Genomic DNA, 144,179 nt, shown 5'->3' with positions numbered 1-144,179 from the left:
TTATTTTTCATTTAATTTTTCAATTTTATTATTTTTATTTGCATAATTTTATTTAATGATTTTATTAATTTATGAGACATTCTTTCCTTGCTCCAATATATCGAATAAACTTTCTTATTTTCAAATAAGAAAACTATAATGGTTCTATAATAAATTTTAATAATATACCTGAATAAATTGTAAAATCTTGCATAAGTAAATATATTCATAAATTTTGGTTTTTAATTCTGATATTTGGAAATTTCAAATGCGGCACGTTGTCGGAAATGAAGGAAAATCTGAATTTTTTTATTCCGTTTAAAATATGGGGGGAAAACATTTAAAACTTTCAATGTTAAAGTTTTCAATTGCTGTATACTCAGAATTATAAATTGCTTATTCGCAGGAATAATTTTACCTTTTCAACAGCATTTTGGCGTTAACGAAAGATAATTCGTGCTGTCTTATTCATCTGTACATCTTGTCGGTTCTGAGATGCATTCACTGAACGATTCGCCGACTGTGCTTACCGACTCGTTCGTTGGGACTGAACTAACCGCCCACTCACTGATCCAAATAAGAGAAATATCTCCTGCAGCTCAGATTCGCTGGGTGAACACGAAGAGGGGGTGGGAAAAAAATTATGGGTCATCGTCATACTAGAATAATAAAGTTAGGACTATTCACTTTACCATCGTATCTTCGATAAATTAAACTTAACAAATTTAAACATATATTGTGGTGTTTTATCTGCGAGTAGTATTATCGATTATTAAATTCTAAAAGAAAACAATTATAAAAGTCTTTCATTATAATGAGGAAATTAATCACCTAACCTGAATTTCTTTTTATAAAAGGAAGGAAAATTATAGGAAATAAAATAGGGAAAGGATAATTATAGGGAAATAAAATATGACCATCGCCTCACTGTTTGTTCTTCTCTCTTTGAACCCAAACGTCTTTTCGTTGGTGTGGTGCGGAAGTTTGGAGAGCGGGTGTCAGCTCAGGTGTTGTCCTCGTCATCTGAGCGTGTTCACAATTACGCGATCTGTCCTAAAATAGCCCTATTGTTTCTTTAAAACGGGACGGTAGTGTAACTGAGCTCTCTTTGAGCAGGATGGCTAATTCATTGACAATTTCACCCCTCCCTCAAAACTTAATTTTTTATTTGCCCACACCGATATTCACAGCGTATAAAGCCCTGACTAGCGTATAAAGTTAGTTTGCATCAAAGAATAAATGGTCAATTCTTACTACATTTATCCAATTAAAATGTTTATATGTCAAAAATCAATTAAAAATAAAATATATTACAGCATGGATGATTGTTATATATATATATATATATATATATATATAATATATATAATATAATTTTTTTATCAAGAATTCTTCATTTAAGAAGCTCTTTGCAGATGCAACTGGAAATCTTAAAAAAAATTTTCTTCCTGTTTCATTTCCTGTTTTGTTCACATCTGTAGATCTGCTCGGATGATATTCTGTGGATTAAATGTTATTAAAAAGTGTTTAAAGTAGTGTTTTAAATCACCTTCTGAACAGCAATACTATAGTGACTAAATTTGAAACAACGTAAGTACGAAATAAATGGCAGAATATAATATATCATTCAATAATTATTAAGTTATTAACAGTAACAATGATATCGTAAACTAGAGTTAATCTATAATCTATATTTATCCATCTAATAATATGTTTAAGCTGCTTAAGCTTAATTCTTTAGTTTTATGTTTTAAGAAAGTATAAGATGCAAAAACATTAATTTTATTCCCAAAAAGTCTAGCAATTTTTTTTTTACAAAGTGGATGGCAAACTCATTGCAAGGAACGCAGGCAAGGGATAGACCCAAGAAAAACAGACTATCATCTCTCTAGCATTAGTAAAGCCCTTTTTAAAATTTAACTCAAAATCACATCTATTTTTAAAGCTTCTCAGTGACTGGAATGATGACAGATTATAGAGGTAGATTTTGTTTTTATTTTGACTCCGTCCTCCAAAATACAACTCATGACAATGTTGATCATCGTAAACACTTCTTGAGAAACCAAGTTAAATGAATTCTAATGATAACAATATGTTTTAAAAAGCTCTTGATTTCTGAAGATCCAATGTTATCTTCCGATGCTACCGTTAACCCTTGAACTATCCGCTTATATATTATTAAGTAAATGATCAAAATCATTTGATAAAATTGACATTCTGATGACGAAACGTTTTTAAATTTCTTATATTTTTATGGACAAGCTTCAATTATCTCTGAACATTATCGAATTGATTTGGATTTTATCATTTATCTTAAAATAGAAATCTTCGGTAGCAACACAGAGTCCGAAATCTATTATACTCGAAATAATATTCTTTTATTGAGAAATTACTATTGAGTAAGAAAAAAATGCATCAGTTTAAGTGCAAAATTTCTTAAATTCATTTGATTGTGCATAATAAAAATCCACGAATGAATTTAGACCTTTTTATTAATATTGAAATGTGGCAAATTGTGTCTGTAAAACGAAACTTTTTTCTCTAAAAATTAATATATGGTATTTAAAAAAATATTTCATTTTTTTCTTAGTATTTATTTATAATTTAATACAGCTAACTAAAAATCTAACACCGTCAATTCAAAAATTACCCACATCTGCTTTAAAAAGTCTCATACTAGTGGTAGTTGAATAAATAATCTAATGACGTCATCTGGAACTGATTACCTCAAACAGCTATTACAGCGCCCTCTGGAGCTAAATGCTACAATAGCGATCAAAGGATTAATAAATACACTGATACTGAGCATTATTCCTATATGTTTTATGCAGTGTTTTGAATTTAATAGTTTAACTTTGTCATGTGCAACGTAACTCTAAAGTAATTGTTAAAATAATTATTCAATTACTGTTAATGAACCCAAAACGATCTCCATCTCGGAAGTGCTTTATTATTATTGTTGTTGATGAGTAAGGGTTTTACTTCGTCATGAATATTTATTTTCCGTTCCAATCAAAATATAGTAGAAAGAATGTTTCATATATCAAAAATAACTTGATTATTAGCAAGGACTGACATTTACCAATATTCATTTCGGAATTGTGTCTAAAACAAATTATGCAAACCTTATTTTCTTATAAATAAAAATAATTCTAGATAACAGAGGCGACTGTCACAGAAAGCAAAATAAATTTTAATTAACCGGTGGAACTTGTATGGCATTTCAGAAAAGAATATTATCGGTGAAAAACATAAATAAAATTAAGCTGATGTCATGGAAAACGAAAACATCGTTCTGAATATATTTCTTTCGCTAACATTATTTTCTTTTCCTCTGTTACTGGAGCGACAATTATTTCAGTTTGAAATTATTTCATGTAGTTCAATATAATGTGTCATTTGTCCATAGTTTTGTATAAAAAAAAATAAATAAATGCAGATATTCGCAAAAAGATATTCAAACTTATATATTTTAGACAGAAGAATTTATATTTTATAAATTAAGATATAATTAATAAGTTAAGCAAAATAGGTGATAAAGTTCAATATCAAGATTGTTATTGTAGAACAATACTGTAGTTCTCCTGAACAAACCATTCGAACAACGAATTTTAAAATGTCGCATGCAATAATTGCAAAAAGAACATTAAAAATTTCCTTTTATAATACATTTTTTATTTGTACATTTTTAAAAGAACCTTATTATGCAGACTAAACATTTAAATACTTCGTGTATAGGCTTTTCGAAATTACAGTTTCCCCAACATTTTTTTTATGTTTAAATATAATCATCAATTGTGTAATTTTTCACGTTAAATTTTTAAATTCATAAAAAAAATCTAACACAATTTTCTTATCAGAGATTTCAGTTTCAGGAGAAAAAGATAAGCCTTTCTACTGCGATATGCAGTAAAAAATAGCATTAATTTCTATTATAAAGCTCGTAACTGGGAAAAAGTAACATGTAAAATAATGAAGTTAGCGGTTCCAAAGTGAAATTAAAATTTGAAAATAAATTTTAAAACGAAAGATAAATAATAATAAATAAGAATTAATTAAAATTTCTGATACTACGAAATTTCTCTCATAAAAAAACGCAAAAATGATATATCTGCAAGAGCATTTATCTTATTTTTACACCTACTCAACTGTCGTAATTAGGTAATTTTTTAAAAACGAAAGTAAGAACTTTAAGAAACCTAATTAAGAAAATTTGTTTATTTAAAGCTACTTAATTACAACTTTTTTTATCAAATTTATCGATATCAATCAAAAAAGACTAATAGCTATTTTTTTACTCAATCAATTTTTCAAAATCAATTTTTAAAAAGACGACATTTAAGTGGCAGCAATTTCCATCAATTTCGAAACATAAATTCTTATTGTGTCCCCGAATCGTATTAGTAATATAAAATAAAATATTCATAATATACGAATAAAAAATTTTATATATATCTAACTTCTGTGACCGAAACTAACGAAATTATGAAGCTTTAAATGTCTTTATATAAGGCAATTAAAAACTCATCTCAAGAAAACACCATGCTTGGGTTAGTGGGTCCTTTTTGTTTGTTCAAAATCTTATTGCGTCAAAAATATTTTTCTAAATATGACAAATAAGATTGGAGGAATGTATACAAACTTCCACTTCTTTATTTTTTCAGCCGTACATTAATTAATTTAAATAATATGAAATATAATTTTTCATATCGTTAAAGGTATCCGAACACGTTGCAAAAGTCGGTTTTCGCCAAAAAAAAGCATTCTTTAAAAAAAAACAGGTTTACTTTATCTCTACGTTAATTAGAAGTCAAGATATTAATATTTTCGTAATGATCGGTAAACCGGAAGTGGACATTTAAATAACCGGAAGTACCGATTTAAAGGGCCAAAAACATGTTAAAAATTTGTATAAACACAAAATTAATTTTAAATACGGAACATTTTTTGCACTGCAAAATGAAAAATGCCAATGAGAGTTTTGACAGTGTTTTGTGGAAATTTGTACTTAAAGATGTCTATCTTGAGCTTTGGACTTTGTCTTTGGTTTACTTTGAATTTATACTATTTTCTAGGGAATGAAATAAAAGAATTTAGATTGAGAGAATATTTCTTTTTTAATTTGCAGCATATTGTTTGAACAATAACGTTATAAATTTACTAAAAATTTCATGATAAATTCTTCGACTGATTGTAAAATTTTTATTTATTGTTATAATCATACGATTGTAGTTCATTCCCTATAGAAGACTACGTAGTTTATTTTAGTATAAGTTTAGCTCGGGTGAGAGCAATAGTTTTTGATATAGCCAATTTGAAGTTTTAAAAGAATTTGCTTAAATTTATACTATTAAATTTTAATGTTTGCTATTACTCAAAAAGTTTTAATTTTTATTTCAAATATTGACATCCTATTACTAATTTTGAATAGTCTTAAACCCAGAAATATGGTTAAAGCATGTCTGCACCATGTTTTTCTAAAAAAGTACTCCGAACGTGTGCGGATACCTTAAGACATTTTTTTTAAATCAGAAACACATGTCTACCAGTGTATTACAAAATAGCAAAACTGACTTATTAAAGACAGAATAACAAATTAGATTCAAAGCAGATTGAAATAACAATTGAATTTGCTTCGTTAAGTTTTAAAAAAAAATCCAACATATTTCTAAAAATAAAATCTACTCGCATCAAGAAAATCTTTCTCTGAAGTAATCTAGTAATTGATATTTCAAACATAAAGCAATAAAAAAATAAGATACAAATGAAAAAAAAGGAAACGGTTAAATCCCCGGTTTAAATCAACAACAATAAAAAAAGAAACTTCTGTTATCACAATCGTTGTGATTCTTCTGTCCTTCAGTTCAGTTTCACTTTCACGTTTGCATACAAGGCCACACCTTTCAAAAGGAAACACGTTAATACTCGATTCATTTATCGTGATTTTAAAGTTTCTTCAGTCTCATAGATGGTTTAATAATTCTTCCAAGATGACAGAAAATCGCCGTTTAAATGTTGTAGTACTTGGGGAAATGGGTAAGTAATGTTTTCGTAATATTTTCATTTTTTATAAATGTACTTTCCAATAGCTGAATTACCATTTAAAATTACTTCCTATAGACTTTGTTTAATTTCATGCATTATATTATATGAGATCTATTGATCTGAAATATGCAAAATTAAAATAATTTAATAATTAAAATTATTAAATGTTAGCAAATTTATTTATTAAAAGTTAGCAAAAGTCTTCACGTTTGATAGTTAATGAAATAGGAACTAAGCATATTTATTTAAATATTATTTTTAGAGAAAAATAATCGTGCAGATTATAAGACTAAATCTTTCCTTATCTATTTTAAAATAGAAATAAGTTCTCTAAAATAACGAAAATTATGCACCTTGAATAATTCTGAACATTTGTTAATTTCCAACGGCCGAAGAAAATAATATTGTTATTATACATCTTCATCAAATTAGTCTTTTGAACTTGAATGTACATGCATATGTTTGAGATTTATGGCAACAAAGGCTAATACTATCAGTCAATGCTCCTTTAATATACGATGCATATTTATGAATAGCTATTATGTATTAAATAGTACGCTAACGTAAACAGAGTTTGAGGAGGGACGACGCATGCGCATTGGTGTTTATGAATAGCCAATAGTATTCTTTAGAAGTTGACTCATTTATCTCATAACGAATTGCATGAAGGACTCATCTTGAGTAACTTGCCTTTAAATAAAAACTGAGAATTGTTTTGGATTAAAAGATTTCTTGATTTCTTTTGAATTTATAAAATAATTATCATTCTTCTACTGATCAAGGTACAATTTGATTTCCTCTGCGACCGCGATAAACCGCCAAGTGATATAAAAAAGCCAAAAGTAGCATAACTAGTAGCAATAATATACGCATTTTGACTTAGGCTTTGCAACTTAGCGCTATTCTGGCGTCGTTTTAATAGTGGTCACCGTTTAAATCAAAATGTACTCTTATCATTAGCTTATACATTGGATCATTTCTATTTCAAACGAATTAAATCGAATTCATTGGCTACTCGAATATTTTCTCCTGGATCTTAGAATTTCTAACTGACGAAAAACATCTGATATTCGTAATTCTGTGGGTTAACACATAGACAAAAATTGCATAGACTTTAAAAAACAGTGTATATCCTTTCTTTCTTTAACTGTTTTCATTAGTTAAATATAGAGTTTATTTCATAAATCAGCAAGCACTTTTTGGATAATTTTGCATTACTGTGGAATGATACGAAAACTGTAAGATAAGCACATTTCCGAAACTTTTTCTTAATTCCAGATCTTTGTTCCCTTAAATGCGTTTTTTTTAGTTCGTTTCTCCGCTTGTCATTTTCAACAGCGTCTTATTTCCTTTGGGGACCATCTAGTATGTGAGGAATATTGGTTATATTTTATTTCACTTAAATCTATTTCATGCCCATGATTATCTCAAATTGTCAGACATTAGAACAGTATCATTTTAATTTCTTTCATATGGTCTATTAATTCTGTTCAGGGACCTTTCTAATGGAAACCAGCCCCATTGCACGATAGCTTTACATATTTTTTCCTGTGAACAACACAAATATTAAACAGAATCCTTTTTCTTTAACTTTCAACAAAGGAAAAAAGTCAAGCGATTAATTATTTTATGAAACAACGAAAACGATTTAAATTCTTAGGCAACAATTTAACCGTTTGATTATTTTTTAATTATCAAACCGCAGAAAAAAATTTGCTCACCATTAAATTAATATTGAGTAATATATTTAAGTAATCGAGTAAATATATTAGTAATTATATTTAAGAAAATATTTTCTTAAATTTTGCAACAGCATAAAATTTATTTTTGGGCTATATTATTTTCGAATGTAATCGCGGAAAACACTAAAAATACGCTTAATTTTAAATAATTAAAATTTCAAAAAAATCATTCCAAGTTGCGCATACGCACAATGCGAAATTTCGTAGGTGTTGGTCGAACCATCTAGCTATAAAGTGCCATCACATAACAACAGACAGACACACATTATCTTTATAAGTAGTAGAGATAGTGATTTGGATATTTCAATTTCGTGCATCAATTGCTGTTACAATACCATCTTATTCTGCAGATAATCATTTACAGAATGGATAGATAAAAAGCAAACACTCCATCTTTCATTTTATTTGTTTTGGTGTACATGCGCAAAGGGGTAAAGGGTTTTCCTATTTGAAAATACAAAATAAAGAAGTATAGATTAGTGTTATGTAATGGCAAATAATTTATATTTTAGTCATGCTTCTTCTACATTGTTGCTTCTGTATATATATTGCCATTAAATAACATTAATCTATACTTCTTTCTATCACATTTAAAAAATGCTATTTAAAATTAAAGAAAAATTGTACGGAATAAAATTTATATTATTTTAAAAAAATTGATTTTTTTAGGGTAATAAAAAAATCAATTTTGTAAGATAATTGTTTTGGAAGATATAAACAACTATTTCCTAGGCGATTATCTATCTGGCGACGGTTAAGCCTACTTTTGTAATCGATTAAGTTTTAAGTTTAGTTTGAAACATATTTCTTGATTTCTATTATATCTTTTTTTTCCTCTGAATGAATGAACTTTTTATTACATGGCGAATACTCTCCAGAACATTTCTAGTAATATTTTCACCTCCACTAATTACCTAAACGAAGTGTTTAATTCAATGTTGCTGTAGAAACGCTCATTGAAGTAGTTTGAAATTCGTACTATGGTTTGTACGACTGATGCCATTCGACAATAAGTAATAACAGCAATTTCTGTGCTACGTAAAATTATCGTAAATTAAATTATATATATATATATATATATACAGAGAGAGCGAGAGAAATCAGCAGTGTAATTTAAAATAAATCCATCAATAAATTGGCTTTCCACGGATTTCTTTATACCTATATTAATATTACAATTTAAGTGTATGAATTATGTACATTCCCCTTCGTCAAAATTGTATATCTGTATTTAAACACAGACTTTATAAATGAGTCGACTGTCCATTTATTTATTTGTGTGCATGTGAACACTATAATTAAAAAAACATGGGGTATGATAAATGAAATTTGGTACGTTGTATAGACTCCAAAATTGTAAATCTACATCAAATTTCGGATTCAATCTGTCTAAAATAGAGGCTGGTATTGCATGCTGATTTTTCTTCACTGAAGTTATGATTAACACCAAACGTATCCTTTTATTTGACTAAGCAAGAAAGAAGAGGATATACTAATGGTTGGAACTGTATGCAAAATTCCGAAAAAAATTGCATGTAATACTTTGGAATACTTATGGTATATTTCTTGTTTGTATTTATCAGAATTTGTATTCTATATTCTTTTAAAATTAACTCTAAATTATTTCTTGTCAATTCCTGTCTTTTTTAATTAATTGTCTGTGGTCCATGTTCCAATACAGTTTAAGAACTCTCATTAAAATATTTTGCTAACAAGTAATATTCAGAAAAATTCTTTATGGTTCCCAAATTTTTAAATTTTACTAAGAAAAGAATTTTTAAATGAAGTATCCCCGTAATAATAATTGATTGAAGCAAAAGTATACTGTTAGTCACTAGTGATGACGCAGCCTGAACGAAAAGTATACTGTCAATCACCAATAACTGACTAGATCGAAATTAAAATAGTCAGTTGCCAGCGACTGATGTGGCTGAATGGAAAGTACACTGTGAGACACTGGTGATTAACGCGACTTGGAAGAAAAGTATGTTTCAATCACTGATGAACTGACAAAGTACGAAAGAAAAATAGTCAGTTGGCTTTGACAGAAGTGGCCCGAACGAAACGTATACTCTTTTTCATCTACAATGGACGCTGTCTGAACAGAAAGCATAGTGGCAGTCATCGATGGCATAGTGTTTAACATATTAAATTTCCGAATGAAATCAATTCAGGACCAGATGCCACAAATCAATTTGTGCACAAAAATTTATTTTAGAATCTATATCACAATTTTTGCAGAACAACCTTAAAGAAAATGCAAGATATTCAGATATTAATTGAATTCGCAGTTCCGTTTGTTATGACTGTGACACATCTTGAAATGGTTCTGATATTTCTTAGGAGTCTTACAAATTTATTTATTTATTTTTATCTAACTATGTCTAAAAAAAATAACATTTAAAATTTTTTAAATTTTAAATGTTGTTTGTATTTTTAATCTAAAAAAAATGTTTTTGGAAGAGCTCGATAGTTATTTTTAATTGCATAGTTTAGTCCTATAAGGCCGGATTTTCTCAAAATTGTCCTATTTTATAAAAACCCTCACCGTTAATAGGATATATAGTTGAAATTTAGAGCTGAAGAATAATTCGTGAAAAAGAGTATAACAACGATTTCATTCTGCTTTCGCGCACGAAGAATTACCTAGGACTTTCAAATACCGGAATTCACCGACTAAGCGGATTTATGAAGTTTAGATGCATTTTTTCCTAGGTAATTCATAAATAATTATTGAATATACTTAATAATATTTAATATTCAGTGTAATTCTCAATGTGTAGTTTTAATTCATTTTTTTTTTCTATATTTCTGTTTTCCAGGTGTAGGAAAATCATCTTTGCTGGTACGCTTCGCAAAAAGGATATACAATCGTAAGGAAAAGTCATTATATATTTTTTAATTGTGAAAATATACGTAAATACTTTTGTTATCTAAATAGACACATGAATTTTGAATGAACTTGCTTTGCAACCTCGTACTATTAGCCTTTTTAAAAAATATTTTGCTTGTGAAATACGTAATTCGTGTCTTTTTTTTTTTTTTTTTTTTTTTTTTTCATTATCAATTTCAAAAACATTTTAAATTAAAAAATGCATTCATCATATCAATAACTATTCTGAAAGTTCAGTTTCTTTTTTAAAACTTATGTAACCATGACATCACAGTTAATGACTTCACACAAATTGCGCCATGTTGACATATTTACCATTCCATTATATAACAAATTATGTTCGTTACGTGCGTAAACGAAATATTGTAATAATGCAGCATCATTTTAATTTGTTCAAACTTGAGTCCTAAAATGCGTAAAAGATATCTGTCCAATGAATCTCCTTCCCACTAGAAACTGGCAATATAAACTAAAATAGCTTCTTATATTAAACATTAAAAAATATTGCTTTCGACCGACAGACGCGTTTATATTGCCGACAGACGCGTTTTTCACGCTTCGTTTTAGCAGAGATACTATTCTTTTAAGCTTCCAAAACTGTATTTTACTGCTGTGATAATACGATACTATATGATATACAACTATGGAAATTAAAGACATTTCAGTAAAATTTAATAACTGAAAGTGGAATGATAAATTAGAAAGGATTTAAATTGCTTTAATTTAATTAATGTTTACTATTCAATTTATTTAGCATTTTTGCCATATAAATGAAACCATTTTAGAATACTTTTAGTGTGAATTCTCTACCCGCATAAAAATATTTAAAAAAATTTATGTTTATTAATATGTTACATATTCTTTTTAAAAATTGTTGGATATTTAAAGGGAACCTTCAAAATCATTTTTGAATTGAAAAATTATCATTTTCTGTTTCGATAATTTTGAAACACAGTTTTTATTAATTTGAATTTTTATTAAAGTGCTACCATTATTACACCAAATAAGCCATGGAAAGTTTCATTGTATAAATTCTAATTCCATGATGTTTCCAACATGTAAATCAAATGTTAAATCACTTAGCATATTGACGTGCCATTAAAATATCTTTCTATTTATCTTAGCACATACCCCCACAACTGTCGTTGCGGACGTTCTTCAAGCCAAAATAAATATCGATAAAAGACTTGTGGACCTCATTCTCTGGGATACAGCTGGTCAGGAGCAGTTCAGAGCCATTGTCAGAAAGTAGGTGAAGACTTTCATAAACATATTAGTAAAATTTGGTTCCTGATTCGTAATTTATCTTTTTATCTGTAATTTAATTCAATTATTTCTATTCGTTCTTCTTTTAGTAAAAGAAAATGAATTTTAAAGAACAAACTCGCCAACCATGCGAACCGATAGCCAAAAACTATTTGTAAAATTATTTAAGAATAATTGGTGGCAATCTAGACAGCCATATCAGAGGCACAATAGATACCGTCTTTGAAAATTACAATATTTGATTCTTGTATTCCCTTACAAAACATTATTAATGATTAGTTTCTAAATTGATTTACTGTTTATTAAATATCAATAGCAGCAGAGTCAAATGACGTCATAGAGACATATTAAATGTGAATGTGCATGAAATTGCATCTTCCAAAATCGAATAAATTTTCAAAACAGATTGTGTATCCAATTGAATTTTGAAAAATATTATTAAAGTAAAAATTATATGAAAGTGATATCGATACCATTATAAAGATACTTTTTTTAAGTCTTAAGCGTAATTCTTTTAATACATAATTCTTTTAGTAACATAATTCTTTTGAAAAATATGAATATCAATTTTCATAAGCAAGTCGTAGCGATTACCATCTGACGAATGTTAAGCCTACTTTTGCGCTCGATTAAACCTTCTGTTTGAAAACTGTTTCTTAATTTCTTTCCTATTCTGAATTGAACTTTTGAGGACGTAGCAAACCCTTTCCGAAACATTTCTAATAATATTTTGCAGCTTTGTTAATTAATTTCGCCAAGCTTGGATTTAATGCACCTGTAAAAATATTCACATTTATTTGCGTTTGATTGTTACCATTTAATAATCTATACTAATAATAATGCTGTATGTGTTGGAGTTTTACTGTCTATATCATTTGATCTAAAGCTACCAAACCTGGCACATGTATACCTTGGAGGTAAGAAATATGCATCTCGGAGTAATTTTTTTTTTAAATTTTAATTAATTAAAAATTAAGGGAAATTTTGGAACCTTTTTCGCGATAACTTCCAAAAACATTAGTGTACAAAAATAAATTTTACACGGTTTAAAAATTTAAAAAATTACCTTTTTAATAATACCAGTTTAATAGTTAAGCGATTGTAATTTTTTTAAAAACATTTTTTGTTCGCTTTCCATCAACATGGTTATATTATTGCACTAAAGTTCAAACCGTTTCCATTGTTTCCTCAACTATCTGATCGCGTAAATTTCTACCATTGTTTAAAGTTAAGAATGAAAGAATCTGTTTAATATATGTGTAGTTTACGAGACATATAAAAATTTAATATAATTTATTATTATTTATTAAGATTTCATTCAGTACAATTTTTCAGTTCAGTAATGATTTCTGAGTTTACACGTATTTGGATAATATAAAATTATTTATATTATATTATTATATATATTATATTATTATATATATTAAATACAATATAAGTAATAAAACAGTGATATGAATTTAAATATAACCTATATTAATTGCTTATAGTTACTTCCGAAAAGCCGATGGTGTGCTGCTAGTGTATGATGTAACCAGGCTCGCCTCCTTTACTGAACTTCCTAAATGGTTATCTGATTTAAGAAATGAAAATGATACGGCTCCTGTTATAATTGGTAAGTAGCAATTTTATACAATTTAAAACAATTTCATCGAAAATAGCATTATAAAATGAAAATCCTAAAATCTTTTTTATCTTTTAGTAAATAATTACTTCTTTGTTAATTTACACAGATAGGATTCATTGTTGCCAACATAAACGTATAAAAATGAGACTGAAAAAGTTAGCTTTCTCAAATATTTTACAAATATCCATGTGTGTTACAAAGTTTACTTTCCAATTAAATTGAATATAAAACTTTGATTAATAAGAATTTTTTGGAGTAACATTTTAATGATCTTAAAAGAAACATCAGTTCATCGTTTCGAATTCGAATTCCAGGTAGGAAAACAAAAGGAAAACGTTTGCGATTTGCATATAATTCGCAATGCTATGAAATTTTTATCTGGATCAATAACAAAACCCACTTTATCACGAAATAAAAACTTTTAATTTTACATCTAAAGGCCATACATATACGCGAATTCTAAAAAAAACAACGACAACTAAAATGAAAATTAAAAACTGTTTCCAGAACTTCTTATTAGAATTCTGCAAGAATACAAAAAGAAAAGTTTAAGCGAACAAACACCTCAACATGCAGGCATTAAAAAGAAACTAGTGAAAACTCACTTAATGAGTGCCTCTTATGTTGAGTGATCGACATTGCTAGCAAAGCAAAATGTAAAAAAGTAATTCATTTAAGGAACTATGATTCGCAAAACAAATGACATGGAAATATCGTGAAGTCACGTCCTGGATTAGCCTGTATAGTCTGTGTTGAGAAGCTATTTCGAGAGATCATTTAAATATATCCTCATGGAAGAAGTTTCGGCCGCATAGCATTGCCGAATGCGACTTCGACTGTTTTCAGCAAATACCTAGAATCAAAGATATTTTGTCTCGGATCAAAATTATAGAGCTAGAGGTAGATAGCAACGATATAGATGAGCTAATGGAAGAATGTAGACATACACTACTGGTCAAAAGTATTGCAAGTTTGAGAAATTTCACGTTTTTTCAAAAATAAGCCCCCAAAAAGCAATATTTTTTCATTTAAAATTATTTTTTTATGTCGATATGTTAAATTAGTCTAATGGCAAAGTAAAATAAAGTTATTGAACAAATATATATATATATATATATATATATATATATATATATATATATATATATATATATTTGATTTCAAAAAGAATAAAATACAAACAAAATGTACTGGTTATCAGTATCGGAATCCATTTTGGTTCCCCGAAATAAAATGAAGAAAAAATTTAAAGTTCTTTTGATAAGGAAAGATAATAAAAGAGTCAAGTTAACTGAAAAGCATTCAATACTTGGTTGAGTCGCCTCTGGCTTCGGTCACAGCAACCACTCTGTTTGGTATGGAATCCGTAGGGTTTTGTAACACTTCCTTCGGTATTTCATGGTGCCAAACTTTAATTATTGTTTCCTGAAGTTATCGTTTTGTTCGGGATGATTCTCAGTTATTTTCTTTCCCATTATAATCCATAAATTCTCAATAGAGTTTTAATCTGGCAAGTTTCCTGGCCACGCGAGAACATTAACACCATGTTTTGGAAATGCAGCCTTAATCTAAAACAAGTAATATATATTAAACAAATTGCAAATCAATTCCTACTCAGGTCAACAACAAAAAAATTTTATTTAAATTACTTTTTATTAAATAATTACAATTAATATAAATATGTGTATACATATGACAGAATTACAATATTAAGTAGCAAAATAGAGCTTGACAAAAAAAACTTGGTAACCATTTGGCGACATGGCGACGAATTTGGATTTGGCAACCAAATAGAAATTACTGGACGAATTTAATTAATTAATTAACATTTGAAAAAACTATATTAACATCAAGTGTCATCCACTACAAGTTTTAAAAAATGTATTTGAACGCGAGTGAATAAATAAAAAGTATTTTATTAACGATTGAAAATTTGAACAGGTTCTATATAGAGAGAGTAGGAATAGTAGTAACAAAATAGTAGGAATTGAAATAATGAAAGTTTCGATATAGAGGTCAGAACTGAGCTGAACTGAAATTTAAAATTAATTGTAAAATTTCTCTGACCTTTTTCGATGTATGGCAGGGTACTTGATCTTGCTGAAATATCTATTTCTACCTTAGGAGCATGTCACAAGCATTACGAAGCAATTGATCCTACAGCAAACCAACATACTTGTCATCATTCAGAGTTCCCTGTACTAAATGACGTCATCTAGTTGACTGATATGACATGCATCCCCACACCATTACGCTTCCTGTGTGTTTTGATGTATGAACCAGGCATTATGGCCACATGCTCTCCTTAGCTTTACTTCAAAAGTGATCAGGCTTGTCAGATATTAAAGAAAAGCGACTTTCGTCGCTGAATATAACTTGTCCCCATTTCGAAATACTGCAATTTTTGTGCACTATGGCCCACTCCAATCGTTTTCAGCATTGCTTTCGTCAGTACTGGTTTTTTTCTAGGTACTTGTACTTTGTAACCAACTTCACAGAGCCTCCTGCGAACTGTTCTGGGACTGGCAATGACAGACATGGACTCAATACATTCTCTTGCAAGTGTAGCAGAACTTGCAAATCTATTTTTACGGCATAATAGTGTCAATGTAACATCAACATGTTAGACGGTAACCTCGGAAGACCACTTCTAGGCTTTTTATCTACGGTTTCTTCGGTTTTGAATCTCTTTATGAGGCGTGAAACAGTCGACTCATTGTAGTCTCACCAATGAGCAATCCTAACATTTGAGATGTTTCCTTGATGGATTAAAATAATAGCCTGGCGCTTCTCATGAGGTAATTCACACATTTTTAAAAGGAATGAACAGTTTAAGTTGAAAATCGATGCACAGTGAACGCACTTCGACAGCGCAACAAACGAAATGAAATCCTTTGCAGTTGGAGCGGTTTCATAATAAACTACCGAGATAGCGCAATCGTTACAGACTATTACTTCATAATGGATGACACAATAGCTTGAAACTTCTCCGCCACATTTATACTAGAAAATATCACTTTAAGTGAAAAAAAATATTACTTTTGGAGGGCTTATTCTTGAAAAAACCTGAAATTTCTCAAACTTGCATTACTTTTGACCAGTAGTGTAACTGCTGAAGACTTTATGGATTGCATTCAGTTTCACAGCAAACAAAATGCGGAAGAGTTGTGGTCTGTTGAGAAGTAAATAATAGACTAAACAAAGCAACAATCTTCCAATGATATAAAGAAGATGAAAAAGATAAAAGAAAGAATATTAATTTTAAAAAATTGTAATGAAATTTTTATTATTCTTTGGCATCGAACGAATTTTACTCCTGTAGCATAAGTAGTAATATCCATGCATATATTCATTGCAGTTGGTACCAAGATTGATAAAGCAGACAGTAAAGAAAAAGTTTCAGTAGAAAGAGTAAAGGAATTCGCAAATAGGCATAAACTGGATTTCATGGAAGCAAGTTCTAAATCCGGTGAGAACGTTGACAAGGTAAATTTTTGTTTTATTTTATTTTTATTTTTGAAAAATTTAGTTTAGAAATAATATGTATTCTGTATTATAAAAATCTATATTTAAAAGCTAATTTTACTTAGAGGTTTTCTGTTCTTTTTTTTTTTTTTTTTTCTTCTTCTTTTTCTGTAACAGAAATTAAATTGGGGAATATATTGTTCAATTCTTTTTGTATTTTATATTTTGTTCGTCTCTCTCCTTTGTGTCTTTTTGTTCTGTTTTGTTTATTTTTGAACAACACTATTGATTAATTACTTATCTATACTATACGCTTTTAACAGGTATGATTTGTTTCTTATTTGCAGTTTTGTGAAGAATTATTTTTATTCATTCTTCTATGTTCTTGAAATATTGTAAAGTAATTTGTACTTAATGACAATTCATTATTTTGATAATTCCAGAATGTAATTTTGAATTAATCGAAAAACTTTGTTAAATTTGCATCTCATCCAAGAGTAGGAAATGAATTAAAAAAAATTGATTAAGAATTTTTTAATATCTATAATGATGAATAATGATATATATTAAAGAACAAAAGAATAAATAAATAAAAAGCTTCTGAAACTACAATCTTACCTAATATTTTTACGAAAAATCTTAACAAATGTTCAAATAATTTCTTATGAAATTCATGGCGGGTTAATTTCTTTACTGCGTAGTTTTCAGCATCTCAGGATTTTACTTTATACTTTAGATATTAAAAAAAGTACTTTCTACTTTTAAGCACAGCAAGATAAAACATGTTTTAAAATCTTTTTTTGTCTCTTATTTTAGCATTCAAAATATACTAAGCATTTTTGTGATGTTTTTATTGTTTAAAAGCTTTAATGAAGCCAAAGTTATTGCCTAAACATATTAATGTTTTAATAAAAGATAAAATCATATAATATGTATTTTAGATATTTGAAAAATTAACTCGAAAGATGCTGAAGTCGATTGCCTCTGCCAAGTCTGAAACTGCAAGTTCAGAAGTTGATACGTTTGTGAATGGAACAGTACATTCGTCAAGAAGTGTCCATGAAGATGACGCAAGAATTACGTTACACGAAACAAAACCATTGGAAAAACCCAAGAAAAGACGCTGCTAATGAATAATGTCTCTGGTCAAATCAAAAATATTATTATTACTAATACTTCATGATGTTTTTGCACTTATTAATGAAACATTTGCATTTGCACTGGAGCTTCAAAGCCGAATTATTCTAGGTAGCTCTTTTCAAGAATTTATTTTAAGCCTAAATTATTTTTTAAATTCTGAGAATACAAACATGAATCATATGATTTTCTCTCTGTCAAATAGGTGCCTTTTTTCATTCACCCTCTTCAGTTAAATTGTTTCCTAACTTTTTTTTTGTTGTTATTTATATATTTATCATTGTGCATTTTTTGTTGTTATTTCACTAAGAGAAATATCTATCAAAGGCCGTCTTTGTTAGTGTGCATAGATTTTTCTTAATCATTACTGTTCATGCAGAAACCTTCCGCGACTTTTCGCATGCGATAGGAGGTGTTTATTTCGTCAAAATAGATAAGAGGAAATATGAAAAGAAGAGACGTTTACATTTAGCAATAAGACGAACTCTGATTATTTGCAGAATTAGGAGGAGTAATAACCGCTCATCTTTCAGCGCACCACCCCTTAGTGAAGTCGAAATCATCGGAAAGTGCTACTCTTTTGATCCTAAAACGAACAGTATGAGTCATTATTTTATTTTGAACTGTGCTTAAATAACCTTCATAAGAATGTGCCATTAGCTAATAAATGGAAAACCTTGGAACTAGTGATGTGCCAGCGTGACTATCAAACTAGAATTTATTGGAATCATTTTTTATATTTTTGATTAACATTTTATGAACAGCATTTTAAAATTATAAATGGTTAAACCAATATCTGCTGTCATCGTTTTTGTATCACTTAAGTATCACTTTTAGTATTATGTTAAAACGAAAGTTTTTATTTTTAGTAATTTTTTTAAAATAAATGCTGTCGATTGCAGTAAGATATATTTATTAAACATAAAATACAAAATTTAGAAAAATTATTATCTTTTAATAATTTAATACTCGATTGGAGAAGATAATTTGTAAAGACAAATTAAAATACAGTGATAGCCCCAAATTCTTTGATTATGCTTTAGTGCTTTGGTTCTTGATCTTCAAACATGAATATATTTTTTAAGTTTCAAAGAAGAAAAAAAATTGCAAAAATATTTATGATGGAACAGTGTTGGATTATACAAGTACTTTGAATATATAAATGACATGAAATTATAAAATTGCAAAGAATGAGATAGATAATGTGATATGTCTTCCTTTTTGAAATTATAACATTGTTTTTAGAAGTGTGTGTGTGTGTGTGTGTGTGTGTGTGTGTGTGTGTGTGTGTGTGTGTGTGTGTGTGTGTGTGTGTGTGTGCGTGTGTGTGTGTGTGTGTGTGTGTGTGTGTGTGTGTGTGTGTGTGTGTGTGTTTTGCAACTTTTTAAAAATAACAAACAAAGAAAATAAACCATACGAATCTCTCCTTTGAAGGCTGACACTTTGAAGGTCAAGACTCTATTGAAGGCCATTCTTTTCTCCCCTCTGAAGGCTGACACTCATTCTCCCCCTTGTTTATATGATGCCATTTTTCTTGGCTGAAAGATTACTCCAAGCGATCTCTCAGTCAACCATCACTGGCAGATTACAATATTTACAAACCAGATGAACTTATTCCTTCAAAAATATTTCTTATAAAGCAAGTGAGGAAAACCAAAAATATTTAAAATTGGATAGATTGGGTTTGTCATTGGTATTGTGCATTTTCTTTCACTTCATCAAATGTTTGTTGAAACTAGGAGTTTTATCTTCTACAATTAGTTATAAAAAATTATTATACAGTTATTTATTCATGTCTTAAAAAAATGCAATGAATTACATTTTAAAAATGTATAAAAATGAATTTAAAAGCATCATTATTTTTCATATTGCAGTTGTATATTCATATAGTTGTTGTATAGTTGTATATTGCAATGAATATTTATAAATATTCATTGTATAAATAGGAATTTATTAAAATTTAATTACAATTAAAAAAAGAATTGAAACTGGTGTCTTTTTTGCTTGTATTACATATTATATCACGTACAAGTATAGTTCATTTGTTTGTTTTGCAGATTTAACAGAAAAGTCTTTTATTTTATTCTTTGCACTTATTTATTCTTAAGACAATAAAATAAAAAAATGATATAATTATTTTCCAAGGAATGTCACTATCATTTACGAAGTATTAATATTCTTCATTCTTTGAATGAAGAAGTATTTCAGGAAAAGTTTATTAGCTATTGTTTTTAAATTAGATTAATCAATATGATATCCCTTTACACCGATAACGTTAATGCCATCATATATTTGTAACAATCATCATAAGGTTGCAATCATTAACATTTATCATTTCAGTGTGGTCTGTCTTCGGAATACACTATTTTAATGCAAAAAGATAGTGTTTTATATTAGTCAATATGTCATTCGAATATTTAATTATTTCTGGCTATTTAGAAAAGTTGTATCTGATGTTTTTTTAAGACACACACATATAAAAAAATGTTTTTTGTGTGCTTTTATTTCACTTTCTCATCTCAAATAAGGTTTTAAGAAATAATTCTTTACATAACTATATATTAGGCAATTCCATTTCATTATGAACAGTTGAAAATAATCATTGGGAAATTCTGGTTTAACAAAAACGAAAGAATAATATGTCATTGCTATCCTAATTATCAATTTGTAGCTTTATCTTCTTATTTAGTAATGTTTATATATTTGATATTAAGACAGTGGCTTTAAAAATCTTTTTCGAAAGCAGATGAGATGAAGAAATCAAAAGAAAAAAACATGTATTTTATCTTCTGAGAAAGAATTTTAAAAATGCATTTCCCAATTCCTGCTTACAATATGGTTCTTTATCTTTTTTAAATAAGATTAAAAAATAATGATAAATCCAAGAAAGAAAGATTCTAAATTGTTATTTATTACCTAACAGAGAAGAACGACATAAATAGAAAAGAAATATTTACTTGTAATGCCAATAATATCATTATAATTTATTCTTCTAGAACTTTAATGAAGATTCATATTCGATTTTGCTCAAAAAAAAGAAAAAGAAAAAAACTCAAGCATTATTTCCAACAATCTAATCCAATTGAATTTATCCCTACCAATATCACTTGATACAGTTGAAATTTAGTTGTAGAAGTTTACAATAATGGTTAAGAGGAATAAGAATTCACAAAGTCATTTATCAAAAATTTTCAAATGTAAAAGTTATTTTATCTGTAAGCTTGAAATTTATTATTTATCTTTAATATAATTTTTTAACCTCGAGATATGATTATTAATAAAGCAGCAAATCGTGTGTTTCGAGAGGGGATAATCATAATCTGATGATCCATCCCATTAAAGGTCTAATAAGCATGATCTGATAAAATCCCATTCCCTAGACGAACTGCATTTTTTTTAAAAAATTAACGTGTTACTGGATCAAATGTATAGCGGGATTCCTTTCCTTTCTTTTCTTTTTCTTTTCTTTTCTTTTTTTTTTTCCCCATTTTTCTTCTTTAAACACTTGCGTTAGTTATTTACACCTTCGATTGTGAATTTGGTCATAAAAATTAATCCATTTATTTTCCATTAATCATTTATTCCTCGGTTTAATTTTATTCTGATGCATATTAAATCAGTGGGGCGTTTAGTGGTATGAATGTTTGAAGAGAGGATGCCAACTCAGATATTGTTCTCATCATCTGGCCGCAGCTCAAAATTACGTCTCAAAATAACCCTACTATTGCTTCAGAGCGGGATTTTAGCATAATTAAACTAAGTATAAGTAAGAGCCATTTTTCTCTTGGGGCCGAATCAGGTTCTTCCTCTTCAATCAACTATTTTTTATCATTATGAGATCCATAATAAGCGTAGATTTACAATTGGAAATTTAAACTGATTCTCACTTAAACTATTTTGTCAGCTAAAAGGGGTACTTAACACAACAAAATAATGATAAAAGAATTATGTATACGGATCTAATTATCCGTTCTAATATTACAGAATAAGAAAATAATGGTCTATGTTTATAATTGTTTCTCTGTCTATTTTTATATGTTTTATTTATATAATAACCGTTTTTATTTTAAAATATCAATTCAAAAATTGTTTTTTGTTGTGAGAACCAAAATTTTAATTATATTTTTAATAATGAAGATAAAGTAAAAACAAAGCACACAAAATTTAAACGATAATCAATAAAAAGTAATTTCTTTTTATATAGTATTTTTATAATATTATTTTTAGTAGTACTTTTTTTATAGAATTATTTTTTTTTTAATTTTATAATTTTTAGAGAGGAACATACTTCATAATAACTGAAATAAAAATTAACTAAAATAAGCATTTTAATAAAATTCTTTAGCAAAAACGTATACAACCCTACAAAACAAATATTTCAAAGGATTAAGTAGAACTAATAATGCCGTTTCAATTTACCGTATGATTTTAAAAAAATGGAATTTATAAATACGTTTTCGCAATTTCGAAAGAATTCATTGGGGAATTATTTAATCTTAAGTAGATTAATAATCTCCTTTCACTTTCACATAAGATAAAATAAAATATCAATTTATAAACATGCTCTCTCAACCTCACTATATTTTAGATTTTATTACATCATTCATTGAATCATTATCTAATATTAAGTTGGGAAATAAACTTCTTTCACTTTCTTGTAAGATAAAATAAAATTTTAATTTATGAACATATTCTCAGAACTTCCTGAGTCACCTAGAAAGTAATATTCTATAATTAAAAAATAATACTTTTATATGAGTTATCTAATTATCGATTATCTTTTAAATATTAACTAATAATTTAAATATTCATTTCACTTAAGCTGCACAAAAAGAGATATTTTTATGAATTTGATGCATTGCTTCCCTATGCAGTGAGTCTGCTGATAGGGAGAAATAGTAAAAGCTGTTGAAAGACGATGAGTCAGTGACTCCTGCACTTTGCTACAAACTTGGAAACCATTTAGTAACCTGGCTACAAAAATGAAAGATCCAAAGTAACCAAGAATCTTGGGGATAACTTCATTAGAACTCGATTTCCAGCGTTTGTTCGATATCGTTCCACGAAAGCTATAAAAGCAGAACTGCGCAGACCAGAGAGTCAGCCATTAGTAATCGAGTTGATCTCAACCATAACACAGCAAATTCTCCAGCGATATTTTTTGGGGAGAGGGGGGTGAAGGTTTGAGAGTTTTGTGCTATTTGCATTGCTATTTTATGCTTGTATATGCAGTTTACTGTAAGTGCCTTCGACACGGCTTTGCTACTGTGTAGAATCTCCATGTAGAATAAAGCGTGGTTTGTTATTAGGCTTGTTGGTCTTTCCACCGTACAACAGAAGATTAGATTTTAGATATTTTCAATAATAATATAATCCTGCACACCAGCGTTTTTAGACAACTTGTATGTATTTGTGGGATAACATAAATTCATCTATATTATTAAAGTTAATTGTTTTCTTACCATTTAAATTCAAACATGAAAAAATACTTTAACTTCTGAATTGGACGAGCATCTGGTTTCTGAGAGTTTCAGTTTTCGGACTGTACAAAGTGAAGTTGAAAATTGTGGAATCACCTAAAGCACTTAAAAAGTGACTGACGCTTGCTTGGCTAAATGTCAGGTCCCCTCTCCTTGAAATTATATAAATTTTAAATTCTTTTCTACGGTCTTTTCTTTCTTTGCTTTTTGATTTGATGTCTTCCCATCTGAAGCTGGTTATTGATTCAACAAATAATATTGGAAAGTATCTAAAAATTAAACCTATTGCTGATCAGCACGAATAAATAAAAAGATGCTATTAAGATCGAATTCTTTGCCTCTTCATCTGCCAGATGACATACCATATGTGTACCAAAAGTATTCTTTAAAAGGGAATAATATTTACTGACTGAATACTATATTTTCCCTAACAAGTCAAATTTTAAGCGAAATTGGATGCATATTGGCCAGAATGAATTATTGGGAAAATATTTGAAAAGTTTATCTTCAAAACACAAAATAAAATGCACAGTCCGTTACACCTATTTACAAATCATACAAATTTGATATCAAAAATTATTTATCAAAACATCGTAAGAAGCATCAGCGCTACGTTTTCACCTACTTTTTCTCTTATTATAAGCTCGAGCTCCATTCTCTCGCATACTCTGCTATCGAATTAAAAATTAAAAAGCTGTATGCGACAAACTGCATATTGCTCCACACGCCATAGAAGATGCAAAAATTATTTAAAAGATTCTATAAAATAGATCGTTAGACTGAGAAATACTAAATTTGATAAGTAGTTACTTTTTGAGTAATAGACGCTTGCTAAGAATTTTTTTTTTTTCTTTTTCAAAATTGTAATTAGGTTTTCAAAAATTAATCCAATGATATCGCCTTTTTTTCAATATTAGAACTCAAAAACTGTTTTAATGCTGCTTAGTTCAATCAAATTATCATGAAAAGTGTCAAAATATATATAAAAAAATATTTGACAACAATTTGATTTAAGTTATTGACATGGCTATCCAAAACAGGACTTTAACTTTTGTCCAGGATATGTTGTTGAAGGAGTTGAGATTTGAAACACTAATTTCCTCCGTTTTAATGTAAAACTATTAATCTGAAAAAAAGTTTCAAAGGCGGCATTAACAGGAGGACAATTGCCTCCTGTTGGCAGAAAATTGAGAGTTTCTTCGGCAAAAATCTTCATCACTTCAGTACAGTTGTAAAGAGCAGCACATTTTCGAATATAATAATTTAAAAACTACCTTAAAGTTAATATGTTGTAAGCAGTCGAAATATCCAAGTAACGGTTGAAGCAGTTTGACTATGTTTGGCAAAATAATCGATAGGGTGGCAGGTCAATAAAATGCCACATTTTGTGGACAATTTTTGATCGGCCGATTATAAACGCAATGCGATGGATTTCGAAGAAGTTAAATCCGCAGATTTTTTAGGCTTTTGATTGAAAGAAAATTTGAAGCGTATAATGTGTGTTACATTTGGCAGTATATCTGACAAGGTGAGTAAGATATCGAATTCTACCGACAGTTTCTGGACAGCTTATTATGAACTAAATGCGATGGAAGTCCACAGATTTTTTGACATCTGATTCAAAAATCGTTTATATTATGTTTGCAATATAACCGATAAGGTGACAGGTGAATGAGATATCGCATTTTGCCAAAAAATTTTGATCGGTCGACTAAGAACCCAATGCTGACTGTATTAAGTCTGCAGGTTTTTAGACATCTGATTTAAATGCCGTTCATTCAGCTTATAATTTGCGCTATATTTAGCAGAATGATCAATAATATGACAAGTGAACAGGACGTAGCATTTTTGCCGTCTAATCTTTGTCTTTCGGCTAAGAAGTTATCATAGGTTAGGAGAGAAAAATTGTTTTAATCGAGTATTTCGATTACCTACAGGTGGAGTTATTAGAGAAATATACTTTTGTGTTATACATGAATAAGGCCATAGAGTTGTTTTCTCTAATTCAGAATTCAATGAATATTATCTCTAAAATTAATCATAATTTTTTTCAACTAATTGTTACTTTCTGGGTAATATTTCATGGTAAATTTATTTTATTATGAGAATTTTCTGACTAATATCTATTTAATGATTAAATTAAATTTAATAAAATATTCTTTTTTCTGGACACTCTTGTACAACATGCATGCTAAGAAGAGTTATTTTGCTGTACCCAAATTATGTCAATTCATTATAAATCACTGGAATAAGTTAATTCTATAACTATGAATTAAGTTTATTTAGCATTAAAATATCTGTCTTTTGCAATCTAATTTACAGGCTGCAATTATTACACTAAAGAAATATTACCGACTTCAATTGACGGCAAAAAATAAATATATGTGGTATGATAGCTTTTCAACTATATTAAAAAAGCTTATCCATGTGAATTTATTAACTAAATTACTACCAAAATTCTTCAGATTCTACATTCAGTATTGCAACTGTGTTATCGGGAAACACATTTAAATTTTTTTTTTTTTCCAATTATTCTTTGCGTCAAAATCTATACAATTTCAGGAGTTTCTAAAATTTTAATAGAAAAAGACGTGATAAAACGATGATTAAAATAGTTATTCATAGAATATTCATATTCATTCATCCATTAACTCCTTCACATTCGAATTTACTTGATTACCCAATTAGATGGCACATCTTATTTGGGACAATTATTATTGTTTTAATCCCCAGAATAATTTAAAGGCATTTGAGGTGATACGTTTTCAAGTGATTTTTTTATTTTTAAATTATTTAATATTTTCACTTAATTGCAGATAAAAAATAAAAACTTTAGTAATTCGATGCGCGATTCAGACTTATCATTGCATACGAAGGGGTTAAGAAAAACGAATGCATGCAACTGAGAGGATAAAATTCATTTTTTGGGAAGAATAGTAGCTTGCAATAGCTTCGAATAAAAAAAGTATTGAGCCATAAGACCACGTGCCTAAAAATGCAGATAGAAGAGTTCATATTCAAGATCTAACTGTTTTTTAATAAAATTCATTTGTTTTACTTTCTCGTATACGAAGTATAGAGAAAGTATAGCAATAGTAAAAAAATTTGAACTCGAGATTTTAATGCATCTCTACGTTTTAAACCTATTGGAATTCGAAAAACACATTTTTATAAATTTTCAGTCTTTCTGTGGCAAAGATAACTGAAAAAACTTTGAGCTAGACGGTTGAAATTTGTTACACCGTCTTGAGACCAAATTTGCAGATTTCTATCAAATTTTGAATAAACTCTGCTGAGAGGTCCGTCTATCCGGCTGTTCGAATGTAGTTAAGACGATAATTACAAAATGAAGAAAGCTAGATCAGTTACATTCCGTACTCAAACTCAACATCTATAGAATAAATTCCTGTCAAATTTTGGGCCAAATATAACCTCGGATTGATTGTCTGTTGATCTGTACTTTCAAAAACATGCAAACTCAATAATTCAAAAACACAAAAATATTTTAATAAATTAATATATTAAATTTGCTATGTGACTTTGTGTCTATAAGTGCAGTTATATTTCAACCGGTTGAGAAAACGAGTCTAAAACACAAATTCGACTTTTGGATATTATTAATGCATGCCAGGGATTAATCGCCAAATAACTCGCCAAGAATGCCAGCATAGATTCATTAAAAATGCTAAATTCACACCAAAGATTAATATTTCGTAACTATTGTACGCGAAGGCCATATAAGACGTTTTCAGCCAAGACAAGTTTATTAGAGAGAGTGCGAGAAAGTTTTGGGGAAACCACTCCCACCGGGTTTAATCCTAAATATACATTGAAAAATAAATACATGGGAAACCTAATATTTAAGTAGTTAATTTTTCACAAGTACATTTTTCATATCTTACATAAATAGTTAGTTTGTACATATAATTGCAAAATATTTTCTACAACCTTCTTAAGAAACACCTTTGTATCTTTTCAGCATTCTATATTGTTCGTGTCCGAACTATAGTAAATTTTTGCTATGCACGCACGCTTATTCACCTCAGATTCGAAATACATCCGAATTCCTGCAACTAAAATATTGACAATCTTTTGATGGTCAGTAAAAGAAACTGAGAACAATTTTTTACAAATAACTTTGTAAAGGAGTGGTTAGTATTTGAATTTTTTTTTTTTAAAAAAAAGCTAAATGCTACTTAATTTCCTTTAATTAAATGTAAGAAATAGTTATTATGAGTTATTTTGAAACCAAATAGATAGATCCCCCCTGTCGGATTTATCTTTTCCCCCGTCGGCAAACCTCTGTCGCTACCCCTGAAAAGTTTTATTTTAAAAGTCAACGCTAGGATAGTTTTAATAGGCCAGGATTAAATTTTAAAAGAGCATAAATTTGAAAAAAATGTTTTAAACTATGTTTAACATGTCAATGGTAATATTTGTTTAAAAAAATTAGATCTATATCTGCATTATTTTTTAACTCAGATATTATTTTTTAATTCGATTAAAAAAAAGTTGTCTAAAATGTGTGTAATTACTTTTCTCGGTCCAACTCGAAAAAAGAATCTTATTCTGGAACTGTTATTGTTCGATTTCAGAAAATATTATAAAAAACGTTTTTCAGGGAAAAAGTGATGAAAATATATCTGAAAAAAAAAAAAAATCTTGTTTATGAGCTGTTGGAAATGGAAAGAAAAATGTCAATTTCAAATCCAATTCTCACTACTTTTCTTTTTGAAAATTGACCATTATAATATCAACTGAAATCGAGCCGCAGCATTTTTAGTATAGGATTGTTTTCCGATCTTCAAATTCTTATTGATAAAAAAAATCTTGAAAATATTTTTGAAAACTTTTCTTCTTTTCAACAATGCCAAATTAAAAAAAAAAAATTCAGATATCTATCTGAAATTTTTACCTATTATTCCATTCTCCGCAGCACAGCACATATGAAAAAAACAGATCGTGAGAATTCTGTAGTAGCCAATTTTTCAAGTAAAATAATTGTGCTAGGAGCTGAAATCTTAAATACGATTATGGGAGATACCATTATGGGTGACCCCATCATCTGCCGAAGTAAGTTTCCCGCTAAGTTTTATTTTCGTTTTCCGGCAAATCTCCAGAAATTCGTAACCGTAACTAGTATTTAAACAGCTGTCTTTAAGCAAGCATGGTTGGCGCTGGCAACCGATCAGCGTTTATCTAAAGATCGTACGATATTTCAAAAGTTTTATTGAGTAATTGCACTGTAATCACAATTCCGGATTTATTTTACTATACAAAATATCGGTAATGTTAGTTACTCTTCGCATTTTTAACAAAGTATTACACAGACGAATTTTTCTCTTGAGAACCATGAGTAAAGCGTCTGTTAGCAGCTATTTAATTGAAGAGCCCAAGTACTCCTTTTTGAAAGAATTGGGATTGGAGAAGAATAACAAAGGGGTTTATCATGGCATTTGGACTGGAAATGGAGAAGTTAGTGTATTTCTTTGATAACAAAACGAATCATATTATGTGCTAAAATAGATAGAAGCTAAAGCCTAATTTTTGCGATTGATTGATTATATGAGTATCTAACTAATAATAATTAAATATTGTTTATAACAGAATAATGTGATTAAAATTCTGCATATCAATTTAATTAAGGGTATATAGAAAGTTTCTGAATTTTATATGATTAAGGCTACTTGTGATTTTAAAACTTGAAATAAATAATACAATTTAGACAAAGTATTTTTTGCATACAACTATTTTAAATGACTAATTGTGCAAAATTTAATTCTTGTAGTATGAACTTTTTTTGAAATATAAGCATTATCGTGAATAATGAGTTCTATTTTAAAATATATTTACTCTACTAAAAAAATGCATTTTCTTGGAATATGTAGTATCCTGTAACAATAACCTTTTACAATATATACTTGTATCAAAAAGTATAGATAAAATCTGTTCCATGCAATAAAATTTGTTACTCTTTGAGTATATTGCTATATGAATAATGAACAAAATATCAAACAACAACAGTTGAGTAAGTCTCTTCATAGAAAATGTAAAATATTGCATTTCTCCTTTGGACATTAATGTGTTAAGCACCAACATTTCATTCACTAGGTTATGATAAATGTATTTGCAAAATCTAAAATTCGTTTCGAACTTTGTTTGAACTGCCCAATTAGAGGGAAGTAAAATAATCTGTAAACATCTACATCTTTTATTTAATTATATTTTATTACATAATATAAAAATAATAAAGGTTTAAAATAATATTAGGTTATATTTATCAGTATAAATTAGTAATTCTTTTATTAAAATAATGAATTATTTAATACAAGAATTAAAATATATCAATTATACATAATAATGAGGTTTTTATGATCAGCTATTTATAAATTTGAGTCACTGAATTTAAATTTGCTAATTTTTATTTCTTTATTTTAGACTGTAACGTCTATTTGTCCTAGTAATAACAGACCTATTGCTGATGTCATCCAAGGGAACTTAAGTGACTTTGAAAATGCCATAAAGGAGTTGCAAAAGGCTTGGAATGTTTGGGCTGATATTCCTGCTCCACAACGAGGAGAAATTGTGCGTCAGATTGGCGATGCTTTAAGAGAGAAAAAGTCTGCTCTTGGGAAACTTGTATCCCTGGAAATGGGTAAAATTTTGCCTGAAGGGGAAGGAGAAGTAAGAATATTTAATAGTGAATTTCTTTTTAATCTTGAAGGATTTTTATATTTATTTAATAATGCTGCTGGTACATATGTTCAATTAGGAAAATAATTAATACTATGTAATATTCTTATTGAAATATCTCATTTGAGTGGGGAGATATTTTGCTATAATTTTCAGCTCATTTATGATTTTTTTTTTTTTTGTTAACTCAGTATAAGTTATCTGATATAAATGATGAATGCCCAGCTTGTATGAGTGAAGATATAGAATAATGAAAACAATCAAAAAAATTTATAAATTTTTTTCTGTTTTATGTCTTAATGTCCTTAATCATGTACTACATTCTTATATGTAAAGATAAAATAAATAAAAAGCAAATATTTTCTATAATATTATTAATAGTGCATGGAGATAAAATTCATATTTCTTAATAAAAATATGTATATTATCAAATATAAAGACATTTATTTTGCAACTAGTTGAATCTAGTTTCAGTTTTCTGCTTTGTTTTATTAGAATATCTTATTTATGAATTTGCAAAATCATGGATAATTTGAAATATATATTCTCAGATAGTGGAAAATATTTTTCTAGATAAATATGAATCCTATTTTGCTAATACTATATATGAAAGCACGAACATAGTGTTTTGTTCTCATTTCATTATGTTAAAATGGACCTTTTTTTCTATAAAAGTGGACTATACCTGCTGTTAACTTATTTTAATATTAAATTATGTAATATTATTTTAAAAATTTAAAATAAGTTGCAAATGCAAATTTTTTTTATATATACTTAATTTTAGTAATGCATTCCTTTAGAAACAATATATAGAGAAGAAAAATATATTAGAAAGATTCTATGTATTGAAAAAAAATCATTTATTGAAAGATATTTCTACTAAAAAATACCAGCCATTAAAACTCAATGGATTTATTATAGATGACATACTGAAAAAAAAAAATCATTTATGCATATTTCAACTTAATACGTTTTATATTATTAAATAAACAAATTAATTTTTTATTATATACAGTATATTTTATGTATAAGATATATATATTATATACATATTTATATATTTTATATGCATATATATATTAAATATAATATAAAACATCTGTATTTTACATACCTTTTCATCCCATTTAAACCCTGTCTCCTGCTTATAGTATAATTATGTTTCATTTCCATGATTAAACCCAATCATTCTGTTGTTTCTTTCTTTCTCTCTCTCTCTGTTTGCTTTGTTCATGAAGTAGATGTTTTTCCGAATTCCGTAACAATTCTCAAGCAAAATGTATCACATATTATCTGGATTCTGAAATCAAAGGTTTGTCATTTTGAAAAATTTTGTATTGATTTATTTTTAAGGAATAGAAGGAATTCAAAAGAAATCTTTATATTTTGAGAACTGTATTAATACTTATTAACTAAAAGTGTTTTAGACGATTTTTTATCAATTTCTTGACAATTTTCCTGAAAAATTAAAATGAAAGAACAATTTTTTCCCCGCAGAATTTAATTGCAGTTCACAATCACCAAAATTCTGTGTCTTTTACATAATTTATAGAAATTCACTGAAATCTATGCTTTAAGTTAAGTATTAACACTATATTATTATTTATAAAATCTTTTTTTTAAAGCAAATAATTCATTGCAGTTTTAAGATTCATTAGCACTCCTGATTATTCAAAATGGTCTTAGGTAAATGAATCAATTTTTGACCTATTATACTTATGTTTAATAAATGTAATGATGTAACCATATGAATGTCAATGTAACTGAGTTAACTTATTTCAGCAGCTACTAAAATTAATTCTATTTTACTTTTTATTTGAATATCAATATTTATTAATGAAAAAGGACTATTATTTGTATGATGTAATTTCTTCGATTCTTATTTCAAATTTTAAAATTTTTCAACATTTTAAACAGTATTTCTTTAATTAATTTATAGGTACAAGAATATGTTGATATATGTGATTATGCAGTTGGCTTATCAAGAATGATAGAGGGAAAAGTTCTTCCTTCTGAAAGACCAGGTCATGCATTGTTAGAGATGTGGAATCCTCTAGGAGCTATTGGAATTATATCAGCTTTCAATTTCCCAGTAGCTGTTTATGGCTGGAATAATGCTATTGCATTAGTATGCGGTGATGTGATGTTGTGGAAAGGTGCTCCATCTACTAATCTTTGCAGCATTGCAGTCATTAAAATAATTCAGTCAGTTTTAGAGGTAACTTAAATTTTAATGTAGTTAATTTATTTATGTTTTAAAATATATTTTTTCTTACCATTTTAGTGACAGTCCCTCCATGAGCATTTCATATAATAAGGATGAGAAGCTTCCAGCTAAGGTGGTTAGTTCCTTGCCACCTAGTTGGGTGCATTAATAGTGTGTGGTTGTTACCTCCTGTTGATAGCTGGATCTACAGGAGTTTGGCCATAGTATAAAGTTTATACTATGGCCATTAGAATTCATAGTTGCTTATCATCTGTCTGGTCATTCAGTTTAAACTGTATGAACTTTAAGTGTATTAGGAAGACTCAAGTATATTTACCATTTGATTGTAATACTATCTATCGTAGCATATTATACAGATTATTGGCTAATAAAGCATGTTATTTCCCACCCCTTCCCCTTTATTATAAATAAAATGTGTGTGGCAGCAGCTTTAAACTATGGAAATTAGAATTTACTTACAAACTCTAATTAAAATAAAATGATTTAATGTGTTAAATTTTTTAAAAAAATACATGTACTCCTTTCATACATTTTAAATGGTAAAAAAAGAAATTTTGTATTAATTATTTTTAGGGGAGGGGGGGGGGGTTGAAGCATTTTATTAAATCAGCTTAATAGCTCTAATAATAAAAGAAAAATGTTTTTTGTTAAATCTGCAATTCAAATTCACAATATTTATATCTTAAGTATACAGTTAAAACTTAAATGTCTTCATGACTGCAGTTGTTATGCCACAGATTGATTATATTAATAATACTTTAAACTATAGTAATTTAATGTCATTAATTAATAATACTCATTTATTTTAATTCAAAATTCATTTTTAAACAAATAATTTTAAATTGTGCTACACTATTATTTCAAGAGTGTTTGAAATAATCTTTCTGCATGTGCTTATTGTTATTATTTTAACTTTTTTTTTCTGCATTCTGAACAGCTTAAAATATTTTCAGTTTTTAAATGCTTGCTTCTTTGTTTAATTAAAGCTGTTTTAAGTATGTTTTTTGTACATTTTTACAATTTCTCATGACTAAACATATATTCTTCAGGAGAAAAGAGGGAAATGGTAAAAAATTGAATCTAAATTTTAAAATGTAAAACATTTTATTTTCTCTTTGAGAATTGAATTCATAAATGCATCAGTTTGGCTTCTGTTGTAGTAGATTTATTAAATTATAGCTTCTATCTAATAATGTAATATTTTTGAATTAGTAATAATCTAACTTCTAACCTTATGAACTTCTTTTTAACTTTTAATGAAGCATGCAAAATTAAAATAATTTTCTTTTTTCCTTCATTTGTTATATTGAATAATCTAATCCTGATATTTGTCATCAATATCTTTATCCTTCCATTTGGAGGTAGAATTTAGTTTATAATGCCCTGATAAAGGTCTAAACATGCATTTATCAACTGAGCTACTGTGTTAGGTCATTTTTCTACACAATGGTTATGTGCTTTCTTCTGTTGTATTGTTATTTTATTATTTGATTTATTGTATTGAGGGTATTTTTTTTTTAAATTTGAGAAATTAAATTGCATTTTTTTTTTTTTCAGAAAAACAAATTGCCTGGTGCTATTTGTTCTTTGGTTTGTGGAGGAGCAGACATTGGATCAGCCATGGCAAAAGATACACGATTACCTTTAGTGTCATTCACTGGAAGTAGTAGAGCTGGTTTGCAAGTCGCTATGGAAGTTCAAAAAAGATTTGGAAAGTCACTTCTAGAATTGGGTGGAAATAATGCTATCATTGTTGCTGATGATGCTGATTTAGACATGGTAATTCAGTCAGCTGTTTTTGCATGTGTTGGAACTGCAGGACAGAGGTGTACAACAACTAGAAGATTAATAGTACATGAAAAGGTAGTGTTTTCCTTTTTTGCAAAATAAATTATTTGATTTTATTTGTACTGATCTCATAAAATAATGAATGTATTTACACATCTATTTTTATGTGAATATGATGCTTTTGCATTTGCAATTCTTCAGCAATTTAATTATCTAATTTAATTTCCATTTCATTTTATCTAATTTGTTTTGTCTGTTTGAACGTTGAAATAAATCATTGAAAATTTAATTTTTGACTGTGTTTATTCAGCAAATATAATGTAACTACATTCCATCTAGATTTGCTGAATTTCTGTGCATTCTGTTTCTTATCTTTGCTTTAAATCTTGTGAAGATCATTTATCTAACATAATTGGATCTTAGGTGTATTTTTTAATAAAATATGAAGGTATTCATAATGCAGAAATGGAAATATAGCATATATAATTTGAAATTCTCATTCATCTTATTCATTCAATTTTAATAATTAGCAATTAATTTTAGTCATAATTATATTAATTGTATGTTCATTTACTCTATATTTATTTTCACCCTTATCATCATACTAATGTTTTGTAAAATAAGTTGCAGTATTCTCACCCTTCCCTCTCTGAAAACAATTGGGATTGCTCATGCTCATGATTATTTAAAGATTATATATAAATAGAATGCATTGTGTTTGGTGATTTGAACTTAAATTTCTTTAAAAATGGCAGTTTCATTTTTTATTTATTTTCAATATTTTGATTGTTTTCCATTTTAATAATATTCTTTCTTCCATATGATGTTTAAATTAAAAGCATCCATCCCATTCATGTAATAATTATTATCATGCAGTTTTTGGAAGAAGATGAAAGTTTTAATACTTACGGTTAAAACTTCACTGACAGAAATCAATTTTTTTTCATTCTTTATTGTAATTTAAACTTTTATAGAATGTGAATGGTATAGTGTTTATAATACTGGATAATATCAACATTTTATTTTTGAAGGCCTTCATCATTGCTTCTGAATTTCAATATATAATGTGAGAAATATAGCCAGGTTATCTGAATAATATCTTATATTTGTAATTTTGTGTGTAATTGAATGATTTTTAAAATCAAATATGGATAAATCATTTATGCTTCAATTTTTAATAGGTATACAATGAAGTTGTTGAGAGATTGAAAAAGGCATATACAAAGGTTAGAATTGGTGATCCTATTGAACCAGGCACTCTGTATGGACCAATGCACAACAAGCAAGGAATTGAATTATATTTGAAAACTATTGAGGAAGCTAAGAAAGCTGGAGGGAAAGTGGAGTACGGTGGAAAGGTATTAAAATGTATTTCTCTATTACTCTATAATATATAAAATTGAAAATTTGTTTATTTGATTGAACTATATTTAATTCCATAACACTTGACTGGTTTGATCAAAATTTTGTACTCTTCCTTAGCATTTCTAAGAATTTACTACATTATTAAAAAACATCAAATCTTTAAATTCTCCATTTCACACCCTTTTTAAAGGGACAAATGTAGGTTGAAGTTTTTGTTTTTCTTCTTAACTTTTGAACAAATAATTACTCAAAATTATTTTTATATCTTAAAATTTAAATGATTATTTTTTATTGACAAATTTCATTTCTAAAGTTGTTATTTTTACTTTAGCTTATGTCAAGCAGCTATTTTAATTGAGTTTGAGTTGAATTTGTTATGTAGTTTGCTTTTGATATGTTTTAAAAAGCTGTCCTTTAAAATTGCATCACTTTTTTTTAAACTGTGTAATCTAATTTTGTGTCATAATTTAATGATTTAAAAATTTTATTGCACTATTTAGCATACATTGTCTTCTTTTTACTGGTTTTTATCTTGAGTTTATTGAATAGAATTCTTTTTAAAAATGAATAAACAAAGGTAAAATATTTCCAAAATATATATTTATTTATAGACATATAGACATTCCCAATACTCACTTTGTATTTTACTCCATAAAAATTATTTACTTACAGATTATCTAAATTTTATAATTGCTGGAATTTTGTATTAATAGCAATTAATATTACAATACCTAATTAAAAAAACATTTTATTGCAATACATCTGTTATTGAATTTATCCAATCAATTCCATCTTTGTGGACAAATTTTTAGTGATGCATCAAACCACTAATAACTTCCCAGTTTAGGTGTGAAGGTACTATTTTTAGTGGGTAGTTCCTCTGTCCTTCAAACCTTGAAAAGTTTTATCTTTCAAATTGCTGAGAATAATTAAAATAAAATAGCTTAAGGGGGGGGGACATCATATTAGTTTGGAGTCTAGGATATTCAATATTTCTTGGAATGAGAAGATATATTCTCTAATAAAAATAATCACAATGTTGAACTCTTACTTTGAAAGGATTGTAAGTGATGATATTATCAGAAAATCTTACTTCAAATGTATAAAATTCATTAAATAGCGAGCATTAAGAAACTCCAGAGGATATTTCTTCCATTGTATCCCTTACTCTACAGCATAAAAGAGAGGATGTAATAGTAACAAATTTAATTATGAATGGTTATTACTCCGGTCCTACTAAATAAATGTAGACAAGATGACAAGCCTTATTCACACTTTTGCAACCATGAAAAGAACATTGATTGTATTCTCTTTGAACCATTTGAAATATTCAGCTCATAGAACAAACCTGTTGTACAAGCATAATCTTAATCACAAACTAATATTGTCTGTCAAAATCTTTCACCAGAAAACAATTTTTAATAAATACTATTAGTAAATTCTTTATCAATCATTAAAAAAAGTTTTGATATACTATATTACTTTTTATTTCTTTGCATTGGAGGATAGCCATTTTTGCTAAAAAAAACCCAATTAATATACATTTAAAAAAAAAAGGAACTATTAAGTATCTTAAATTGCTTTTATCAAATAGTGTTAATATTTGAAGTTAAAATTTAATTATTTAAAACAATGAACCAAGAAACTTCATGCTTCTGCCTTGGCCAAATGTATGCTGATAAATTCTAATGAGGAGATACTCAAAGAATTTTTTATATGTACATGTCAAATACTCACTGAAATTGTTTTTAATCTTGGATTTATTAGTATAGTAATTTATAAATAGAAAACCTCTTATGGGTTTCATATAAAAACCCTACAACTTGAAAGTATTTGTTTCACTTTTTATTTCATACATACAAAACAATTAAATGCAAGCAAACTTACAGGCACACCAGCATTTATTGTTTTCAAGTCTATAATTATTGAAAAATGAAATGAAAACTTTTTTTGTGATTCTTAAAAAATGTTTTCTTCAGTTAATAAATTTTTATGGTATCTTCTTATCTATTTGTCCTATTTTAGTTATAATGTTTTATATTTAGATTACTATAAAAAGTGCAATGAAGAAATATGCATTTATTAAGAGTACTTAATCATTATCAATAAAATATATCTTTGGAAAAATTTAATATCTGAAAAAATCACTCGTATTAAATTTTGTTATAATAATTTTAAATTTATGTTGCTTGTTTTGTTTTAAAGGGATAATATATTTCCTTTCTGGCACTGAAGAAAAGCTATTTGAAATAAATTAATTTACTTTATTAAAATTAATCTGTCAAAAATTGTTCTTTCAGGTTTTGGAACAACCAGGAAATTTTGTTGAGCCCACAATAATTACTGGTCTTGCTCACGATGCAGAAGTTGTTCATCGAGAAACCTTTGCTCCAATTGTATATATATTGAAAACTTCAAGTGTTGATGAGGCTATTAAATGGAACAATGAAGTAAAAGAAGGATTATCTAGCAGCATCTTTACTCAGAATCTTGGAAATGTTTTTAAGGTATAGTTAGTATTTATTTTTTTCCCCAATTTGTTAATAGTTATAATTTATATCTAAGAATGACTTTAATTGGAATTTGTAAAAAAAAAAAAAAAAACTTTTTTTTTTCCCTTTTTTTTTTTTTTCTTTTTTCTTTCCTATTCTCAGAATTTTCTGTGTATATGCCCCCCCCCATTTTGATGTATTTTCTGCATACTATTCTGGCAAAATTACTTTCTATTCAAACTATTATGTTAAATTTTAGTGGCTTGGTCCAAAAGGATCTGATTGTGGCATTGTGAATGTTAACATTCCAACTAGTGGAGCTGAAATTGGAGGTGCCTTTGGTGGTGAAAAGGTGAGATTTTAATTTGTGATTTTCACTTTATTTACAATATTATAAATTATTAATTTTGGTGTAAAAGATTAAATGTTCATAGAAAAAAAAATACTTTTACTTTGTCCAACTCATTATTTTGAACTTCTCTATCTGAATTTAAATTTTTGTTATTATGCTTGTTAAGAATAACGTTTCAAATTATTTGACACCTTTTTGTTGTTTTTTTCATGAAGTCATAAATAATGCAATATTTAGACCATGCATGTGCTTAAATTATATTAATTACAATGGCAAATATATTTCTTAAAATATATATTTAATTCATTGCAACAAAAGTTTATTCTGTAATTATATATTTTAAAATTTGTAAGGAATATACATTTTATAAAACATTTCCTGTCCTGATTCATTAGTCTACTACTTATGTGATAGATTGGAAACAGGAATATATATTCCAAGAAGTATTCAAATATGCGTCTTAAATAAGATGTAAACAATACTTGGAACTCTTCTGTGTTCTTTATGCTTTAGTCATTTACTGTTCAGTGAAAAGAAAGCTTATTTCTTTTTCTATTCTTGCAATATTCTCAAAGAAATGATTAAATAATATCTTTTGCATGTTCCTATCTTTTTGTTGATAACAACAATTTTTATTTCTTGTAAACGTATAAACATCTAGATGAAAAGTTTTATAATGTTCTAGATGATGTAAAGGTTCTACAATATAGTTCTGTAAAAATTTTCATTGCCATGTTACAGAAAATGGTTTTTTAGAAAGATTCTGGGGGAAAAAATATATGTCCAAAGTGCAGAGGAACTATTTTAATCATCAAAAAAAATTTTGAACTTGAGATTTTGATAAATCTCTACATTTTAGACCACCCTGAATATGAAAAACTTGCCACATTTTTGCCATTAAGTCTGTCTGTGAACACATACAACTCAAAAAGGCTTTAAACTAGATGGCTGAAATCGGGTATAAAATTATGACCAAATTTGTAGATTTATATCGAATTTTGAACAAAATGTATTGGCAAATCTGTTTGACTGATTTTTTAAGTGTAATTGAATTCCATAATTTCAAAATGCAAAGCATTTTGTAAATAAAAATTGATACGCAGGTTTAGCATCTGAAATATAGATTTTAAATTTTGAACCAAATTCGTGAAACAGTAGACTATCTATTGCTCTGTAATTTTTGTTTGCATTAAATGCAGTTACTTAAATCAATGAAATTCAATCTGTTATCCTGTGACTACATCTATAGTTTTATGTCAAATTTTGGTGTCAGTCAGGCATCCAAAAGACATTATAAATAAATAATAGATTCAGTAAAAAAAAAAAAAAATGCAAGATTCAACCTAAGATCTATAGTTTAAAATTAGCATTCAAGAAATTCACAACCTTACCCATTGTTTACAATTTTATTTGGAGATAAGGGGGGGGGGGTAAGACGTTTATTGGACAGTAAGCAAAAAAGTTTTAGGGAGGCCACTAACACAGATTTTAAATACAAAATGTATAAATTTGGTTTAAGGCAGTTCTTCCATTATAATCTTAGTTGTTGGAAGGAACATTTTATCCCCATAAAAAAAAACTTCCATATTTTTTTTAACTGAAAATAATTTAACATATACATTACAAAATATAATTTATATTGATAGTTTACTAAATTTCTTTTATTCTGTGAAATTGATTTGTTTTTTCTCCAAATTAACTTATTATTATTATATTTGTTTTTTATTTACAGCATACTGGTGGAGGTAGAGAATCTGGTAGCGATTCGTGGAAGCAGTACATGAGGAGATCAACATGTACGATTAATTACACAAAGGAACTGCCTTTGGCTCAAGGCATTAAATTTGAATAAATGAAATGTTTATGAGCTTTTTAAAAATATACATAAATTTTGAGGGTATTTTCACTCGTACAAAGTTTGCAGAATCTTTTCTATGTATGAATTCCATATCTATATATTACTGTTAATCTCTAACTATTTTTATTATTTGGCCAGCATTTACAGAGTATTTTTCTATCACATTGTTATACTGTTTAAAAATTAAATAGTTATATATACAGCCATTTTGTATGCCATATATTTTTGTACACGTTTTAACTAATAAAACTTGTTGCATTTTAATTTTCTTGTTTTATTCAGAGCAGTTGATTGCTTGCAAATTCGTGGACACCATACTATATAGTTTTTGTATAAAAAATTTTAGCTTTCAACTGTGATATTATTTTGTATTAGATATTTTAACATTTAATGAATTATTTTAACTTCCCAAATGTATTTTTTTGTTGCATTGATGGCTATATAATCAATCATGTTTCCAATGGTTTCATTATTAAGCAATGGTTTATCAACTGTGAATTTCTACATAAAATAAGTTCATATAAATAAATTTAAGAACAACTAAATTAGTTTCTGAGACTATGCCAATTTTTTGCATCAAATTGGAAATGATTTTCATTTCTGTGTTGCTATAATGAATATCATAGAGAGTCATGGAAAAGTTTCTAATTATTTAATAAAATGCTTAGAAGTTTAAGGAGAAATGTTTTGATAATAAATGGAGCATAAAAGAATTTCTGAAACTAAAATAGTTTTCACACACACACACAAAAAAATGATGCTTATAACATAGTTATGCTAATTTCGGTTTTCTTTCTTTACATAAAACTTTAAAAAAATTTCATCATAATGAATTTTTGTGTTAAATTCCAGCAATAATTTTATGGTTTGATTAAAAGAATTGTTCTCTATTTTATTCTCTCCATAACAGTTGTTCTCATATGTCATAAATATTAAGATAAAATAACATCACAATTTTAATTTATCATAAAATTGTCTTACTATTAAATGAAAAAGATATTTTAGCATAATGCATGAATACGTTTGTGAACATACAGTAAATAAAAAAACAAACGAATAAATGTTAATATATATTGAACTATATTTGTTATAATAGGTTTTTTTATACTAAATTTATACTAGTGTCCAAAATTAATATACATTTTTTCCCCCTTTTTAGCATATTTGAAGTTTTGACTGTATTATTATCTGATCTGACAAAAAAAAATTTGATTATCATTATTTTATAACAATGAATTTTTGATGTTGTAATGCATATTTATCCTTATTTTCCCTTATAGACAATTAATTTGTCTAGCATATGAATAGGAAGAAAGTATTAAGATCTGTAATGGAATTCAACATTCCTTTTGTTCTTTGCTATGAATTTCAAGATGTTGATCACCAAGACTATCTCAGTGAGAATAGGTAGGATCATCTATGGAGACGAAATCTGTGGTATCAGTATACATTGATATCATTATAGCTTCATAGAAAAATTCCCATTCTAACTTTTGTTACGGCTTTTCAAACTGCTTTTCAACTCTACAGAATTGGTAATATCACAATATTGTTTGATCAGAATTGTGCCTTTTTTTTTTTTTTTTCCCCTTTCTTTTTTTTAAATTAAACATGGCCATTTGTACTGAGTATTGATCTTTAGACATGCTCTAATGTCCAATATCATTAGATAACTTCTTTACATCTTATAGAGATGTTAGTTATGAAGATGTTTAAAATTAACTCTAGAGACTTTGATTATGAAAACGTTTGCAGTTATAAAGTATCCTCATGCCTGTTGTAAATGTATAATGGTGTACAAAGTACTTCAATGTAGAATTAATACTTTTATTTTCAAATCTAAATAGTCAGAAACAAATCGTAAAGAGGTAGGTTTTGAAACTTTTTCTTTTACTTAGGATTAATTTTAAAATCTTCGGGAGATATAGTAAACTATTTAGAAATATTAGTTTATGATTGCTGATTTCTATTCTGATTGTCTCATCTTGATAAATCGGTTATGCAGTTTCTTTTTGATATGGTTAATATTTTAAGATAGAAAAGCTTCTGAATACATATCTGTTTTCAATTATTATATTAATGCTCAGATTTTTAATAAAATTTTACATATTATAATTCATTCACAAGCTTTTTGTGAAACTTATTCATGGTCCTTCATATAAAATATTTTTTCTGCCTTTAGTTACATTCTTTTAATGAAGAAATGATCAACCTAAAAAAAAATTTCTATTGCTTTGCGATAATGTTTATTTAAAAGGAAGGGGGAATGAATATGGCTTATTGCTATAGTTTGAATTAGAATTTTATAAATTATGATAATCTATCTTACAATATTGCTTTGATGCATAGTTTTATTTTAGTTTCAAAAATGTAGAGATAATGTTGCTAGTTAATGAAACTTTATTTTATACATTACTAATTAATTTGTAACATGGAGCAATTCATTTTCGTATTTACCTGATGGGTGAAATGACAATGAATAAATTTCAAGTAATCAGACAAACATTTAAATTTTCAATACAGTATTTATTGTGATAAAAGTCAGAGTTTATATAAATAAAAATATTTTGTTTAAATACAAGAAGAAAATATTCAATCAAATTTATAGATAATAATTTATCATTTTAATTTGTTATAAAAATGACTAGAATTCTTTTTAATACAAATGGAAACTGTACAAAAATTTTAATTTAACACTCATTTATCTAAAGAAATCAAAGCATCAAATTAATAATAAAAACTAAAATTATAAGAGTTAATTGTGTAGAGATGTTTTCATAGATAGAATTTTAAGACAATAATAATTATTATTCCCTTTATAAAAAACTATATTTCAAAAATGGATTAATAAAAAAATTGTTACATTTAGATACCATTTAGATATAGACCATTTAAACTTTTATTCTTAAAATATTTAGAAATAAAATTCTTTAAAACTAAATTTACTAATATCTGAAATATTGGTATTTTTAAAGTTCTGTTTTAATGTTTTGTATAGACATATTTACAGTTGCTCAATATTTCAACAATGCATCAATGTTGCATACTTTGATTTTGTTTTTTTCAATGGTGATAAATTATGTTAATAAAATTCATCTCTTCTTTAAACCATCTGTGTTTCCACATATATTTTTTCTGTACAACATTATGTACAATTTTTCCGTTAGTAAGTATTAAATATATAATTATGTATGGTTGTGTGGTCAATATTTACAGTATCCACTACCTGGTCGGTCGCATGCTTGCTCTTGATTCACCTCTGATTGCCTTTTGCACTTGTTCTAGATCTCTAGCCAATGTAGAAGTTTCACCATCAATTGGATCTAAAAATGGTACAATCATATCATTATAATTAATATGCAAGTTAAGAGTTCATTTTAAATTTGATCATTAGTAGATAAATCACGTGGATTCTTTTAAATAGTTCATCCATGATAATGAAATTAGCAAGAGATTAAACTGATGATATGTAAGAATATTTTCATTTCTTTTTCCCCTTCAATAGACATTGTTACATGTCTCTCAATACTAGTTAATCTTGGTATTAAAGTTTTTGTTCTATTCATATCAAGTTTGTATTTTGTTTTTGCACAGAATTTAGAATTAGGATCCAATTTAGAACTGGGACTTTTCTTTTCTTTTTTATTTTTTGCATATACAGTATCAACAAAACCAAGAATTATCAAAATTATTGCTTTTTTTTTTTTTTTTTTTTTTTTTTTTAAATTTCTGTCATTAATTTATTGTTATATATTTCTTGTTTCATTTCATGTTACACTTTTTTTTTATGAACTTTTTGTTATATTTTTACTTTTTTAACCAGTTAATTGTTGTTGATGAGTATCCTTGTCATCGAAAAAGTACAACATTTTGTGTTATGACAAGTTTATTTAATGACAATTATTATATTTATATAATATATGTTTATGACTATTTAGATAACCATTTTCCAAAGAGGTCAAAATGGTTAACTCGTTAAGAAAGGAAATAAAAAATGAGATAACCCTGATCTATTTCTACTCATAAAAGTCTAAATTTGGTCTTACTGAATCCGAAACTGAAATTCTGGATTTTAGTTTTGTGCAAGTATTTTATAGAAAGTGGGGGTGAGTATTCTTTAAATTTAATAATCATATGGAATCATAGACACCATAATATTGATTATAGGAGAAAAAAAAATGATGCTAATATTGCATAGTGTCCAAAGTTTACTGTTGTATTAGGTATGCTGCTTTGCCCTCTTTGAATTAACTGCATGTGTAGTTTTCAAGAAATAGTACAAACTACATTTGCTTTTGTTTGGCAAAATTATATTAGTTATCTAAGATAGTCAAATATGTTGCAACAGTATTTCAAAATTTTAAATATTCGAACTTTTTCTTGCATTTAATAATGTCCAAACATGTTTTCTCCTTTCAGCCCTTATTGCCTACAGTTATTTATAATAAATATGCTATGTAAGATTCAGGGCGAAGGTTTCAGGTTTTTTTAAAAAATCATTTTGTATCATCTGCACGAAATAGTTATTTATTCAACAACTCACCTTTTAATTTGGATTTATTTCCTGATTTTTTCCTGTCTCTGCTTTTAGGCATGAGCATAGAAAGAAGCGGTGGTAACTTTGAGCCTGGTGTAGTTGGGTTTGATTCTGGTGTAATTCTGTCTTCAAACATCTCTTCTGCGTCAGCGTCAGTAGGTGTATGCTGTGGGGGAGACTTAGAAGATCTGCTGTTATCCACAGGTCTCGGGATTCCACTGCCCCAAGAATTTCTTCTTTGTCTTCTTAAGCCTACTGGCTGTTTTTCTTCGTTTTCGTCCTGATTTTCTGTTATATCTCCCAAACTGAGAGTAGAAGGAAAACAAAAAATTGTGAATATATTTTATTTCTGGTTAATTTTCAAATGCAATTTTATATGTATATAATTGCATTTTTATTCACAAACTCTTTGGATCAAAAATAATGCATGTTTAGTAATGAACATGCTCGCTGTAAACAATGGCATAGCAAAGGTAAATGGCATCTTTCTATTAACTCAAAATTGATATTATTACGAAATTTACGTTCGGCATTTAGAATATAACATAATGAAGATATCATGCAATATCTTTATGTAACAATTGTTTTTCGCTCTCCCTGACATATCTGAATACTAAGAATCCCCCTCCCTTCCTCTCCTTGGCGCTCTCGAAAACGATGTGTGGAAAACTATATTCCCTCCCTTTTTCCCATTTCTACTGTGCCATTGATTGTGTGAAATCTTACTTTAATCACTCAGAAGCATTTTAAGTTATGCATAAAATGTTTTATAATTGAGTTTTTTTAAATTAGGCAGATGCCTAGCCAGTGTGAAGCAGTGTTGAATATTTCTAGAAAGAGAGGGGGGGGATCATTTTTTAAAAAAGTTTTCCACACCCGCCACTCATTTATTATTATTTTTTAATTTAATTTATTTATTTATTCATTCATTCAAATAGGGGCCGCGGTGGTCTGGTGGAAAAGTCGACTTTGGAACCGGAGGGTTACAGGTTCAAGACCTGTTTCCACCGAAGGACCGTCGTGCTAGCGGGTCTGGGGCACATTAAATCCGTCGAGGTCAGACATCATTCCGCTTGTGTAGTGTGGAAGTTAGGGGTGCCAACTCAGATATCGTTTTCGTCATCTTACAGTGGTTCAAAATTACGAGATCGGTCTCGCCGTCCAAAAATAGCACAGTGTTGCTTTAAAAGATGGGACATTAATATACATGAACTGAATTATTCATATACGGTAAGCTGAATTAAAGTTTCTTTTACATTCAGACTATAGAGGGTTGTAATTATTTTTGTGAGTGAGTGTAGTAATTTTCACAATGATCATACTGATCCCGGATTTTATTTTATGAAAATTGCCATGATCTGTAGATGCATTATCAATGGTTTTTTGCATCTCACCATCTTTCATTTTCGGAAGATATCTAAAAAAAACTGTGTCATTATGCATTTTTTCTATGGAAGAAAATGTTTTTGACAGAATCTCATAGTCGCTACATATATACTGATTTCTCCAATTTTTATTTCATTTTAAAGTTTATGATGTATATATATGGCATCAATGTTCCGCTGACCTTTATTTTTCGAGTGATATCGCAAAATAAAATCTTTATACATTCCTAACCTTAACAATTGGATTGATTTTTCTAATTTTAATCTTCGGTTTCTTTCGCCATTTTACGAGCACAGCCAACCTATTAAAAATACTGAATGCTTATTATAGAAGCATAATTTAAAATAGTTTCATTTATTGGGATAGTATGTTCAAATCTGATGGACATGACTAAATTATTGTTATTATGATCAGCTGTTCGACTAATGAACTTTTAAATTGATTAGCAATAAGTTTTAAAAATATAATTATCATTACCTTTTCCCTACTTTTCTCTTGGCTGGTGTAAGTTGTTGCTGTTGTCTGTTGAGTAGGTTTCGTCCATTGTTTGTCAAATTATTGTTCAGATTATTCATATATTCAATCTGTAAAATAAAAATAGTAGAGTGTTACATAAAAATGTAAACAGTTTCAATGCTTCATTTTAATATTAGACATTGTAGATAATGTTAAATGATATATGCTTCTATTATTCATATCATTACATATGTACAGTTTGGTTTTCAGTGTGTTTCAATCTTAATGCAAAATTATTATTATTTTTTTTTCATAATTGTTTTTATTTTTATCTTTTTTTGTCTTTAAATTATTAACAAAAATCCGTTAAAAAATCGACAATATATATTGAGAGATATATTGAAAATATTTAACTATTTTTTGAGCCGAGATATTTTTCTATTCTTTCTAAATGAATGATAATAGATATGCTTTAAGAACTCAATGTTTGAACAACAAAAATTAATTCCAAAAAAGTGTATCTTTAAATTTTTATTCAGGTGAAGAACTAAAAACTAGTATTTGAAAGCCCCATCATCCACTCATAACAATGTATAGTTTATGGATAACAAATATAAGCAGTAAACTCAAATAACATATGCTTAGTACAATGTTACAATATTAACTGTCCTTCTTTACGGTAGTGAATCTTGAGAATTTACTAAATCAAAAGAACAGAAATTAAGTACCATCCAAACTACTTTCTCCGGAAAATTTAATAAAATATATTGACCAAATAAAATTTCAAACAAACTGTGTAATGAACACTTCTACCAAATCTATGTTGTGGCAAAATTTAAAAAAAGGGGCGTTGGATATGAACCGGACATATACTAATAATGCTGTCAAATGATAATACAAAAACTGAAGTAACATAAGCATCAGATGGAAATAGATAAAGGGTCCTGTAGCATCGCTTGGCTTTAGAGGAAAGAAATTCTGGATATGCTCAGGATGCAGCGTTCACACGAGGCCAACTATTACGCGCAGAAGGTCACGCCTACCTCAGGAACATCACGTGATCCAAATGGGACAATGGCAAATGATTGTCTCATCGGGTCAACTATTTGCCAATGTCTCATTACGGTCACGTGATCTTCATGAAGTAGGCGTGACTTTCTATTACGCCCAATAGCTGGCCTTGTTTGAATGCTACTTTAGACAAGATTAAATGACATATAACTATGGTGGCTTCATATACCAATTTATAGTAAAAAAAATTGACAATGATGAATTTTTTTATTGATAAGCTTTAATTTCAGCAGAAATTTTAACAGATAAAAAATTTTCTTTTTACATCTTTTCTCTTTGTAAAATATGTGTGATGTTATTATTCTGACTTAGAATGGATTTTTTAAAATTAATTTTAGTCATGTAGAAGTAGAATTTGTCAAATTATTGTTCACGTGTTTTATTATCTGAACCATAATTTTTCAATGTGTTTTTATTATATGTTTTTTATGAAGTCTGCACTTTATTAATGGAACTCACTTCGCCATCAGCATCTATAATCGATCTCCAAGCACCGTTGTTCCAAGTATTTGAATCAATCAAAGAATCGGAAGATCCCAGCACTGCTCTTGACGCAGTTATGCTATCTGGTCTCCTCGTTTGTTTAGCTGACCTAGTTCTGAAAGATAAAACCATAAACGATATGTTTCGTTCTTGAATTATATATGTTATAAATTTTTTAAAAAGTAATAAATGTGATTATGAGTGATTTTCTTGAAAAAAAATTTAAGCAGCTGTTTAAATACATTGTGTAATGAAAGAGAATAGAGTATGTTTCTTTCTGTTGATCGATTATGAATAAGATTCGATATTAAACTCCTATTTTCGTGTAAAGATCACAAACAATTTTATTCGTCTATCGCTTTCGATATTTTCATGTACTATCACGTTCTCATATATACGGATTGACAGTTAGACGTCTTTAGTTGATTTTATCCAAAAAAATTTATAGATCATCAATTTTTATATAAAGATATTATCACAAATTTGATCGTGTAGCTTATTTCCTTCTTGATTCATAGGTTGTTACGCATCGAGACCTAATTCTAAAAGTGTGTTTCATTTTATTAAGAAAATTGTTGTACACTTATTGAACCGGTTTCCTCACGAATTATTTTTGACATTTTACTTGCCATTTGTATTCATTTTTCCTATAGTTCTTCCCTGAACTCGTGAAATTAATATTTTATATCGACAAGACATTGCATTTTTGTTCCTAATGAAATCCTCGTGTGCGTCTATTTTTGTTTTTATATTTTAAACATATTTATTGTTAACATGAATCCTCTAACACAAATTTTAAAATTTTATGTACAGTATATTTAGTATAGCATGATTTGTTGCCCCATTAAACTTCATGAAAAAGAATATAGTGACTGGAAAATCCATCCGCTGAGTGTGGCGGTGAAAAGTCTAAATTCGATGCATTATTCTATAAAGAAGTTTGAAATTCCGGAGCAAAACACAATCGACGCATAAACAAAAGACAGCATAGTCACTTTTAACATATTTTAGCTACCGTTAATTCTGAAGCAGAATTTACGCTTTCACTTTTATTAATAGATATTGTTTTTAGGCTAGTGTTCTTCATAAATTGTGCGAGATGAAAATCGCTACGTACTGAGTGTAATAGCTGATGAAAACAAAACAAACTAATTCATCCGAAAAAAATTATCGTATTATGATATTTCGGACAAGAGGTTTCAAATTTCTAGAGAGTTTTAATATTGGATTGAAACTAAAAGTTTACCAAATTCTAGAAGAATTTTGAATGAAAACTTCATGATTTACCTTTCTTTCTGGAGCCGTTCATTTTCTTTATTCACTCGTTCAAGTTCTCTAGTGAGTAAGTCGTTGGTAAATCTCAATTCAGCATTTTCTTCCCTAAATAAATAAATAATATATATATATAAATAATATTAATTATACGTCTGAAATTATTTTCTCAGTTCACAATAAGTGCTAAGCCGCGTTGGAATTACTCTTACTCTGCCAAAGCATCCGGGGTAATTGAATGACAGTAATTGTGGCACCATAGAAGTATAAGTAGAAAGAGAATCCTAAGAGGCATTACCGGCCATAGAACAATGTTTCCTTTAAGAAGTATGTCTCGTTATTTGAGTGAAGATAACATGATCCCTCAACATTAGTTAATTCATGTAAGAATCGACATTCTGTTCATTTATCTGGAAATCTTTCCTTCATGGACTCATTCTGTCACCCAGTGAACTTACAAGTGATGAAATTTAAATAAAAAAAAACATTTTTAAAAAATTAAGGAATGCCATAATCAACTTATTTATTTTCTTTTTTGTTACTAAAAAATATGCGCATATTGTTAATTTAAGAATTGAGTACATTGTATTTTTTTATTTAAAAAAATAATAAATTTAGTAAATTAATTATAAAGAAAACTTGTGAAGCCTTTATTTTGACCTTTGCTATCATTTTATGAAAGAAATTTCATGTCTTACAAGTATTCGCTTTAATCAGATCAAGAAATAGTTAAATTAGCAAGAAAACATTACATAATTGGACATAATTCAAGATCATAATAATGTTAATTCTGTTCTCATTTGACAATGCGGCAACTACCAGAATTGAAGAGTGCCGGATTTTCGATCTTTGTATATATATATAATGGAACTGCATTTTGAACGGAAAATAATTACCTATATAGTCTTTTACAGAAAGGAAGTTAACAAAATAAAAATAACTAGGTAAATTTATTTTAAAGAATTTTAATTCAACTGGATAAAATAATTTTATAGAACTTTATTTTTATGAAATTATAATTTTAATCTAACTTTAGAATAAACTAATTAAATAGACTCTACAGTGGCAACTTAATACAACAATTTCGGAATATAGATTCGCGGCAACACGTTAAATTTGTTAACATACTTCGAAATCGTTCCACAGAATTTTTTTTAAATGAAACAAAATAATTCTATAAAATTTAATTTAAAAACTAATAAAATCATTCATACAGTGCCATCTAAAAAAAGAAATCTCTAGAATACAGAAATGCACTAATACGATGAATTTGAAAATATTTTTAGAAATCGTTCCACTATCACTAAAGAGGTAATATCTAATTGCACGATTATCTTATTTTAAGATGTGCAAAACGTAAAATAAGTAAGGAAGAAATGTGCTCTTTGCCTTCTGTAAAATACATAATATTTTCAAAAATTAAAGTAGCGCAGAAAGTTTTATGTGCATAACACGAACTGACTCCATTATATTTTAGAAAATGTGCAAATATAATTTTCAGAAAAAGAATTTTACCTTAGAGATTCGTTGTCATTCATGTATTGTTGAAGCATAGTCTTCAATTCATCTGGTTTCATATCTGATAAAGAGAAAATAAATTTTAAAAACTATATTTATTAAAAACATGCTAATATATTCTCATTTATAATATTTATATTCTTTTATTTTTCCACATATTTCTATTAAACAGTTTCTTCATCTTATTATTTAGGAATTATTTAATAAAACAGAAAAAATTTACATCATCATTTTTATAATAAATTCATTTATCAATCTGTGTCGGTTGACATTATTATTTCTCTTCGCTTCACTTCTTTTCATAATAAATTAATTCTTAACAATGAAATTGATATAATCTCGAATTCAGTGCACTTGAACTAAAATAGCACATATTTTCATTTGTTATTAATTTTTGTTATAATAATATTTGTTCTGAACTTCATATTAAATTTACAATTCATCTTAAATATGACATTAATAAATTATGGCATTGCTACTCATTCTTTTAGTTAAGTGCAGAGTAAGTTTTACTGCTGAAAAATTGTTAGAAATGCATTTTCATCAATTTAGAGTTATAATAAATGTAGAATATTTAAAAGAATTTAAAAATTAAGAGTCTGATTTATTGTTTCTAAAAATAATCAAATTCCAACTAATAATCGCACAGCATTTAAAATGGTCTCAATAAAAGTGCAATGTTTTATGTTTTAAAATGGTGTAAAATAAATTAAGGGCAACATTTTTAGAATTATCATGGGTAAACGTCTACATTTCTTTTACATCTAATTAATTAAAATTTTATTTATAATTTCAATCTATTAAAATCAGTTCCGAACAACAGTTTCAGAATTATCGCGGAAAAATGACTAAATTTCTTAATTTTAAATTAATTAAAATCAAATTTAAAATTTCAAAAGAAACTCTGCCGGATGCAAATTTCCATCCTCCAAAGAATATCCATGCCAAATATACAGTACACTCCCGATTATCCGCGGAATTGCGTGGCGCGGCCGCCGCGGATAACAAAAACCGCGGATAATCCGAAAAAAGCTAAAAACGGATATAGCAAAAGAGAAAACAGTCATTCCAATTTTGAAAAATCGTTTTATGTACAATAAAACGTAAAATAAACAGCAGGAAATGTTTAACTAACGCTTAATATTTTAGTATATCACTCAAAACTAAACTAAAATGCATTTTGTTAATGAAAACAGAAAAGTGCTTTGTACTTACGAGAGGCGTCAAGGATACACAGAAAAATTAATACATATGTACTGATTTAATACTGTAATGTATTATGTAATTACAAAAGCATAACTGTAAAACTGCAAATTTTTGAAAAAATCTGTCAAAAAAAAAAAAAAAAAACTTTGTGCGGCAGGCGCGGATAATCCGCACCGCGGATATTCGGGAGTCTACTGTAGTAGCTTTATTTCAAGCGATCTGTTCTATAGATCGCCAAGACGCATCTTCTGTGTTATTATTCGTAGAGATCATTCATTTGTTTCATTATATATTTTTATTATTATATTTATTTATTTATTGTTTATGTTCTGATGTATCAGATGCCATAGGATAGCAATGGATGCTATCCTATGACAGTATAAAATATTTTCGTATTTTAACAAATGCGCACTTAAAAAAAATAGGTATTCAATTTTTAATAAAGTAAAAAAAAATTACCATCTACGAGCACGTTTCCTCGAACAGCGGCAGCACCTTTGTTGTTCGTTAGCAGTCCATTATCTAAGTGCAACTGAAATAAAAGCAACCACCATATTTAGTAGCTGAAGAACTTTTAGTGTTGGGTTTTAACATTGCCAAAAAATCTAACTGCATAATAATAATATTTATTTAAAAATTTTATATACAAATATTTTTATCGAAAAAATTGGGCCATTTATCACAGCTGCAACAAAACAAAAAACGTAGCAATTTGCATTACTCTTATCTTTTTATTTTTTCCATAATAGATGCCGATGTCTGATTAGGTTCGCATCCCACAGTGCATTGCGATTGTTATGATAATGAGACGAGATGTTCTGTTCGTGTGAAATGTGATCATTAAAGAAATGCCCCCGAAAATATATGTCCTCTTGCTTCGACTGCACGGATCATAATGATCTTCATTCCACCACAAAATTAGAATACAGATACATTCCTGAAGCGAATATCATAAAGATGATGTAATAAATAAATTTAAAATGTAATCAAAACATTTTTAGAAAATGCTGTGTATTATATTGCATTGAATAGCTTAGAACCAATGTTTTTCGACTCTAAAGTCCCCAGATTCATTAACAGATTCGTGTTCGAAGTGGAGTCAAAAAGTTTTGAGAGAGTTTTGTAACTCTGCAACAGATAGCAGAGCAAACCTACGCATGTAATATCAAAGAATAATGATGTTCATAAGATATTGTGATAAGGCATCGTACTGTGTGCTTCGGTAGCTATTCAATTCGCGCTTTTGAGACCCCGCGCGTACCGCTGAACAAAGAGAGGATGTGAAATTTTATGTTAAATCTACGAGAACTCAGAACTATGTAATATGGTACAAGGAGACTTCTTCGAATATGATTGCGCCAATTAGAATGCGTGGTGAGTGATTATATTGAAAAGCCAATTTTTTGCGAAAATATTAATTTTTTTTTTTAATTTAATATTTTTAGTCTTTGAACAAGTTTCTTCAGAAAAACCCTGAAGTTTTTCTTCTAAATTTATTTTTCTGATTTTTTTTTTAATGTTTGAACATATTTTTATATTTGCATTATACGTTTTAATGCTATTTTACATCTTTAAGTGCTATTTTCTCACATTCTAATCTCGGGTAGAATTTTCTTACGAAAAACCTCATGAATTAAAATCTAATCCATATTTTTTGTTCAAACTGGGTATAATAATTTCTCAATATGTTCTTCGGTTCCTGAACTGGAGAATAAGTCATATATTTATTTAGAAATGGTTTATAGTTATTTTAGTACTACACAATGCAAAAAAAAAAAAAAAAAAAAAAAAAAAAAAAAAAAACGAAAATTTCATGTTATTTATCAAACGAACCGAAATATTTAAAGAATGGATAAAAATTAAGATTATTTTTTAGGTCACGTACTAGGTAATATATTTCTTAAGCTGTCTGCAGAATTGTAAGTAAATCATTTAATAAATCTCTAAACTAGAAGAATTTTGCTTTATACCTCTTTTTAGCATTTCTTTCTATTCTTAAAAACATTTTGTCCCTTAATTGGTATATTTTTAGTTTAATAGACGTTTTTTTTTTCATGATGTTTATGAAACAAATTAAAAATATAACTATTTTAGAGCGTTTTTCAAAAAAAATTCATCCCGAACATACTTTAGCAGTACAACTACTCTCAAATACATAATAACAATATCTTGAAGCCGCGGTTGTTATGAATTAAGATTTCGGTTCCGGAATTGAAGGATAGTAATTTTGAGATATTATTATAGAAAAACATATATCTCAAATATCCTGAAGCATACTAAATCTGTCACCGAATATTAAACATAGTTTAATTCTGAGTAAACGTTCCGGGGGGGGGGGGTATTTATAGTCGTCTTCAACATAAGAACTGGGGTTGTGAAACATTTCGAATTCCCTACCGAAATAATCCTAGTGATGTTTCAAAACAGTATGTAAATATATTTAAGCCAAGACATAGATATATTTACGTCTTGCTTATAACGTATTTTTATTAAACTAAAATCCTTCTGCTTGTGTTATTTTTATTAAACGGAGATCTTTCAAAGTCTTAGATAATATTATAGTATGTAGAATAAACTACCAAAGAAGTGAATGGATACTTTCAAATCATTAAATTGATTTTAGTCTGGCAAAGAAAATAAACAACATCTAAAATTATTATCTATAAAATTATCTTGTAAACGAAAGGCATTGCAAATATAATTTTAAAAAATCTATTGAACTGAGCTGAACAGCTGAGCTGTTAAAACAAAATAAATTCTAGTAATACGATTAATCATTCTGACAATTTTTTTAATATTATTTTCAAAGAAAAATTCGTAGTTATTTTTTTTAAATAACCAAAATATCAATGATGTTTTTTTTTTAAATTCTGTGTTTTAATTATATCTATTATTCTTCACGTATAGTAATCAAAGACCAAAATTATTGTGGGGGAAAAAAAGTGCTAGATGAGCCCTTATAAAATTTTGAATCGCTTTTTATTCCGTAAAAAGGAATGAAACTTAATATTACCTCTACAGAATATTCGGATTATTTTATAATTCGTACGATGATAAATAGGAGGTTTTTAAAATTAAAATTTATGTATTTTGTTTACAGCCAAATGGTGGTATGTTAATCGACAAAACCTTTTCAACCTTTTTGTCTTTTTAATTGGGCTTTTTTGCTTGAGAGGTGTCTTAATATAAATAAATACAATATAAACATATTAAAATTGTATATAATCGGTAAATAATAATATATAAATTTTCTATTAATATTGAATAAGAATTTGCTTTAAATTTTACCTGTTGCCTTAAAAAGCTGTTTTCCATGCGAAGAACACGAACTTCTCTTTTCAAACTAATTATTAATTGTTCCCTTGGATCCTAAAATAAAAAAAAGAAAGAAGTATAAATGAAATTATTGACAACAGAGTAATGAAAAAATTATTCATTTTTCTAGAAATGCAGATTATAAGAACTACAATGGTGTATGATTATTTCTTATTGTGTTTTTCATTTTATATAAAAATAAACCAATTTTTACAAAAACATACTTTTATTTTAAAATCCATCGCTATGTAAATCAAGATTTAATTATTAATAAATAACAGTGGTTGTGATTTAGAAATAATGCAGTAAATTTTAAGTGGCAATTTTGAGTCCAGATAATTTTTGTTGAAAACGTTAAAAAATTTAAAAAACGATATCTCTGTAAATGCTTCTACCCATTTTTTATTATTTTGACTCATGGTTATAAATGAACTATAGGAATTACAACGCTTTAAAACCGCCACAGTACAAAAGTAATCCTGTTTTTAAAAAAGATCTACTTCCAAGCTGATTATGTTGATTGTATAAAATTTAAATCTCACCATTCGAACCATTGGCTTGGTTTTGATTCTCTTTGCTCTAGATGCATATCGGAGGGTGTTGAGTGTTTCGGCAATGTTGACTCGGCTTGGTGAGACGCAGGCAATCTGAAAAAAATTAATCATACAAGGATTAGTTAAGCATACAGGGATTAATTACAGTATAATTCTACAGATAATTTAATCTTACATTAAATTTTTTAACAACACACCATTAAAGCCAGACCACTGCCTCCTAAACTGTCAGCCAGTAGCTTTGTAAGCGTACTGTCTCTATACGGAATATGACTACTTCGCTTTCTGGGATCAGCGAGAGCAGATATGCAGTTTCCTATATCAAATAGAATACAGAACCGTTATGTTAATAACTTTAAAGTGATATGCAGGATTAATTTGTTTATAACTTTACTATAACTAAATTTATCAAGAGTATCATATGCATTGAAAAAGAATCTTCGTGCTTCTTATAATTAAGGAAACTGTCTTAAAAAAAATTAATAATGGAGGTGATTTTTAGTGTCACAAAATAAGAATTCTTTATGCAATCTGAATTTTTTTTCCCCTGTAATGCTGCCTAAAGTAAGATAAGATTTTTTTCCACGACTACGAGAATATCTGAAATCTGTTTATCACAGATTAACTAACGAAAGATGAAATAGAAAATCTCATACACATTGTCAGAGTGCTTAAGAAAATTTATATAATATTCTGGATGTAAATATATATTATCATTAAAAGCTTTGTTTCCTTACAGTAGGATCTTGCTCTGTCAATAACATTCAGGAGCACTCAAATCAAAATTAATCAGTAAAATCGATTTCAAATAAATAATTGTTAGTGTTGTTGTTTCTTATGGCACTTGCCATGGACAAGCCCACTGTTCGAAGGCAGCCGAATTAAGCCTGAGGGGGAGCGCCTCTTTTTTCTAAAGTAGCGCCATCTAGGGCCAAGAGAACGACTTTTAGCTACACACACGTCAAAACCCTTTTTACGGGCGGACTTCATTCACTCATCCACATATCGTAATTTAGACCTGAATCAGAGAACGATCATCCCTGATCTAGTACCCCCAGTGGTATTACTCTCGACATGGAGGATTTTGCGACCACAACAGATTTTACGCGCGTCAGCCACCAAGCACGCGGGGAATCTTCGGCCGGCGGGGTTTGAACTCGCAACCCAAAAGACGCGAATCCAACGGTCTACCAACCAGACTATCCCGGCCTGGTAATAAATAGTAATCCGGTAAAAGGAGAAAAAAAAATGCAATGTCAAATACAAAGTTTTTTTTTTTTTTTTTTTTTTTTTTTTTAATATCGAAGGAAAATACTAGCAATTAATTTCAAGTTCGTCCGTGTAGGAAGAATATAATGAATCAACGTAATAAAACGACATAAAATAATAAAAGTTGCTGACTTCAGCTCATTGACATTCTCTGAAATTCAGCAAAGAAAATGTAAGTAAAATGCGAACTTTACGATCCCATAACAAATTTTTCTTTATGATTAAGTTTATCCGTACACTCATAAATGAAAAAATTAAATATAAAATCAATTTAAATATAAAAAAAACTGTCTGAATTGCTTGACATCAAAACAGAAATTGGAATTTACACATTTGATTAAAATGTAGATACAAAAGATGAGAATATTTGTGAACTGCGGCAATCACGGACGGCAATGGACAAATATATTCCATTATTGAATCAAATTTTTCATGTGAAGCTTTTACTATCTTCCCAAAAATGATTGCTATTTTTCTAATACCTGTCTTAAATGTTTGATTATAATTTAAGAAACTCTTATAACATAAAAGGGATGAATTCAGGATAAATATCTCAAAAAGGATTATTAGATATTTTTTAAATATTGATTCCTCAAAAATCTTTGCTACTTTTCTAATATATGTCTTTGATGTACGGTTTTATTTTCAGGAATTCTCATTTCGTAAAATGGTATTAATTCAAGGTGGTGTTTAGGATTTTCTATTTATTAAACTGTTTTTACTGTTAGATACTGTTTCTTCATTTCATATCTAACCATTTTTTTTATAAATAACCTTTGTATGTAAGAATATAATGCTCTTTTATTTTATCAGTAAAAGGACATTATATTCTTAGGATATAAAGATATATATACTGTATAAAGATTTTTTTTCATTTCTATCATGTACAGAGAGATTAGCGAAACAAAATTTTCAAAAACACAAATTAAATTTCATAATTCAACAGCTGTATATTTTCTTGATTAATTTAATTGCTTATTAATTATATATGTAAGAACTAATTCAACTGACTCTATATTCGGATAAAAAATATGGGGTGCTCCTAGTGATTAACATCAATGATCTAGTATAATATTGCAAACGCCCAATACAGTCTTCGCAACAAATCTCAAAGTAAAATTAGCGTGTTCCCTTGAGGTGTTTTGTTGGCTAAGAAACAATCCTATTATACATCCGATTTCTTTTGATGATACGTTTCATAATACTTTATAAATAAGTAGAAACATTTTTATGATTAGTAACTTAGCACCAATTGATTCATAACTAAAAAAATAATCTTTCTGAAATTTTGGTCATTTCTTTAAAAACAAGTAATATGTATAAAAAAGTTTATAGTCAATTCCTACTTTCGCAAGAATTAACTCGCATTCTTCACCTCCACGTAAAAAATACTGAAATCCTTGCATTTTATCGATTAAGCTACTGCCTGTTGATTTCAATTTTCATTACAAGCTGCTGAAACTCTATTTAAAGTATTAAAAATTAATTAAATTTAATAATTAATAAATTAATATTTGAAAAAACTGTATTAACATCAAGTGTCATCCACTACAAATTTAAAACAATGTATTTGAATTTGAGTGGATGAATAAAAAGTATTTTATTAAGATTGAAAATTTGCACAAGGAATATAAATATATATAGGGAGAATATGAACTAATAGGAAAAGAAAGGAAGAGTAAAGAAAAAGAAAGGAAGAAAGTTGGAAAAGAAAAAATAAAGAAAGGAAAAGAAAAACGTGTGATAAAACACTATTAGCCTTATAGAACAAACTGTAACTTTTCAGTATTGTTTTAACCGCCATCATCTTGATTTGATATCAGTTTTCCTATGATGAAATTTTTGCAATGGAAACTTGTAGTAACGAGAAACAAACGATTTCTTTTCGTCTCCATTTTCTTTCTATTAGTTTATTGATATTTTAGTTAGTAAAGTAGTTGTCGTCTCTATAGCAACATGAATTGTAGATTTTTAGCCCACGTGCATTCAAAGATACAAAGCAGAAATAGAAGAGAAATGTTCTATTTCATATACAAGCTGCTAAAAAAATGATGTTATATTTGGCGGCATTTTAAAAAATTTAATGCACGCAAACTTATTAAAATGTTCTCATAGTAAAGTAAATATAGAAAAGATTAACATTTAATTAAATAAAGTAAATATAGAAAGATTAACATACGATTCTTTGCAATTATGCAGAAATGGATAAACAGATATATAGATCTTGATATATTTAAGGTCATTTTTTTAATTTATTTTACTCAGTTTATTCTGAAGACTTCTTATTATCTCTAAAACCGACTAAAGCTTGGATTATAATAAAATAATGAAACCAGTAGAAGTGATTTGCTGAAACTGAATCTCATACGCCTTAATAAGCATCTCTCGTCATCCCATTCTTTTGTGGCTCTTGTGCCACAAAATCAGAAATAACTATAACTAATTCTTCATCTTATATAGAATTTTGGGCACTAGGCCAAGATCTTGAAAATCCATAGTGCTCAGATTTTTATTTTCACAGTCCTGCAATTAAGTGTTCTGTGCTTCTTAGTATAATGAAGATAGTTTTCAGTATCTTCTTTGCGAATGAATGGTAACAAAATTCGATACACCATTAACATTTAAAAAAATACCAAATTTCAAATTTAATTGACTTTGATTTATCACATTTTCCTACATGTGGATGTACAGACAGGTAGATAGTCAATCCCTTAACAGATATCGTTCAAAATTTAATACACTTAAGATTTTAAAACGGTGTTTTATATATTATTTCACTAAATCATTATTTTTTTAATTATCTCGCTTATCGACAGCATAGATCGACAGACATATAGCATAGATCTATATGTCTGTCAGAAAGGAAGAAAGTTGGAAAAGAAAAAATAAAGAAAGGAAAAGAAAAACGTGTGATAAAACACTATTAGCCTTATAGAACAAACTGTAACTTTTCAGTATTGTTTTAACCGCCATCATCTTGATTTGATATCAGTTTTCCTATGATGAAATTTTTGCAATGGAAACTTGTAGTAACGAGAAACAAACGATTTCTTTTCGTCTCCATTTTCTTTCTATTAGTTTATTGATATTTTAGTTAGTAAAGTAGTTGTCGTCTCTATAGCAACATGAATTGTAGATTTTTAGCCCACGTGCATTCAAAGATACAAAGCAGAAATAGAAGAGAAATGTTCTATTTCATATACAAGCTGCTAAAAAAATGATGTTATATTTGGCGGCATTTTAAAAAATTTAATGCACGCAAACTTATTAAAATGTTCTCATAGTAAAGTAAATATAGAAAAGATTAACATTTAATTAAATAAAGTAAATATAGAAAGATTAACATACGATTCTTTGCAATTATGCAGAAATGGATAAACAGATATATAGATCTTGATATATTTAAGGTCATTTTTTTAATTTATTTTACTCAGTTTATTCTGAAGACTTCTTATTATCTCTAAAACCGACTAAAGCTTGGATTATAATAAAATAATGAAACCAGTAGAAGTGATTTGCTGAAACTGAATCTCATACGCCTTAATAAGCATCTCTCGTCATCCCATTCTTTTGTGGCTCTTGTGCCACAAAATCAGAAATAACTATAACTAATTCTTCATCTTATATAGAATTTTGGGCACTAGGCCAAGATCTTGAAAATCCATAGTGCTCAGATTTTTATTTTCACAGTCCTGCAATTAAGTGTTCTGTGCTTCTTAGTATAATGAAGATAGTTTTCAGTATCTTCTTTGCGAATGAATGGTAACAAAATTCGATACACCATTAACATTTAAAAAAATACCAAATTTCAAATTTAATTGACTTTGATTTATCACATTTTCCTACATGTGGATGTACAGACAGGTAGATAGTCAATCCCTTAACAGATATCGTTCAAAATTTAATACACTTAAGATTTTAAAACGGTGTTTTATATATTATTTCACTAAATCATTATTTTTTTAATTATCTCGCTTATCGACAGCATAGATCGACAGACATATAGCATAGATCGACAGACGTTTAACAACTTGTCGAATTCGGTTCAAAATTTGAAATAAATTTTCATTTTGTATGCTGATTCCGTGTACAAGATTCATTAATCATTTTCTTTAAATTCCACGGTTATCATCTTTACCCGTTCTAGGAGAGACATGTTTCCTGTGGAAATCGAATTCAAAATTTGGCAGAAATCTATAAATTTTGTATTAAAGCTACATACTAGATTTCATCCATCTAGTTCAAAGCATTTTTGAGTTATCGAATCCATAGATAGATGCAACAGACAGAGGCATATAATTCCAAAAATATGTTTTACGGAATCTGGGAGTTTTAAATTAGGGAGATTCGTTAAAATGTGGAATTCGATTTATTTATTTTGACAATTGCAATACTTTTTTTTTGTACACAAAAAAGTTGTAATTTAGGACATTTATTTTCCCTGCCAGATTTATCCGACCTTGTTTTCTAGAATACGGATAATTCAAATAAAAAATTATAAATTAATTCGAATATTCTAGAATTCTAATTAAAAAATCATGTGTTAATCGAATAATTCGAATTAGAGATTCTGATAAGCTATCACGTTTTAATTCTGCTTGAACTGGTACGAACTATTTCGAAATCTGTGTCTATTAATCTGTTAATACGATAAATCAAAAACAAATCCAGTGAAATTAGTGAAATTAGATTTTTGTTATTTCCATCTTAAACAATAGATATACTCACAATTCTATACCAATTTGTTGGTGGAAAATCTGCTTTTTCATCTGCTGTGTTTTATTTGAACACAAAGAACTAAATGTGTAAATTTTGATCTATAATTTTATCTCTAGAACTGTAGATCTGATTTGAATTTTGGATTAAATCAGTGAAGATATTCAATGATTGTTAATTTGTTTACTGGTGTGATTTTTAAAAATATTTTACTAGTAACATAAACAAAATTTGGCATATTTTATTAGCACCAAAATAGTAATATTTATATACAATTCAATTTTCTTCACAATATTTCGAAATTAAACATAAAAATCATCGTATTTAGCAAGTGTAAGAACAAAAGGGTTTCTTATTTTTCAAATTAGAGACGATTAGCTCAGTCAGGATAACAAAAACATGTCTCCATTTAGTCGGTCTGCTTCTCCGTTAACAATATCTCAGATATGATTGTCTCTGATTAATTTACGGAATTTGTAATAGAAAATCTTACACACGTTGGTAGAGTGCTTAAGAAATAAAAAAAAAAAATTATTATTTGTAGAACTTTTTAGATGCAAATATGCAATACCATTAAAAGTTGTGTTCCGTTGCAATGTTATCATCTCTATCCATAATGTTCATGAAAAATATTTACTGAAATCGGTTTGAACTCTAACAGAAGGAATGTAATACTAAATACAAAATATAAATAATGCTGAAAAATAATAATAATAGTAACCTAAAACTGAAGGGAAAATAATATGAGTTAGCATAAATATTAAAAACTGAACACCTCAGCTCAATAACCTTTACTACAACCTAGCATAAAAATGATATAAATGAAAGGTGAAGTCTAAGATCCCATAGGTAATTTTTGTTCAAGCTTATGAATGATAAATGTTAATTTATCATTCACAAAATGATGAGTTAACATTTAAAAAATCTGTTCTGAAATTGTTGACAAAACAGAAATAGGGAGTGTGCATTCGATAACCAAGTAAAGATATTTTAAACTCAACTCAGCGTTATAGATTTCGCTAGACAATTATATTATAGTTCTTACTATACATTACCTAACACTAAGAGTGATTTGTTTATGTTGTTGGCTTCTTTGAGGGTTTCTCCACGGCTATTCGTTTTCTTCGTCTTCTCTGATCCAGCCAAATCCACCAAAAACAGTTTACCGTACCGCCTTATGTAATGAGTGGGATCTTCTGAATCTCGAACTTCAGATGTCAAGGTTAGGATGAGAATTGTGTGACTACGCGATGAATGCTCGTTCATGTTGTGGGCTCGCACTTGGCGATTCTTGCGACCTGAAAATAACATTTCAAAGTTGAGTACAAATGGACAAACCTGAGTTGGTGTAGTTAATGCACAAAATAAAAAAGCATTATACTGTGAGAACATCTACTTGTGACCGATGTTTTATTTTGCATATAAATCTTCTTTAAAAGTAACTTTTCTTATATTTCTGAGAATACGATGTTCATTAATATTTAAAATTTCAATGTTCTATATGCCGTTAATGGAAATTTGAATCAATTTTAAATGCGTTTTAGGATCATGAAATAAGGATCCTAAAACAAATACAATGAAAATAGATAGATGACTCAAAAATTTATTATACTAAAATATAATTTATAGTGGTACTCAGATAACTTGAAAATAATAAAAATCCTAAATATTATTTTACTTTTGATTATAACACAAATACAAAGAAAAAGTGATATTTGATTTTAATGAGCAAACTTACTAGAACTCGCAGTAAAGAAAGAAATTGATGGCAATTCTAGTAGAAAAATTCTAATACAAGAAAAATACAAAAAATTGTTCAAATCCTATGTCCCGTTCTTAGCTCTTTGATTATACGCAGATATAGTAATTTGGGCGCATATTCAATATAAGTTAATAAGTGAGTAATAATATATTAAGTATAAGTAAGTATTCAATATATTAAGTAAGTATTCAATATATTCAGTATAATTAAGTGCACTGTGTGTAATTGATATGAATCGTTCTCATATTTATATTAGGAGCCTTGATGATCTGGAGGTAAGGTCTCGGCTTCGGAATTAGAGGGCTCCAGACACAATTCCACCGAAGAAAAGTCGTGTAAGCACGTTAAATCAGCCAGAGTCAAACGTCCTCCACTGTTGTGGTGTGGAAGTTTGGAGGTGCAACTCAGGTATCGTCCTCATCATCTGATTACGGTTTAAAATTACGAAGTCCATTCCAAAATAGCCCTAGAGTTCCTTTAAAGCGGGACGTTAATATAACTGAACGGATCATATTATTTTATCATATTTATTTTTATGGAATAATGCTTTTGGCACTGTCCTCTATCTCATCCATATTTTAATTATTTGATGCACTAAATATTATACCTATAAATGTAAATATTCGGAATAATAAAATTGTTCGTTTCCTCAGAGTGATCGAATGAATAGTTTTTTTTCAATTAAAAAAAATTCTGCTTTATAAATTCGATTTTAAATACCTGTTATTGACTTTAAGTAAGGCTAAAATACAGATTTGTAGATTACCAATATCCTAGTTTTTAAATATCAGAAGCTTTAGAAATATTGATTATAAATAAAAGAATTTAGAAAATTAGAAATTCTAATTTTTAAAAATATTTGTGTAATATATTTATTTTATTATTTGAATTTCATTTGCCATATATTGAATTTTGTTATATATGTACCATTAATTTTTCTTACTTCATGTGAAATCAGTTGTTTTTAATAATTCGATTCGATATTACAACTGTTGTTTAGACATGAAATTGATTTTCAGCAATTAGCACTTAAATTTTCACGATCAAAATTAATTGCATTCATTTTACACATCCGCAACCTTTTGATACATATAAATAGCTAATAATATAAATTCATGCCATTAAAGTTCATCACTAAAAAAATATTAAGCTGAGAAAACTGTCTTCGAATTTCTAAATCTGCGTTTAAGTTATTCAAAATATAGGTGAATTTAAGCAAATTTTTGGGTTAAAAATAAATGAATCAACTTTTTTCTCAAATCAGCTCACTATCCTTTGATTAAGCTGTGTCGACATGGGAAAGAAAAAAAAAAGAAATTTTCGAAAAAGTAGTTGCAAGATCAAGGAATGGTCAAAATATTTGAGACCTTCGTCCAAGACTCCTTCTAAGTCTCCAGCGTCTTCACATTCAACACTAAATAGATTTTCTGCATAGAATCCTTTTTCTTTGGACCACCGGACAGCTAGAGGTTTTGTGGACGGATTTAGTAAGTCTAATACCTGAAATAAAAGTAAAATAAATTTTACTTCGTACAATACAAATCAATGAAAAAATGTATAAAAACATTAAAGATCGAACTTATTAAAAAATAATAATGTCTATAAGTTACAAATTATCTACTAATTGCGCAATATGACTTTTGAAATGATCTATAAGATCAATAATTACTTTATGAGGCGTAGACACTCACTAAGAAAAAGTTTTGAATTTTTAGTTAAAACGTTAGACTAAAAATGAAGCACAATTTTAACATTTTACCACAATACTTACAAGTATAGTCTTACATAATCATTTTTATAAGCCTTAGAATTCGAAAATTTACCCTTGCAGTTGTATTAAATTTGTTTCAATGCATTTCTTGCCCTATTTTAATAGCACTTAAATACGAAATCAAAGTGGAGTGTCTCATGGTTATTAATGGTTATTCCCGAATTAATTCCTTGAAGAAAATACTCTAGCAGATAGTTTCTCTCACCAAACAAATTGTCCCTCATGTTCTTATATTTAAACATAAATTAAACACACACTTGAAATGATAGTATAATGAATTTTCATTTTGAAGGTTAAATTTTATTTTAGAAATCCATATTCATGGATATGAATTAATTCAAATGAATGTCTTGGAGGAAATCCTCTAGTAGCTACACTGCACACAATGCGTTGCTAAACAACACAGTATTAAATAATCTTGGTTAAGAGCCCAGTCAGAGGATAAAAATAATTTGGATCTTGCTTCTCTAATGTAATTAAATACCCACATTTCTTTAGTATGAAAATTAAGGTTAAATACTATTTCAGAAAAAAAAATATCTATTAAAAATAATAAATATTTTTATGCAAAATAAATAATAACAAATTGTATTTATTTCATATGGGAAATACTTTTATTTTAATCTACTTATGTACTTTTAAAAGTAGATATGTTTCAATGACGAATTTAACAATCTACAAAAGGTTATTCCTGCATTACCTGTTCTTTGTAAATTTCCATGTAGGAAGCTTGTACTATGTATTCAATGTCTTTTCTTTGCTTTATTTGGTTAAAAAGATAAGCAAAAGCCATGTGGACGACACCAGGGGACGGTCTTACGCCTGGGCGGAGTAAATCATCACTCTAAAAGACAAAATCTAAATTAAAACCCTCATAAAAAAACATCATTCACTTTTGAGAAGGGGACAACAAAATCTTAATAGTGTTCTTTAAATGTTATTGACAAAAAATACTGTTTGTGGACTATTTGTAGCTAAACAGACACTTTTTTAAGTCGTTTGGTATAATCATGTAGTGTCAAATAAAAAAATATTTTAACTTATACTATAAATAATTATATTTTGTTTTGTCTCACTTCGATAAATATACCAATGAGACCATTTACTGTTTTCGGTTATGGTAGTCATACTTAGAAAAATATTTTTCCTATGAAAACATTTTAAAGAAAAGAACCTCTAGTTTTCTGCGATCAAACGTAACCAAGTCATGAAATTTCGAATGTCATTATTTTTGACATCAAGAAAGCAGAATCTGTTGATTTGCTTTTCTATATTAAGGCAGGTGTTGAAATGTTCTAAAATGATCAAAAATAATGATGTTCATATCTTCATAATAATATCTGGTTAGGTAACAGAAAAGTTGAATTTTATTTGATCAAAATGGCAATAAAAATATTTTATTAAATATGACTAATAAGAACGGAGAGCTTGGGTAAGAAATTAGATTTCGTAATTTTTCTGTTGGTATATTTATAAACTCAAACAGCATACAATATATTTTGTTTATTTAAAGCATTTTTTCAGTTGAAAGTAAATATTGGTACAAAATTGTAATATTGCTTCCCTGTGGAATTAGTTTTACAATAAGCAAGAAAGTTTTATAGATAGATATACGGATCCTGAATAGGTCAGTGACTCCCAAGCCTTGGCCATCAATTGACTAAAAAAATGAAGAACTCAGATTATTCGATAATCATGGCGATAGCTCCATTAGGATTTGGTTACGATATTTGTTCTGGGACATTTGATGCCTTATCATGGGGATGATAAAGGCACAACTGAGGGTTGTCGAATCAGTTGAGTTAACTCAAAAGTAATTGAATGAGTTCTCTATGAGCACTTTTTGTTAATATGGTTGTTTATCACCATTTTGCTGTTTGAGTGCTGCTGTTTATTGTAAATGTGTTGTGTACGTTTTGTCTGTGTTTTTCTATTGTGAATTCATGTCTGCGTTTAGAATAAAACGTCTTTATCCAATATTGTAGCAACTGGAATCTTTTCACCGTACACCTACCTACCAGTTGGCGGATTTTTCGTAACAATATCTTTCTACGGCAATTTATAATGCAAATATTGAGCCACAATTAAAGCGGAATTCTGTATTACCATTTTATGATAAAGCAGCTGTTAAATAATATTTAAATGCATTAGTAAATTTTTCAATATATTCGAAAGTAATTCTTATTTATTACAGTCAAGCAGCAATTTTGGATCTCTCATTGCAAAAGATCTGAGTTCCTATACTATCGGCTTCAACAATAAATTCTATTTCTGATAATATCATGAAGTATCAGTATCTGATGCTCCAGAAGTTAATGCTTCCTATATCAATTCACTATGAAAATATCAATTAAATAAAAGCAAACATTTCATAATATTTTGGTTCGATATTCACAACATTGTTTAAAAAAATGGGGGTTTTTTCAAGCTACAGCGCAGAATAAATTGCTGCGATAAAGTGACAAAAACTAAACTATACAATCTTAAATGAGGCCGCTTTTAAAGTATTTCTTACACGAATTCATTTGACTGGAATTTGCTTCATGTACGGAACGGTGGAATTTATAATCTGTTTTGCATCCACTTCCTGATATATTAGAAGGCTGATGGTTTGCATACTTCTGTGCGCTCAATCACAATTCAGTATTTTTAGAAACTGCCTGACTGATTAAGTGATTGATTTCGACAAAAATTTCGATCTTAGGAGAATAACACCATTAGAAGGGATCAAAGGGGGAAAAGTTATGAACTGTGTTGAAATTACAAAGTATATAAAAGATTAAAAAGTATAAAATATGAGAACTTAAATGCTTTTTTTAAAAATTTAATGTCATTAATATATTAAAATGTAACCATTTTTAAAACTAAGCATTAAAATAAAATCGTAAATGCACGATTACAATAAAGAAATTAGGCCTCAATTGACATCATAAGAAAGAAAACTACTGAATACTCATTACGAATCAAATTTATTTTAAAATATAATATATTATTAATGATATTATAAATTAAATGAATTAAAATATATCTTCTGATACTCACGATTCTGTGATATTTTTAATGAAAAAAATTTTTTTTAATACACTAATAAAAATTTATTTCTGAAATTTATTTTAATTATTTTCCACCTTTTAAGCTCAAACTTACCTGTGGACCAGTTAGTGTGTAAGTTTTACCAGCTCCAGTTTGACCATAGGCCAAAACAGTGCATGCAAACCTGCAAATAAGAAGAAGTTTAACACTAAACTTATTTAGACGAGTTTTTTAAAAGAATAAACTCACTAAATGGTAGAAATTTAATAAAAGATTAGACATTGAAAAGCAAATAAAAGCGAAATATGTATAAATACCACTTTAATTAAAAGTAGTGTATGTTAAGCATCGCTCTTATTTTTTTAAAAATCATTTTAAAATATTGCTTGAAACATTTCAAATAAATACAAAATGTATGTATTGATTAGCGATTAGAAGATAATGACATTTTGACATCTCTTACAGTGTAATCACTAAATCCTCTATTCAAAAATTATGATTTTTTAATTCAAGTACTATTTTCTGTTTTTTGACCCCGATTTGAAAAAGTAAAAATTCCTTAACTTATTTTCGAATTACTTTTTAACTAATTACGAAGCACGCATGTAAGTTACATAAAGCAAAAATTATTACCCATCTAAAGCCATATCTATGAGTCTTTTTATTCCACAATGGTCAAATACTTCTTCTTGTGTAGCTTCTGGTTCGAAAACCACGTGAAAAGTAAATACACGTGGCTGCCCCACTGAATGGTCATCCAACTATAACGAAGGAAAATCAAAATTGGAAATTATTAAATTTATAAACATTTTCTGAATTTGTGACAGTTAAAAAAGTAATTAATTGTTCAGTATGCAGGATGTGTATAAAATAAAATTTGAAAAAATTCGATTGTAAGAAATCTCTTAAGCAAATGCAATCGTTTGATTTATGTATTATTTCAATTATAAAATTTCGATTTATACAAAAAAAAAGTGCAATAAGCCCCAGCTTTTTATCAAGTAAATGTGTCAAACAATTCATAAAAATATCAGTTTATTAAACAAGTTTTATTTTGGTATCATTTTTACAAGTATTTCATGAATTGAATTCACAAATGCGAAAGGAAAAAATGCAATGGAAATCATGTTTTACCATAGAATACAGCAATTCAACACTGATTTTTCAGACTTGCAGTGCTGTGCGATTCTTTAAAGTAGATAGATTATCAACGCTTTATTACTAATCTTAATTTTTAGATGATCTTACTGCAGAAAAGTGTGATTTGCAAAGGGTGAGATTTGAGAGTAAAAATGCCGTTACAAAGAAATGCTCATCTCATTTCAGATCTGCAAAATGGCACCTTACTCCGTACTTAACGCATGACCGATGTAAGGAGTCACTTTACTAATAAAAGTGCTAGCTTTTGACTTTTTTGAATAAAAACAGCATAAATTCATTGAAACACTTGTATCCATGTAGTCAAAATAAAATTGGAAATAAAGAAAAGTGCTACTTTTGCAATCCTTCCATGTATTTGAATTGGTCAACTGCATCCAAAGCTCTATCACAGTTAGAAACGAATATATATATATATATATATATATATATATATATATATATATATATATATATATATATATATATATATATATATATATATATATATATATATATATATATATATAAGCATTATTTTATGTGAAACCGAATGCAGTTTGAAGACAGTGAAATACTTTTGATTTCATGATGTCGTTTTATTTCATTTTGAACAAGCAGGCATATGTACAAACGATGAGCGACGAGCGACGAGCAACGAGCAACACACACACAACACAAAAAGGAAAATGAGGAAAAAGCTCTTGGACATTTTATCCCTGGTCTTATATAACCCAAGAAATTGATGGGGAAAATATTTCTTCATAGTGCTAATATATAATGAGATTTCGATAGGGATTTCCGCTACACGCACGGACAAGGTAGGGAAAACACAGGGAGATTTTAAAAAAGAATTTGCCTCATCAGCGGTATTTTGTCTCTTCACGCGGAGTGTGGGAAAGTTAAGCTTCTAGCCGATTCAGCAATTTTACATAGCTTCTCTTGAATTAATTAAGTAGAGAAAGTGGAATTGGATCAAGAAATAAGAGATTGAACTTACTACGGGCTAAATTAAGATAAAATCTTGGAAATTAATTAAACTGAAATCTGAGTTTAAAATATCATTACATATTATCTATATATATTCTGCTTTAACATAGGCAAAATCCCCTTGTTTAGAAATTCTACGTATACAAAATTTGACATGATTTGACTCTGCAGATTCTTTACAATCGAGCTCAAACACATCACGTTATTCTAAGACAATACTTATTAAATATATCACAACTATAATTTTGTCCTTAAAAAAACGCTACCATCAAATATATTTATGCAAGCTAAAATAGCATTTCACATAATTTTTTAAGATATTACAATCTGAATTTTTTTTTCTGCTTAATAGGACAAATATTGAAATTTAATTTCATAATCCTAACAGTATCTGCCTTTTAAGAATAATATTTTCATGTCGTCATCAATGGAATTATATGATTATTTATTACAATCAAAACATTTTTAAATTAAATTTAAAGACATTTTATGATGTAAATAAGTTTGCAAAATTTCTTACCGCAATCTGCCCTTCTGCCGGAAACCTTACTGCTTGTATATCTTTTCTTCCTTCTTCTTGGCGCGTAAGAGGCCGAACTCTAAATAGAGAAAGATTTCAGTATATATATATATATAACAGATACTGCATTGACCAACAAAAACTTGTCAATTGTTAAAATGGAACTGAATGGTGAAACTATTATAGAGATCATAAACATCAAAATCACGTCCGGGTCACCACTTTATGATCTCAATATTAAATGTAGATATTAGCTTCTAAAAACCTAGTTCGTAATGAGGAATAAATTTGCTTAAGAAAATAGCGTTCTCATCGTTTTTACTGAAAAAAAAAATATTTATTTTAATCTATTCCGAAAAACATTGAGCAAATGAAAACACCACAAAGATTAAGAATAAATAAAAGCGAAGCGGGTGAAAAAGTTCTGTGTCACAATCACAGTTAATCTAATGCTTAAGAAGAAATAATAATAATACAGTTAACAATGATACATTTGTAAAATAGAAATTATACAGTCTAACAAACAGTTAAAGAATTAAAAAGAGTTTTTCAATTTTGTTGTTGCCAATCCACCACATTATGATATCTTGTACTAATTTTAAGTCTGGTAGAAAGATCTTAACTCAATGATCTTGGCTAATGTGAGAATATCTTTAATTTAGACAAAGACTTGGTACAATTTTATTAAAAATTCGTGATGAAATTAGACATGCGAAAGCTAAAATTTTCTCCAAACAAAAAAAAAAAAATTTTTTTCATTCTTAAACCTAATATTCTTTTTTCTGTATAATTCTTAGATATTAATTGTATATCAAAATAAATTTTTCAAAATCATTTTGAGAGCACGTTTAAAACGATTTAAAGAAAATCCTCACCTGACCACGACGTGTATGTTGTCGAAATTTCCATCGTCCGAACCCAACGACATGACTGAGTCCTCGGATGCGGCCGAACTGGGCCTGAAATATAAAATTATATGCAAGTTATAATATTGTCTAAACAGACATGAAATTATATCAATCATTACATGTGGTCACAACTGTAAAAAATGCTAGGTATTGATTTATATTGTCAAATAACATCTTTGAATTGAAATAAAGCATTTTAATATTTATCGCATTATATCTATTTTGAAGTCAAAATATGCTTTTCATAGAAAAATCCTCATACTTTGAATAGTAATACCATATGGTTTCTACTTTCCTCTCGATAATACCATAAATCGGTATAGTAAATTACATTACATAGAATTGTTTTTGACAAATACATTCCATTCGTAAATCAATACTTATTTAGATATGCGAAAAAAAAAATATTCAATAGTAAAATAGTAATACTTCCCCATAGTAGAATTTCTTCAAGTACATAATATCAAGGGGAAGAAATAAGAGAATTCACTTGTTTTTAACGTAGTTCATTGGATATTTTTTTAGATTAATGAAATACTAAAATATTAATTGAAATATTTTTAAATCATATTTTTGGCAATTATGTTTCTGCCTGATTTAATGGTACACTTTAAAATAGTATTAATATTTTTTAAAAAGTTAACATGGCAGCTTTTGTTTTTAGGAACCTGTTTTAAACAAGTACATTCTTTTATGCATAAATTTACCTTTAATCCGAAAACATATTAATATTGTGCGAAAAAGATTTCTTAAATTTCCTTTTATATAAATTTTAAAAAAGATTAATTGGACCAGCATTTTTTTTTTTGAAAGAAGGAAAATAAGCGGTCTCTCCTCCCTCCTCCAGCAAACCGAAAAATTGAAATTTGTTTTTTATCTCCCAAGTGTGTTTTAATTCGTTGACGCTCTTGGTTAGTTGCAATAAAGATATAAAAACACACAAAAAAGTAAAGACTAATATTAATAAAATTTGGTTAAGGAAATAAAATCGGAAATTTTATTTAGGAAGTGATTTTTGGATTCATTCTTTTCATTGTTATGTTGATTAAATTTCAGTTTCAACAATTTGAATGATTTCCTTTTTGATCTGTGACATTACATTATAATGAATATTAATAATTTCAAAATCTTCACAATTTGACAAATATAGTAAGTAATTTCATAATTGTCTTAAGTACACACCAAAATTCATATTGGCATATAACAATCTAAAACAATCTCAGTTAATTTCACTTTCATCAAATTAAATCACCATTTATTTTACTTGTAAGAAATATAATATATCTTAGAGATCTTGCAAAAGATAATTTGATTTAGAAACATAATGTAAAGAGAAGTTTGATGAGGTAAAGGGATTGATGGAAGACCATTTTTTCTCTCCATTTATCGAGGGCTCAGAATTACGAGATTTATACCCAAGTATAGACATTTAGGCTTAAAACGAGATTCTTCCCTAAATAGATTCCATGTAACTTCTAAATGAGAATGTTCATACTATTGTTGTTGTTGTTTCTTATGGCACTTGCCTTGAACAAGGCCGCTGTTACGAAGACAGCGATTTTAAGCCGGTGGGGGAGCGTCTTTTGTTTTTATAGTAGCGCCAACTAGGGCCAAGAGTACGACTTTGCTACTCACGCATCAGTCATCCTCTTGCACAACCCCGTTTTACAGGAGGGCACATTCACACATCTCACAGATAGAACAACGGAAGAATAACCATGCCCAAACCGGAACTCGAACCCAGGAAGCCCAGATCACGGAGAAAACGCGCTACCCCTATGCCAGGACGCCGGCATTCATACTACTAATATACTAAACGGGTTCCGTTTATTAGCGGCAACATTTAGAATTGCAAAGGAACAAGCATAACACTATGTTGCGCCACAAAGTATATCTTCATTGTATCCTAATATATGACGGAGCCAGAGAAAAATTTGAAGCTAATATGGTTTTTAAAATATTGCCATACTTTCACAATATCATTAGATTCATGTTCTTTCCTGGCAGCTATTAAAGAACTCTCCACCCCCAAAACAATTCAAATGTTCTTGTTCTTTTCGCTAAAATACTCATCCGCTAAATCCAACTGAGCAGGAGATCATCTATTCTAAATCGATCTATTCTATTTCTATCACAGCTTTAGTGTTTTTTGTGAAGCAAGAAAACTTTATTGGGCAAACATATTAATGCATTATTTTTAATCAAGAATCGTTTAAATGAAGCATATTATCCAAATATTGGACAATTATATTTGTAGATACTTTTAACACTTTACCGACCGGTAGCGGTTCGAACATACTATGCCATTTCACCGCGCTGGGGAGCAAACGTCGATTAATCGACGGCCGGTTGGTAAGCGCTGAGAACAAAACGTCGATTAATCGACGGCCGGTTGGTAAGCGCTGAGAACAAAACGTCGATTAATCGACGGCCGGTTGGTAAGCGCTGAGAACAAAACGTCGATTAATCGACGGCCGGTTGGTAAAGTGTTAATATATTTTACATGTTAGTCGATATAAGTGATCATATTATTTAACAATATAATTATTAAATATCACATATAATATGTAAAACTGCTTTTAAGATCTTTTTAATATACTTAATATTTTAGTTGTTAATTTATGTAGGAATTCGGGACAAATTGTGTAATGTTTCTCAATGAAAAAAGACGAAAAAGACTTTTCATATCTACCCAATGCTTTAAAGAATCCATGATTCTAAGCGCCAAGGATATGGGGTAGAATTCTATTCAATATTTTGATCATTTGGATACTGTTAGTTGCACTAGTATATCTTCACAAGGTAGCAAACAAAGAGTTAAATTAGAGAGAGAGATATTGGCTATCATAAAATGAGGACGGATGTTTTCAATAAATATCTTAATACACATCCTGGCGTAAATACATATTTTCATTTTGTTTTGAGTGGTTGGTGTGCTGAAGAGCTTATAAGCCAGTTAACAGCTACAAAACACGGGCAATTGTTTTTGTATTGTGGTCTTGTTACACGGCTACGAACCACAAGGTCCCAGGTTCCATCCTCGTTCATACCAATTCGCCAAATCGGCTACAAAAATTTTAAATATTATGAGAAAATCGCATATATAATTAGAAATACATAAGTGATGGTAAACTTAATTTTCCAGTTATAATTACTACCAAATTTGATCACCTGCGCTTATATAATATATTAATAATGTAGAAAAAAGCATAGTTAAATACATTAACAATTATTATTATTTCTAATCAACCTAATTTAATACTTGTTTATATTATAGAATCTATCCTTCTTTCAATTTTAATTCAAGCAATATATTTATACATGAAACATTTTTTATTAAGAATGTGAGAAACAATGTCCTCTAGAGAGAGCTCACAGTTTACTTTTCAGGTATACCGATGCAGCAACAGAGACAATACCGACATGTAACTTATCAAATGCATATAAGATTAATTATATATACATATATATTTTTAGAATATATTATATCAACACTTCTATCATTCTCAGTTTCTTTTTTTCCAACGGTCAATTACTTTTATTTGGTTATTTATATAAACGTTTTCCCAAAATATGATGAATTTTGAGACATAAATTACATCATGGATTCTATAGCTAAAACTTCTCAATTTGCTGTCGCTTGGAAATAATTCGCTTGAAAATGTTTCAGACATCCTCATTCATAATTCCACTATAGTCTGTGGCAGCTGAACTTGACAGAACTTGAATACATAATTACTCTTCGTTAATTAGTCCTAATTATAACTCTAATGCATTTGAAAGTAATTGATGTATTGGAAATGTATTATGAATGAATATGTATAATGAAATTTTAAATATAAAATTATTGTTTAATTTCATAAAACTATTTTTTTATCTTAAGATAATTAAAATTATTAAACGGCATTCACTTTTCATTTCGCAATTTTTTATTTCTAGAATTTTTAATGAATAGAAAGTGTTTTAAAAAGCATGTGAAGAGAGACAATCCGATTAAAAATGATAAATAATGGATAGGTTTTGTACACATTTTTGAATATTTTTAATGAAACATGTAAGTAATCGTTTGGTTGTTAACAGTTTTATTTTTTCACAACTTATTTATTTCGACTTTAATTGTAACCAGATAAAAGTAATTTTTTATATACAAAATATCATTTGTAAAAAAAAAATTATCTTTGCGAAGGGAAATATTTTGATGTTGTTGTTCAAGAACTTGCAAAAGCTAACGCATCAATATAAATGCAGAATAAATTTATTGTTAACAATAAAGCAAAATCATGTAAAAATTACAATCTTTTTAAAGACTTCCAAAAATAAATCGAAATAAATTCAAAACAAATAAATTATCGAATAAATTCAAATAAATTATCTAATAAATTCAAATAAATTATCGAATAAATTCAAATAAATTCGAAATAAATTATCGAATAAATTCGAAATAAATTATCGAATAAATTCAAATAAATTCGAAATAAATTATCGAATAAATTCGAAATAAATTATCGAATAAATTATCGAATAAATTCAAATAAACTCGAAATAAATTATCGAATAAATTCGAAATAAATTATCGAATAAATTCTAATAAATTATCAAATAAATTCAAATAAATTATTGAATGAATTCAATAAATTAAATTTTAAAAACATACTTAAATTAATGCAATAAAAAGTAGAATTTTCCTCATTTTAATTTATTTTCTTTTTCTGGGGTATAATTTATAATTTATTATTATAAATAATGAAATCAATCCTTTTGCACACTTATTTTCTTGTAGTGCTACTTGCAGGGAATTCAAATTTAATAGCATTAATCAATTAATTGATAATTAATAAGTTTTATCAATAGTATATTGGTACGTTATTATCGGAATATTTCGAAGATAAAATATTTAATTTGAAAATAATATTTACTAACTTAAAGAATTTTAAAGTCATTTAGATGCTCATACTAACACTATCTAAAGTAATAAAAAAAAGTGTAGTTTCTTTCATATTTCTTTTAGAATTTTTTTCTAATGTAGATTTCTATGCAGAATTTTGTAGCAGAATTATTTAGTTATGAAAATGAAGTAAAATTATATGAAACATGAATATACAGTGGCTCAAAAAATTGAGGGTGCACCTTACTTTTACTTGATAAATCCGACTTTCAATTTAAATAACACATTACCTGGAAGTGCAAACATGTTTTTATTTTTACACATAACAAATGGTTTAATTTAGAGTAAAAATAAAGAAAAATCAACGAAAAAATTCTAAATTGAAAAGTTTCAGAAGCAATTTAAATAAACATACGCAGAATTTTGCCTCAAAAAATTGAGAATACACCAATGAAATTCTTGCAGTATCACGCATAGAATCAAAGTGTTACTATTAAATTGCATGTCTTTTGGCTCTTATAATGGCCTCTCAATGTCGTGGTACTGATTCGACCCATTTTTGGTGGTATCTGAAGATATTTTTCCCTATTCTTCTTGGAATATGTGTTTTAAATAGGTTTTGTTTCTAATTTTGTGTTTTTGAACCACTTTTTCGGGCATGGCCCACGAATATTCAATGGCATTGATGTTGGGATACTGTGGTGGTGTGTGTAACTGCTGTTAACAATAAAAAAGACACCAAATTTTGACGTTACGTGCGTTCTGTTTGGGGACGTTGTCTTGCTGGAAAATAGAAATTCCATCTAAACGCAAATTTTTAGCATTTTCCTTTAGATTGCTGCGACCATATGGTTCATACAACTTGTTGCAGAAACTTTTCAAATACTAGGCAGAAGTGTAAGTGCTGAAACTGTGCGAAATGCCATTAGACAAGCTGGATATAAAAATCCCATTGTTAGAGAGAAACCGTTAATCAGTTTGCAAATTCAGAAAAAAGCATTTGAAGTTTGCAAAAACTCATCAATGAAGACTAATAACCTTCGGAAGAAAGCTATATTTAGTAATGAAAGAAAACTCAACATTTTTTGGCAGTGACAGCCACCATACAGTATGGAGAAAGCCTAATACTGCTTTGTATCCAAAATATTTATGTCTTGCAGTTAAACATGATGGTGACTCCGTCATGATTTGAGGTTGCATGGCTTTATCCGGGGTAGGAAATTTAATTTTTATAGATGACATTATAAACGATATGGTTTACTTGGATATACTTCGCAGCAATCTAAAGAAAAGTTTGGGTTTAGATGGAAATTTCATTTTCCAGTAAGACAACGACCCCAAACAGAATGTACGTAACGTCAAAATATGATGTCTTTTTCATTGTAAACAGCAGTTACACTCACCACCACAGTACCCCGGCATCAATACCATTGAATATCCATGGGCCACGCTCGAAGCAGTGGTTCAAAAACACAAAATTAGAAACAAAACCCATTTAAAAGAAGTGCTGCGAAAGGAATGTGTAAAATACCTTCGGATTCTACCAAAAATGGATCGAATCGGTACCACGACGTTTAGAGGCCATTTTAAAAGCCAAAAGACATGTAACTTAATAGTGACACGTTCTTCCTATGCGAGATACTGTAAGAATTTCATTGGTGTATTCTCAATTTTTTGAGGCAAAATTCTGCGTATGTTTATTTAAATTGCTTCTGAAACTTTTCAATTTAGAATTTTTTCGTTGATTTTTCTTTATTTTTACTCTAAATTAAACCATTTGTTATGTGTAAAAATAAAAACATGTTTGCACTTCCCGGTAATGTGTTATTTATATTGAAAGTCGGATTTATCGAGTAAAAGTAAGGTGCACTCTCAATTTTTTGAGCCACTGTATCTAAGTTTTTACGATAAACGATGGAAATGTGGTGTAGATATTGAAGAAGTATGATAGAAAAAAAATCTGCATATTACCGTAAATATTAAAGAGTACTGAATGATCTACTGAATATGGAAACCATGGAAGAAATATTTTGAAGTGAAAACGGTACTTATTAATCTTAAAATTATTTTTTCTGCCTTGGAAATAATAATGTAAAATAGCAGACAAGTATGGAAACAACCAAATAGAACATCGACAATCCAAGAATTTGCAAAGAATAATTGTTTTTGATTTATATCAAATCCAAATCTTCAACAAAAATGTGCTTATAATCTCTGCAAAATACATAATAATTTTTCCTAATGGTTAAAAGCATTATATTATTAATGGAATATTTTATTTTATCATAAAAGGAATTACCTAGACTGCTTCAAAAATATCTATGTAATTTTATTTTCTAAAAATATTTCCTTGTTGCTTTATATATTTGCAAACAATAATATTTTGCAATAAAATGAATTCTTTATTTAAGTGAAAATCATTTCTTTCTGGAAATAGAAAAAAACTCGTATTGTGTGAACATGACGCAGTTCTACCGACAAAGAAATATTACAATTCAGAGTTTGGTGATAGTGTCATGGTTTTTGCACGCGAATTTCAAGCATTCTATAAAATTTCCAGATATAACTTTTCGTTAAGCAGACCGTTTAGCTCTCGGGATTCAATTTAATTCATTCTCTGACAAGCTGTGTTTGAAGAACTTTTTGTTTTATGAAATAATGAAGAACAATTTGCCACTGAATTTTGGCACATGAAATTTTCATTGACGTCTTTCGTGCCGGAAGATGTATGGCTTCATGTGTGACCTTGGTAAAGAATTGTTCCATTGAAAGAAAGCCGTCAAAGGCAGGGCGTGCCCCTAACCTTGAAAAGATGCCATCTGGATATCATCACAAGCGAGATCAATACTTCAGTGTGTAGTGTAAATGAAAATGGACTACGGGGTTTTTTTTCCTCCCTCCATGCAGATATATGAAGCTGTTTGAAGTCGATTTTTGTGCCTATAGGTCACACGTTATGGTGATTAGATTTATAGTTTAAGGTGCAGAAAATGTCATAAAACATATTTTTCAGATCGTGAAGGGAATATCAATGTTAATAGCAGAAAAAGAAAACGCAATCCAATAGCATTGATTGGAAAGGTTTTTACGAATGAACTTTTTTTTCCCTGATTGCGCAATTTTTAATATCCGAAGATGAACAATTTGTCTACGATCTCACAAAATTTAGAATGTTAAATTTTCTCTTTTCTACTGATAATCAGCTAAGATGTGATACATTTATTTATTTGTAAGAGACTATTTACTTCTTTAGCTCTTTCTGTAAAATATACAGACCAGAGAAAAATGCGATGTTAATAAAAATGCTATAAAGTTACCACACCTTGCACGCAGTTAATCTTAATATAAATCAGAAGGCGATGTCTCCCCTAAACTTTCTCGCATACTCCCCAATAAGTTTTTTTATTTCTCTCCCCTGCATAAAATTCTGGTCCCTGAGCAAGGCCGCAAATACCTTGCATGGTATTGGTGAACCACTTTACGAAATATAGATCTTTGGCATGAATCTAGCATTTTTAGTGATTTTATGGGGAGAACATATGTTTTGGACGCATTTTTGCCAAGAAATATTTTAATTACCCCTTAAAATGTAATTACTTTTTCAATAATACCAGTTTCCTCTTCGGTATAATTTTTATTTTGTCGTATACGGAGTAGAAAGAAAATATATTAATCGTCAAAAAAATTCGAACTCGAGATTTTGACGAATCTCCACATCATAGACCTCCCTGATTTCGAACAACACATTCTTAGAAAATGTTATCTGTCTGTCTGTCTGGGACAAAGATAACTCAAAAACGCTTTAACCTATAAGGCTGAAATTCGATATACGGTCTTAACACCAAATTCATAGATTTCTATCCATTTTTTTAATAAAATCTGATCAGAGGAAGTCCATCTGTCCGGCTGTTCAAATATAAATTAACTCGATAACTACAAAACAAAGAAAACTGGATAGAAAAGAATTCAATGCACAGATTTAACATCTATAGTGTAGACGCCTATCACATTTTGAGCCAAATCCAAGACGAAGTTGACCATCTGTCAGTCCGTACTTTCAAAAATGTAATAGCTAAATTTAATATGTTAAATGTAATAGCCAATTAAATTTATCAAATTTGGTACGGGATTTTTGTGACTACAAATGCAGTTTTGTGTGAAATTTTGGCTTCAATCGTTCAGAAAAACGCTTCTAAAACACAAATTCGGTTTTCGGATACTAATAACCGCTAACATGCCAGGGATTAATCGCCAAAAAACTCGCCAAATATTATACGAAAGATTCAATCAAAATGTTAAATTCATGCTAAAAGTTAATATTTCGTAACTATTGTAAGCCAGTGCCATGTAAGACGTTCTTTTATGAGAGTATATGCGAGAAAGTTTCGGGGAGACCATACCCATTGGTTTCTTTCATTTGTTTTAATTCTTTTAATATTTAACGCAGGCGATTTCGATATACAGTAACAGTAAAACTATGATTTTCTCTAACATTATTTTTTTTTAAACTTCTATTTCATGTATTTTGGAATTTCGTCCTCAATGGGTTAAAATGATTATTTAATGTTGTCTAAAACAAAGAAAAAAAAAGAATGGATATATCTTTCATTTTCAAAAGATGATAAAGGACCAATGGCAGTAAATTATACTTATAAAGGATTTTATATATTGTAGTAATTTATATAAAAGTGGTTTTTAGTTCAAAAAATATTATACATGAAAGTACTTAGAATTTGAGCAAAGCCGCATATATCAACTAGTTATTGATAATCCTAGATATTTCATAAAAAAAACCTATTATCATGTTAAAAAAAGCCATCTGACGAATTGAAAAAAAAATTTAAAAGGGGATAAATGTGTCTAACAGATCGTCTTTCAATTTTTTGTATATTGTTTTTTTTTATTTCAGCTTATATGACCGCGTCATCTAAGTACAGACCTTGACTACAGTTTATTTTCGTGTTGTGAAGATTTGGCTAAGATGATATCTTCAAAATATTTCCCCATATGTTTTTTCCCACTGGGATATTTTGGAATATTCGATTCATCGCGTTTATTTCAATTTATTTCTACAAGAGTCAATGTGTGTTAGAACTTTAGTTTGCTCTAAATTTGGCAAAAATATGTTTTTGAATCAGGAAATAAATAACGGGTCGTTACTTTGAAATTTTAATTTTAATAATTTAATTTTAATAATTTAATAAATTTTAATAATTTAAAAACCAAGCGGAGTCTTGGAGTTTTTCTACCATAATATCCGAACACATTAATAAATACAAAAAATTTTTGCATCATTTTAATATTTAAAAAATATCTTTTCAATGCCAAAATTGTCGTGCACTTTTTCTGAATAAATATATTTTTTTAATAACTTTCAGAAATATTCTTATTGTTGTAATAAAATTCAAAGCGCTTCTATTGTTTCATCAAATATCCAATTGCACCATTGTTATCTTTATTGAAAGAAAAGGACAAAAGATTGCTTTTATTATCTGCAAAGTTTATTCAGAAGCGCGAAAGCGAAATTATTCTATAACGAAAAAAGAAGTATAATTTATATTAAAAAAGTATACAAACTATAATAAACAAAATATACATAAATTACTGGATAATAAATTTTTAACGGCACTCTGATTTTTTTGCTCTTGATTCCAATACGATAGTATCAAGTACACAATAAACATTACACTATAGTTAAAGAGGCTTAATGTCAATAATAATTTGATTCTAAAAAATACTTTGTTAAGGGTTTCGTTAGCATCAATTTGTACATTAGAAAATTAATGAATTGATTGCCAAAAGCAAAAAGTGTTAATATGCGCTAAATATTCAATTTTAAAAATTTCGAAAGAATTGATTTGCATAAATATCCGTGAGATGTCTTCCATTTGGGAAAGACAACCAATTTCACTCCTAAAACTGTCATAAAATCATTTAAAAGATTCATTTAATATTTCAAGATTTAACACTAATAATAATGAAGCAATAAAAACATAACGAAGAAAAATCTTTTTTAAAAAAACTGGATTTCTTTTAATATTGATAAGATTTATAACATGACATTCCTCATATATTATTTCAAATAATAAAAGGAAAAATTCCATTTGGATTACTTAAAATAAAATTAATTTATACTTCTTACAGATCAAATTAGTTTATTTTCAGGAAAATTTTAAAAAATTAAACCAATTCTCATTATTCTTTTTATCAGCAACAAGCTTACCTAGCAATTGTAAACCATTGATTATCTTTTAAAAATTCAATTTGATATGAAAATTTGAAAGAAAAAAAAAAAGATCTGTTTATATTTATTTAACTTAAACTAAAATATTTTATTCTGCAGTCAAATTTCGTCTTAAATTATTTTAGTCTTCTTTCTTTTATTACGTTAGTATTATGAATTCAAGTCAAAGCAGTTTGTGGCCGTTTCTGATTATTCAATTCATCTTTATATTCCAAATGACAAATCCATCTTATTTTTTTAAAAATAATTTTGTTGTTGCTGGAGAATCCAAAGAATATATAAGTAATTCGAATGGCAATGTAAAAAATAAGAATATCAGTGATCAATAAAATCACTATAAATGACTTGATAATCTAAAGATCAATGTATCTGACGTATCATTTATCATTTAAAAATGAACGTTGTTTCTAGCATTTCTACCTGCATGATGCTTAACTGATTTCGAAGTTAAACTGACATTAATTCTTGTATTCAATTCCCTTTCTATAATCAATTTTTCTTATAACATCAATTTCAATAGGCAAAATATTGCAATTACTCCTGCGTTGACGGCTAAGCCTATTTTCACGTTATATTAACTTTTAAGTTTTGATGCCTAATTTTATTATCTTAATTTGGAATTTTTAATGACACGGCGAGTCCTCTCCCAAGCATTTCTAACGATAATTTGTAGTGCCATAAAATAATTACGCGAAGTGTAGAATTAAGTGCAGTTGTAAGAACGATGAAATATGTAATTTGAAACGTTTTTATAAAGGTTTGCTTATATTTTACTACTGCCATTTGGTTATAATTCATTTTTATGTCAGTTAATTAGCGTTTTATATGTAAATAGATTTCACTATAATATATGAGATATTGACATAGGCTTATTTTATATGGAATTAAAAAATTTTAATTGTTTATGACTCATCATTGACTTTCTTGAAGTTTTAATGTGCATAATCAAGTTTAAGAATGACGAGTAGCTTTCAGATCCTTTGCTTATTAACAGGTCAAAGATTATTAATATTTAATATAGAATTTCAGTTTAATAAAGAGAAAATTGCTGATAAATGTAAATAAGTTGTTAAATGTGTTAATTGCTTTTCCCTTCCAGTAACAAATTCGTTTCAACTTCAAAGGTTTGAAAATTCAGATTTAAAGGCAATTAAATTTTTATACCAGAAAGTAATAATAGTAATTTTAACGATATTATCTAAGAAAGATAAAAAGAATAGAAAGATAAGTAGAATAAAGATAATAACTAAATTAACTCGTTCTAACTATTTCTTTTTTCTAATTTCCTTTAAGAAATTTTAAAACGCGAAATCAATCGAGTGTTATATAGTTAAAGATTAATTTATTTACTAATTCTTAATTTTCAAATGTAAAAATTAGGTTTTCTTTTTATTTATGCAAAACTATAGTCGTAACCATAAGCGAGTTGTCAATAGCGTAATTGTTAAAATCATAGTTATAATTTTGTTAAGCGTATATTTAATGCCTGTGCTTGAAAAAATATTCATCGAAATTCGAATTAAGTTGGACGAAAAAGTTTATATTTTATTTCTTTATTGGCTTTGCAGCTTGAAAAAAAAACAAATTTGCTTAAAATATTACCGTATAATTATTTCTCTCATAAAACTGCGATTATTTTACCTATCACGAATATTGTCTGTCTTTAACTCAACTTAATAATCAATACAAAATATCTTTTGCAGTTCGTTGCACATTTAATGGATAACATGTTATTAAAAATGATCTCAAAATAAATTTATGGAAAAGTCCATTACTCAGTGTATTTGCCATGCACACATATCCCATGAATTATTAGATTTAAAGCACGCGCTCATGTCAAGTGATCAAATAATTATTCAAATGTATTGCTACATTTGCTTGTAGTTATGAATCGTTCAATAAATCTAAACAGCGGTGGGTTCTCTGTTGTTTCCCACTTATCCTCTTATTCGGAAATGACATGATTAACAGATGAGAGGCACGCAATATCGATACGCTCTTGTTCCTTTAATCGATTAGAAGAATAAATACATTACTTATATAAATAGTGATCCCAGTAAACAGCTTCGGAATATGCTAAGGCATATTCTATTTTTCCTTATGGCGAATTTCAAATGTTTCTGGGAAAGAGTCAATGAATCAAAAATTGAAAAATAATATTTTTTGGGGGATTTTTAATGAATTTTAAAGCGCTTCGTTGAGGTAAAAAAAATTTACAAAACGAATTCAGATAAGTTTTTTAATCAATGATTAATGAGTTTTAGAAACGATGATTTTTAAAATTTTTTTAATTTAACTCTTTACAAGAAAGATTATACTCAAAGAAAAATTGGAATAAAATGAATCCTTTAACAGAAAAAAATTAAATTAATATTTCGTAAATTGGATTTTTTTTTTTAATTTCACAAACATTATTTGCATTTATATAAAAGGCATTTGACTTCTTAATTTCTTATAATGATTTCCTACACACTTTTCGAATGATTTCCTTGAAACTTTTGAATTTATTTTAATTAACAGTGAAATTTAAATAATTTTATCGTATCGATGCTATTTGCTTATTTCGCACCATTTACACTTTAATGTAAAATCCTCGTTCTATACATCATTTCAAACCAGAGGGGTAAGAATTGAGACAGATATTATGATTCAGAAAATTCAAAATAACTTTAAACATTGTAAGTTTAAAATTTAAAACTCTTAAGTATTGGAATTTTTTTTAAATACTGCTTATTTATTTATATAATTTTTATTTAAGGGAAAGCAATTTGAAGAATTAACTACTCATGATAATACATAAATGACAAATTTCTATTATCATGGACATAAAGTGAATTAAATAAAGACTTTTTCTTAAAGCAAGATAAGATTTAAACGGTAACAGAGAGATAAAGAAGTTAGATGCAGCCACAATTCATGAAATAAATATATGTTCATTTCATTAACTAAAAACTGTATTCATTTTCATGCGAGTTAAAAAGATTATTTTTTAATTAGCTGAAATATAACAAATAAGTCTGACTTGCATTTTTGGAATAACTTCTAATGCAATAAATTTTTGTTAATATATATTTTTTTATAACGAATAATATTTTTCTTTGGACATTAAAAGGAACAAGCAGAAAACACTCTTACAAGATTAAACGTTAGTTGTTTCCAAAACATTTCTCTTCAATTCAAGAACAGCTTCTTTAAATTGTTAATTTACTCAAAACAAAAGAAATAAGATTTCAAGAAAACAAACCATTTATTTGTAATTATTCTCGATTATCCTATGAGCCATATTTAATTACATTATTATGAAATAAATTGTCACATGACTAAACTCCTTCATCACTATACGAGATATCTCGCCGAATCCTAGCGATAAGTTTTAGTTATTTTATTTAAGTATTATTTATGATCCTTTTTTCTAAACATTTTAAACCCTTTGCACTCGGAAACGTATTTCGATGCATAATTATTCACTTAATAGAAAAGTTTGTTTATTGCTCTAAAAAATAAATGTATATATAATTGTTTTAAGTTGAATTTCACCGAAAAATTTATCTACTTCTTTGTACCATTCTGTACGTATTTTTAGCAATCAAAATTGAAAAATAAATAAATAAAGCGTAAAAATGATGCATTGTCTTGAATGGTACTATGATGAGAGGCAAGGGGTTAATCTTTATATAAAGAGCGCATAGTGGGAACAGTGATACACATAATTAATATGGAAGTCTTCCAGATTTTATTTTTATTTTGAGTAAGAAATAATTTAGAATCATGAAGATGCTATTATCCCATGTATTTGAGAAACATAATAACAACAAAAAAAAAAACTCAAATTTTATACAGCTGCAAAATATTTTTAAAAAATATGTACATCAAAGGAAAGAAAAACGTCTTAAAAATTCTCACAATAATAAATAATTATAAATATCTTACCTTTTTAACAGTCGTTCTAACATAGGAACATAATATGCACCATAACACTAAAAAAAGTACTTTAACAAAGATCACAACATGCTCTCCAATGCGAATTGCTTTTTAACCATTTCAGGTGTGATTCTAGATTTTTCCCCAACAGATTTGGACAGATGCACAGGTATCAGCCGATTCATGTCCAATCGATAATCGGTAAATTAAATTCGTTTCCGCATTACAAATATATCGCCCTTTATTTTTCCTCTCCCGTCATTACTGCCCGTAGTATGTGACGGGTGAAAAAAGATGGTAGAAAGCATATTTTTTGTTTCCAATGGCCTGCTTAGGAAACCGATTATCAGCAAGGGGTCAGTGTACGCCTTATACATGGAGTTTTCCTTTGTATCCATATTTGGGAAATCTATTTGACATCTGATGTCAGTGGCAATTATGTTACGAGTTGCTGCCGGATTGTGAATTATATCAGGCTCCGTTTTCTGAGAACTACCCGGTTAAATGTTGCTTAAAATAATGCATATTATTTGTGCTAATTCATATTTTACGCATTTATATCTTTTTATAAGTTAATTTATTGATGCTCAAGAAACAAATCATATACATTAAGGTTTAGTTTTCGTGCAGAAAAATTATCACTTCAAGTGCACATAGGATCACCACAGAAAATATACCGATAAAATGAAACGCATAAACCAGATAAGCCAATGTGACTGATCCTTATCAGACGAAGAAAGTCATCTGATAATTCAATTAAAATATTTTAAATTTAAATGATTTCCTAATAATCAGCGATTGACTGAAAGATTTATCTCCCAGAACTAATAAACATGTTAAGTTTTTTTTTCCTTTTAAGCCCGATTCAAATAATTAATATCAGTATTGTGTGACACTAAGATATCAATTATTTTTTATTGCTTCTACTGGAGAATTTGGCAGAACCATTTCTATCCATCTATTAACTCATTGACCTTCAAAAATATCAAAATCCGAAGTTCAAGATAACTCTGCATATATCAAATGTTAATTTTCATTTTTTTTTTTTTTCTGGATTGAATATGTAGGCTATTTTTGTTTTAAGCAAATCTCTTTCGTGTATTTAATCTGATAGTTATCCGTGAATAGGACTTCTGATATTAAATGGTCAATATAGTTCCTCTTATGTGTTTATACGATTCCAATAATGTTCCAAAGTCATGAGTTATGGACTGTACAGAACTGAAAAGAAATTGTTTCATTTAAAAGAAAAGTGCTGATAGAATATTTCCTTTGAAACTGCATCCAATATTTGAAATTAACATTAGAGCCGAATAGTAGCTCAGTTTGGTTAAATTAAGATCTATCAGTAAAGTCTTAACCTACACGAGATATTATTTTAGGGTTGATCTCGTTATTTTAAACCATGGTTAAATGACTAAAAAGACACCTCGGATTTTGTATTTTTATTTAAGTTAAAAGGACCGTATCCAATTTATACAAATTTAAATCAATTAAATTTTTGAACTGAGAATAAGCATTCTCCATTTAATTTCTGCTTGTGATATATTGTATTATTTTATAATTCTAAAAAAGATGTATTGCTGGATAATTTTAATAAAGACCAATTATACTTATGAACTTTATTTATATTGTATTGAGAATGTTTAACTTTTTTTGCCCTTTTGCTTAAAATCATTGTTAAAATTGAATCTTGAATTTTTTTTATATTTTTCTTGTTTGAGATTAATTAGATAAATACGGCCCTCATTTTCGTCACTATATTGAAGCATGAAGTGACATAATTTGAAGATAGACGAATTTATATGGAAGCTATTTTTCTATAAAGAAAAACATTTACTGAAATATATTTACAAATACTCTCTGCGGAGCTAGTTCTTGACGAATTTTTCAGTAATTCATTTTTAACCGTAATAATAAACAAAAAAGATTAAATAAACCATAATAATAAACAAAATTATCTCTAAAATGTGTAGTAAATATTTCTTTGTAGAAAACAAACACCAAACAGAAACATTCAGAATCATGGAAATAAGAAACAACTATTTTAATTTCTGCTATAACGTCTAAATTTTTTGTATTTTTATCTCGTAGAATAATTTGTCTTGCATTAATTAATATTTCATGTGATACGATAATTACAATTTTCAAAAAAGTTGCAAAAATTACATTGCTTTTGATTAAATTTTCCTTTTGCATTGAGAAATTAGTTTGTATTATAATTCTGTATTAGCGCGTGAAAGGGGCAATTAATTGTTCAACAGGTAATAATATATTGCAAACAATATTGAATACTATTCTGATGATAAAAATCCGTTTTATAATTGCAGAGAAACATGAAATTTCAGAGTTAAATATATTCTTATCATAAATATGGTCAATGAAAAACCTAATTAATTTAATTGGTAATTTTAATTCAAAGATGTATAAATTCTAAAAAAACCACTTTTACAATATAGTAGCTGCCTTTTAATATGATCACTTCTGAATTGAAAAATTTTATAACATTAACTCATTGATAACAATACAAGAATTGGAAAAAACGTTTACTGATATTTTTAGCTTTAATTTATTTCAAAAATAACTAAAAATTTATTAATTGTTTCTTATCAACGATTATTTCTTAAAGGTTCATTCATAAATTGTTAATTGTTACACTTATTTTGGCTTTCGTTGGGGAATGTCTTCAGCAAATTCGTTTCTGTCAGAACAAGTGATTTAAATTTCTAGATCACTCTAATTAAGACGAAAGGATGTGAACCTCATCCCATATGGGAAATGATTCCCAGGTATTTTCTTACAATCTATGTAAGAGATTCAATGAACTTAAATCATTAATGCTGATTGAAAATGTAGAATTGATGAATTATCTACTTCAAAACAGATAATATTAAACAAGATAATGATAACACTAAATTAATATGTTTATGTACATTTGAATACATCAGTTCAGAATAAGATATTTTTTAATAATAGAAATCGAATGATAACATTAACTGCAATCATATTAAACGGCATTCACTAAATTAACAAATTAGAAATTAGGCCATAACTACCTTCACACATATTTGATACAATAATCTTTATATAATATTAATGAAGGAAATTTAACACAATTATATCATAGATAATTGATTCCGAAATATACATTTTGAAAAATATGTCTAAACATGGAAAAATTTTCAGCATTTCAATATCCTCCCAAAATTAATAATTAAATTACAGATAGTCCATTAAACTATGGATTGTATGCAATTCAATTCTTAATAGCAAAGTGTACTTATTAAAATGCAGTTTATTATAGTGAACCAAAATTCCATGAAATAATGATTATTTTCTCCCATTATTTAACAGTGTCCATCGAATTCACAAGTTAAAAATTTTTAAATGTTGCCCTTTCTATTAAAATAATCAAATTTATCTTAAATATATTAAAATTATGAATTCAAGAAAAGAACTTTTGCCTGACCAGGAGAATAATCTGAGAATAATGGGTTATCAAACGCATGTGTTCAAAGGTGACAAAACCACAGATACATTCGTTCAGCCTATATCAGAAATAGAACTCTGCTGCAGACAGAAAGTCATTCATCTTGTGTCGTGTCTGGACATTAGCGAAAGGTTCCCAACATCAGCGGTATTTAATGTTAGAATTGTCATTGCTATTCCTGTCATATCTGAAATTCCGTAGGAATATTTATTACTTATAACAAAGAGAAAAATGAGAGAAATTATTTCAATATTACCCATATTCTAAACGAACTGTTATTATAAAACAAAAAAAGAACATTACGTATTTTTGGATGGAGTAAAAAATAATGAAAATAATGCTTTCACCTTTGAAAATCATATAACAGCACAAAGTTATAACTTTCATTGCTGTTCTTGTCATATTTGGAATTCCATGGGAATATATATTTTTTTTATAAGGGAAAAATTGGAAAAATTATTTCAGTATTATCCGTATTCTAAGCGAACTGTTATTATAAAACAAACAAAAAAAGAGTATTACGTATTTTTGGATGGAGTAAAAAATAATGAAAATAATGCTTTCACCTTTGAAAATCATAACGACTCAAAGTTATAACTGTTACTGCCTGGTCTTGTCATATTTGGAATTCTATGGGAATATTTTTTTTACTTATAACAAAAAGGGAAAATGAGAGAAATTATTTCAGTATTATCCGTATTCTAAACGAACTGCTATTGTAAAATAAAAAAGAAAACATTATGTATTTTTTGATGGAGTAGAAATTAATGAGTCATTTATTTTTGAAAATAATATAAAGCATAAAGTTAAAGAAAACTTTCTCCATTCAACACTGTTTTGATATGTAAGAGTTATATTTTTGAAGAGTTTAATTGTGGATGAGTCAAATATGGATTTCCTACGTCAATTCAGATAACTATGTTTCTAGGAACTAACTGCAGTATATTTATATTTTGCAGTATATATTTTGAACAACACCTGTTTTTGGAGGGAAAAAATGCAGAAAATATTCTGAAATCGCTGAATTTCATGCATGTGAATTATGCTGTCGCATTTTGAAGTTATTTGTTGGATACATACAGTTTATCAAACAAATTTTAAAGTTTTGTTTATCATAACAATGCACATATTCTCAAACACAGTTTAAATTACTAAACACTATCTACTCCTAGTAGCACTTGTTCCGAATCGCATTATAGCGCCCATAGTATGTTAAGGGGGATATTTTGTAGTACCCTTTTATTGTTTACAATATAATATCCGTGAAAATTCAGAAATTATATCTTTTAAGAAATGTAAAGGAGCAAACGCCCTTAAAACATTAAATTTAAATAGTAAGTAAATCCTAAAATTATATCCCATTTGCGCTTAATTGAATAGTGGTGGTAATAAGACTTAACTAGTAGAAATTATTTTCAGTCTCTATCTCTATTAATGATAAAAAAAAATGTGTGTGTGTGTGTGTGTGTGTGTGTGTGTGTGTGTGTGTGTGTGTGCGTGCGTGCGTGCGTGCGTGTGTATGTGCGCGTGCTGACACATTATAGGCCATACCAGTAGAACAGAGCTGCCAAATTTGGCTCAAATATACCTAGAAGAGTGGAAATGTGTGCCTTGGAACGTTTTATTAATTTTTTTAAGAATGAATGAATTAAAAATTTACCGAGATTTTGAGGGTTTTTTCTCTGCAATAATCTTCTAAAATAATACTGTGCGAACATAATTTTCATATGATATTAAAATTATAAGAAAAATGCATTTTTTAATATTAGAAATTTAATTGCTATGCAATTTCTTCCTGAATTATGAATTTTTTTTTAATATACACATTAATATATTATTTTTTTTTACCTTAGCTGCAATAAAATTCAAATCGTTTTCATTGTTTTATCAAATATATAATCGCGTGATTTTGTTTCATCGTTAAAAGTTCCGCCTTTTATCTGCACGATTTATATTAGTAATAAAAAGGGGAAATTGCATCATCGCAAAAGACAATGTGCAATGCAATTAGAAGCTAGATTGCCTGGTTAGCTACGTCTTTAAATGGCAGTATGATATCATGCGATTTGATATCATTAGGAAGATTCATGTGCGCAGTAAACAGAATAGGTGTAAGGTTATTAAAATAATACAGCTTTAATGTCTATCACAATATGATTCTCTAAAATGCTTTGGTGAGGGAATCGTTAACATCAAGTCATGCATAAGAAATTTAATTAAATACAACCAATTTTCAGTAGCGGGAAGTTTGTAATGGAAGTAAATTTAATGATTCCTGCCAAATAAACAATATGTGAATCCTCGATGGAATGCATTGGTTCTATTCTAATCTCAAAAAAGTTCCAAGTGCGAGTGAGTTCCAAGTGCAATATGAGTTTTTACTTTCCAAATTATTCTCCTTTCAGTGATATTCCCCAAAAATAATATAAAATTATAGCATGTTGTTAATGATACGAAAAATATATAAAAGTGAAAAGTAAATAAATATATTTACTTTAATGGAGAAACTTCGCAAAGAAAGTAAATAATGTGCATTATTTTATTTTTGAATTCCAAACCAAAGAAATGAAATGATTATTAAAACAATTTCATCGGATTTCTCCATTTTGCCTTCATGATTTCGTACTTATGTTTCATTATTGTGTGTTAATTGTTAATAAGAATTAAAACATCTATAATCTAACGCGTCTTGATACTGTTTATTTCTATTTTTTCTCCCGTAATAACAGCATTAAATCCATCTACTGAGTTAAAAATGAGTTATATTTAAGTCCATAAATGTATATTTATTATTAAAAGACAAAACAAAAAGAAAAAATGCTAAATTAATGGATGTTTTGAGTAAGAAATCTGCTTTCAACTTTTGTGGAACTTCTGATAATGCATCTGTAAATGTATCTTTGTTGCTAACACAGAGAGAAAAAGGAAAAAACATTGAAGAAGTAAATTGATTTTGAAGAAGACGTCTGCTTTCGACTTCCTTTTATATAGTGCTTCTGATAAAATTCTGTACTCCAATATAATTTTTGAATTGTAATTTCTTTTGGATTTTCTCACGAAACAAAATACATCTGAGCAACCTGAGAAACTCCTTAAAAGATTTCTCAGATGTTTAGTTATCTTACAACGAATCTTTTACTGATTAAGTAAAAGAAATGGATAATAGATTGAGTAAAATATATAGATAATGCACTGAGTAAGTGAAATATATATAATATTGAAAAGATATAAATATTAGGAAACTAAATTCTAAAGTTCTAAATTTTTTTTCATATTATCTGGAAAAGAGCATCGAAATTCAATATTTATCATAATACAATAAGTTTAAGTGTATTACAAATAAAAATGATCAAAAGCCAATGTTTTGATGGTTGTTTTTAAATCGAAAAAGTTATGAATTTAAATAAAAATTCCAAATCTAGTAAACAGCAGCAATTTTTTTTTCATAAATGTTAAAAAAAATTGCTGTTTTTTATGGCACTTGTCATAGACAAGCCCGTTGACGAAGATTTATGATGTAAAAAGATGAAGATGCCAAACAGTGAAAACGATATTTAATTTGATATTGTTAATACTATTTTTATATTTTTGTTAAAGTAATAATTTAAAACATGTCTTTTATTTATTTATTTTAGGATATTTATACATTAAGCTAAATATTTTGCCTTATTAATTAAAACGGCACAAGTCATATTTATATTAAAATTTAGGATTTTTTAAATATTTTTTAGATGAATTTGATTATAAGAATTAAAAGGTTCTGTTATAGAAAACAGATCATTCCTATGAAACTCAGTTCAAAATATACGGTGAATAAACTTTTGGGAAGCCGAAATTTTAAATTTTACTGCATTTTAATGCAAACAGCAACCATAAAAGCAGAACACAGAAAGCAAAAACCAAATCAGGATTTGAATGTTAAATGCATATAAACCAGTTAATGTAACAGATACTATTAAAACCAATTTTATTTCTTTATCTTCACGAATTCTTTTTCTAATAGCAATTTTATTTTCAGAATTCGTAGAAATAACGTTGCTATGGTTACAAAACATTGCAAAAAAAAAAAAGACTTCAGCGTAAACGACAGACAAGCCTGCTATCTCCCGTGAACTTAAAAGCTAAAAATACCTAATTCCAGAAATTGATATCCTTTCGTACGTGAACGTAAATTTGAATGAGTAAACTGAACGCGTTCATTCTCTGTAATCATGAATGTCCCTTTCTTAATTTTTGACGAATAAATAATAGATTGAACTAAGACATTTTCACACACAGAGGAAACAAGTTGTTCATTAGTTTCTGTTTACATGTCTTTCCTTTCATTTAATAAAATGAAAATCCATTATAGATAATATGTTAGGAAAAAAAGGAATTGTGGCTTAAGTGCGAACGATGACCTGCGAGCTTACTACGTGATAATAGACACGCCCTCTTCTGGTAGCAGCGTCTAGTAAAAAAAATGTAGTAAATTAGCCTTCGGTCAAAACCTTTCCATGAAATCAATTAATACTTGTCATGTGAAATGGAATTACTTTGAGTAAATTTATCAGAAAAAGAGACTTATTTCGAATTATCCTTGCTTCTTTTAAAACTAAAATTTTAATACAAAATATCACTTTTTTTTCTTTTTTTTATAAAACAATATTAATAATGTAGTAAAGTGCGAAATTCCCAATTTTATTTTATAAAAGTACGTGATAAATAAATTTTATTAAATTTTCTGATTCACAAATCAGTTTGCAAAAATGTATGAGTAAGCATTACACAGTTAAAACTCAAATCCTTTATGCAAAATTTGGCAAAAAAAATTATTAAAATATAGTTTAATTGCATAATTTTGGAAATATTTTTGGAAGCATAAATGCACAAATATATTCAGTTTTCTGTTGGAAATATCGACATGGAAATATCGAAAAAAATATTATATCGGAAATATTCTGTTGGAAATATCGAAAAAAAAAAATCTGATTCCAATTTGCATACATCAGAATAATAATATCGTACCATGACTTCAAATAAAATGTGAAGTAGCTAATTTGAAGCCAAACTAAAAATCAATGAATTCTCCAATTGATAAACTGCTGTTTTAAGTGAACGATAGTTCTTGCCACTTTTAAACGCCTATTGCATCAAAATACTTGTTTTATTGTTTTAATTTTAATTGACGTAAAACTCTTATTCGCAAACATGATTTGCATTTTATTTTCCCACAGGTTAATTTCTTCAATTAAGTATTAAATTTCTCTAACTTTTACCTTAAACATACATAAAAAAAATTATAAAATTATGTTGTAAAATTTAAAAATTTTGCTATTTATATCAGTCATTAAAAATTTCACAAGTCATTTTCCAGGTAAAGTACCAAAAGAGTATTCTGAAAATTCAAAAGAATTTCATTTTTATTTTTCAATGCTTAGAAGTTAACATAAATTTATTAAACATTTTTAAAAATAGGAAGATTGCAAAATAAACACAAAATAACCAAATGAATGAAATCTATATCTATACTTATAATAAAGCTCAATGTGTGTGTGTGTGTGTGTGTGTGTGTGTGTGTTGGCGCTCTACAGGCCAGACCGTTTGACATACAGCTACCAAATTTGGTACATGTATACCTTGGAGGTTGGGAATGTGCACCTGGGGTTTCTTTTTTCGAATTTTTAATTAGAATTTTAATTATTAATTAAAAACTAACTTTCCCGCCAAAAAAATCTTCCATTTTCCCCACCGCCAACTTTTCCGCCAAAAAAATCTTCCATTATCCCCAGCGCCAAACGAGAAAGGCTTCAGGTTTTTTTTTTCCCAACAGTAATGAGGCTAGAGTTAAAATTTTTCGGCGGATTATTTCAATCGGTTCTGTTTATTTTCTTAATGTTTGATGCATTTAAAATTAAACATTGTTAATGAATCAATCTTTCAGATTCATTCTGAAGTACTTTTGAATTAAAATAAAACAGAATAAAGGAAATTAAAAATTTCTAATCCGCATAGCGTTACCCCAACTGGCGTAGAAAAAATCACGTATTTGCGTTACGTAACCGGCGAAGAAAATTCACGCATGCGCATTCTGTTCTGATTGTTGCCATGACAACGTTATCAATGATTGATTTAAATTATTTTTGGGTTAGTTGCATGCTTTTGTAAGTAAATTGTATTTATGTTAGTTATATATTTTTTGTATATGCTTATAGTTTTAAGTACATCGTTTTTTAAGTAGTTTTTTTAAAACCTGTTTTCAACCGTTTATTTTAAACGATTCGTTTTATTTTCTTAGTGTTTGATGCATTTAAATTTAAACATTGTTAATTAATCGATCTGCTCATAATGAATCTAAGAAAATTTTGTTGACCACCTCTTGAGATATTACATAAATTAAAAAAGATATTCTTTAGTGCCCATAAAGTTTAAACGCTGAGTAACTCTATTTTCAGTAATCAGATTATAAAAAAATGCTTTGTTTCAGTAAAAAATATTATTATATTAATTGAAGATAAATTCTTTCCACTTTAATTTAAAGCATAAATTCTACGGGTGCTAACAGAAAATGAGAAAGATACATATTACGTTATGACTCAAGGCCTTTATAATATTATGAATGAATTATATGATAATCAAAATTTGAAGTTTTAAAATATTTTGATGAAGAAGCTATTAAAGTAGAAATTGCATAAAATATTTAATTATTAAAATTTTAACGAACATTAAGATTGGCGAACCGGCTGGTCGCCAAAGGCGGCTAGTCATAAATAAAGATGAAAAGAATTCAAATAAGAAATACCTTCATCTTTGTTTGTGCTTATTATATTTGATGCTTTATTATTGCTTAGGTATATTTGGTATATGGTTTCTTAATGTAAAATATTTTATATAATTTACAAAACAAATTTTCATACTGATTTATTAATTTTACTCAATGGTTATACTATCTATCCAACATGGTAAAATGTTCAAAAATTTCTAATTTAATATTATTACTTATCAATATTTGTATCTATTATTTATTTTGATACCAAAATAGACAATGATGAAATGTACTTTCATGAAATAAAAATTATGTTCCAAATATAATATATGTTCATCCACAAAACATATATTTCATCTGAGTGATCATAGGAAAGATTTCCTATGCATTTTTTTCCCTGCAGACCATAAAAGTCATTTATCTCTTTATGTCGTGAATTGTGTCTTTTGAAAAATTCATGAAGATCCGATTACTTCCTGTATCAACGTTTTTCCGCGTTGAATTTTGCCATTTTGCAAGGATATAATCTCAAACTTTGTATCGCAAATACTGAACCTTACATGGATATTGTTTTCGACGCTCCATGAAAAATTTATTCTTTTCTTAATGTTTTCTTTACCTCTTAAAGTTTTTTAGTTTCTAAAGAAAATATTAAAAATATCTTATAATCTTAAATTATTAGCCTTATATTAAATATTCTAATCCATGTCAAAACTTATTTTAGCAGATTATATATAATTATTTTTATTTCAAATTGAACCGGTTATCAGTTTTAATTTTAAATTAAAGATTTGAAACTAAAAAAAATATTAATTAAATGATAAGATTCTAAGTAATTAATATTTTTAAAAATTTCTATTAATTCTCAAGTTCTATCAATTTCAAATCAAGAACTCTCTTAAGAAATATTCAATTTAATGATACATTATTTTTTTTAATTAATCATTATTTTCTACTCTTATTTTCATTCATTAGTATTCTATTTTATACTGTAAGCAATAAATTTAGCTCATTAAGATATATTATATTTAAATTTTTATTGCTACAATTCCAGCAGTCTTATCAATATGCGCTATTATTAAAATGATATAAAATTAATTGAAATTCTTAAAATCATTAAATATTGGAATTAATTGAATTAATGAAATAAAAAAGAAAGAATTTCACAAACTTTTTAATAATTCAGTTATTTTCTCGATTTAAAAAAATAAAGAAAAAAAATAGAACTTGCCAAACTGCAGGCGATCTTTTGATTCCAAGTGTATTCCTACAAATAGAATTTAGTAATTGAAGAATCTGCATGACGAACTTTATAAACACTCCACTAATTTCTCCTAATCTTCGCAAATTCCTGAATGATGATCATTTATAAGGCAAAATGTAAAACTTATTACTAATTTACATATAGAAAATGTATATTAGTCTTTTACGGTTCATCAGTCCATTCTCAGCATTGGAATTCTCTGAATATTTCGTTTTGAAATTACTGTTTGTGACCTTAAAAGAAACGAGGCTTGGAATCTTTTCCAAAAGTTGATTGCCAGATTCCTTATCAAACAAATTGCAGGTACTGCCAGATTCTGCTTATAATTATGATGATCCTTTCAGTCCGTCACGAAGAAAAAGAAAGGATAGGTTTTTACCCAAGAACCTTGTACCTGATAGTAGACCCAACATCCTTCTTTCGCTCTACGGTCATTATACTCAGATCTTTTCTTCAGAAAACTTTTTAAAAAGTTAATGACTGCAATTGTTAGTACATAACAGAGAAAACAGATTTGGGTTACTTTGGAAACAACTTTCTTTAAGAAATGGCTATTGATTGGCAAAGGAACCAGCTGTCAGCATGAAAAGAAAGATGGCATTCTTTATTGATGTATGTAGTCAGTAAGTGAAAAAGGCAAGAGAAAGTTCTAAAAGTAGGGCATGGAAACACAAAAGGTAAGGTGTAAATAAACAATTACAGCGTAATTTAACATTTAAAAGGCTTATTTAGTTTGGAAAATAATTTTGCGAATTTTTTACGGATGCCAATTACTTAGTATTCTTATTGTCAGCAGTTGAAAATAAATTGCCGTTATTAACAAATAAATATTATTTAAAAGATTCAGCTAGTGCAGGATGTTTATTTATTGACTTATTACTTTGTATTCTTCTTAAAAGAAATTGAAAATAAATTACTATTATTTACAAATAAATATTATTTAAAAGATGCAGTTAATGGAGAATGCTTATCAATTGAAAATCGATTTTTCCAGTAGTTAATATTTTTTTGTATTGCTTTACACTGAATTACAAGAACTTAATGAAGCTAATGCTTAATAGGCAAGGTATCAGTTGCTTGTAAATGAAATAATCTGACTGACTCTGAGAGAAATTTTATTTATAAAGTTTTCAATACATGCTCAATAGATGAGGTTTTTGCATAACTTCATAAAATGGAAACTATAATATGCATTTTGGAAGGCATATTCTAGTTGACCAACTGGATCAGAAATTTAACATATATTTGCAATTTTAGTCAAAACCAAATTTCGTTCGAAAAGAAAGAGAAATATATATGATTGTTAAAGGATTTAGTTCAAATTTCAGTAAAGTTTATAATTGTGATGTAAAAACCATATATAATACTAATTCGTCGATCTTATTACATATTTGAATTATTATGTTTCTGTATGCAGAAAAATCGATTTATTACCCGATTTGGTTCGGTCTTTTAATATGAACTAGAATTCCAGTAATAATAATATGTACCAAATTCCATCCATTTGTCTGCAAATATTTTTAAAAATGTATTTATTCCACATGGAAGAATTGGGAAGTGAACAGAGTTTTTTAAATTTGATGGATCGATAGATCTATAGTCTTTGTATGAAAACCATGCATCGAATTTCATCTGGCTGTCTTATTTTGTATTTATTTCTAGTTCATGCATAGATACGGCTCAATTTTTTCTTTCTTTCTTTTTTTCGTCTCTAGGAGATTTAGAATATAGAAATGCATAAGAATCTCGAAGAAAATTTCTTTACCGATTATAATACATTCTCTCTATTTTCTTTCTCCCTTATATATATATGTTACCGCTAAAGTATATAATGCAGTTATTTCATAGAATACTTAGTTATTCCATGAAATAACTGATCGTGTCCGTTCAAGTGCGTAATATGTTATTAATGTGACACTTTAACTAGTTATTCTATGAAATAACTAGGTATTCTATAAATTAACTAATGAGAGACAGTTAAAGTGTAAAATAAACAATTTATATAAAATGAAATTAAACTAATGATAGACAATTAAAATGAAAAAGAAGCAATTTATCTAATTTATGCAGCGTATAAATGGTATTTATGGAAACAACAAGGATTACTAAAATGACACTTGGAATTACAAAGAACATTATTTCTAAAACAAAAACATTTTTTATTTCTGAAACAAACAAACCAAAACATAAATGCAGTAGGGGTGGAAGGTAAATGTATTTGTCGTGCGAGATATATGATATAGATTATTTTACACTTTAACGGGCTGCAGATCGTTATTCTATGAAATAACTATCTGCAATTCTATCAAAACTCTATAACAAGAGAGTTTTACACTTTAACGGACACGATCAGTTATTTCATGGAATAACTAGGTATTCTATAAAATAACGGATTTCATACTTTAACGGTAACATATATACAACATTAAAAAGTATTAACATTTTAATGAAAATACTGTTTTTAATACATAACAAATTTTATATAATCTAGGAAAAAACATTATCATTTATGGGATATGCTTTCTTATGGTGGTTATTTAGAGGGTTTTGGAATAAAAAAGATGTATTTTTATGAAAAATAACTCCAATCTGGCTTATATACAGAAATTTATCTATGAATAGAAATTATTAAATAAATATGAATTACCTATAAATGAGTGGATTACAGTATTTTTATAAAAACAATTTATTACATAATTGCATATACATAGGTAACTTATAAATTGGTGGAAGTTTAGTGATCTATTAAAGGTATTGCAATCGTTTAAATTCACTATATTTTTATGAAATCATCACAAATTTTTTAACCCTTTCACTACTAACCTGTCCCGATCGGCCGTGAAAATTCTATAGTGGCGGACCAGTTTCTGTTTCAGACGAGGGGTGCAGAGAAAAAAATTACTTTAAGATTGCTAAGGTTCTTTAAAAAGATTATTTTATGATAACTAAGGTTATCTGAAGAAGGATTATCTTTGGATGATAATTTATTTAAATCCAAATACTAAGTAATCTTTCTCTCAAAGAAGCACAGATTGAAAAGCAATGACAAACAGAGAATGAAAAATTTAGGGAAAGAAGGTGAATATTCAAAACTTTGTATTTTCAAAATAGAGAAATGTCCTTATTTTCGCTACTTCAGTACATTTATTGAGGATTGTGATATCATCCGGTTCAAAACTTTTAGTTCAGGGAATAAAAAAGAGAACAGTTAAATTTTGAGAAGCGTGGGGGAAAAACTACGATTCCGGACGACCCATAAGTTACAGTTAAATTATTTTCGTGTTTTAAATCAGATGGCGTAAAAAAAATTACTTTAAAGAATTTATTATACATATTTTTTTTTACTTTATTAGATAATAAGTGAACTTAAATTAAACCCCTTTAGTGTAATTTTATTTCATTTTATTCACTGAAGAAAGCCAGCATATCTTTTTAGTGCATAATGATTTAAATAAAAAATATTATTACTTTTAACAAAAGATTTCTCTTTCTTAAACAGTCATTTCATTTATATATATATAGTAAGAAAATTTGAAAGAAGCTTCCGATATGGTGCGAATTTCTTAGAATAATATAGCCATAACCTATTAAATACGCTCACTCGCATGTCTATAGAACCGATCAGAATAAACCAAAATATGCTACCCCAAACATTCCTGTTAGAATTTCCTACTGATTTGGTTACCGTTTTTTCTGTTCATCGCCTTTTTCTCGGAAATTATAACAATTTAATTGATACAGGAAGTGAAATTATATTTGCAGTTATCATACAAATGGTTTCACTTGTTATTATATGATAGTAGCGGCTACATAACTCTATTACCTTGTCTTTTGATATAATAGATGGCGTTACCTTATTAACATCAAGGCATATCTCCTATGATCCTTCTTGGAGACCATTATTAGATTGCATTCTAAGTGAGTGTCGTATATTTTCGTGTTCGTATTTGTTTTTTTCTTGTAAAATGTGGAACTTCGAAAATAATTTTAAAAAAACTGTTCCTGAAACTCGTCTGTTATTTTCATCTACCGAACTTAGAAAATAATCAAATAAATGTTCCTGAAACTCGTCTGTTATTTTCATCTACATCATAACGAAGTTATAAAAAGGCTCGTTCCTCTACAAAACTAATTTTATCTTATTTCTATAAGTTATGTAATTTACTTTGAAAACGCCTGTTTTTCAGTTGTTAAATTTTTTTAAGTAATTTATTTGTATTTAACATGATGAAAATGATATAATAGACCTTGGAATGAAAATTATTGTGCTAAACATGCAACCAATAATTCGTCTATTATTTTCATCTATCTCATAATGAAGCTATCAAGAGTCTCATCACTTTACATGATTCATTTTAAGGTTTTATAATTGCGATTGTATCAAACAATTTTTATGATCATAAAACATTAAAATTACCCCCCATTTATTTTTAAATCAAATTTTCTATACGCCACCAACCAAGTATGAAAAAGAAGTGATTTTTTTTTAATATTTTTATTTTTTGGACATGTGTTTAAAAGTATAATTTATAAATTAATTGTCTATTTTCTTTGCTTAACTTACGTAACGACAGATATTAATTAGTTACAAAAAAATTTTATCACTAATAATCCTGTATAACGATTTATAATAATGGAATGTATAAAAATGAATTAGAAAAAAATATTTATATTCATTCTGAATTCATGTAGAAGTAGTGGTCGGTGTGGTTGAGCGAGTAAAAGGAACACAAGAATATATATATATACGTATTAAAGCTAATATCAACCGTAATTTTATATGAAAATTACACCGTTTAATTCCTCCAATGCGCATCTGAAATCTTTTACCTGTAATTTTCCACTGTACAAACTATATAATCAAGCACAACGAAAAATTATCATAATGCATTAAGTTAATGAATAACTATCTACTTTCAGATATTGCTCTGGAATATTAATATTCCCTGATTTGAGCTATAATACCAATTCTGCTAGTTAGCAAATGGAAGAATAGTACTTAACTTTGTTTGTTTTTGGATAGTAATATGATTACATTGAGCATAGATGTTTTTTTTTTTGTTTTTTTTGCCAAAAATGGAAATTGAAAAAAAAAAACCTGCTAATGATAAATGATGCATGTCTGTCTTTTTTCGCTCAATATCTATTTGCTATTAATTTGGTTATTAAATCTGGCACAAGCATTTGAGAAGGGAATGTGTCCTTTGGAATGATTTTTGTAGAATTTTAATTAATCAAAAATTTTTACAATAGTTCCCTGAAATTTTATTACTCAAGATTATCTTCTAAGCATTTAAAATTCAAAAGATTTATTTTCATCAATACAAATTTAATTATTATTCAATTTTTCAAATGAATGTTGATAATTATTTAAAAAATTTTTTGGATAATTTTCAACAATACCTTCATCTCTGCAATAAAATTCGAACCGCTTTTCGTGTTTCGAATCAAGATGAGTTAAAAAATTTAATTTAGAAAAAATTACAATAAATTAGTAAAGAAGTTATTTAATAGCCTTTTATGTTGTTATATTACATTTCAATACATGATTCGTTGTTTTATTTTTCTTTATTTATTATTATTATTATTATTTTTTTTTTTTTTTGAGTTTATACATTTTTAAGTCAGAATTTTTTAATAAAAATTGCCTTTCACAATAAGCAAATTTTGTAGAGTTTTAATGCTTAACTTCTGTTTAAATTTTAATTCAGAGCAAAAAATGTATCCAATTCCATAAATAAATTTTAAGTAAATATAATTTTAATTAATACATTTTAATTAATATAATACATAAATAAATATAAATTTTAGAATTAGTTTTATTTTATTTTCAACTAGCCGCCTTTGGCGACCAACCGGTTCATCAATCTTAATACTTGTTAAAATTTTAATAATTAAATATTTTATACAATTCCTACTTTAATAGCTTCTTCATCAAAATATTTTTAAACTTCAAACTTTGATAGCCATATAATTCACTCATAATATTATAAAGGCCTTTGGTTATAACGCAATATGTATCTCTCTAATTTTCTGTTATCTTCGGTGGAATTTATGCTTTAAATTAAAGTGAAAAGGATTAATCTGCAATTAATATAATATTTTTTACTGAAACAAAGCATTTTTTTTATAATATGATTACTGAAAACAGAGTCACTGAGCGTTTAAACTTTATGGGCACTAAAGAATATATATATCTAATTTATGTTATATCTGAAGAATTTGTCAACAAAAATTTTCTCAGATTCATCATGAGCATATTGATTCATTAACAATGTTTAATTTTAAATGCATCAAACACTAAGAAAATAATAAGAATCGTTTAAAATAATCGGTCGAAAACAGGTTAAAACAAACTACTTAAAAAACGATATACTTAAAACTATAAGCATATACAAAAAATATATAACTAACATAAATATAATTTAATTACAAAAGCACACAACTAACCAAAAATAATTTAAATCAATTCCGAATCCGTTGAAATAGTTGTCAACAATCCGAACACAATTCGCATGCGTGAATTTTCAACGCCAGTTATGGTAACGCAAATGCGTGAATTTTTCTACTCTAGTTGGGGTAACGCTATGCCGATTAGAAATTTTTAATTTCCTTTATTCTGTTTTATTTTAATTCAAAAGTACTTCATAATGAATCTGAAAGATCGATTCAGTAACAATGTTTAATATTAAATGCATGAAACATTAAGAAAATAAACAGAATCGTTTGAAGTAATCGGCCGAAAAATGTTAACCCTAGCCTCATTAGTGTGGGGGGAAAAAACAAGCCTTTCTCATTTGGCGGTGGGGAAAATGAAGATTTTTTTTGGCGGGAAAGTTAGTTTTTAATTAATAATTAAAATTCTAATTAAAAATTCAAAAAAGGGACCCCAGGTGCACATTCCAGACCTCCAAGATATACATGTACCAAATTTGGTAGCTGTAGGTCAAAGGATCTGGCCTGAAGAGCGCCAATACACACACACACACATTGAGCTTTATATAAGTAAAGATTAGCATATTAATCAGACTAAGGAGAATTAGCCTTTAACACTTATACAAAAGAAAACCATAAATCTATATAATTACTTCGGGTGTCTTAATTCTGTATGTATTACAATAATTTGTGCGTAGTTAGATTGTAAATATTTGAATACGTTATAAGTCATCAACGAAGTCGCTTTGGAAAAAGGAACAAACGTAACCAGAATAAATGAAACAAAAGTGTATTAAATTAAGCATTTTGAAAATTCTAAATTAATTGTTAATTTTGTATATTAACTTCCAGGGTAAACTGCATAAATAAGTATTGGTATTGCAAACAAGACCTGCTGTTTTGTGACTTTGTGGACTACTAATTCCTTTTATCAACTTTACAAGAAAATTCTTATTTCTAAAATAGAAACATGGACACATGGCTGCTCTGTCTTTCACCTCAAATGAAAATTCATAGCTGCAAGAAGAAGGGGAATTCTTTCATTTAGCTATTCTATCATTAGATATATATTGAAGTCAGAATCATTACTCTCAGTATAGAGTCTTTCGTTTCGGGTTCAGCATATTCTCATATATGAGTCAAATTCAGTTTTAAACTAGAAGGATTGGTCTTCCCAAAACTTTCTCGCACACTCTCTAATAAACTTGCCATGTCAGATAATGCCTTACTTGGCGTTGGATTACAAACGTTACGGAAATATTAACTTTTGGCGTGAATTTAGCATTTTTACTGATCCATCGTGTCATCTTTGTAGAGCTATTTGGCGATTAATCCGTTTCATGCGGTGAATAGTATCCAAAAATCGAATTTGTGTTTTATACACGTTTTTCCGAAGCAAATGAAACACAAATATGAACCCAAAAAAGCTCTTGTAAGCACAAATTCTCATACCAAATTTGATATATTTAAGTCACTGCGTTTTTGAGCCATCGCGTTTACATATTTCTAAAAGTATAGACCGATATACATTCAACCCTTAGATGGATTTGGCTCAAAATTTGGCAAGTATCTACATTATAGATGTCAAATCTGTGCACCGAATATTGTATATATAACTCTCTTCATTTTGTAATTATGATAATTTAAATCCGAATAGCACACAGACGAACTTCATCTGAACAGATTTTACTCAAAATTTGAAAGAATTCTGCAAATTTGATGCAAATACCGTACACCAAATTTCAACCGTCTAGCTCAAAAAAATTTTGAATTATCTTTCTCGCAGACAGATCGATGAATATTTTCCAAAAATGTGTTTTTTGAACTCAGAGAGGTATATAACGTGGAGATTCGTCAAAATCTCGAGTTCGAATTCTTTTGACGATCGCTATACTTTCCCTATACTACATATATGAGAAAGTAAAAAAGAATCAGCACGCCATGAATCCTCGAACGAATTTTTAATTCAAAAATTGGATAAAATAATAAACAACGCAAATAGAAATCTCAATAAGCTCTCAAGAGCGTTCAACTTTCCAAGTGTTTTGAATTTTCAAGAAATAAAGCATCTATAAATATAATTTTTCAATAAATAAATAAAAAAGAATATTTTAAAAAGTATTTTCAAATAAAAATTGCTTCTGCATTATTCTTATGATCTACAAAAAAGCCTTCGAAATTGACTAACAGCCGGAGTCAAACCGTAGTTTGGTATCAAAATTTGAGTCTTGTGACTCGATTCTAGAGAATATCCTATATGGATAAGAAGCTATTACTCTTTAAATCTGGCTAGAGTTAACTGTAACTTCTACTATTGTGGAGAGAAAGTTTTAGAAGAGTGTACTCTCTGAAATATTATTTCAGTACCTGTGAGGATTTCATCCCAAAATAAATGTTGTATTATTTCAAAGAGAAGCAATATCTGAGACTACTACTGTTATATTGTTATTTGTTACTGAATGGCTAATAGCTGAACTTAATTAAACTAGAATGGAAGTCAAATTGATTCTATGCATCGAATATAAGGTTACAACAGTGACATTTTCTTTCCAGGTTTAACGCTCTCTCAAAACAACAAATAAAAATTAAATACGAGTGTTTTCGATTCTCTCTCTCTATATAAATCTTATACTGTTCATTAAACATTAATTTTCAGTATTGGAACTCAATTCGTTCTGAATTATCAACAAAGTTGTTTTGGAAAATGAAATGTACATTAAGTGAAATCAACCTGCATTCAAGTAATCTAACTGAAAACACTTAGCGGAAGTGAATCGATTAACTAATCGAAAACATAGTAAAATGCACAAGTAGGTGTTAGAGTTACACGTTAAATCTATTGCTTCGTGGTCTTAGTGGTTTACTTATTTCACCTACCAGTTTTACGTCACAATTTCAACTCAGGAAATTAAGAAACGTCAAACCGCTGTCCTGGCAACGGCGCTGTGGTTACCGTTGGTCATCTGGGGCGGGAAAAGAAAAAGAGGGGGAAGGGCTGACGATTCACTGAAAAAGCGAGACTGGACATTGCACGTAAGATTATCGATTTGGTTGTATCGTTTGACCTTGCTCCAGTAATACGTGTTTTGAATGCCAATCTTTCACAAACATATGTGCCTTGGCAAAATGAAATGGATCAATACGCAGGAGATTTTAAGACCTCTCTCCGCAACTCGCACAGAATAACGATAATCGCGGATTCTATAATTTTCTCTCTCTGGGGGATATTCAATAGAACTTTTGAATTATACTAATAAAAGCGATGTAATATCATCTTACTTCTTCTTTATATCGTGCGTTTTGCCTTAAATATAATTTTACACTTCTTATGTTATAATCTATAGCTTTTTTTTATAATAAAATGAGTCTTACATTTTCTCCCAAAAATGTATTAGAGCTTATTTTCAAGGACTGTTTAGTAATTTTTTCCATCTATTAATCATCAGCTAAATTTATTTTTAGAAGACCCGCCTCTGCTTGTATTTTTACGAATACTGCATAGTAACTGTATTATAATTTATTAAACTATAATATCACCAGGCTCACAATTGACTTGAAGATTAAAGCATCAATTTTAACCATTGTTTCTCATTTTAAATTATTAATGAGAGAAAAACTCATATTACTAAGCAATATTGCGTTTTTAAGTACCATTTATTGATAGCTGATATACCATACGTTACACGGGAGGAAATTTTTATGTTTTGCCAATGAAAAATTAATTAATTAATTATCGCAAAAACTTCTTTAAAACCTGGTTTGTACTTCATTAGTTATAAGTAAAATTTAAACCACACACACACACAACATAATAAATATTTATTATAAATAAAGTTAAAATTATTATATATCAAACCAGCTGTTAAAAGCTTCGCAAACATCAAATGTGGGAAAATAAAAAAATTATTTAATATTAGCATTAGATGGAATATCGACTCATACGAAAACAAGTATTTTTAAACTATTTATTGTTACAACAAAAAATTTTATATAAAAATATACAATTTTTTATTATCTCAATATTTATTTTTAATTAAATGAGTTCTTAATGAGAAACCTTTCCAGGAATTTCACGAAAAATTACAAGTTGATTAAAGCTATTTTTAATAACTACAGAACGTTAATTTTTTCCATAATTTATTAATTGTATTAAAAAATTATGGAAAATTATGGAATTTATACAAAATTTGAAATGAAATATAAAACACTTTGAGTAACAACTCAAATGCAATCACAATATGGAATAAGAAAATAAACATTTTTAGTAACATATTTTACTTTCTATCGACTGCTAACATTTATATAACAGGAAACTTCAAAACAATTTTCAAATTAAAAGAACAAATTTTCAGTGCCATTAAGGTAAAATAAATCTTATTTAAATATCGAATATTTTGGTTATTTAAATTCCGTTCTTTAAACTAATCTTCAACGTAACCATATATTTTTATAACATTATGCATGTGCAAAGGAAATAAGTTTTTAATTTTAAAAACTAATTAATTTTAATTAAACCATAAATATTATTCACTGAAATCTTTCTACTTTCTTATTGTAAGAAGTATAAAAAAGAAATGCTCTAATCGTCAAAAATTTCATTTAAAAAAAATGAAGATATTGAAAAATCTTCACATTTTAGAAGGTCCCTGAGTTCAAAAAATACATTTTTGAGATTGTGTCAGTTTGTGAAAGCTATAACTAAAAAATTGCTTTGAATGTCGGAGACGTCTAAGACAAAATCAATTGTGGAAATCCATTCAGAGGAAATCAACAAGTCTTCTTGTTTGAATACAAATGAACTCAATGATAACAAAACTTAGAGAGCTAGATAAATAAAGCATCTAAAAAACAGATTTTTATTCAAATTTTGAATCACATTGTCAAAGAGTTGATCATTTGCCGATCTGCATTTCCTCATTCATATAAATGTAATGACTTAAATTAATGAAATTCGGCATTTGATACAATAACTATAGTTGTATTTCCATGTCAAATTTTGGTTACAATCGCCAGGAAAAAATGCATTCAAAATTTATATTTGCTTCATAGATTCAACAAAAAATGTTAGATCCATGCCAAGGATCTATATTCCATAACTAATGATAGTTAATGCCATGTAAGTGTTGCCTTATTAAAGGTCCACATTCTTAAGAAGGGGGAGGTAAAACCTTTATCAAAGCCCCTTACCCTTAAGCATGCGAGAAAGTTCCGTTCAGATCACTCCCTATGGTTACTTCAAGTATTTGCAAGAAGAATTTGAAGAAAATCTATTTAATAGTTTTTTATTTCTATAGGCCTCCGAAAAAGAGTTGCTTCCATTTTATTTGTGCAGATTTGTACAAGAAGAGAATAAGTAATTAAACATTATGTTAATGAATATGAAAAAACGTAATATTCTAATGCAGAGAACTTTCATTCTCGAGTTATATTTGCTATTTAATTTAGATTTTAGCTGCTCTGAATTTTTTTTCCTTAAAATAAATTTATTTTCCTATTGCATTTTAAAAAATTATAAATCATATACAGGGTGTCCATAATTAAACGGTTCTGTTTCAAAGCAGTCTACAGACGAAACTATTTTGAAAACATGATCTTTTGCACAGGACATAATAAAGTGATGGGAATTTGTTCGAGCAAATAAAAGAATTAGATCAAAATGTCACCTCCAGAATTTTTTTTAATGAATTATACACTTAGAATATATTTATTGTAGTTTACAAATTTTATTGCAAGAAAACGCGTTCAATATGGTGACCATGTTCTTCAACTACCATCCGGAATCGTGAAATAACATACTTTACAAATGACGGCAATGTGCCTTAGGAAATGCTAGAAGCATGTAATGAAATACTGTCTTTAAGTTGAGAAAGTTTTTGAACTATCACAGATGTTTCAAATGCCCCAAAACCAAAAAGCACATGGACTAAGGTCTGAAAATCAAGAAGGCAATAGAACATTAGAGTGGCGGCTTATGATACATTTTTCTGTGAAATGAATTTTGAGGACGTCCTTATAAAGATTAATATAAAGGGCAGCTGTATCTTGCATAAAATTATCTATAAAAATCCACTGTAAAAATGTCCACTGACCTGCTTGCTGAGATATGGAACAATTTTATTCTGTAAGAACGATACATATCGCTGCCCAATGATCAAGTCAGTTACTGGACTTCTAACACTTAAAAATACAAGTCGAAGGAAAATGATGCAGTAGACCACGATACATTGTTGCTTTTTATGATTGTAACGAAAACTGTAAGATTGGAAGCAAACTTTCTGGATCCCGAATTCGGCAGTTGTGAATCTTCACCGAGCCATCTAAATGAAAGTGCACTTCATCTAACCAGAAGACATTTCTAGGCCGTTTTGAATCAGCTTCAAAGTAAGCAAAATATTGAAATGAAAATCGATGTCGAGACTCAAAATCATGTGGATGCAGCTTCTGCTCAAGTTGAAGCTTATAAGGACAATAACGGAGGACAATAAGGACCCTACACAATCTTCTGGATAGTTAAACAGAGCACATGCAATTCTTCTGCCACATGATGGATAATGGTGGTAACCCATTCGTCGGAAGTTTCGTCCCCTTCCTCTTAAAGCACGGCCTTTTCTGTTGCTTGTGCGGAAACAGGTTTTCTTCTTCTTCCAAAATGAATCTGTTTCTTCAAATTTGGTTATCATTAATAGAATATTTTTAACACTCAATGAACTTTTTCTCATCCCTTTCAAATTCTTAAATTTCCTTAGAGTAATAACTGTGGAATTATCATTTTGGTAAAACAATTTAATTAAGAATGTTCATTGTTGAATGCTCATGACAACATTCTGATTAGCTGCAGCAATAACATTGCAAAAGAAAGTCTAAGTGAAAGTTTAAGTTTTAAAACAGCTGCTCCGTGAAATGGAAGAATTTCTTTTTCTTGCTTGTTTGTTTCTTCTTCTTCTTCGTCCGCTTAAAGTTTTTGTTCGAAATTTAGGTATCGAACGAGTTTTTTCGATTGAATGTAATTATCAAAAGACATCCCATTGGGAGACTTTGTACTTTGCAGTTGCTCGTACATTCGGAACTAAATTTCGTAAGGAAATTTGATTGCCACATGGACGTTTTGTTTTTCTCGGTTTAACTGTGAAAGTGGCTGTTTTTTATTTTTGTGTTTGAGGAAGTACGTACCGACAGACAAACGTGTGGTATATGTTGTTCCCAAATTTGACACAGATCTACATTGTAGATGCTAAATATGTATACCAAGTTATATTCACCTACATATATCATTACGTAATCATCGTATTCAGTTGTACTCGGACAGCCAGAAGCACGTATTTTCTTTGAATGAATTTGGTTCACAATTTGACAGAAAGTTTCAAATTCGGTGTGAAGACCATATATCAAATTGCATTCTTCTAGTTCAAGCTTATTTTGAATTACCTTGTTTACAAACATAATCGCAAAAATGTGTTTTTCTCGGAATCAGATAGATCTGAAACTTGGAGATACATCGAAATCTCGTACCCGAATTTTATGATGATGACAATACTTTATCTCCATGTATTTCGAATACGAGAAAATAACAAGAATAGATAAAAAGTCAATAATTTCATAGATTCTATTCCAAATTTTTGTGGAAAGAATATACTAAATTTTATTCCTTTAACATGTTACGTGTTTATTTTATCGTTTTTATCCCTTTAGTAGGAATATTTACTCAGAAACGAAATACTCATTGGCTCTAGTAGAAGATTTGCTATTTCAAATGCTTTACATGGGCATTGTAAAGATGCCTCCGAACAGATGTCTTGAGTAATAATTAATTTAATTAATTAATTCTTAAAAATTAATTAATTGAACAATATCTAGGAACGCGTAAATATATTATATGTTACTTACTTAATATGCGCACCAAACACATTTTTATTACAACTTTTAACCATTTGCCAATTAAAGGGTTATAGAAAAATATAATTCCGAAAAAAAAATTTTTATCCCAATAGGCGAAAGCGTGGATCAATTATCAAATATTACTGCCGGATTTTTAGATAATTACATTTCTTTCTGTCCTTTTTCTATGCGAAAAAGAATGAAAAAAAGATCAACCTAACAAGATATTTTTTTCTTTTATTTCTTTTGACTTAGTATGATATTCATTGCATTTATTTATTTGCACGTTGCCATTTATGTCTTATAAAATTATACAAGCATTACTAACCGATACAGTCATTTATTAATTTATATATATTTCGTTCAGAGAAAATATTAAAAATAATTTTGAATATTTTAAGACGGATTTAATGCATACAGGTCGAAAATTTCTTTTCTAGGAAAAAATCGCTTTTTCGAAATACAAAGATACATTTTTTTATTTAGAAATATACAAAATAACAGAAGAGAAAATATGAAATTTTTCATGTTTGATATTGTGTATCACAATGGTCCCAAGAACTCGCCTTATCAGAAAAAATAAACTTTTTTAGATTGTCTCACAATATTGATTTAAATAATATATATTGAATATGCGATTCTATATCCTCAAAAACGAATATCCTTACTGGGGATAAGCAACTCAACTCCCATAAACGAGATCATTCGACGTCGATTTTAAAAATTTGATCTGCATTTATGATTGTGTAGATAAATAGTTGTATCTTAAACAAAACTTCATTTTTTAATACCCATATATGGCATGGTAATTTTATACAAACCTTACAATCGTTTTTCTAATGTCTTAATAATGCATTTTTAAATAAATGTCTTGAGTACGTGTTTCTCTAAGAAATTATGCATTAATTTTTAATAACTCATTTTATTTCAGCTTTACTTTCTTATAGATTTTGAAAGAAATATGTAGATTATTATGTTCTATAATCTTAAAATATGTATAGTGGTGACGACAATTTTTACATTAAAAGTAATTATAATAAATTCTAACATACTCAAGAATAAGACAGATAACATAGTATGGTGATTTTAAGTAACTAAATATTTTTTTTAAATTTTAGACATTTAATATTTTACAGTTTTTTTTTTTCTAATACTACATTTTTTTACAGAATTCATGATTCATGTTTTTGAAGTTCACATTTAAAAAGAATATAAAATTAACACACACTATATATATGAATTCGTTAAAAATCAAAAGATGAAAGCGTTCTTTTCTTTTCAAATAATTTATAACACAATGCAAGCATTTGCAAGTGCTTAGTACTTAAATACGCATTCTGCACATAATAATATTAATTTTGCCTTTAAACGTTATATTTAGTCCAAAAAATGCATCCCAGATATCAAAATGATAAGAAAAATTGAATTGTTCTCATTTTGGGGGAATACTTATGGTGTCCATAGCACAATAATTAATATATTACGAGTTATTTTATTACAATAGTTTTTTAATTGCATTTTATTGATAACCACTAAACAAACAGAAAATGAAGACAGGACAAAAACAAAATTATATTTTAAAACAGTAAGGGTAAGTATACTAATTCATATCAATAGTTTGTAAGCAATTTATTTGTTTTAAAAATAAAAAGTATTATAATGATTCTATTACTAGCTCATATGGTAAACAAAATTTAAAAAAAAAAATCATATTTAAACAAGTACAGAAATGAAATTAGTTCATTTTTTAAGATTTAATGTATTTAATTATCATACATAAAATTATTAAATAAGAAAATTATGTCAAGAAATTTCATGCCGAGTAAATTTACAAAAAATTTAAATATTTCAAATAATTCATGAAGTCAAGACAAACTTTATTGAACTGAATGTTAAGACGAGTCATTTGTTAAACATTATTTGCTACTCTGATAATTTTTCAATCAACGACATTTAAGATATAAAACTTAAGATTTCTGTCATAATTCTTACCATTTCAGCTCTACTCCTTCATTTATTGTGTTATACTCTAAGAATTTTCTTAGGGAATTTTCTTTTACATTTGTGTCTTAATTTTACATTGTGATGATTTTTTTGATAGAATGGGACTATCTGAAAATGGTTTCACATTAAATGAGCTGAAATTTGAATGTCTCATATGTTTGATCATCTCATGATTCTTGGTTCTGAAAGTAATCGCATTTTTTAAAATTAACAAAATAATAGAAAAAGATTTAAATAGAATGTTGTACCTTTTAAAGAATAATTGAAAATCAATAATTATAAATTAATAAAAGACGTACGGCCATGTAACTTTCATTAATCTTAGCATGAACCTAAACATAGATGTAGCAAATACTACATCAATAAATTACCACTGTACATTCAAATAAGATTACATTATTCCATATAAAATTGGGAAAGTTTAATTCTATAAAAGATAATTTTTAAACGAAATCTTTTTTTCTAAAACTTTTGATGAAAAAGTATTTATTTGTGATTGAAAAACGGCACGATCTCTGCGACATTCTTCAATCTGGCATAAAACATAATAAAACTGGAACAATCCCTTTCTTCCACTAATTTTATAATTGATGCTCACTAAATAATCTTTCTGAAAATGAATTATTCTTCAAAAACAAATGAATGTTTAATTTACTGTGTTTTTCTTCTACCTGATGTTTATAACCACTGGCTCGAATAATACATAATTTTCCTTTTTACCAGGATCACAAAAAAAAATGAATAAAAAGAAAGAAGGAGCACTAAATCTATCTAATAGTTATAAACATGACTTGATAAATTGATTCTTGAAATCAATTTCATCTTGTTTAGTTTTGAAAACACAGAAGATAGTTAACACACTGATTATCAATCAGGAGATAATATGCTATTTTATATTTCTTTAGAATAGCATTAAGATTGAAATTCATAATTAGCAGCTTCTGAAATAAAGATTATAATTGCTTTTATGAGCAAAACCATACTAATATATTATTGCATTCAGCTCTCATGAAAACTGCTCATTTCTTTCACATTCGTAGGTTTTATGATACCACTTTTTTTTAAATCTGATATTAAATATCTTTTCAACTTTTCATTTTTTATTCAATACTAATAGTCATGATTTGTTAGATCAATATTTAAAGAACTATTAAAATTTTGAGAGATGTGTAAAAGATTCAAATATTATATAATAAAAAAAGAATATCAGATTTCCATTAAGAGCCATTAAATATTTTTGCATGTCATTATTTTTTGCGAATGAAAAGAAGTAGCTTTTATTTAAAATAAATGTCTCTCTTATCTTAAAAATATCTATTACTTAATAGTAATTAAATTAAATTTCAAAGATAATAATTCCTTATTTAGTCATATTATTTGTCTACTTAAACGACAAAATCTACCTATGCAAAATTCCCTTACAAATTTTTCCATGCAAATAATATTTATTTATTTTCAGAATCCTGCAAAAGATGGATCATTGGAAGCTTTTTTTCCCCTTAATTTGAAAGTTAATCAAAAACTAAGTAATAATATTTAAAAAATGTTATTATTTAATAAATTAATTGAAATTTTGATTTAGCCTCAGAAATTACGACTTTATTAAGTTCACAGAATAAGTAAAAGCACAACTAAACTAAAAATAATTAAAAATTATAAGAAATTTTGATATATTTTATATTAAATTAGCTTTTACGAAAACTCTGATAAAAAATTGAATTTAATATTTCATCTCCGAAAATGTTTCATTAAATAAAATCAAAATCTATTTTTTAATGAAACATTTTGAAATTTAAAATTATTTTGATAGTTGAACTAATTTGCTTCAGATATCCTTAAAAAATTGATATAAGATCTATAATGTTTTTGAAAAATAATTAATTCTAGTAGCGCAGGTTTTAAACAAAGCGGTTATTAAATCTTTTCCATACAAAAACAATAATCATCGAATTATTTAAAAATTTTATCTTTTATTTTATTTTATTTTTATATTTCGCCTGTTTGATTTTTCAAATTATTCTCTTAAAAATTTCTAAATATTAGCAATTTAATGACAAAAAATGTATAGAAAAATATAATTATCATAATCATTTCTCTGTTATGAAATTTGCATCTATCGTTAAATTAATATATTTTTAAAATCAGAGTTAAATTTCTTTTCTCTAACTGAAGAACTCTTGTCTTGGGGAGAAAAAAAATCTCAGAAACAGTTCACTCAAAGTTCACTTACCCGTAAGAAGATGAGTATCTGCTGTAAATTTTTTTCAAAGGTGGTCTCCTTTTCCTCATACGGGGAAACCACTTTCTGGTAGCAGCCATGACCGTACCGAATATGCCCCTCGAAGAGTTTACCACCAACTGCCAATTATTCTCAATCAGTGGGACTCTGTGAGAATCCTTGATGTTACCCCAATTCTATCTCGGATGGTTACTGTCGTCGCATAATCTACTTCCATTCAAGAGCCTTGACAAGAGACCGCCATAATAGTGGCAGAGAGGAAAAAAAATGCCATCATCCACGTAGTAGTCCAGTTTATTAATCTAGCTGAGTGGGTTCGCGCTGTTCGCCATGATTCCCAGAGGAGTACTTCGGTTCATGTTGATTATCCTGGGGTCCTATCTTGCCAGGAAAGAAGGCGTAAGTTTTTGCTGGATATTGTCCTGGTGGTGGTGTTTTTCTTTTGTATTTTGTGGGGTTTTTTTCTACTTGAGTGGAAGTTTTGTTTTGTGGTTTGGCCTTGACGGTCTCGTGGAATATTGAATATTGTCTGGGGGCGCTGGCTGTCTGGTTATGGAATGCAAGTTCAATTAATCATTGGCGGGATAAAGCTATCATCGTCATTCTTCAATGAATCAAAGTAGGTCACTGGATTACTTAATGCTGGGTAAAAGTACTGGCTTGGCGCAGATTGTGTTGGCGGAGAATCTGCTTTCTTTGGAAAGGAAAGGAGTGTTGATATTTGAGTAAGTGTTGTATAATGAAATCTTAGAAGAAATTCACTGAAAAAAATAATGAAATGAAAAATGTTATTTTTCATTTATATTCTCGATCAGAGTTTTCTAAACTGTGGTATGTTTACTCCAGGAGGCAAGCGATGAACCAATCAAGGATGTGCTAAAGTATTGTTGCTAATGGCGGAAAACATAAAACAGATGGCATTAATAATTTAAAAAGGATAAACTTTAATCCCCCGGGTTAACAAAAAAAACCCTCTAAATTTATGCAAATCAAGAAGATACTGGCTAACTGTAGAGATAAAATATTTAATATCTTTCACAAATGCAAAATTTATAGTAACAATAATTCGCCTTCTTCATATACTGATGACAAATATCACAATAAGCTTTAAGCAGCTCCAGATATATAATTATATCTGCCTTCATTTAAACTTAATTTTGTAAAAACTCAGCTCTGTAAAACAGATTCAATAAGTGCGTCAAAATTTTTTTCCATTAGAGTAGTAAACTATCACGATTAGAAGTTATTAGTTTTCCTCATATGTAAACGAGTAATAATTTCTGTCCTATATTGATTTATTACGAACAGGAACTTATATTATCATAAAAAGTGGAATAAAATGTAAAATTAAAAATAAATCTAATAAGTGTTATTATTTTAACTCTTATCATTTGATTCATGCTAATTTAAATCCTCAGTATTGTTTCCAAAAAAAAACTTTTTATGAAGCATTAACATTACTGTATACCCCCTAGACCTATAAACGTGAAGATTTTCACTCATTGAGGAAAGGAGATAAAACGATTATTATGAAAAGACTAAGTTACGTAAAGTTCACAAATAATGATGATGATAATCTCACATAACAGATTCTGGGAAAATTTCATTAAGCCTCTTGTAAAAAAAATTCAAATAATCATTTAGTATTTCGTTTTGATGTAAGTAGTCATTATCCTGATAAAATTATATCAGTTGTTATGGTCATTGAAAACGACCTGTTGATGTCCACTAGTAAATTTCATATGTAGCTGAATCCTCAACTTATATTTAAAAATTAATTAAAGATAATCGTTCATTAATTATTAAATTTCCAATTAAATTAGTTTTAGTAGAAAAATGGATTGTCGGTATTCATTTCCTTAATTTATATGGATTTATTGATTTCTTTGAGAGACTAACTTATTTTTCAATAAGAGACAATAACTTTTTGTATTTTGATTTTAGTAATTAAAGTGTTCGTGGAGTTGCTTTTTGTACTTTTCAACCGTAATCAACCGTTCATTTGTTATTTCATGCTTCTTAAAGAAAATGTGCATGGCAATTTGAAAATCGCTGGATTAAAAGTCTTAATCATATAGATAATATAAACAGGAAAAATAAGAAATACAGAATTCTCCTCTGCTTATAAGTATACATTAAAGTACATAGTCTAGAATTTTGAAACGCCTCAGTGACAGTTAAATCAATGAAATAAAAATAATCTACATTATCGCACGATAGATTTAAATGAACATATCTTATTTTTAGCTGCATGCGTCCACTCAGAACTGAAATGCTATGCCGACTTCCCTGTTAGGTGTCTAGTAAATTTTAAGATTTATTTCGCAAGATTTTGATGCCTGTTATATAAGCCTGATTCCATAAAATATTTGTATAAATTTCTTATCTTTATTTATATTTTCGTTTAACCCATGAATGGTCTAATGGGATGAGGCATAGCTTCATTGAAGCCCAGGAATTAAAGGAAGAAAATTATGTGTTTTATCCTTTAACTGCTTCTTCATAACTTTATCTAAAAATCAGGAAATGAAATACATTTTAGCAATGAATTTCATGCTATGTGTTGTTTGGCTGTAGGAAGTATTTCTGATCTTCTCCCATCTGTGTCGAACTTCAACCTCAGACTATAACTAAGCTCTCAAAGGATGTTCTGACAAACAGAAGATATCGCACTTGCTCTTTATCACGAGTCCTTAAACTCATCTGTATGGTGAGATATGCTAAGTCAAGAGAAACTAGATCCACCATCATTTCTCATTGTTCTTATTTGAATAATCAAAATTGTGAGGGCGCTGCTGATGATGAGAATGAGAAAACGAACTGAAGGGAAGAGGGTGGAGGGATGGAACCGCGGAAGAGACGATGCCCAGAGAGGATTCATGTTTGGAGCTCGATGATGTTCTTGTATTAAATTCGGTTATATTGTTCTTGTTTGTTATGTATTGTCCTAAGTAAATGCCAATTAAATGTTGTTAAAAAATTAAATTTGGTGTCATACTAATTATTCTAGTTTACACTTACTAATGAAAAGGGCAGTCTTCGCCTCACTTATTCTTCCAGATGAGAAATCGAAATTGAGAAACCTCGGCATCGCCGACAAAAATAACAATTATTCATTTGACAGTTCTGGAAACATGGCTTGTCAAATCGTAGGAAAAATGTTTTCTTTTTTTACTAAGTAAGGTTTTTTCTAAAACGAATTCCTGCTTCAATCATTATTAATCCTCTCATTGAGGCAGTCATCAACAATGTTATCAAAGTGGCATATTACGTTCATGTTTACGAAGGCATATTACTTGATGGCACATTACGTTTTCATGATGGAGGAGTAAGAGTAAGACTCAACTAAAAGAGCATTCAAATTCCTTCAAATATTAATATTTATTTTTCAATTTTATTATTTTATTATTTATTTATTTATTATAGTATTAATTCTATTAAATCTTATGCAGAAGTTTTTCTTTTTACTGGATAGGATTCTTTTATTTTATCTTGCTGCTTCAAATTGTAAAATATTTAATTCAATATTTGAATTGAACGACAACCCCATCTATATTTTTTTTTTACTTAGCTTTTTTTTTATTTTAATTTAATACTCTGCGGCAACCTGAAGTGATATAGCTAACCATTGAATTTAATCTTAACTTTGAAAATACGGATTGTAATGCAAAATTGAAATATCTTTTTAATTCAATAAATAGTTAGTATTTTACTATTTTTATATATTTCTTTATTTTTCATCAACTTCCATATTTTTTTCATTATTTGAATATTTTTTTAATTTAAAAGGCGTTATTGAATTTGTTGCTATTTGTTTAAATTAGCTTTTAGATATTTTCAGAAACCGTCGATTATCCTCGAACAGATTATCCACTTTGTGAACTTCGTGATTGTTAATCCCAAAATGCTTCTAAAAAAACTTCAATAAGAATTTTTAAAAGCAGTATTTTAACTCAAAAAAAGCGATTATTTTGCAAAAAGATAAGTACAAATATCTACTCTTTATTAATTCGTCTTTGTATGCAAAGAGCTTCTATTGTAGATGAAAATCGTTCGAAATTATCTTCCTGCTGATTTGTATCTTGTTTTCTCCATTTTGAGGATTACACGGAGCATTTGATGATCTGCGATGATTGCGTCATCCATTTTACGGATGATTAGAAGTTTACTGCAATCGAATTTAATAAATAGAAACGAAATATGAATCGTCAATCAGAATTATGAAAATGACAAAACATTTGATTGATACATCTGGCATTTATTGAATATTCCCAGAAGAACGATCAAATAATTATTTTGAAAAGTGTTAGCAAATAATTTTAACAGTGGAATATTAAACTAAATAATCTCACAGTTAAAAGTTAAAGTTACAGTTATCACAGTTAAAATAAATTTATAAATGCGTTGAATTCATTGATTTGCAGCTGAAATTAAATTTAATTGTATTCTATCTACATAATCCCAGGTTTTCTAAATATGCTCAAAAATAGTTATAAGCACACACTACACATTTCCCTATAAAAATATTAAATAAACTACAAACAAAAAATGTCCATAAATAGGTCGCATATCAGATGAAGCAGATATCCAAGCAAACAAAATTCAAACGATGTTTTATCCTATTTTACATGATCGTTCATTCTCACTTCATGATTATTCAGCGGCTGTTTCTCTCTGTTAATGTAGGACGTTCTATCGAGGGAGCAATTTTATGACCGTGGTGCCCCCCTGCCGCACAGGAATTGTCAGGTGTAACTGAGAAAAGAGATACGATAAATGTGCTCTAGATACGTGACTGTGCGTAAATTATTCTTCCTGATGCCTTTTTGTATAACACATAGAAATAGTCAATCCTTTTAATGGAATTGAATATATGCAGAGCGAAATTGTGAGCTTTATGACACATACTTTTGTGGAATACAAAATACCCAGTGCCCCTCCACTATTTGGATATAATTTTTACTGTGATCAAGGCATATTCTCCAGGAAACAAGGGAAGTATCCGAAATTATTGCATTATCCAGCAATTAAATCAAAGCCAAATATAAAAATAATAAAGGAAATTTTCTTCTTTTTAAATTTTTTTTATACATTTTCATTTATTTTGTCTCATATTTGCAACAATAGGGTTTTGGATTCGGTTTTTAACTGACTTCCTCCTAATCTAGGACAGAGATGGCGAACCACTGGTACGCGTGCCATTGATGGCACAGGGCACAATATTTTGGGCACACCACCGATCAAAATGGTTTGCATTTTAGTTCAAAATAACAAAGTTCAATATGAAGTATTACAAATAAACGCGAGTGTTCCCATTCCATTTAAAAAAGGGCACAGATATTTGTACGACTGTTAAAAATTCGCTTTCTGAGAAAGAAATTGATTTGAAAAGAATTATTTCAGTAATTGATGGTGCTTCAAATATGGTGGGCAAAAAAATGGTTTCATTAGTTTATTTCAAACAGATGTAGGACATTCGATTCTTGAACTCCGCTGCATTATTCACCAAAAAGCCTTGTGTTCTAAGAGTGATTTAACATCTCTTGATAATGTAATTGGCGTTAGCCACAAAAATAGTCAACATCATATCGTCGCTGGCTTTAAATAAGCGAAAGTTTGAGGCTTTGTTGGATGAAATCAACTCGGTGCATAATGGCTTATTAATGCATAAAAATGTTCGCTGGTGAGCCGTGGGAACATACTTCAAAAATTTGTTGACTGCTTGGAAAAAATCAGACTGTTTCTGCAAAATGCGGGGGAAATTGAACAATATCCACAGTTTTTGGATGTTATGTGGCTCTCAAAATTGATTCTTTTATAGACATGCGCCAACATTTCAATTGAACATAAAGCTTCAAGGCACAAATAAAACAATTATCGTAATGAAGGATCTCATTCGCGCTTTTGGATTGCATGTTTTAGGAACGATACTATTAAAAAAAAACTACAAGTACTTCCTTAATTTGAAGAAAAAATGTATCAAAGATTTAGATATACATGACAATCAGAAGAAGAAAAAGTTATTGAAGTATTTATTTTCGTAATTGATTCGTCATTCAAGGAATTTACAACCAGATTTTATCAGTCCGAAGAATTATCGGAAACGCTTAAGTTTATTATGAACCCTGATGTGATTTTATTTGATAAACTGAACTTGTCCAATTCGATTAGTTGCAAATGGAAGAATTTGAAATGCAACTGATTGATTACCAGTCTAGTTCAATATGGATTCAAAAATTTATTGAAACAATTAAAATTGTGGAATTGATTGAAACAGAAAGATTAACAAGCAATATATGTAAAAATGCCAGTAACGAAATTTTGAAAACATGGAATTCGATTCCAGTCACATTTAACTGTTTGGAGAAGCTGGCTCATGCTATTTTTACCATATTTTCATCTACCTATGCCTGTGAGTCATTATTTACAGAGATGAATAACATTAAAGACTCTTAGAAACCGTTTGGCATATGACTCCAATTCAGCATGCATTCTGCCAAAAGTAACAACTTGCAATCCTAATATAAGTTATTTATCATCTAATCTGCAACAAAAGAAGTCACACTAATGTTACTTTAATTTGAATTACACTTATAACTGAAACCTTTACTTCTACACAGTGAAAAATGTGTTTTTTTCCTTCTAAATCAAGAGTTTTGAGTTGTTAGTATTTAATTTTATTATTTTCCCAATAATCACAAGTCAAAATTATTTGACGGCACATCTATACCTCATTAAGCATTTCTTAAGAAAAAATGGTACGTTGATCCATAAAGGTTCTCCACCCCGATCTAGGGTATGAATTTTTCGCACTTCTATATTCTAGATTACAAAACGTTAATTTGATATTTTCTGAGATCAATTAACCAATTAATTTAATTAAATTTTGATACTAAACTGGTAGTATAAGCTGGTACTAAAATTTGAAAAAATAAATTTCAGAAATCCGTAAAATTGTCAAAAAGAAAAAAAACAACTTTAGAAAAAAATTGGTTTATTTCAAAATATTAATTATAGTAAAATATATTCATAAAAACTAAAGCAGAAGCACGAATTTATGAAAAATATAAAGGCTTTTGCAACCAATAAATCTTTTATACTTTAAAGCAAATTAATTACAGAAGAAAACTTTGATTGATTTTGTAATTTTGAAGTAAGGACTGGAAGTGAAATGAAGTTTTATTTCTTGCAATATAGCCTTGTTTACCATAATGAAGTATAAATTAAAGAAAAAATTGGTTGAAATAATTTTATATTTTAATTATTTAACTTGTACTCAGTATACTAGACAAAGTGTTATTTTAACAATTGTTAGGACAATTCGAGTCAAAGCATGATAATCAGAATCATACATGGAATTCAGATTTGAAATGTTTCTGGTTTAATAAAAAAAGGCAAAAATTTATATTGTCCCGATACAATAAAAATCGTCCGATTTTAGATAAAAGGGGCCACTTTTTTTTAATTAAGCACGATTACCATATTTTAAACGTTGAAAAATTTGAGGAGTGGATTGAATTTGTAAACGTAATTTTTTTAAAATCTAAATACTGTTTCATTATTACGTATTTTTCCCCTATAAAATTTGGGGGATTAACTTGCAGGATAAATAGTCGAATTTTGGGACTGGCCTAGCAAATTCGGTACGTCTGGTTATTTTAGTGATAATTCCAAAGCATTACACTAGTAAGAATCACGAATTCAGAATAGATCATTCTTATATAAATGCAGTCATTTATTCCTGATAAGTTCATATATTTTTCGTTTAGGATACTTTCTGCTGAAAAACAGTTTTGCCATGCAAACTGAAGAAAAATTAATCTTTGTAAATATAAATGAATTATATGATCTCATTTTGATTTTATGATAGTTCTAAATGCTATATTAATTTTAATTTCAAATGTTGCACTAGCAGGAATCTGGAATGGATCATCATTTATAATACAAAATAAAATTTCCTTCCGTTTATATATCAAATCTGCTTTTCAACAGAAATTATTTTAAAAGAAAAAAATATGAGAGCATCAGAAATAAATGACTTTATTCAGATAAGAAATGATTTATCTCTTTCACATGACCATTATTGTTTGTGAATTAGTTTTTTTATTAAAGATTCTATCTAAATTAATGAAAGCAAGCGTTTGAGTGAGTGTTTTCTGAGTCCATGTGAATCTATCACACTTGCTATCAGAAAATTTGGCACATATGCTATCAGAATACTGGTTCAATGTAATTTGAAAACCTAATTTTAGAAGTTTATATAGAAAATGTTTGTTAATGTTTTGTGTGATTTTCCACAAATATTTGCCAGTAATATCGTTTCGGATGAAAGCAGAAATAAAAAATGCACCGTCGGATAGAACAAGCAATTGTCGCTCTAATGAAGTTTGTCTTCAACTTTGCAAAATAAATAAATTGATTGTTATTATAATACAAGTCCTTAGCTTTACGAACCCTTCAAAGAATTTTTGTACTAAATAAGTTCAAGTAGTTCTTTTAGAATTAATTGTCAATTTTTAAATCATACTTTAAAAATTCGGATCTCTTTATGTTAAAAGAAATTAAATTTTTGTCTCATTAATAATGTGCAAAACACGAGTAACATTTATTCATACTTTGAAGAAGAGTATTAACGACAGAAAATAATAAATATTGTCATTAATCAGAAAAGAATTTGAGATAATCTGCTAAACTTTAAGCAGAATGGTACAAGAGTAGCATATTTTTAGAAAAAGATCATTGTATCATTAGAAAATCTATCTGAGTAGCTTTAGCTGTAAGTCGGTTTCAATACACCCTTCTCTAAAATATTGAATTCTTAATTCTACCTAACCTCTTTTTTTATTTTCTAATTTCTTTCTTTCTTTCTTTTTTCACTTTTCTTTCATTGTTAAGAAAATGTATATAGGTCGGTCTGGAAAGTCATTTGCAAAGTTTAAGTTTAGTTTAGTTTAGTTATATTAACGTCCCGTTGTAAAGCAACAAAAAGGCTATTTTGGGACGGACCTATTAATTTCGAACCGTGATCAGATGACGAGGACGACACCTGAGCTAGCAGTGGGAGTACATTGCAAAGTTTAAGAAAAGGGAATTGGCATAATGTAATATTTTAGCAGGAGAAAAGACAGCCGAAAATCAAAAGAGAAACCACTTTCTCTTTGGATCCACCAATCTTTATAAATGATTTAAGAAATAAAAACTTATACCAGATAACATGCAGCACAATATTTTGATGGAATACAAATTTACAATGGCTAAAGAAAATTTTTGCTAGAATAAATTATATAAAAGTAATCAGTTCCACAATGAAGTTTATTGTATTTAATTCGAAAGATGGTTGAATTTTAAGATGCTGTTTATTCATTTCATTTATAGTTTCTGAAGTTGAATTGAAGCGTTTATTGATAATAAGCAAGTGTATGTTAAAGTGTTTATTGATAATAAGCAAGTGTATGTTAAAGTGTTTATTGATAATAAGCAAGTGTATGTTAAAGTGTTTATTGATAATAAGCAAGTGTATGTTAAAGTGTTTATTGATAATAAGCAAGCGGTATGCGTGAATGGTACGACTTCAGTTTCAGATATGTGCAAATGGGCATAGTTGCTTGCAAATTCTTCTGTTATGCAAGTAATTAACTATGCTTTAATTACCCATTAAATGAGTTTGGGCTTTTATTAAAGTATTAACATCCCTTCTTAAATGTTAACTTTCAAAGAAATTGAGTTACATTTGCTTCCATTTACGCCCTTCTAACTATTAGTGCGAATTCAGCCAATGTCATAAAATCCAAGCATTGTGCTAAAATCAGTTCATAAAAAGAAATGAATGAAATTTAGTTCCCCGATTGGAATATATATAGAAACCAGTAGGCTTACCTGCTTTATTAATTACTCATTAAAATATTTCAATTAGGGATTGCAATACCGGGATACCGAATACCGGTATTTTGAGCCATTTGTACAATTTTGTAATACATGTATTCACAAGTTTAAATACCGGTTTTTCGGTATTTACTAGAAATTTTTTAAATTGTCTCCACTATATGTTCAGGGATCACCACCATAGCAAAATAGTATACGTTTTTGTTTTTATGTCTCCCTATCGGGTGAAATTAATTAGCTAATTAATGACTTAATTGCTTAAATCTAAATTAGTGAAACATGGATTATCCCTGAAAGAAGATATTGTATCCATAACGACTATTGGAGCAACAGTTATGAAAAAAGTTGGAAAGTTGATTGGTGCTATGCTCATGGAATTCAGTTAGGAGTAATAGATGCATTATACCAAAAAAAAATAAAGAACAGAAGAATCCAAATACTGTGGATATAGAAACTTCGGATTCCAACTTTGAAGAGATTGAGAGTGATATTGGCAATGAAGATAATGACAATGTAATTGTTGAAGAAAATATTGCTAATGAGGAGGAAATATTAACCCATCAAGAATTGCTTAATATAATTTATAAAGTTCGAAAAATTGTTAAGATATTTAAACGTTCCCCTACAAAAAATGCCATATTACAAAAATATATACTAACTGAAAATAAAACAGAATATATGTTAATAATAGATTCTAAGACACGTTGGAACAGTTTACTCCTAATGATGGACCGATTTTTGAAATTTAGAAATCCAATCCAAAATACAATAATCGACTTAAACCTGTGAATTAATTCTTAAGATAGTAAATTCGACTTAATATACAGAACTATATCAGTTCTACTTCCAATAGAAGACTATATATAGACTATAGAGACATTATGTCGGAGAGATTTTAATTTATTAACAGCTAATTCAACAATAAATTTCATGTTGCAGTCGTGAAAGAACAACACACATCACTTTTTGAAGAATTATATATTACATTTAAATATCGCACAGAAGAAAGGCATACCAAAATGGAAAATGTCTTACGGCATTTACATAATTATAATGATTTTAAAAATGAAAATGAAAAAGAAGAAAAGAAAATAATCAATTCAAATCTGATTAAGTTTATAGTAAATTTTTTTAAAATTTTTTTACCCACAAATCTATCCACATTGAGAAGAATTCGGTTCAGTTATCGAATAGTATGATGACACTAATGTCGATAGTGAAAAGGAATTGTCTCTTGAACAAAAATTAGAATTCGCGATAAATTAAAAAAAATTCAATGATACAAAATACAATACAGAAATCAGCTATATCCAAAACCATCCGACGAGAAATCGATTTATTTGAAGATGAGGGATTTAGAGGTAAATACTTGAAAAAAGTATATCGCGCATTGCTAACAGTATCACTAACTAGCGTAGATGTCGAAAGAGCGTTTTCGAAGCTGGTAATTACTTTTCGGGCTTAATGACAGTACAATGGATGCATTATGTTTTTTAAGATCACATTTCAAAAATTTGTAATAGTACCACAGGCTGAATAGTGATATTTACATTTTTTTGTGATTTAAATAAATAAGTTGTTTCTTTACCTTTTTTGTGATTCTTTATATACTGTTATAAATTATAACAGTATAAATATCAGAAAACAGTGTAAAATAAGAGAGTGTAAATATCACAAAAAATAATATGTAACTTATAAATTATCATATTATTTATTGCGATATTTACACTCTTATAAAACTGGCAAATAAAACAAAGAAACACCTGTGTTTCTTTCTTCTTCTAAAATTTCTAATACCGGTATCCCGGTATTAAGATCTAAAAAATACCGAATACCGGTATTGAAATTTTGGTCCGGTATTGCAATCCCTAATTTCAATACATTTTTATACTATCTAAAATGTTTCAGTTCTTTGTACCTTAAACTTTACAGACATTATTGACTATTTTGCAAAACTCATACATTGAGATTTAACACATGGCACCAAGGATACAAAAAAAATGGAAACCTTTATCCAAGGCAATTGGAATAAGATTTCCAGTTATTCTTTTTATGCTAGATTTCTGTTGCTAACGTCTCAGAAAAGAGGTACAATTTTTTACGCTAAATTAATCTAGCCTCATTAAAACAATTAATTCTCCGTTTATATCATACTATATAATATATATTACTTTCGATACAGATCATGCAAAAGTGTAGTCAAAAAAATACTGTATAGAATTTTGATAATTTTTTTAACGCGATTAGCAAAAATCATTATAGAAAACATTATTATGCATTATTAAACTTTCTGAGCAAAAATTAGAAATAAATATGTACAAAATATTAGTATATATACTTTCATTCATTTATTTTTTGTTGTTCTTGTTGCTTTTCACCGCTTTTTAAAGATTTTTTTTAACAAGGTTTAAATTGTTTGTATACTGTAAACCTCCTGTTGTGTATTGTAGTGCACGAGGATTGTTTAACGCTTTACCATAAATAAATAAATATTAGTATTTAAAAGCTCAGCAAATAATCGGTCTGTGAAAATAATCAATTTAAAGAAGATATCCATTATTCAGTTTGTTCTCCCTGATATATCATAAAATTTTATGTGATATTGGTTAATCCGATTGGAAGTTTAAAAAAAAGAATTATAAGTGATTCAAATTTCTAGTCCGAAATGTTTTAAGATAAAATTTTAGGGTTGTTTCGTCTATTTTTATTTTATTTTTAATTTTTTTAATTATATAACATAAAATATACTTCGATACTATACTATATCGATTATGTTACAAGTACTAATTAGCTAAAGACTATTTTAAGTAGCTAAACTGGTAATTCACTGGACTAAAATAGAAAATTCTTTATATGTGAATAAATTATTAAATTAAATAAATGATTTAAAAAATTGCTCCAAAAAGTTAATTTAATCATCAAATCTTTTAAATTCAAACCTTTTGTTGTCATCATTAAAATTTATTTTTGCACTTTAATTATATCTGTATGTAATTATATTTGTTACAACATTTAATAATTCTTAAAAATTTATTCTACTAATGAAAGAATTCGTCAACACGTTTTCCCCATTTATCTAAAGCAGAAAATTAAAATAAAATGAACATGATCGTCGATGCCAGAAGACAGACAAAAAATAATTCTTGTTAAACAGAGAGCGTAAATGAAAATGTGTGCAAATATATTTTTGCTGTTATAAATCCATTCATTTCTATACAATAAAAAGGGGTAAAAAGTATCAAAAGATCGTAAACATCCCGAAATATTTTTTGTAAATAGATCTTAAGGATGTCATTTAATAGAAATAGTTGTTCATTGATTTAAAGAAATCTTTGCCGCAAACAAGTCTTTTTTTTATTTACATTGCTATCTTCTAACCAGCATTATGCGGGGTTTTCTTTTCCAGTTCTTATTTACATCAGTATGAAGTTACCTAGCCAATAAAACATGCTATGATTTATTTCAATAACAGTAATTATTTAGTGTAATTGGAATGAACTTGAAATTATTAAAGAAATTGAAAAATGAATAAAAATTAGCCGTCGAAGTGTTACAAATTTATATAAGCTTAAATTTTAAATTTCTTTTCATTTCATTTACTTATATTAATATAATATTTTTGATGCTATGAGAATACTATTCTGGAGCATTTGGAATCCACACAAAACGTACAATGAATATAAATGGAACGTAATCAAAGTGGGCCGGTTGGAAAGAAGTATTTATTACAAGAAAAAAGTATATAAATATTGACTGATCTTAATGATCATGACATGTTTGAAAAAGTTTGACTTTGGCACAAATTTTTTCCTGAATTTAATCATGACCAAAATTTAAACACTAACTCAAACGGCCATGCTTTTCATCTTTTATATTTATTTAGATAAAAGGCCTTATTTTTCTTCTAAGATCAGTAAAAACCCCAAACACTGAGTTTTTACAGACCATTTGGGCAGAATATCGTGACATTAAAGAATGTTTTAAAGAATAATGGAAATTGGAAGTTACACTACATTATGTCAAAGAAATTAATTACTGTAGAATAACTGACAAGAAGTAATGAAATAAGAATCAGTTTGAATTGAATTACTGAATTCGAAACTATAATTTAAAAATTATCCTCATTCTTTTAGTGGTTAAACCTAAATCATCAATATTTTGTTATTAGTTATTTCAATATCTAGGTTTATAACTACGTATAGGTTTTCAGAATAAAGTTTAAAAAATACAGCTGTATTTCATATTTAATTTTAAAAAATTATATTATGCTTTTATTTGTAAAGTGTAATTGATTTATGTTTCTATCAGCATGCTACATATATGTAAAATATTTAAGGAAAGTGTAGAAATTTATCGCAAAGGACAACATAAATATTTTCTATTTATTTAAAAATGATTTTAATATTGAAACGTATTAAAAGAAATCAATGAAAACTCGCAACATTTTATTTTTGAGTCACACATCTTTTTTTTAATTCTCCATCTTTTTAATCAAAGTTTTTAAATTATTTCTTTACCTTAAAATACCTCTCTGCATAATATAATTTTTGTTCTTTAAGAAAAATTCTCCTTTAATAATAAATTCTCCACAAAAATTTTCATAAAAATAGAAGATATTATTACAAGAAAATAGATATTCTTGAAATTTTCTAATGTCCAACTCTGTCTATAAATGAGTAATAATATAATAGCTATATGACATGTTCTCCAAACACTATAATAATTCTGGTGTCTTTGGCCGACAAGGAAAGTTCATTATAACAAACGTTCGTCTATGTATAGAACGACCTTCTGGGAAATACTATTTTTACTGTGAGGAGCAAAATCACTAGCCTTCTACCGAATATTACATTTCCAGGAGAAATGAACTGTGAATGTCTCATGTCATAGAAAGCTTTTTGTGATGTTCACACCTTGAATGCAATCATAGATTAAACTGTTGGTCTTTCACCGTTTCTATGTTAACAATTCGTCTGCTTAAAGGCGATTGGGTATAAAAAAAATGCAACTTTTTCTGACTTTCAGTTAAGATATATTTCCCTCGCAAAAAATATCTTTATTTAAGAAATAACTCGAGTTAAAAAAATAATTTAAATTGGTTATTGCATGTTCAGAAATTTGTTATAAGCAGAATTCATTATATTTTGTTTTATTTTCATTTGCTTGCTATCATTTAGAAATTATAATTCTCAGCTGGGATTTTTTTTTCATTCCTTTGGAAAAATTTATTCATGTTAAAAATTAAGTAAAATATAAAGAAAGAAAATTATAGGATAAGAAATAAATAAAATTTTAGGATTCATTTTATTCTGTATTATATTGAATTTTAAGCATCTGCGCATTTAATTTTTATTAAAAACGCTACATCAAAGATGCACAAAATGTTTCAATTTTGAATAAAATATCAATATTTTCAAAAAATAACATTGTCTTTAATTAAGAAAATTTTGGCCCTGTATCGTTGAATTACCTAAATGCATTAAACACTGCCAAATGATCCATCCAATTTGATATAATTTTTAGTGAAATAAAAAAAATCAAATTATAACAAAACTATGCATATTAAAGCTCAACATATTCTATAGATGAAAATATTTGATTATGATTTTTAAACAATTTTATATTATTTTGTTATGTTATTATGTCATACCACTTGTAGCTTATTATTATTTATGCTTATTTATTAATTCACCTATTTCATGTATTTGCTGGTAAAGTTAAAATTATACCTTATGGCTTAATTTTATATTCATGTATATGAGTATATCACAAAAGAATTAAAAATAAAAAGAATTAAATTAAAAATTCTCTTAATTTCAAAATTTTATCAACGGTTACAAACTATTATTTAATTTAAGCAATTAGAGTTCATATAAATATTTCTTTTTAACCTATTCTAAATTTTATAGTTTTTTTCACCCTAAATTCACTAAAAAAAATTATTCTAAATTCCGGATGTTTCAACTGGTTTATTGTGATATCTGCTGTCCTAGTTTCAGCACGATATCATGGGGAAAAGGACTCAAAACAACTCTTTTCCTCCTTGTTTATCAATCACCATAACAACATCTAGAAAACTTACTAATTATCAATAAATAATCGTTTGGCAGTAAACAAACAAAAAAGCAAAATTATTTTGAAATACAACGTATATAAAATTTTACTCACAGGCTACCACTTGTTGTTGACATTATAGAATTTTGTGATCTTCACTGTTCACGGTAGGATGCAAAGGAGCGCAAATTTTTCATCGTCCGTTGATCAGTTGTTTAGAAAGTAAAACCACATGGCATCAAGAGAAAAGTACCGGTCAGGCAGAGAAAACAATTTACAAAAATGAGTCTGCTGCCATCTATCGGAGCTTTTTAAAACACAGTCAGTAGGCATTGATTAAAGAAATCTAACTGCAATTCACTGTAAATCTAGTTTTCCACGCGATAAAGAAAAGAATTGGTAGAAATACTCATGTATCAGAGGATTGTTTTTATAAGGATTAAAAGAAAATCTTTGTTATTGTTGTAGTTCAAAATCTGTAATTTCCGATTTCCTTTGCGAATTGTATTTTTTTTTATTAGTTACAATGAAATAAAAGAAAATTTACGTGTTTTTGCCAATTTTCGTGAATTTGTTTTAGTTCACAAAATTACATCAAAATGAATAGACGAAAATCTCTTATGCTTAAATAAACCTTGTGTTTGGGTATATGAACATTAATAAAAATTAAACATATAATAAAAATTTAAGAATTCCATTTTTTTTTTTTTTTTTTTTTTTTTTCCTATGTCGGAAGATTGCTAAAAATTGTGTTGAATTTCAGTTACTAAATATTATCTTTTCCCCATTTTTTTCAAATTAAAGGCAAAAAATATGTCCAAAAATTTCCATTAATTTAAAATATTCTATTAGAAAATAAATTATTAAAATTAAATCAAATTAAAGCCCATAACTTTTAAATTTCACTTCATTTCAGTATTATAAGAAAGGAACGTTTTGTATTATTTCGAAATTTCACTCTGTCTTCTTCCAAGTTATCTATAAATAAATTACTGATTTCTTCAGATGAAATTATTAAATTTTTTAGATCCCTGAAATGATGGTATTATGTCTATCTATAAACATTAGGGAGATAAAATACTTTTTAATAGATCACCAAATCTTACATGTAGACTACCATGGATAAATGTTAAAGAGAAAATAGAAGAGATTACTTTATAGAGGTTACAAAATAATTATTATAAATCACTTTCTAACAATGATAATAATGATAGTTCGCAATATAACCTTGGTCGTATGAAATGAAGTTGCTGTTAATTATATGCGTTAGCAAAATGAAATCGTATGTGAAAATTTTGTTATGTTAGAAACTTTCAATGAAATCATTGAAAGTAGAATGAAATCATTTTACCTATGTGTGATATCTTATAAGTGAACGATAACATCCCTTCTCATAGAGCAAGCCTTGTAAGTTACATATTACGAGATTATGATTTTAAACACGATAAAAAATGCAATGAATTGAAATATGAAAAAGAAATTATCGTATTATCCATTTATTACCTTTCCAGATAATTGCCTTTGGTTTTAAGGCTTGTCCCAATGCTGTTGCTGTTTAAAAATTCCATCTCATAAAATGCCGTCGCTTTTAGTAAAGTCAGTTTCAATTCATTGTCAGAATCAAATTTTTGACCACCGAAAAACTCTTCATGAGTGCAAGCAGATAAAAATCTGAAAGTCTGGACTGTATAGTGGATGCTCCAAAACTTCTCAACAGCATCTCTACATTCTTGCGCGAACAAGGCGATATACATGTAAATGAGGGTTGCCGAAAACAATCAAATAGTTTCATTTGTCACACATCGCTTATCGCGGACAACATGTGTCAGCTTTGCCCATTAAATTTGAGCATTGACAATACTCCCACGTGAGATGGACTCCGCCAATAGCATACCTTTCACGTCCCAGAAAACTGTAAAAACACATTTTTGCAGAGAAATATGAGACATTGAGCGTCTTTCAAAAGACAAGAATGGATATTTCCAATCATCTGGCAGATTTTGTGATGTAAAATCCAAATATCAACTCATGTGAAATACCTATTTTTTTTTTTTTTCGCTATAGAGCTGCAAATATATATCATTCTCCATCCAGTTTTAATAGTTGTTTTGGAATCCAGCGCCAATAAACGTTCCTGCACCCTGATTTCTCATGAACAATATCCAAAAAAAAAAAATGTTTTACATTTCCTTTATTTCATTCAAGGTCGCCCAACAACTCACCGTAACAAGCATCTATCTCAATCCATATTATATTATATATTAATTTTGCTGTTGTTCATAATGAACAATGAAATAAGTGATGGGTATAAGTTTTCAAATGACATTCAAAACTTCTAATGTTACCCACGATAAAACTATAACCACGTGTCTTTCCTGCGTATGATTAACGAAGAAAAAGCAATTCCTTTTACATGTTATCATTTCATTATCAGCAAACGAGTGTGTGTTTTTTTCAGAGTCTAAGTGTAAGTGGTCCGTATCGTTCTGAGATTATTCAGATGTATGTCGGCTTAAATCCAGCTTAATCCCGTAACAGTCGACAGGATTTACAACGTTGAATCCAGAAAAGAAACAGGTAGTATCAAAATCGGTTTGAAGCAAGAAAAGGAGCAGTTCGTTGATTTAAATAGATTACCATACCTATCAAAATTTCACTGAAGCATCAATGTAGATTGATATATGTTAGCAATGGTATATCATGCATTAGAGCATCGTGAGGATGCTGTAACCTACAATGTCACATTACAAATTGATGGTTTCTGTATAACTTTAATTTATTGACAAAAATTTATAATTTTTAATTAAAAAATTATCATTATATTTTTACGACGATTTATTTTAATAAAGAGGTTTAAACTGAGAAATTATTTATTTTTAATTAATATCAATTAAAATTTACCATAAAAATACTTTTTTTATAATTGTTTATGCTTAATTCCTTACATTTCTTTATAAATATTTAGAGAGTTGCGACTATACATGTGAAGAAATCAAGGGCTGTAAGCTTCATTAGCAAATATAATATTATTAGTTATTATTAATAGAAACTCTTTAAAATGAAATCCATTCTGTTAGTTTCATTTCCAGAATGAAACGTTCTGGAAAAAAAACTATAAAAACTTTTTCTTGATGTTTGTGTAGCTATAAAAACCCAAAAAGATGCATACAGACAGAGAGACAGAATTCTCTTTGATGGATGTCATCTAAGGTTTGAAACCTAATTCCAAATTTCATTCTTGTTGATGGTTTAGTTTCTGAATTATCACGTTTATTTGTACAAAAAAAATGCAGGAATTTAAAAAAAAAAAAAAAAAAAAAAAAAAGGTGAGAAAGCTCTAAATTATGGATATTCTTCAAAATATAAAAACTGAATATTTTGGTAGTGTTTTCGCTTAGCATACATAAAACTTAAATTTAATAACTTCCAAAACATTAATCGCGGCGCCTTTCAATATGATTACACTTCTGATGCTCCTTAAGAATTTATATTCATTCAAAAGGCCTTCATTTTATTCTGAGTAATAAAAGAATATCAAATACTGGAATTACTGTATTTGATATTATTTAAGAATTTGCGCTTTTATCCTGATACTTCTTTACACTTCTTACGTCGATTTTAAAAAGATATTTCCGGATAATATCGTTTTAATAATATTTCCCAAATAATAATATTGAAGTTTCAAAAATTTCGGAAACATCTCCTTACAAATATATAAAAGTTGCCAAAAATACCATTTGGGAAGCAAAAACAAATAATTTAATTGATATAAAATGATCTTATCATTGTTCATTTATTATTAAATTTCAGTTCGTAAAAAATTTTGTTAATGAAAAAAATACTGGCATAGTTTTTGACATCCCTAGATGCTGCATCTCTAACAGTATTTTTTTTTTATCTAAATCCGTCACTTGAGTTATAGGCATTGTAAATGCGTTTACTCAAAATAAACAAATTGGGACATACGGAAAAAGAGGAAATAATATTTAGGAAAGAGAAAATCAAAATTCTAGAGCAACCCAAATTTTTCTACTTTTCGCTGAAGCAGTCGGAGAAAACAGCGTTAGATTATTGATGGGTATGATGTATAGACGGACAACATATAGATATGACATCTTAACACGACACATCCCCATTTCTAGATCTTACATAGTTCCTATTCGGTTTGATATAGATGTAAGTGGACTTTATTAAAAACATGGAAAAAAAGAAAAGAAATAACTTGCAATCAATAGCAAAGAAACATACAAATGCCAAAAATATGATTTTATATAGAATTAACAACAGTGATAAAAACTAAAATGGACAACATCTGGAGTACAAGAATATTGATTGAATGAATTTGATAAAGCACAATACGAGTGAAAACACGAAACATTACATTGAATTTTTGCAAATTAAAATAGGAAGTGTTGCGATATGCGTCGAATGAGAAAAAAATTGTATAAAAATAAAATACTAATGAAGGATTAAGAATGTTCTAGAATTGAAATTCGAAGAATATTGAAACATTGCACAAAAAAATTGATATGATTATTCCGATTTCCTTAATTGTTCATTATCTGTTATGAATTTAATCAAGTTAGTGAAATGGAATCCAAATAATTGAATAATTATACTTGTGTACTGAAAAATATTGGATGTGCTTCAATACCTCATTTCCTATACAAAAGTCGTTACAGTTTGTTGAGAATATATAGAATGTATCCATATCTTCCATTATTAACAGTTGACAATTTTCGAAGCGATTTTTCTATGTTGGGTGGATATTCAAGCATTCTTTTACAAAGCTTCTAGGAACAATTATCCGCCATATAAATATTTGCTGTAGTCTCACAACAAAACTACATGAAGAACTAAATGGTTAAGAGTAGTGTTCAGAGACAAAGTCTCACCTCTGTCTCTGGATGAACATGTTAAGGTGAAGTAGTCTCATTTCTTTATTCCTAAGTAACATATTGCTCTTCTGAGTGGAATAACGGTGCAGGGTTCATTAATACACAGAGATTTTCATCCTAACAATCTTTTCAAATACTTTAATCGTTGCACACTCTCTTCTCCAATGTTTCGTGTTACATCCCCATGTTGGGCCACGGTAGCCTGATACTAAGATTCTGAATTTGAGGTTGTTTGAGAGCGAATATCCTCAAGTTTCCGTGACTAGAAAGTCGGTGGGTAGGACCATGGTTAATACCACCCTCGATAAATCATAATGCATCAATTTAATGCTGTCCTTCGTCTTTGAGTCAGCACCACGTAATGCACAATATAATGAATATTATTCGATATAATAACGCATTCAAGAATGCATTATCCAAAAATGGCTACAAGATGACTGGAAATATGATGTTTGATGTTTTGAGCATTTAAATACGTTTATCATCGAATGTTTCTGAAATTTGAATCGTACGTTCAACACTTGATTATCAATACGTGCTTAAAAGTCAAACCGTAGTATGTTGCAAACTTTTCTCTATTAGATAGTATTGTACTCAAATTCTTATCTGAATTTTAATACTTTTAGGTAATTTAATATTTTCCTTTTCAAATGTTCAATTTGAATATGTTATTTAATATTAATAAATTATTTTATTTTTGTTTCAGATTTAATCGTACGTTTAACTGTTTATCCACTCATTTCAAAAGAACCCTTTTTTAAACTAGGAAGAAATGTTCATTTAAACAACCTTAATGGATATATTATCCTTTATGCATGTAGTTTCATCCTTAGTGGAAGTGGTGAAATTTTTCTTCCCGCCGACTTGTGTCAAAATTTATACTATTTGGGTAAGTTGGTTTGAAAAAAAAATGTATCACACGGAAACCCATTTTTACGGGGAAAAGTAGGCAGAAGATTTCTTTCTTGTCAGCTCGTACAATTTCACATATTATCAAAAACATTTAACGGCAAAGAAGCTACTCACACCCTGTAAAGCACATGTAAACTGAATGATAATCATTGCGACAATATTTTGGCGGGAACCATGGCTGAGTAATCACCGGTCCACAATACAATGCCTCCCATAGAAAGCACATGCCATCATCGAAGTGGAGGTAATTCACTCCCACGCTATCCTTTAGGATATTAGAATCAACCATTTAACTGGAAGTTTTTCATCTTTATAATCTTAGGGGTTCACCGGTGTGAATCAAAAAAATATAAGACAGAATTTGAATTGATTCAAAAAGAATAAAGGAAGAATTAATTCTGAGAGTATAATGGAATTAAGAAAAGATAAAAATGTATAGAACTGGAAGCGCTTAGAAAAAATAAAAAGGTTGAGAGAAGAATATAAATATAAATGATAATGTAAGATATATAAAATATTAAAAACATAATCTAGAAAATACAATAAAATTAATAATAAATAAGATAATAATAATGTAAATAAAGGATAAGGGGAAAATAGTAATATTAATTAAAAAATACGACATATTTAATAATTCATAACACTACAAAAAGCATCAAATTAATATGGAGTGTATCAAAATATACAAAGCAATTTACATTTTTGATTAATAGATTTTTGTTATAAACCCCGAAATAAAACCATGATCAACGTTTGCCTTCTTCTTCGAAGAAGGAAGTAAGTCATAAGTTTTCGTCACATACATCATTTCAGCACTAACCTACAATAAATTACCGAGTGTGTAGAATTTAAATTAGAAAAAAAGAAGTCACAGGCAGAAAAAAAAATCTCGATTTCCTTCTGTATTATTTGATCTCACGCAACTATTATAACAACGCTTCGCTAAAAGGTCACTAAACTCTAAAGGTTTCTAAAAAAGGGAGAAAAAAGTCTCCAAATCCTAAAATATGAAACACACGACTTCCTTACAAATACTCTAGAGACAATAGGATTTTTAATAGAACTCATAAGAAGCATATCCTGAGGTGGTATAAAGGTTTTGCTCAGTCAGATGTTCGCCATTTTAGGCAACACAAACAAATATTGTCTTTAAATACTAATGTTGAAGTAAAAATTATTTTATATGCGTCTTATGGAAACCTGTATCCTGTTGGCATGTTGAAGAATAAATAAGTATTGTTGCTCTTACTAAAATAAGTTTTTCCCATTTTGAGAAACATCATAAAATATAGAACTTTGTTTTTAAAATCAATCTATGTATTAATAAGATTATTTCAAATTGACATAATGATAAAATAAGATACGTTAAAACTTTATTCTGTTGCCCAGATAAGAGTTCTTTCTTAGTCAAATATTGAAACTCGGGTAAGAATTTCAAACCAAATGTGGAAAAATAATTCAGTTGATACAAATATAAAACATAATTTTTAAATATAAAAATATAAAATATTATAAAGATATTAATAGCTCAGTATTAATATGGAAAAAAGTTCAAAATTTTCCGCACAATATTCTTGTTTAATATCCTAGACATGTCGGTGACAAAATATTCTCAAATATATCAGTGTTGGAGTTTTTATGATATACATTTAAATAAAATAATGCAAATTTCTTACTTAATCTCATATTGAAACTCAGCTATAACTTTTAAACCATATGCGGAAAGATATATTCAATTGATACAAATATAAAACAAAAACATAATTTTTAAACATAAGAATATAAAATATTATAACGATTCTAATAATCATGCATTAATATAGAAGAAAAGTCAAAATTTTTAGCATATTACCCCTGTTTAATATCCTTGACATATCAATATAAAAATATTCTCAATTTAATTATTTTTATGATATACTATTTAAATAAAATTGTGAATTTCCACTGTTTTTAGGAATAAATTTGTATATTCGTCCCATGATTATTATTTAGCCAGGATGCATTCCTTCGTATTTCCTCCACTACATACACAAGTATAATACAGGTTGCTGTAAAATAATTTATATTAAAGGAAAACTGGAATTCTCCCACATGTAGGATATCAATATTATTGCACATTTTTTAACGCTTTGAAGGAGACCACGATATGAGTAGAAACAAGCAACTATGTTGAATAATAAAAAGAAAAGTATGAATACACATTTTTATAAATGCTTTTAAAAGCTAAATTTTTGAATTTAATTGGGTTCTGTTTTTTAATTTCAAAATCAATTGTTTCTATTACGTTGCACCACTAGTACAGAATCAAAATTTAATTTAGCTGAAGATTAACAGATAATTAAGTTTTTAAAATATTAAAAATGTGCATTTTTTCGAGGACACAGATTTCGAGGACACAGGAAAATTTCACTATAGGAAGGAAGAGAAAAATCGAATTCAAAACATTTTTTTACAAATATGAAATGTCAAGTTAAATAAAATTGCTTCAATTCTAAGAAATTAGGAGTGAATTTTAAATAAATTATCCGTAGGGAAAAGGATTCGCTGTTTACATATACTGCACAAAAAGTTATTTATATTTCAATTATTAAAAATTCTAATGTTGTTGTTTTTTGAAAAGTGGATGAAATTGTATAAAAAAAGCATTGAGAGAATTGCAAGGAATAGTATAAGAAAGAATACAAATATAATAAGTGGTACAAAATTGTAATATGAAATGCACTTGAACAAAATACAATATGATACACATTGCAAAAATGAAAATATAAAAATCAGTCTAGCATAAATACAAAACGAAAAAGAAGTATTCTATATATATATATTTTTTAAATTATGAAGTTCTTCTTTTTCAATAAATAACTCCTTTGAAACATTTTTCTCATTTATTTAACAACTGAACAACATTTATTGTTACGCAATATAGTGTGTGCGCAGAAGTTTCAGTTTCAAGCAGACACGGAGTGGCTAAAAATGGAGTCATTTTTACCAGACAAAAGGATCATAAATATGCATCATCAATTTTTGTTTTGAAGTTGCATCTTTCGTGATGTCCATGATTAGTTCCTCATGAAGCAAAGTAGAAATTAATGTAAATGCTAATTGAACACTGTACTACCCTTCTAAATGGCGTTTGGGCCAGCATGCGTTGTGTCGGTTGACTTTTAACCTCTTAAAGATAGATGGCACGTTACATGAAATAAAACTCGGTGAGTGTCCATGAAATTCGAACACTTTTCAAACTGTTGCGAAGAGAATGCATGCAATGACAATTGAAAGTGTTTTGATGTACGAAAGATTTTCCGTGCTCAGAAGTATTATTAAAAGTAAAAGCTACGAATTATCGATTCCTTCGGGTACCTTGTGCTGTTTTGTTTTCATGAACTTCGTCACGTTTGTTTTATATTTTATTTCAAAGATTAAAAAGAAATCTGAAAACAACATTGAGTCATTAATTATTCTGTAGTCTAGAAAAAGCGTGACTGATTTTGGGCTCAGGAAAAATAAATATTGGCTACAGTTGTTTTGATGGAAGACAAAAATGTATTTTTGCATATTTCAAGGTTTGTATACATTACATATATTTTTGTTCATATAAGTGTTTCATTTGTAAACTTCTATAGGTTTCGAAAATAAATTAAAAATTTTAATAATTATGTGACTCATTCTTATGTAACAGAAGGATTAAAATAAATAAATAAACGGGATCGATCGCTTAAAGATAAAAATTCATTACATAATAAAGAATCAGCATCCGTTTTTCAAATTACAAGAGAATAATGGTGTTTGATTTCATCCAAAGTTAGAAACTTGAAGATGAATTTTGGTAAAATCAGGACGCGAACCTATAATTTCAGTAACAGACGATATCGTTGTTACGATCCAAAATTTCTTTATTCTTTATTCATATTAACTTCTCTTTATTAACTCATCTATATTAACTTTCTGGTCAGAAAAGGCACACGACATATGAAATTGTCTAATAATAAAGACTTTAGTAGATTAATTGAGTTTAAAATGCTGTTGTTCTTTCAAATTATGGACGGTGAGTTATTACAGTACATATCTCCAGGATTGCATCATCCATTCTCGGTTGCAAAAAGATGTAAACACACTTTTAAATATCGAAATTTGATAACTTTTATGTTTATGAATTTCATATTTGTGAAGATAAAATGTATAAAGGATCTTTCACCCGCATATTAATGTATAGAGATTTGAAATTTTATGCATTTATGTGTTCTTGAAGCAATAAAATACCTAAATATTTTCAAAACTTAAATAATCTATTAATTATAATTAAATTATTGTAATTTATTGTAAATAAATTATAATTTAATATAAGATATGACTTTTTTAAATTCCTGAAATGATGAAGACGCACTGAAAGAAAGTAAGCCAAAATAAATATTACAAAGAAAAACTTTCTAAAAGTTCATTAATATTTGAATTTGTATAATAAATATAATTAAAAATCTAATTGATTTGAAATTACTTTCGCCATCTACTCAGTCTTTTATGATTTTATTTTGATTAAAAAAATATCCATATTTTTGATTATATAATATTGAACTTTTTACTGCTGGAATAAAAGTGTATTCTTATATACGTTATTTTTATTGTCTCGCCACTCAAATTTCATTTAATGTTATCTGTTATCAAATTCGAATTTAGATAACACAAGCTTTAATTCAAGAGACATTTCATCAAGGTTCATAACAGATTTTACGAAGTTCTTTTGAATTATCAGGAAAAAAAAACATATAGAAAATGATTGCGATATTCTCCAATATTAAACAAATTAATTGCAATTTTTTGAAATGTACGACAAATTTTCGCATACATTAATTTTATGAAATCAAGACACAACCAGACAGGCCATATGCCAAGAAATCTTTAGGGGAAAATGAATGATTGAAATGGCTATTCATTAATTTTATAAAAGGAAGAGGCAACTAGAAAAACAGTTACTGAACTTATGTATTGAAAGATGCATCATTCATTTTATGAAACAAAGGGGC

General features: G+C 28.0%; 3 protein-coding genes across 4 annotated transcripts; 2 read left to right on the top strand and 1 right to left on the bottom strand.

Annotated features, from left to right (window-relative positions):
- The first annotated feature begins 5,852 nt into the window (after positions 1-5,852).
- Positions 5,853-19,999, top strand: LOC129965981 (ras-related protein Rab-18-B-like). Its single transcript, XM_056080303.1, has 6 exons — positions 5,853-6,015; positions 10,589-10,639; positions 11,784-11,907; positions 13,416-13,540; positions 16,911-17,038; positions 17,959-19,999. Exons 1-6 carry the CDS (start codon positions 5,970-5,972, stop codon positions 18,145-18,147), a joined length of 663 nt encoding a protein of 220 aa, XP_055936278.1. The 5' UTR covers positions 5,853-5,969; the 3' UTR covers positions 18,148-19,999.
- Positions 20,000-28,781: 8,782 nt separating this feature from the next.
- Positions 28,782-40,668, top strand: LOC129966856 (alpha-aminoadipic semialdehyde dehydrogenase-like). Its single transcript, XM_056081448.1, has 8 exons — positions 28,782-29,109; positions 30,073-30,318; positions 32,267-32,545; positions 34,112-34,417; positions 35,524-35,700; positions 38,008-38,214; positions 38,459-38,551; positions 40,284-40,668. Exons 1-8 carry the CDS (start codon positions 28,924-28,926, stop codon positions 40,401-40,403), a joined length of 1,614 nt encoding a protein of 537 aa, XP_055937423.1. The 5' UTR covers positions 28,782-28,923; the 3' UTR covers positions 40,404-40,668.
- A 2,760-nt stretch (positions 40,669-43,428) lies between these two features.
- LOC129966099 (kinesin-like protein KIF12) lies at positions 43,429-133,561 on the bottom strand. Of its 2 annotated transcripts, none has more exons than XM_056080479.1 (18): positions 133,466-133,561; positions 72,281-72,364; positions 71,406-71,484; positions 69,392-69,519; positions 68,873-68,942; positions 66,426-66,569; positions 65,322-65,454; positions 63,248-63,490; positions 56,405-56,523; positions 56,196-56,300; positions 55,627-55,707; positions 52,798-52,870; positions 51,130-51,193; positions 49,630-49,722; positions 48,319-48,457; positions 46,810-46,916; positions 44,953-45,251; positions 43,429-43,732 (listed from the first exon to the last, which is right to left on the bottom strand). In XM_056080479.1, exons 1-18 carry the CDS (start codon positions 133,486-133,488, stop codon positions 43,632-43,634), a joined length of 2,085 nt encoding a protein of 694 aa, XP_055936454.1. In that variant the 5' UTR covers positions 133,489-133,561; the 3' UTR covers positions 43,429-43,631. The 2 variants fall into 2 exon arrangements, with proteins under 2 accessions (XP_055936454.1, XP_055936453.1); XM_056080478.1 differs by lacking the exon at positions 133,466-133,561 and adding an exon at positions 117,407-117,485.
- Positions 133,562-144,179: the final 10,618 nt, after the last annotated feature.

This window comes from Argiope bruennichi, chromosome 4 (genome assembly GCF_947563725.1).
Source record: "Argiope bruennichi chromosome 4, qqArgBrue1.1, whole genome shotgun sequence".
Classification (NCBI taxonomy): domain Eukaryota; kingdom Metazoa; phylum Arthropoda; class Arachnida; order Araneae; family Araneidae; genus Argiope; species Argiope bruennichi.
Note: the sequence above shows the minus strand (reverse complement) of the source record. Positions and strands in the feature narration are given on the sequence as shown.

Bases quoted from the DNA above. Each gene is read 5' to 3' on its own strand.
- LOC129965981 (XM_056080303.1), top strand. From the start codon at position 5,970: ATGACAGAAAATCGCCGTTTAAATGTTGTAGTACTTGGGGAAATGG. The intron at 10,640-11,783 runs GTAAGGAAAAGT...TATTTATCTTAG, and splicing joins CGCAAAAAGGATATACAATC to CACATACCCCCACAACTGTC. The intron at 11,908-13,415 runs GTAGGTGAAGAC...AATTGCTTATAG, and splicing joins TTCAGAGCCATTGTCAGAAA to TTACTTCCGAAAAGCCGATG.
- LOC129966856 (XM_056081448.1), top strand. From the start codon at position 28,924: ATGTTAGTTACTCTTCGCATTTTTAACAAAGTATTACACAGACGAATT. The intron at 29,110-30,072 runs GTTAGTGTATTT...TCTTTATTTTAG, and splicing joins TTTGGACTGGAAATGGAGAA to ACTGTAACGTCTATTTGTCC. The intron at 34,418-35,523 runs GTAGTGTTTTCC...AATTTTTAATAG, and splicing joins GATTAATAGTACATGAAAAG to GTATACAATGAAGTTGTTGA.
- LOC129966099 (XM_056080478.1), bottom strand. From the start codon at position 117,465: ATGAGGAAAAGGAGACCACCTTTGAAAAAAATTTACAGCAGATACTCA. The intron at 66,570-68,872 runs GTAAGTTTGAGC...TTTGTCTTTTAG, and splicing joins ACACACTAACTGGTCCACAG to AGTGATGATTTACTCCGCCC. The intron at 43,733-44,952 runs GTGAGTTGTTGA...TACCATTTTTAG, and splicing joins AAATAAATCCAAATTAAAAG to ATCCAATTGATGGTGAAACT.